The 144,179-nt window shown below is 32.8% G+C and overlaps 7 protein-coding genes across 12 annotated transcripts; 3 read left to right on the top strand and 4 right to left on the bottom strand.

Annotated features, from left to right (window-relative positions):
• Positions 1–880: 880 nt before the first annotated feature.
• On the bottom strand, positions 881–14,640 carry LOC132743916 (hydroxylamine reductase-like; the record flags this gene model as incomplete). Its single annotated transcript, XM_060732509.1, is given in 5 exon segments — positions 881–1,063; positions 4,648–4,808; positions 8,118–8,320; positions 8,605–8,812; positions 14,242–14,640. Coding segments are annotated over 5 exon segments (924 nt in total), but the record flags the coding sequence as incomplete, so codon positions are not given.
• Positions 14,641–26,850: 12,210 nt separating this feature from the next.
• On the bottom strand, positions 26,851–86,779 carry LOC132743921 (uncharacterized). 3 transcript variants are annotated; one of them, XM_060732519.1, is made up of 3 exons: positions 86,641–86,779; positions 28,741–29,096; positions 26,851–28,278 (listed from the first exon to the last, which is right to left on the bottom strand). In XM_060732519.1, exons 2-3 carry the CDS (start codon positions 29,073–29,075, stop codon positions 26,949–26,951), a joined length of 1,665 nt encoding a protein of 554 aa, XP_060588502.1. In that variant the 5' UTR covers positions 29,076–29,096; positions 86,641–86,779; the 3' UTR covers positions 26,851–26,948. The 3 variants fall into 3 exon arrangements, with proteins under 3 accessions (XP_060588502.1, XP_060588500.1, XP_060588501.1); XM_060732517.1 differs by lacking the exon at positions 86,641–86,779 and adding an exon at positions 35,272–35,406; XM_060732518.1 differs by lacking the exon at positions 86,641–86,779 and adding an exon at positions 35,125–35,265.
• Positions 61,277–62,539, bottom strand: LOC132743925 (uncharacterized). Its single transcript, XM_060732523.1, has one exon. It carries the CDS (start codon positions 62,537–62,539, stop codon positions 61,277–61,279), a length of 1,263 nt encoding a protein of 420 aa, XP_060588506.1.
• A 22-nt stretch (positions 86,780–86,801) lies between the features above and the next one.
• LOC132743922 (alpha-(1,3)-fucosyltransferase fut-3-like) lies at positions 86,802–89,412 on the top strand. Its single transcript, XM_060732520.1, has 2 exons — positions 86,802–88,092; positions 88,841–89,412. Exons 1-2 carry the CDS (start codon positions 86,953–86,955, stop codon positions 88,898–88,900), a joined length of 1,200 nt encoding a protein of 399 aa, XP_060588503.1. The 5' UTR covers positions 86,802–86,952; the 3' UTR covers positions 88,901–89,412.
• A 5,323-nt stretch (positions 89,413–94,735) lies between these two features.
• LOC132743917 (alpha-(1,3)-fucosyltransferase fut-6-like) lies at positions 94,736–99,291 on the top strand. Of its 2 annotated transcripts, XM_060732511.1 has the most exons (3): positions 94,736–94,866; positions 95,668–96,719; positions 98,668–99,291. In XM_060732511.1, exons 1-3 carry the CDS (start codon positions 94,842–94,844, stop codon positions 98,725–98,727), a joined length of 1,137 nt encoding a protein of 378 aa, XP_060588494.1. In that variant the 5' UTR covers positions 94,736–94,841; the 3' UTR covers positions 98,728–99,291. The 2 variants fall into 2 exon arrangements, with proteins under 2 accessions (XP_060588494.1, XP_060588493.1); XM_060732510.1 differs by lacking the exon at positions 94,736–94,866 and having other exon boundaries at positions 95,540–96,719.
• Positions 99,292–105,267: 5,976 nt separating this feature from the next.
• Positions 105,268–115,664, top strand: LOC132743918 (zinc finger HIT domain-containing protein 3-like). 2 transcript variants are annotated; one of them, XM_060732512.1, is made up of 6 exons: positions 105,268–105,417; positions 108,853–108,954; positions 112,624–112,655; positions 112,994–113,059; positions 113,670–113,747; positions 115,479–115,664. In XM_060732512.1, exons 2-6 carry the CDS (start codon positions 108,878–108,880, stop codon positions 115,655–115,657), a joined length of 432 nt encoding a protein of 143 aa, XP_060588495.1. In that variant the 5' UTR covers positions 105,268–105,417; positions 108,853–108,877; the 3' UTR covers positions 115,658–115,664. The 2 variants fall into 2 exon arrangements, with proteins under 2 accessions (XP_060588495.1, XP_060588496.1); XM_060732513.1 differs by lacking the exon at positions 105,268–105,417 and adding an exon at positions 105,418–105,550.
• Positions 115,665–118,730: 3,066 nt separating this feature from the next.
• On the bottom strand, positions 118,731–142,198 carry LOC132743920 (nuclear cap-binding protein subunit 3-like). Of its 2 annotated transcripts, none has more exons than XM_060732515.1 (13): positions 141,881–142,198; positions 136,179–136,241; positions 135,663–135,754; positions 132,840–133,000; positions 131,901–132,050; positions 130,611–130,774; positions 129,467–129,650; positions 128,596–128,667; positions 127,768–127,795; positions 127,114–127,204; positions 125,784–125,910; positions 124,794–124,998; positions 118,731–123,120 (listed from the first exon to the last, which is right to left on the bottom strand). In XM_060732515.1, the coding sequence occupies exons 1-13, from the start codon at positions 142,157–142,159 to the stop codon at positions 121,866–121,868; spliced, it is 2,871 nt and encodes a 956-aa protein (XP_060588498.1). In that variant the 5' UTR covers positions 142,160–142,198; the 3' UTR covers positions 118,731–121,865. The 2 variants fall into 2 exon arrangements, with proteins under 2 accessions (XP_060588498.1, XP_060588497.1); XM_060732514.1 differs by having other exon boundaries at positions 124,794–125,001; positions 141,881–142,195.
• Between the last annotated feature and the right edge of the window lie 1,981 nt (positions 142,199–144,179).

The following is a 144,179-nucleotide window of genomic DNA, read 5'->3' on the forward strand; positions in this document are numbered from 1 at the left end:
TCAGTAAATTTAATTAAAACTCAGGTAAGATAAAACTGGTGTTATTTTTCACCATAGATAAAATAGATTATCAGTAAAACACTTATAGATATTAATACAAGAGGGTTATTTCAGTACTACATTATACTTCACCACATATTTCTTTAACTCGGGGTGTACTTAAATATATAAGGCAAAGTTTTAAAATATTAGTTAAACATTTACCATTTTTTTATATTTTAAAAAAATCCAAATGATAAAACAAAATCTATAATTGACATGTGTTCTGATATCTTGACACATAGATGTGTGACACAAATCGCTGATATCCGAGGGAAACCATGGCCAAGTGGTTAAAGAGTCTGCCTCTCAAACTTAGGGACTTTGGGTTTGAGCACTACTGGTCTGAAACCTGTCTTCGAAGTTATAAAACTTTTATCTGAGTTCTGTCTCGAATCTCAGAATTTTCATTGGTCAAAATTTATTCTATGCTGGTTTCAGACCAATCAAATACCTAAGATCTGAGTTTGTGTTCATTAAATATATTTTAACCTCGGTCCTTAATGTTTCATACATGTTCCTCATACGGTTCCAGGCCTTGAGTTTTGTCTCAAATCTCAGGATTTTCATTGGTCAATGTACATTCTGAACTGGTTACTGACCAATCAAATACTTGACATCAGAGTTTGACCTTAGAAAAACTCTTCATAACCTTGGACCCAGATAGTGGACAACTGAGAGTGATTATACATTAGCTTCACCCTTTTATCACAATCAAGCTATAATAAGTCAATTAAAGTTTGACTTAAAGTAAAACACTATATTCTTAAAGTACATTTTTGCTATTTAGTTTTAGAAAAAGTTCAAAGCATTCAATATAACAAGTACAGATCACACAAACCTTTCCTTCTTTTGGAGTTGATAATACATTGGTAGGTGTAGGTACACCTAATAACCTCCTGTGTCCCTTGTCAAGGAGCTCCATTACTCTCATATTGGTCGCACCCACATCAAGGGCTAGCTTCAGATTTAAGCCCAAGTCAAATTTGTCTGCTTGACTGGCACTTTCCAAGAAGTCGAGTGCCTAGAAATTGAAAATTTGATTGTTTAATATTGCAGCTACTTAAAATTACTAAATTTAAGATTAACATTCTATGTACAGTATAATTTTAAATAAGAGCTAAATTCGTGTAATGGACTGACAAGTTTTGGCTCTGGAACAATCTATTTAACTGTTTAGAGATTGCAGTATAAAAATTAAACAATAGTTGTTGGTGCTCAACTATTTCAATACTAGCCACAGTAAATATAGTCAAAAGAGGAGATAATTAACTCTTCAAATATAGATGCTTCCATCATGAACTATCATACATGGTGTAGGTGATGAACTGAAGATAATTCAGGAATATATTATTTTGAAGTTAAAGTAAAAAAATAAACAAGAGGGCCATGATGGCCTGAGGGGCCCTGAGGTCGCTCACCTGTATATAGGCCCCCCAACCCCCCCCCCCAACGTTGCAGAGCCAATTTAACCCAAGGGCTTTTATTTGCACAAACTTGGTAGACACCCATAAGAAGATGTTTCATGCTAAACATTTAAGCTCTAGCTCATTGGGCTTTTAAAAGAAGATTTTTTTTTAAGTTTTTACTATACACATATAGTTAAAAACAATGACACCCCTGGGCCGGGCCAGTTTTGACCCCAGGGCTTTTATTTGAACAAACTTTGTAGACACTTACTAGAAGATGTTTCATGCTTAATATCTAAACTCTAGCTATTTGGGTTTTTTTCAAAAAAGATTTAAAGTTTTTTGCTAAACACATATAAAGAAAATCAATGACCCCGGGGCGGGGGCAATTTTGACCCCTGGGCTTGTATTTGAACAAACTTGGTAGACACCTATTAGAATTAATTGATGCTCAATATCTTAGCCATAGCTCTTTGAGTTCTTTAAAAGAAGATTTTTTTTAAGTTTTTTACTATATGCATATAGGGAAAATCAATGACCCCCCGGGGCGGGGCCAATTTTCACCCCAGGGCTTTTATTTGAACAAACTTGGTAGACACCCATTAGAACATGTTTCATGCTAAATATCTTAGCTCTAGCTCTTTGGGTTCTTTAAAAGAAGATTTTTTAAGTTTTTACTATATATGCATATAGGGAAAATCAATGACCCCCCGGGGCGGGGCCAATTTTGACCCCAGGGCTTTTATTTGAACAAACTTGGTAGACACAAACTAGAAGATTGTTTTCATGCCAAATATCTAAGCTCTAGCTCTTTGAGTTCTTTAAAAGAAGATTTTTTAAGTTTTTACTATATGCAAATAGGGAAAATCAATGACCCCCGGGGCGGGGCCAATTTTCACCCCAGGGCTTTTATTTGAACAAACTTGGTAGACACCCATTAGAACATGTTTCATGCTAAATATCTTAGCTCTAGCTCTTTGGGTTATTTAAAAGAAGATTTTTTAAGTTTTTACTATATGCATATAGGGAAAATCAATGACCCCCCGGGGCGGGGCCAATTTTGACCCCAGGGCTTTTATTTGAACAAACTTGGTAGACACTCACTAGAAGATGTTTCATGCCAAATATCTAAGCTCTAGCTCTTTGAGTTCTTTAAAAGAAGTTTTTTAAGTTTTTTACTATATGCATATAGGGAAAAATCAATGACCCCCGGGGCGGGGCCAATTTCACCCCAGGGCTTTTATTTTGAACAAACTGGTAGACACCATTAGAACATGTTTCATGCTAAATATCTTAGCTCTAACTCTTTGGGTTCTTTAAAAGAAGATTTTTTAAGTTTTTACTATATGCATATAGGGAAAATCTATGACCCCCGGGGCGGGGCCAATTTTGACCCCAGGGCTTTTATTTGAACAAACTTGGTAGACACTCACTAGAAGATGTTTCATGCCAAATATCTAAGCTCTAGCTCTTATGGTTTTTTAAAAGAAGATATTTAAAGTTTTTTATTTCGGTTGCCATGACAACCAGAGTTTTGCATGGAATTAAATTCTTTGAACAATTTTTAAAGGTGACCACCAAAGGAACATTCCTGTGAAGTTTGGATGAAATTGGCTGAGTGGTTTATGAGGAGATGTCATTTAAAGTAAAAGTTTACGGACGGACGGACGGACGACGGACGCCGGACGGACGGACGCCGGACGAAAAGCGATCACAAAAGCTCACCCTGTCACTTAATTTGTGACAGGTGAGCTAAAAAACTAAAAATGTGTCCATTGGACAAGGATGCCCCCACATTCCACTGTTTTGGTCAGTCAACTAACATACAGCAGGATAGTATGACAGACGGACAGACAAGGGAAATTCTACATAACCCAACCTACCCCTAAGTGGTTGAGGCATTGAAAACGACATCCGATTTTTCCAATGTTGACAGCTCGATTTTTCCTTATATTGAGCAGCAAGAATTTCAAATCTTAATTTAATATCCTAAAGTATGCTTTGAAGAAAAAAACCCAGGTGCACAACCAACTACACATGATGACCAACTTTCCTGTAAACTTTCATGACTACAGGCCAACTACTTTTTCAGCTACGGCGACACAAGTTGAAACTTGCAAGTTTTTACTAAGTCAAAAGCATTAATTCCTACAAAACTGAATTAATCGACATGTAATGTGCACAACTTCACATTCTTGTACCTCAAATACTTTTAGAGCTACATGTGACTCAACATGAAATGGACGCACGGACGGACACGGGCAAATCTAAATGCACCCTCCCCTACTGAAGTTTGAAGTTTCAAAATAAATCACTCAGAAAGTAAAGAAGCTGGAACAGGTTATATAATGTCCGAGAAAGAAGTCAGATAAAACAAAACAATTTCAAATGGACATTCTAAGTGTTCAGGAAAATAAACTGCTTTAGTAATGAACCATGTAAATATGTGTTTAAAATGATAAGAAATATATAAATATTTTACAGCATAACGAACTTCAACGACATAAATGCCATAACCTTCGTAAAGTCGAGCTAAATATTAAGCTATCATTACAGTATATAGCCTGGTCAGGCAGCAAGCTTGGCATGCCCTATACTGGCTGTCTGGTGACTTATCACTTTCAAATGCAGAAACATTTATCCTGGAAAAGACTACATAACTTTTATATATGTATGAGGCAAATCTTGTCCGATTCAGTCGTTATCAGGGAGGGTACGTCATTCTAATCATAAGGGATTACAAGTTCGATTGTATAACAACTTATTATGCGTGCAAAATAAGATTCATGCACACTATTCGTATGACATTTTAACGTCAATCTAAGGGTTACATTTGTATTTAAAAGTTTGCGGATCCTTGTATGTCATACTCACACTAGTCATCTGTACATGAAACCCTAGCCCTTCCCCAAGGAAATAAAGAAGAAAACAAATGAAATTAGCATATTATTTTATCTTTCCCCTCCGTCAACATAACCACAGGAACATGTTAATTTTATTTCCGCGCCAAAAATTCAGCCGCTCTTAGCCCGCTTTACAAGTGTTCTAACACAATTTGCCTCGTCAGTGCTTTTGGATCTAGTGGATTTTGCTTAGCTAGATCGAATATAGAAGTGTTCTAGTCCTCGTGTGCCATTTACCCTTACAAGTCTCAGATTGTTTAAACAATTTTAAGGATTATCATTTTAATAGTACCTACCCTGTATATAAATTTTGACACCCATGGATCTGACTCACCCAGGGCATCCGCATGGCAAGCATATGCCGACAGCCCCTTTATACCGTACAGTGTCATATACCGTACACCGTTAATATCCGGGCCATAGATCTGTTGATCTTCCAACACACCCACTTTATGCCCTGAAAGAAATAAACACACCCACTTTATGCCCTGAAATAAATAAACACACCCACTTTATGCCCTGAAATAAATAAACACAGTCCTGACCGTTTGAAATATCGGACCAATAATGGATTGAATTTTTCATGACAAATAATTCACATGTTATTTAAACACTTACAGTTTAATTTTTGCTACCGAAAAATCAAGTTTTTTTAATTGGTTTAAAAAAAAGAACGAATTAATGTTAACTAGAAATGTGTCCATAGGACACAGGTGCCCCCACCGCGCAACTGTTCTGTCAATCTTTTTACTAAGTCAAGGGAAATAACTCTACAAATACTGGATAAATCCACAAGCGAAACCCCAGGTGCAAATCTAAAATATGCTGAGCAACCTGCCCATAAGGTTTAATGACTATGTCAAATCCTTTTTGAGAAACTTGCGACTTAAGTTGAAAATTGCAAAACTTTTCTAAGTGAAGGGCAATAACTCTAAAAATACTATATAAATACAGACGAAAATACCTGGTACACAACTGCACATGCAGATCAATATTCCTGTAAAGTTACATGACTCTAGGTCAAATACTTTGTGAGTTACATGTGACACATGTTGAAAATTGCAAAATTTTACTAAGTCAAGGGCAATAACTCTGAAAATACTAAAAATATCCAGACGAAAATACCCAGGTGCACAACTACACATGCTGATCAACATTCCTGTAAAGTTTCATGACTCAAGGTCAAATACTTTTTGAGTTACGTGCGACACATGTTGAAAATTGCAAAATTTTACTAACTCAAGGGCAATAACTCTGAAAATACTAAAAAAATATCCAAATGAAAATACCCAGGTGCACAACTTTACATGCTGATCAACATTCCTGTAAAGTTTCATGACCCTAGGTCAAATACTTTTTGAGTTACGTGCGACACAAGTTGAAAATTGCAAAATTTTACTAACTCAAGGGCAATAGTTCTAAAAATACTAAGAATATCCAGACGAAAATACCCAGGTGCACAACTACACATGCTGATCAACATTCCTGTAAAGTTTCATGACTCTAGGTCAAATACTTTTTGAGTTACATGCGACACAAGTTGAAAATTGCAAAATTTAAGTAAGTCAAGGGCAATAACTCTGAAAATACTAAAAACATCCAGACGAAAATACCCAGGTGCACAACTTCATATGCTGATCAACATTCCTGTAAAGTTTCATGACTCTAGGTCAAATACTTTTTGAGTTACGTGCGACACAAGTTGAAAATTGCAAAATTTTACTAAGTCAAGGGCAATAACTCTGAAAACGCTAAAAATATCCAGACAAAAATACCCAGGTGCACAACTACAAATGCTGATCAACATTCCTGTAAAGTTTCATGACTCTAGGTCAAATACTTTTTGAGTTACGTGCGACACAAGTTGAAAATTGCAAAATTTCACTAAGTCAAGGGCAATAACTCTGAAAATACTAAAAATATCCAGACGAAAATACCCAGGTGCACAACTACACATGCTGATCAACATTCCTGTAAAGTTTCATGACTCTTGGTCAAATACTTTTTGAGTTACGATCGACACAAAAGTGAACGGACGGACGGACGGACGGAAGGACGGACGGAAGGACGGACGGACAAGGGTAAATCTAAATGCCCGCCACTAATGTGGGGGCACAATAAAAGTTTAATTTATTATATCGTTTCATAGAGCAATGAAAGGACATTTCAATATCATCTAAAGTTCAAATGAGTATTAAGAGATTGAGCATGACAAGTTCTTGAAACAGTCTTGATTCTGGACAAAGTTTATAAATAATTATTCTAGTTACATCTCAGTTAGCATTAAAACAAAACTATCAACATACCGACTCTCTAGCTGTAAATACATTTTAGCTAACATATTTGTTTCTTTAGCTAAATATTGGGTTACTTCATTTACAAAATCGAAAACTGCCTTAAAATCCGACAAGAAACCAACATGTATACATGTAGGTACTATACATTTACACGATACCATCTATACATTTACATACAAGTATCAATCACAATAAATGTCTGTAAACTTATCAGTTCAACAGAAGAGAACTAGCTTTAGACAGAAAATGATTCTGATTTACACAATGTCAGTTAGAAATTTGGCAAGAATTCTCGTGGCGACCTGCTGCGTTTCTACGGTTATACAGTTACGGTTTTAACTTACTAGTACCAGTAATCTAAGAAAAAGCAGTTGGCACTTTTGATAACAGAAATGCATATTACTTAAAATATATCTGTAAATAAGAATCATAACACAAACATCGCTTCATAGGTAGCAAAAACAAGAGAAAAACTATTTTTAAAGGAAATTGAATCTAGTTGGATCGTGGTCCTAAACTTAAATTAGACCCCTTGCGCATGTGTTAAGTGAAACCTTAATTTTGTAAGTGAAATATGTCCTACGTAATTATTCAGCTTAAAAATAATCAGACAAACTAACTTAAAATAAACCTCCACACCAAATCTAAGTACTGTATGTCAAAACGTTTTCTAGTAATTTGCCTTGACCGACTGCCAACAAAATAAGTAGGAGTCGTCTACTAATCTTGAGAAACTTCTACTACACTCTAAATCGCAGGACTGTCAGCCCACGTGTCTCTAGTAATTGAATTTGGTTGCATACACTTTTTGAGTTCAAGGCTACAGTGAGCTTGAACTTTAACTGACTGACCTAAAAATCAATAGGGGTCATCTACAAGTCATTGCCAATCTTCACATCAAATTTAAGGATTCTATGCCAAAGCGTTCTCTAGCAATTGGTCGGACAAACCTTTTATGATAAGAGCCACAGACCGATCCCAAAGTCAATAGGGGTTACCTACTATCCATGATCAAACTTCACACCAAATCTCCATACCAACACTGCTGGCCACTGCATTCTCTTCATATTTGACCATCATCGCTTTTTTTCACGACAAAGGAAATGGTGACTTAGACCGACTGACAACATACCTGCTATTCATGACTTAACTTCATACCAATATTTGGACTGTAGGCTACAGCGTTTGGTCGGACAAGTTTTTCAGAGTAACTGACATAAAAATCAAAAGATATATCTACTAGTCATGATCAACCTTAGAAATGAAGGCGAAAGCGTTCTCTAGTTTTCTGGTCCCGCAAGGCGCAGTCTACGGACCAACGGACCGACAGAAGCTGTGCAAATCAATTAACCTTCCCTTTGTCGGAGGAGACACAACAACATGATGCAAGTAACACACCTGTGTAGGCATATTACAGTCAGCGCCAGATAGCATAAACTCCACTGCAAACACAAACACAAAAACTTTACCTTCACTAGCGAGATAATCTAGATCTTCGTATCCCTTTTCTGATTTCCATACAGCGGGTCCTTGTGTTAAGGCCTCGCACACTGGTTTCCCGCTTTTAGCATAAGCGGCAAGAAGGGGAACTCTAAATTCTTCCCGGTATTCTACAGCCTGTCTTATGTATTCCGGGAATCTGTCCTGGTCAAAGTTCACGTTCGTTAACGTGCTGAAATGACAATTAAATAATATACTAGTATATAAATTGTACAAGTAAACATATTCTTATATAAATGTAATAAGTCACAAGAAAGCTGTCACGAAAATTATTTTTTTTTCAAAAGTTCCTGTCACATGACTCTATAAAATTTTATAAAGTATCCACTGGACTGAAAAAAAAGAGAAAAAAAGAACTCAGTACCTCTCAATGTACATTTAATTTCTCTACTAAAACAATGTGCGAAAACATGCAAGAGCAATTGCTCTTGCCAGTACATGTACTTTATATCTTACCTAAACATTGCCTTTTTTACAAAATCATCACATTCTTCATTAGCATATACACCCATATTGATCGCCCTGTTAGCATGTACGGCCAGTCCTTTGATTACGTACATGAGTAAATCCTGGAGGGCGGCGACCTGTGGTGATTTACCACATACCCCCACCGTAACACACCCACGTCTTGATTTGGTCTGCTCACACTGGTAGCAAAACATATCTGTAACATAATAACAATTTCTGGACATCAAATAATGTAAATAATAATTAACATGCTAGTAAAATTCTTACTTAAAAAACAACATATTTATGAAAGGGTTTTAAGATGAATTAAATAATATAGATGAATTAAATAATATATCATTATTGAAATCACTGGCATCAATAATGAGGGTTGACATTCCATGGTTGACGTAATCATGGGTCCACTCTGTTACAGTGGCGACTAACTGCGCAAAAGCATCTTTTTTCCATGGACCTAAATTTTTATAAACATATAATTTACCACTAAAAACATTGACTATTGTTTGGTTGATTAATTTGCATACAGACCAATCCATTTCGAGGGTCGCTATTTACTACACCAGAACTGAACCGTTTTTGTTTGTCGTAAATGTATAACTGTATACCAACATCTTTATACACGCCAAATAATTTTAAATATTTAAACAATAACCAAACCGTCAATGTACGTTCCACGCACACAGGTCTCAAAATCGATGTCAGTTAATACTAATTCAAGCCGGTGACTATTGAACGGTTAAAAGTGAATTGACCAAGCACACTGTTGTTAAGGACATTGTGCGATTGATAAACGCTTTTAAAACTGGTATATTAGAATGATAAATAATCACGAAAATTTTGCAAAATTTGAAAAAGACAACTGATCAGTTCCTTCAAATTAATTTGCTTAGGTCAGTGCTTTTTTCGCGTATTTAACAGTATTATACAGGCTGTTTACCAAAGCATAAATGCTGTTTCCCCCCTTAGCCAAAATGTTATATTTTACCCTAAATGGATTCATGTTTTCAATTTGAACAGAAGAAAGTTTTGTATCAGTAGTAAAAAAAGGTTAATTTTCATAATAAACATCTCTAAAAGAGAAAAATTGAAATTTGAAATAGTAAATTTGATAACAAGTATGGCTATGTCACATTTCTAGTTGTTGGGTATTTGATTTCAGCTTTTCCCCTTTCTTGATTTATTGCATCGCCCCTGTAGCAAGTTTGGAAAAATCAAATAAAAAAAAAAGGCTGGAAATGCATTGTTACACGCTTTTTATGAAGAAAAACTGTAACACTAATACTATAGAGAATATCATAGAATTGTACAGTGTATTCCAAACAGGCAATTTATCACAATGGCAATTTATCACAATTGCGACACAACATGTATAACGATTGATTAACCAAAATAATTTTCTGCTGTTACCTGCATTTACCTGATAAGATAACTTAACAGATTAATGCAGATTTTTTTTTGTATATAGATATCGATAAAATGCACGTGTTGAAATGCGGAAGTATGTGTTTGATAAAAGAAAATCAAATCGCTGTATGAAACGAAAATAACTGATAAGCAATCATCACCTTTTTATATCTAACTTTATTAAAACTTTAATCGGTCTAATATTTGTGGCGAGCTCAGTCACCTTGTGTATCCTGAAGCGCACGATGTGTCGAGTCTAACAAGAAACAAACCCCTACATTTTAAAGTATATAATGATTTACATAATCGGTATTTTTATCAAATTAAACTTACAACTATAAACGGTTTGATTCATCTTATTTGAGTAGTTGTATGAGAAAAGCTTGTATGAGAAAAGCTTGTCGGAGAAAACGTAGCATGCTTCTCTAAATCCCTATCGAGGCGAGACGACACATGACAGGTCAATGTCAAGGTATGGCTAAGCACCTAGGATTAATGATAATTCGAGACGATGGCCCTTTCAAAAAGCCGTTTTGTGAAGAGAAAACGCCAAGAAAGATGTTTTCGTCTCATTGCACCATTGTACAAATAACAGGATATCCACAGGTTTTTTATTTCACTGTATGATTACAAAAGTAAAAAAAAATCACTATATTATAACGTAGCTTATGATTACAAAAAAAATACAACAATTTCAACCTATTAATTTTACCAATGTCAAAGGAAGCTGAAGTTTTCAATAAAGTTCATAGAATTTGTTGTTATAGACTTAAATAGAGGGATGTTATTAAAAAAAAAACAGCTTTAATTCAAAAGTGTCACGATAAGGAAATGATGTGTTGAGGGCCTCATGGAAGATTGATATGTTGTTCAAATGAGTTCTATCGTTAAATAACTAAATTATTATTATTATTATTATTATTATTATTATTATTATTATTATATACCGCAAACAAGAATGGAAATTATACAGAGGATATTAAATGAGTGTATGTTCGATGCTTTATTTATTGAACGAGTTGAATAAAATTTTATTACACGAGCCCCGATCTCGCCTCTTGCGAACATATTATTTGATTCAAAGATTTCAATAAAATCACTAATAAACCTTCACGAATATACTGGTTGGGGAGATAACTTCGGCTGGTTGATAAACTCGGCTTTTTAAAATTAAATCGAGTTATTGGAATTTTTAATCTAATCAAGCTCACCATCTCATACTATCGCTGGAATTCGACAATATCTGGAGATTTTGTCAAGTTTGGTAAGATATTTAAAAAATTACACAGACCTTTACCTGTTTGTTTACAAAACATGCCTATAAAAAGTACGGGAATCCCATTGTTGTGCGCATGTGCAGCAGATGCTCATTTTGAGGCCCGCACAGGGGTACTTTTTATATATTAACCGACTACCGGTAAAGCAGACGACGTTTACATATACATTTTGTAGATGAAATTCAGACTCACTCTTGTCTTGCTAACTCAGAAAAAAGGCTGATTACACAATTGTAATCTTTAAGTGGAATGGATTGAAAGACTGATGTTTAATGCTCCTTTTATATGTTATTGTGTAGGTTGAATACCACTAAATTAATTTCTTCTGTACTCTGTTAAGCTTAGCAAAAAACTAATTCTTTGACTACATATTTCGTTATACGTTAATAAATGATAATGCATGTGTTTTTACGTAAAAATGATTTATATGTTACATAGTACGTTGCATATAAATATCGTGTTATCATAGATATTCATTAATTTATACTAATGTAATGCTAAACAATTTTGGTAACAAATATTTTTTATTTGACATAAATGAACAGCAAAGAAATAATAAAATGTCTAAAAATGTTATTTTACGTTTTAACTTACTCATTTAAGAAGAAAAACAAAGAGCCGGAATTAACTACTCGCGCGCGTTAAAAATATCCTTTTTACATATCTCTTCCAGGGCCTCTTAAAATGACCCGTTATGTTTCTAAATATAACTTTTATGGTGATACCGGAAAATAGAAGAGCTGAAGTTTATTATGGTGCAAGATTCATCAGAATACGTAAACAAATAAATGAAATATGCCCCCAAAACACTGATTTTCGGCCGAGTTTATCTCCCAAACCAGTAATACTCTGGGACCGAATAATTATTAATTGATTTAACTATGTCCCAGATTTATCACATACCCAAAATAAAGACAACTTAATGTGCAAAAGAACCACTTTTTCATTGACACGCCTACTGTATATTGTAACTCTAACATTATTTTAGCGCGTCTTTAGAACGCAAATGACGTCACGACGTCACGTCAAAATATATGCACGGCCGCCGTGCAATAGGCGTACTGTACCATTTTACCGAGTCGCAAAATCGGCACGGGTATGCGATAAATGTGCTCACAGTGGTGTATTGCATTGTATGTATGTATAAACTATCTCATTGCTCTGTATTAAATTGATTTGTTGTCGTTATTGTTGTTTCTTTCTTTATTGCACATTATGTGACTAACAAATTGTATTTCAACATGTTAGTTATAACGATGTACCTATCATGACTGTGTGCACAAGCTATGAAAATAAACTATGTTTAGTTCTGTTAAAATAATCAGTTATAATTTGCTTGGTTTTCTGCCAAGTTTAACACATACATGTAGTTTGGTACTATCTCGGCGATAAATGTACCAAACCCGTTTTCCTGGATAACTAACCAGTCATAAACAATTGTTCCGCAAGTGACCAACTAACGTTATACTTATTCCACATGATTTCTGATTAAGCGGGGAGAGACAAATGGACATGAAAATGATAAAATGTCCGAGATCTATTGTATTGGAGAAATTTTGACTGGTCGGAGGATCGAACCAGCTACCCCTGGATTATTGCTCTCCCTATTGAGGTAAGAGGGCGTACAAATAATTAGTTTTATAAAAGAATGCCGTGGTTTATGTGATAAAATGGTTGAATTTATTGTTGTAAAACATTTTATATTTATGCTGTCTGAAAATATCGTGTTTATAAACTCAATTGTGTGACAAGTGAAATTTACGTTCACAGCGGTAATTTCATGTCAGTATAATGGATGGGTAATAGAACGCAGGTGAAGAGAATACAGCCAGTTTCAATATCTTTACAAATGTCGCTTACTAAATTTCTCTTAAAATCTTATATAATAGACATTTAGGCCTATTATAATGTGGTTATATCTATAATATTTTATGCATTATAGGCATACGTGCAGGAAAACATGCAGGAAAACTTCCCGGTTAACTTATCTTATTATATCATTTACATTTTTGAAAGTCAACCAAACGCACACATGTACATATGTAAATTAACTTGAAAACCTCAAATTTCTTTACAAGTTAACTCCATTCAAGATAACATTAAGACATTCTATTCATATAACTTATAATTAATAACATGATAAAGCACTGAAGTATTACATAATTAACATCAGCAGCAGCATTATTTATATTAAAAAAAACAACAACTTGCATTTCAATATTATGTTTCAATGTTTTTTTTATTATTTTATTTAATTCTTATAATGACATAAACAATGTTACTTCCAATAAATTATCATTATCAATTCATTATTATTACTGCCAATAAAGTATCATTATCAATTCATTATTATTACTTTTATTATCATTATTTGGAAGTCTAACGGAGCAATGAACGCGAAATTTATCAAATACCCAAAACGGTATCGACGACCGTGCATATATTTTGACGTGACGTCATTTTTGTTATAAAGACGTACCAAATTTGTAAATTGTCTGTTGTTACATTATATTTATTGACTAAATAAAGGAATATTGTATTGTATTGTATTGCCAGCATAAACTTATTTATAAGCACATCAATGAAAAAGTTTTGTTATGTGACATAAAACTAAACGCATTTTTATTAAACATAGAAACTTATTTCAAATTTGATTCTACACTTTCAACATTATTAAGCATACTTTAAAGGCGGGCCTGATTCTAGTGAAAATATATTGACGTGCCAAAGCTAGATTCTGGGATACTTTTTGCTGCTCTAGTTGAATTGTAGGCCTAATAAGCCTGCTTCACTGCACTATATGAGTAGACGCACAGAGCTAGATTCTGAGATATTTTTGTTCTGTGTCAGAATCTCACTTGGACTCTATATTGCCAATAGCTTATATGAAATCAGACAATATATCGTCGCAATAGATCTACACAATTTACATCGACTAACTTACCCGGTTTTTTAAGGGTGTCAGCGGTAGTGGCTGCTGCCGATGCCTGTCTTGTCTGGAAAGCGTAACATGTTCTGACGTAAGCCGTGCCATTTCTATTCACAGTATTCTTTGAAACTTGTAACGACGGAGAAAATGCCCGCTGACATCTAAGTATTCCTTGACGAAGCATAACTTTTTTGAAATGTGACTATCCGAATACACGTAAAGTTAAAAATCAAATAAAGCGATAAGACCTTGATATATCTTAAGTTCACAGTATGATATATATTTGAAATCACACTTTGAATTATCAAAGAAAAAAAACACAATTCAATGTTAAATATAGAACGTCATTTCGGGTCGAAGCATAGATCTAGATAAAAAGTGCATTTCGTTGTTTACATTTTACTGTAATTCGACCTTGACATTTATTCTAGCATATTGATCGAATGCTGGAGCGTAGTCTATACTCAGTAAAGATTCTATCTTTTCACTTTTTGTGGGGCATTGTTGTTTGTTTTTTAAGCACTTGCAAATCTACTCATTAATAACTTAATTAGTCTAAATAATATAAAGCTATGAAGATATAAGTTGTAAACTTATGTTGTTTGTTTGTTTGTTTCATTTTACGCCTTTTTCTAACAGTATTTCAGTCATATAGGTGGTTAGTTATGTTGTACATAATGTATTAATTATAGCAAGCATACTAGCTGTAGCCTTATGTATATAACATGTAGATCTATATCAAATAATACAAAGACTAATTGCACGGAATCTTCCTCTCAAGTATTAAATTCTTCATTAAATCACTTGAAAACTGGTAATAAATAATAAGCTTAGTTTCCATTTCATGGTTGGGTTGTCGAATAAATATAAAATTAAATTAATTTAATTTATTACTTAAGAAATCACGGGGGAGGAAGTGTTACACGAAGGATGGAGTTCTTATGATAATTTGTTTGGAGTTCTTATGATAACTGTAACGGAGTTCCTGGAAAACGTTACGGATTTCTGTGGAAAGTTTTTCTATATACTTGGAGAACTCGCGTAAAAAATGGTTATTGTTAACTTTAAATGGGGAGTTTGAGGTGCAAAATTAAACTTTGATAATTAAGCTTGACCTACATATTGTATTATGTTTCAGAAAGAATCTTTTAGTCCATATTTTGTCGCCTTTTTTTTTAAAAAAAAGGGTAGTTTTGAGAAAAATTACCAAATTACTTGCTAATTCGTACATATTGACCTTTCCATTTGTGATCTTCTTCGTTGCTATACTTAATTACCTAATTATTATGGAGAGTTGCAAATATAAAGCCCAGGCTAATAAATTTATACCCGATTTTTCAAATGTTACGGAGTTCTTGCGATAACTCAAAATATGTCCTGGAGTTCTTATGATAACTTTTGTGACTGCCAGTGTGTTTTTGTGCTTAATCACGGCACGTTTAAGCGTATTTTATTTGTCAATTAGTGTGTAAATCATTATGAAGCATAGTACGCTTATCATTTGCACAAAAATTTGGTTATATAACGTTGGTTTTGGTTCAAGAGATATTTTTCTTACCTCCGTTTCTGGTGTTTTTTTGTGTTTGTTTTGGTCTTTAAGTGTGTGTGTGTGTGTTTTTTGGCGACGCCGGTGAGCGGCGTCGTCTTATATGGAATGCTTTTTATTTTTGCCTATGGAAGGAGCTGTTATTATTAGCAGTTAATTTCATGTTGTGTTAATTAGTTTTATTTTGATTCGTAAAAATCAAGTAAACAAATATGTTGTTATATTTGTATTTAATTACTTTATATAAAAAGCATGTGCATTGTGCCATTATTTTCATGAAATTGCAGGCTCAGATTAACAGCTTGTCCCTTTGTTTTATTGACAATACTAAAACCCGAATTTCGAAAATCGTTGTGGTCTACATTCATTTATATATTTTCAAAAATTTCCTACAAGAAGAAAGTTCACCTGCAAATGAGTATTAGGATAGGTAATGGACTGTTGTAAACGATTATCCTATTGATTTTATCCATATTACGTTTATCTGTTGAACAGAATGGTTGTTTTTACAAAGTGTACCAGTATCCGGATGTTGACAGCTATCCGATTTTCTGCAATTACTGCTGTCACATGGCCATCTACTTTTTTATGAATACTTTACCATTAATTTGCATGGCATAATTAAAATGAGCCTGCAACATTTCTTAATTTTGATGTTTAGGGTGTTCTTTTGGGTTTCATGTTTTCTTTATTTCAAGGGGAAGTAACTCATGTTTACTAAATTATTTGTTCTTTTCTGTCTATCTTAGGTATTACTTACAATTTTTGTTTTATAAAATTTACCAGTTGCAAGGTCATCAAAAGCACAGAGGCCCTGATGAGTGAATATTGATATATATATACTTTTACTGGCTTTATATACCCAATATTTCATATTTATTTAATAGAAACTTGGAATTATTAATGTTATGTGCATACATTTATATCTTAGTATATTGGTATGATGAGATTTATAATATTTCTGAATTTAAAGAGTTGCAGTTATGTCATTATTATTAAAGAGATGAGACTTTCATTTAAAGTTATAAATGATAATACATGTATTGATTGAAAATGTCCTGAAACTTGGATCAAGCAATATAATTGATAAAGCCTCAAAAAATCATGTTCTGAATAGTTATTCTAATTTTTTTCTAACATGTGCAAAGTTTGAAAAGGACAGCTTCTGCCTTATCTATTTGTAATGGAGGGACACCGGTCTCAATCTCCAGGTCTCCTGAGTCAACCCTATAACAGACTTCTCATAGAGTAGATTGATACTTGTCCTTGAATAAATTTGTACACTAAATTTTATAGTGGGTGATTTGTGCCACATGAAAACCAACAAAGTACAAAAAGTAACCAGGCGCCAGATGAAAACATGAAAATACAATCTACCACAAAGTGGTTCGTTGGTTGCATTTTCATGTTTTCGCCCGGTGCCCTTGATGTAAAATACAAATCAGCCTTCATAAAATTTCTTATCATAGATATTGTACATGTATTAGCACAGTTATATTCTCTTTCAAATTGACCTGTTATAAATAATGGCACAACCAATAACTGTCTTAGCCCTTTTTAGTAAAAATAATTATACAATAATAATTATATAAATTGTTATTTTAATTAAGACTATCAGAGTATGTAAGGTTTTTTTTCTTATTTATTAATTAAGAATTAATTATCTGTTAATTTAAAAATCTAAATATCTGTCACGGTTTAGAACTGTTCACTATTTAGGGGAGAAAATGTGTAAGCGGCCAGATAGCTCAATCGCTACAGCCGCGGTACATTATTCTGTGGGTCACAGGTTTGAGTTCTGGTCAAGCTGAAAGTTTTTCTCATCCTGTTACTGCAAATAACCATGAGTTTAATTCACTATGCTCTGTAAACATCAGAAATTCAAGTACATGAATCAATATAGTGGGGAAAAAGGTTTAGGTTTAGAACTGTTTCATTATTAAAGAGAAAATGTGTAGCCGGCCGGATAGCTCAGTTGGTCTTCTGAAAGTCATGGGTTCGAGTCATGGTCAGGCAGTTTCAGTCAGGGTTTAGAAGTGGTTTTTCAACTGACACATGTTTGATTCATTTAATAGATTGCATTTAATTTGAAATGGACAAAGGCAGTATTGCGTGATACTTTTAAATCTACAAAAAGCATTTGGTACAGTTGATCACACTAAACTGCACATGAAGAAGTTCTTTTTTCTTCTTCTTCATCTCTTCAAGCATCTGCCATATGTAATGACATTCTTGCATGGTTCAAGTCTTATCTCTGATAGCAGCTGGTGAATGTGGCTGGTACTCCTTCTCTCAGAATACCTATGGTGTCCCCCTGATGTTCATTTTAGGTCCTCTTTTATGTATGACATGTCTGCAACCCTAAGCAATAAGCTTTTATTATATGCACAGGCACAAGTATCAGACCTGGGAAGAAAAAATATTACCAGATTGATAAAAAAACCTGTGTTCATCTTAAAAGTGTCACAAACCAAAAAAAATGTAAATGATGACCCCCTTTAAAAATATACTTTAAGTTAATAGTATATTTTTAAAGGGGGTCATTATTTACATTTTTCTTTTGGTTTTTGACACTTTTAAGATTAACACAGATTTTTTATTAATCTGGTAATATTTTTTCTTCCCATGTCCGATACTCGTGCCTGTGATTATATGAAGATGACTAAGGTATCCTTGTATCTGGTAAAGTAAATCTTAAGATTGGTTTATTGATTATAAATTGTCTTTGCATCTTGGCAAGACAGAGTCTATTCTTTTTGGTTTAAGTTTCAACATAAACTGGGCCAAGCCTCCAGGTCACATGAAATGGTACTGCTATAAAGTACACATCTTTTGTCAAGTATTTAGGTGCAAACCTGGATCAAATTCTTTTGGCGTCGCCCTTTGATGCTTTGCATCAATGCTTTTCTTGTATTCTATTGGAATGACTGTAAACATACTTGATGTAGAGCATTTACTTACAGGATGAAAATACGCTTTGAATTTAATACTCAAGCATGATTTCGTCATATATACATTAAATTATTCCTGGCAGTTTTAGAGAACATTTATATAGTAACTATGCTATCGGTATGCATGTAAATGATTTTCAGCAAAAAAAGGGAGGTAGTATGCACTACCTTTATCTAAATTTAATGAGTAGGGTGTCGTTTTTATGTATTCAATGGGTATTTTAATTTCTAAAAGGTATCAGTTTTTGTCATAGAAACGTATAAAGTTCTATGACAATGATATGACGATAGAAATTAAGTCTTCAATAAGATATGTGAGTCACCGTAAGGTTCACGCCGTTTATGCCTTGTTCCTTTCTCTATTAAATCCAATGTAGCATCACGTGACGTACAGCAATCTCCATATTTTGGAAAATTACTGCATACATTTTTCTTATCAAAGTTGGAGTCCTAGTTGTGGAAATTTTGCAACAACTTTAGCTGTAATTGATTACAAAAATATAATGTCGAACTTTTTTCGCTCGAACCCGTAGGGCACGTGCAAATCTGTCGAAGAGATCGGTAGTAATCGGTTGATTTATTTTTTATGCATAAAAAGATCATACATTTCGGGTGCATGGGTGTGAAGGGTATCCTGGTTATATACGATACATGGTATATAATGATACAATTTACTTAGAAGCTTCTTGAGGGAAGCCCAACTAGTTATTGTCTGCATTAGAAAAGCGGTTGCTTAAAACATGTAACTGAGAAAAAAAATGTAAGTTTTAAACAATTTTTCCTTGGCGGTTTAAGCCATATGTTACTGCTGAATACAGGTGACCGCTGATTCAGCTTTTCCTGAAGATTTTTGTTTGTCTGTTTGCTTCATTTTACGCCTTTTCCAAACAGTATTTCAGTCATATGGGCGGGTAGTTTCCTAACCATCGTTCCTAGAGAGTAACACCAGTACTAGACTACCTTCCTTCGTGCTAAGCTACCAAAGCATCTCCCGGGGATCGAACCCACGCCAGAGAGATAACTGGATTAGAAGTCATCGACTCAAACCCTCGACCACGGAGGCGGTCGTTCCTGAAGATAGCTTAGCACCTGTTTATCCTATGTAGACTGTACACCAAAGCAGAGTTATGTCTTCTCCAGATATATTGAATGATCGTGTTTTAATTTTGCCCAATGGCCTCAATGTTGCATTTGCGGAAACGTATGACATAAAACTTTTGTTGACGAACAGTATACACAGAAACATTTAGTGCATTCGTTGGGTTTTATAATGTCAATATAATTTCGCACAAATTTAATTAGGAACTAAAACACGATCAAAACCAACGTTATAAAACCACATTTTTTGTGCAAATGATAAGCGTACTATGCTTCACACTTATTGACTAATAAATACGCTTAAACGTGCCGTAATTAAGCACCAAAAACACACTGGCAGTAACAAAAGTTATCATAAGAACTCCAGAACATATTTTGAGTTATCACAAGAACTCCGTAACATTTGAAAAATCGGGTAAACATTTATTAGCCCGGGCTTTATGTTTGCAACTCTCCATAATAATTAGGTGATTATGTATAGCAACGAAGAAGATCACCAATGAAAAGGTCAATATGTACGAATTAGCAAGTAATTTGGAAATTTTTCTCAAAACTACCAGATTTTTTAAAAACGGCGACGAAATATGGACTAAAAGATTCTTTCTGAAACATAATACAATATGTAGGGCAAGCTTAATTTTCAAAGTTTAATTTAGCACCTCAAACTCCCCATTTAAAGTTAACAATAACCATTTTTTACGCGAGTTCTCCAAGTATATAGAAAAGTTTTCCACAGAAATCCGTAACGTGACAAAATAGTGAGGTTGGTGCTAGTATATACAAGAGCCGCTATATGTGACAAACGTGATGCTTTAGAAGTATTATCCAATTCTTCCACCAACTAACGAAGAACAGGCTACAGATCACGGAATGAAAAGTCGTCCCCGACGAGGCTACTAACTACAACTAATGTATCTTGATGTCCATCTCGGACATATGGTTTATTCCGGCGCCAAGCAAAAATTTTATAAACTAAAAAAACAAATACAAATACAAGACATTTATATAACGCAAAAATGTATTAAATATTCGATTGCGCTGTACATTATTAAGACTATATACACATATGCTTGATCAAGACACTCCCAGACCCAGTCTCGATGGCACAGCCAATCTATAACTCTAGCTGAAAAACAGTCCAAACAAGTATGTTTTAAGTTTTGCCTTAAACTGATTTTCATTGGTAATGTCCTTCAGATAGTCTGGCAATGAATTCCACCATTTAGGTCCCACAATAGCCAAGGATCTATCAGCAAGTTTTGAATTTGTTGATGGTATATCAAACCGAATGTGGCTAGATGATGAGGATCTCAGTCTTTTCCTGTACTGATTCTGGCATTTAGTAAACAATTTAAGAAGATACAATGGAGCGGTGTCATTTGCAACACGAACACAGTCACAATAACTTTGTATATGATTCTTGCTCGAATTGGAAGCCAGTGGAGTGATTTAAGAATTTAAGCACTGGATTGATAGTAAGCAGCTCCAGTAACAATTCTAGCAGCATAATTCTGCACACGTTTTGATAGGCTGCAATATCAGCGAATAATCCATTGCAAAAGTCTAAATGTGAATGAATCAAACCGTGAACAAGGGTTTCTGCAGATTTCTGAGTGAGATGTTTTCTGATTGCTTTCAAATTTCTTAACTGCATGTGTGCAATCTGACACTTCTTTTGAATATGGATGTCAAAACTTAAAGTGCTGGTCATCTGTACTCCAAGGTCTCTCACATTGTCAACACAGTTGACTTCGACCCCACCAACATTGACACTGGAAATGTTCAATTTCTTCAGCTGATGTCTTGTACCATAAATGATGATTTCTGTTTTGCTATTGTTCATTTTTAACTTAAATCTAGTCATCCGTGACACAATATCATTAAGACAGTCAGTGAGTTTTTGGCGAACGATTTCTTCGCTGTGATGGTCACCAGCTCTAATTTTAAATGCCACTTTATGATCGTCTGCATATCCCTACAATTCCGCCGGATATTTCTGGACTATTTTGTTAAGGGCAGCTATATAGAGAGTAAATATCACCGGTCCAGCACAAGAACCCTGGGGAACCCCGAACCCCAGTGGTTCAGTATCCGATGAGGACTGTTCAATGACAACTTTCATATCTCTGTTGGTTAAATAAGATTCGATCCACTTTAATGGTATACCCTGTATGGCAAAGTCTTTCTGAAGGATTTCAAGTAATATTGGTATATCGATAGTATCGAAGGCGGCGCTTAAATCAATCCTTACAACTATTGTCACATGGCGGCTGCAGATCACTGTACATTTTCATCATAGCAGACTCAACACTTTGAAATTTACGGCATGCACTTTGGTAAGATGGTAACAAATTGTTGGACTCAATGTGGCTTGAAATTTGGTTTATTGCAGCTTTTTCAAGAATTTTCGACAAGAATGACAGGTTTGATACAGGCCGATAGTTTTTCAATTCTAAGGGAAGGTCTTTCTTTTTCAAAAGGGGCTTGATAACAGCGCTCTTCCACGTCTCTGGAAAAACACCAGAAGACAATGACCGATTTCTGTCACAACAGGTGCAAGCAAATGAAGATTTTCTTTCAGCTTTGGTGTTGGCATAACGTCCAACTCACATGTTGTTGACTTTGATTCACTCACAAGTTTGATTATGTCTTTTCATTTAGTGGTATAAATTTGTTCATGATATTTTCACTTGATGGTACATCAGATACCATAATACTATCAACTAAAGAAACAACAACAACTAAACAAATTCAGTTGTCTACAATGACATGAGCGATTGAAAAAAATGTATCTTACCTTTGAGCTCACACATTGTTTCCGATTTTTAGAACATATTAATTTTAGTCCAACATCGTTGTACAAATTTTAGTTTTAGATACACAAAACTAACGTATCAATTGATTTCAAACATTATTATTCAGACACAGGCGCTTCCAGGAACAGGGTCGTGCATTTAATCTCCCCCGCCATTTTTTTTAGCTAAAAGCTTTCTGGTGATTTACATGAAGATAATTTTAAACAATATGTGTCGTGTTTATGCTTGGACGACAGATTCACCAGTTTAACGTGATCTCTCATATTATTATCGTAACCGGAAATAAAGTTTCCTTTTAAAAGGAAAGGCTTGCACAGTTGTGCCTTCATCCCAACATATTTATTTGTTTTTATTTTTGTAAAAACGAATATTTTTGTCAAAACGATTTGAAATCTATTCTCTATTGTATAAAACTAATAAAGAAAATAATCAATCGTAAAAATACTAACGTGAAGATCTATCATACTGAAAGGAAACAAGTGTGCACATTTCATTTAATTAATAAGCATGTTCCCAGATACGATGCGCTATACATAAATCATCACGTGGTAAGGTTAATGATATGCATGGGCTATTTTTAGATTACCTCACCAAGTTCAGTAGATCTAAATATAACTCGATCATGCACTGTGTGATTTGGACGACCCTTTGAAGACGGAATACTACTACAGTCAACATCCTCTATTGTGTAAAACTAATACAGACAAAAAACAATTATAAAAAGAAACTAACTTTTGCGTCTTGAAAAGAATTGAAACGGAACAATTTTCGTTTATAATTTATTACGGTTTAAATCAATAAATCAAGTAAAAATACGAATCCTATTTATATAAACAAACTGGGATTACCGAAGTAACTAAAATAGCTTAGATTTCCGTAATATTACTTTCGTCTGATTCCGCAGTATGACGGAATCGCCCGAATTGTCACGATTGTAATCGGAAGTACATCGGCTATTATCATTAATCCGAAGAGTGACGGAAAAGGCCGAAAAGTTGCGATTGGCACGATTTCAGCTGGTTTCCCGTTCAATCATGCACTTATAAATGTAAGCAGAAAACCACCTAACCGGAACAGGTTTTCCAAATGAAATGGCTTGCAGCCGTGGCTGCAAGCCAAAAAGGGTCGGTAGGTCTGAAAATATTTATTATATTGCTTACGGTTGAAAACGGGTATCAAATGAACTTTTAAAGCACGAAAAAGTGTAAAAATGATTTATTATAGTAACCAACACAACAAAATACAAAGAAAACAAGCAAATTCGTTGAATTTATATCCCCCGCCGAGTACTGCATGGTTATTACTAACACAACAACTGAATACATATAGAGGATATTTGTTAAGATCAGTGTAAGATCGGAATATATTTCACCGAGTGAGCACCAAAAGGTATATTTGAATGTGAACTTTTGGTGTTCACGAGGTGAAATATATTTCGATCTTCAACTAAACTAAACAAAAGTTCATTTTATTATATGCAAACAAACGTTAAAAAGGACATTTTTACCTAATACTAAATGAATAACGCGCCAAATAATTACGTCACGTTATTAAGTTGGTTTCCAATTCTGTGTACGCTGGTATTTCACTGAAACAACGTAAGGGGCTTAAATTCAAAACATTGAAATTATTAAATTGATAATTTCACTGTTTCAAACAGTCAAATTATCAGTTTTAATTCACTGAATGAGATATATTTCTATAAACCATCGAAAAGCATGTAATATTAAAAGGTTTTATTTATATATTTATCATGACATGACATAAACAGTAATATTCTTTGTACATGATAAATATTCTGGGCAATAACACAGCCATAACTCTATGTTAAATTGTCATATCTGGACATGCCAATGAGATGTAAATTGCCTTTTTGTATAGATGGTTGCCTAAGCTGCGGTCTCACTTACTCCCGGCAGAGCCCAGGACCATCCCGGTAAGTTACCGGGATGATCCGGGGTGAAATTATTATTGCAGTCACACTTACCCCGGCAACACTACGGTAGTTCCCAACTAACCGGTTGATCCAGGCACAGTCCCGGTCGATCCAGGCAGAGCCCAGGACGATCCAGGCAGAGCCCCGGTAGAACCCCGCTGGATCGAAAACGCCCGAAAATGATAACATTGATACATAATTTTTATTTAATATAATATCTATTGTTCCAGAAAAGTAATTCATGATGATTTTCTGAAAAATCCTTATGCCAGACTGGATAGAAGGGAAATGGGAAGGGTCTTAGTACAAACAAGCAAGTCATGGCCACGAAATACTATGTCGTGGCCACGAGTTGCTAAGTCGTGGCGAGATACTATGTCGTGGCCACGAGTTACAAAGTCGTGGCCACGAGTTACTGCCACGAGATAAATAACTAATCAGATTACACAATTTATATGAATTTCCCTAATTAACTAGACACGACTGTTCTATAGTACAAGGATGCCCCTACTTCACCAGCCTGTCAAAGTGCCATTTATACAACTTATTAACTGGTTAATAATTTTACATTTTGCGTCACTGTGACCCTGATTTTGAGCCAATGACCTCGAAATTATAAGATGTCATCTACTGATCAGGTGCAATGATCTTTCTGGGTTATATAAACCATAGCTTATCCCTTCTAAATTATTCATCAGACAAGGACTATCTACTGTCCATGGGCAATGTCCTTTCCAAATAAAATAAACCAGGACTTATGTTATCGTATGAACGAGTTTAGCAGGCCGTAGTACGTACAAACTGGCTAATTTGATCACAAAATTGTCCCAACAAAGAGCTATAGTCAAAATTAATGTATGATGTGCCTTGGAAGGTGACTTTCTAATATAATCCTTAAGACAAGTTCAAAGTGAATATCTTCAGTATTTTCAACGATAAATGTTGCATGTAAAAGTTAGTTGTTAAAGGGAATCCACTGAGGTTTTTTTTGACATGATGGGACTGAAAATATTTTTTCCAGATAAATGTTCCATTTGATTTAGGTGTAGACCACGAATCTTTGTGCAAACTTTCAGATCATTCGCGCACTTCGTTTTTCAATAATAATTATTCAAATTGTAAAAAAAATGACCCAAAATGAAAAGCCTTTAATCGCTTTTCACTCAAATTAGGCTAAGAAAAGCATAAAACTGCGATTTTTGATTTATTTTAAAGCATATTTCTTAACTATCTTTGCATATATTTCTGTTTAAAGCTCCCAAGTTCATTTATGTAAGAAATTCTAATGTAATGTTTTTAGGCTTTTAAACCTCAGTGGAGTCCCTTTAAATTTCAAAAATTCATAATATATATTGTATTCTGATTGGTTAATTATCTCGTGGCCACGACTTAGTAAATCGTGGCCATGACATAGTATGACTTGGTATCTCGTGGCCACGACTTATCTATCTAGTGGCCACGACTTAGTAACTCGTGTCCACGACATAGTATCTCGTGGCCACGACTACTTAGCTATATCGTGGCCACGACTTAGTAACTCATGGCGGCTGATGATAATTGGCTGGGAGTTATGTGGCCACGACATAGTATCTCGTGGCCACGAGATAAATAAAAATATACTCATGTGACGAGTCATGTCACCTTTGTACCACCATATTCCGTGTTTACCGCGTTAAGTTTAATTAACTATCAGTCAGTAAACGATGAATAAAACTTGGTCACGAGGTTTCTGTGTTCAATCTCAAATCCTAGGAGCTGGTGTCTGACCCATCAAATACTGGACTTAGAAAATTTCTTAATAATATTGAACACATGAACGCAGTGATCCGAAAATCATGGTTTTGTTAATTATAACTTTTTTCAGGGAGTTGAATTTTTTAATTCATTTCATTAATCGTATAATAAAACAAAAAACCGGACTGTCCAGATTTCAGATTAAAGTTTTTTGTGCAGTAAAATATTTTCCATTATAACTTTTTTATTTCTAAAGGTATCAACTTCAAATATATGTTCCTTATCATCAACCGCATCTTATATGACAAGGTTCATAACTCTAGCATCAATATTTCAGTTATCTCCCCTTGAACTTAAAATTTTCCTTAAAAGTATTATTTTTTATTATTACACCTCACTTATTTCGTAATGATAATTTCCCATAGGCCCCTGGGAGTTATTCTTACTGTTAAAGCAAGCGTGCCACATGACTAAGAATTTTGTAATGTTATACAAAGACAGTCGTACCCTCGAAGAAAAAGTATTTCTTTTACAAAATCACTGTACAGCGATTACATTAAATTTAATTCACAACTATATAAAATATGATCATCGTAGCAGTACAATGATATATGCTCCTCCTACTTTTAATGTCAAATATATCATGTATAATAAACTATGATCTTATCCGGATTGCATGCAACAATTAAACAGTTTTTCTTGTCATCATATAACAATGATGTTGGTTTAATCAGACCGGCATCTTTACCCACCAATTCTCCAAAACATTTACCATCTCTATCAAACATCAAGATGTTGTTTGAGTTTAACCCAGAAATAAACACGGTCCCGTCATTGGCTACACATACACCACGTGTGTTGGCAAGTCTTTTATCCCTCAGTTCTCTCTTCACCGTACCATCTCTGTTCAGACAGACAGCACCATCACTATTATCTGTTACAATAATAGTATCTCCACTGACAGCCATTTGTTGTGGAGATGATTTAAATATGCGTTGACCATTGACATCCTTGCTGAAAGATTTTAATAATGTATCAGTCATATTGTATACATTTACACCATTTAAATCAGATACCCACAACTGTCCAGCACAATATGCCATTCCCCAGTAACCTCCACCTGTAACAGATATATCTCTCATCTTAGATAATGAGTTTCCTGTTGATATAAACCAAACTTTGTCGTTGTAAAGTTTCACAGCGACCTCGGTATTACCAGTACAACAGATACCTCTAGGATATGATTCTAGATCCAAACAATCTTTAATGTTATAATTCCCATCAAGCCTCTTTATCCTCTTGTTATTGCTATCAGCCAATATGATTGTACCGTCTGTAAGCTGACATATATCATTAATGTAGCATTGTACACCGTCATTTTTCATTTTGATATTAATCTCCTTCTGTGAACTTACTTTATACAACAGACTGTTGTTTTCTGTTGTCTTCTCTACAGACCCTAAAGATGTTGACGCAATGATTAAAGATTTTAATTCCGCATTTTCCGTGAAGCGTAAATACTGACAACCTTTAGCCTCGCTTTGTTTAAAAACTTTCAAAGCATTGTTTACAGTCTGTTGTACCAGTTTTGTCTGTACAAATTGTTGCCTTACATTCATACTGTCGACTGTCTGTAATTGGCTACATGCTTGCTCAATTTCTTGTTTAACTTTGCTAATCTGAGAAACATTTATCTCAACCTCTTCTTTGGCCAAAGTAAAGTCTGAATTAAGAGCTTCCAATGCTTTATGCTTCAGCTTACGGATATGATCAACGAATTCCCGCTCAATCCCCTCTATCTGAGAAATAATTTCGTTTCTTTGCTTCTCAACGCTACTGATGTTCGTCTTCAACTTCTGATCAGTGTCATCTAAACGCTCTTGAATAGTTTTCATGTCTGTCTTTAGTCGCTCAATCTCTTTTACCTGATGTGAAGACACGTCTTCTAAATTAGATACTCCATTGCAGGATCTGAATTAAACAAAATGCCATCATCATGAACGTCATGACTTTTTAATTGTTTTCTCCTATAGTAATTAAAGGTTTGTTTTAAATTACTTTTCCTTAACTTAAAAGAGCCTTTTTTGGAAAGATGGGCATCTTGGAATTCATGAAATTCTGGAAAAGGGGAGATACCTCGAGAGCTATAAAACAAAGTATAAAAGTGCAAATTACTGATTCGTTTTGCTTATGATGAAAAACAACCGTTATTGTCCTGGCTATCATTATCTTTTCTAACAAGTTCTATATTTCAATTTATTATATTTCAATGTTCAACGCACTTTTTATTTAATAATCAAGACATTAGTCCGATGAATAGAAAAATATTTCCTGTATGATTTGCTAGATTTATATACTGTATATTTCTATGAGTAAACGTCCTAAATAGCATAGTGGTACAGCCCCAAAAAGACAATAAATAAATAAACAAACCTGTGATTATCAATAATACATTTCATACAATAGACCATGTCATGTACTTCGCAGTACATTTCAATGTCACGATCTAGATGATAACGACATTTTGTGACCATGGTTACCGCTGTACCTTTTGTTGTCAAAGCATCACAATCTTGTAAAGTATGTGACCGTGTAGCTTTCCGCCGACCATGTTGTCGTGTACATGATGTACACAGATATTCCTCACATACAGGGCAAAACTTTACAGCCTCTTCTCGGATATCATCATCCCCACATGGAGTGCAAGTGTACTCAAAATCAGCATCCGAACCATCTTTTATGAAAGTCAAATCGCCACCCTCAGCCATGTTATATTGTCGTTCTTACTTCTATAATATTGGGATAGAATAAAATGTGCTTATGTAATTAACATTAAAATTTTATTTGTAGTTTATATCTTTTTCACGAATAGTGTAGGTAATAAGATTGTTTAATAACAATGACAACATACATTAAATAGCAAATATCTGCTTTGGCTGAAACAAGTTATAGACATACGAGGGTTATCCCAAACGTTCGCATGAACGTTCAAATTAAAAAAAAAAACACTTTTGCATTTTTGAGACCACACACATATTCAGTATAGAAATAACAATCAAGTTTTACGGAAAATATTCATTTATATCTTTTTTATTTGTTCTTTTTCAAGAACAGAACAGACAGAAGCACGCCAATATTTGGACGATCTTTGGCATCATACATCAAAGAGTTATTTCAGCACTCAGTAGCAAGGAGAAAAGTAAACAGCAAGGGCGTTATTTAACGTTCACGAAAAACGGAATCTAACACGGTTATGTGTGTCTCTGTAACTCTCATCAAATGAAACAATCAAAATGAGAAACAAGCAACAGGGAATGACCATGTGAATATATATGCACGGTTTGCAAAATGCCATTGACGTTTATCATTAGTTGAAAAGAGTTATGCAGGCGATTTTCGAGCGGGAGAATTAACACATTCATAGCAGCATATTGACATTAATTAACTTAACAGACTGGCGAAGGTGTGTGCGTATCGCACATACTAGGGACCAGTTATGCTTCTGCAAACAGAGTATTAAAATACATTCTTGGAAAGCAAACGGATCGGGTACGCTGGGTACCAATGCCAATGCCAGGACGAAGTGATTATATAATAGCCTTTATGTCGAGTGATTTTTTTAATCAATCTGTCGCCGCTTGTTTACTGAATAGTTTTAAATGTTTGTAAACCCATATCATAAAATGTATGAAATTTCGGACACAAAGTGGATATTTATTGATTTTAAATATGTATAGAATTGAAAATGTAATGTCGATCTGGTTTTTGTTATTGGAGTATATTGCAAACTTTTGGGAAAATCCTCTTACAAACAAATGTAAATGTGTTTTCAATAACTTCCGATATGGTACCTTATGTAAGGAATATGTGCTTGACTATTGTTGTTTTAAATGAAAATTGAAATATTATCATAGTTAATGTTATATCTTCTGAAAGTATTACTGTTCATACACAAATTTATCAAGGCTTCCATTAATGTTGTACCTTAAAATAATATATTTGAAATATAAGGAAACAAAAGGTAAGTTATGTTGATTTTGATATGTTTTTAACGGGGTCTCATTTTGAAGCTGCAGGCCTCCATAATAGCCAAATTATTAAAAAAAAACTAAACTTGAGAAACATGTACTGAAATTTTAAGAAAACAATATGATTCAAATAATATTTAACATGTTCTGTGCAATTAAGGCAGTAATAAGTGTCATTTCGACTTCGTTACTAATATAATGTAGTAAGGGCTTATATTTTACTAACTTTGTTCACTTTACATATATATACAATGAACAGATTGTTTTGATACATTTAAATTATGTACAGCTTAAAAAGTACAGATCACTAATTATAACATGAAGTATAGGTTTTCAAATTACATAACTAATTAATACTTAAGTTTAAAGCTTGATATAATCCTTCACAATGAAAATTAAACAATTTTAGCAGGATAAGTTTTCAATTTTGAAACATTTTTAAAAACATTCAAAGCTTTTTTTAAAAATACATTCAAAGCTTTAAAAAAACAAAAACAAAAATCAAGAACCGGTTGAACCGGGTGATGCTCCCCGAGTAGGTTTTGGACACAGAAAAGTTGGAAAAATAAACAAAGGGCAAAAAGTTCAAAATTAGGCAAAACAGAGGTATATGGTTCTTTGCACTGCACTTCTATTCAATGGGATATATCTACCTCTAAAGTTTTGTGTTGATATCTCTTATAGTTTTGTCCCGGGTTAAGTTCAAAGTATAAAAATGAACAAAGGTCAATAACTCAAGAATTAGGCAAGGCTGCGTTTAGGGCCTTTAGCACTGCACTTCTATCCAATGAGATCTATCTACACCTACAAAGTGCCATGTTGATATCTCTTTTAGTTTTAGATTTATGTCACTAACAAAGTTCAAGTTTAAAAACGAACAAAAGGCAACAACTCCAAAATAAGGCAAGACAGAGTTATAGTTCTTTAACAGTGTACTTAAACACAATGAGATCTATCTACCTACAAACTTTCATGTTGATATCTCTTATAGTTTTAGTTAAATGTCCCGGACAAAAGTTTAAGTATAAAAATGAACAATGGGCAATTACTCCAAAATGAGGCAAGACAGAGTAATGATTTTTAAGCACTGCACTTCTACAAAATGAGATCTATCTACCTACAAAGTTTCATGTTGATATCTCATATAGTTTTAGAGTAATTTACCGTAAAAAGTTCAGTGTAAAAATAAACAAAGGGCAATAATTCAAAATTTAGGCAAGGCAGAGTTATGGTTTTGATCACTGCATATCCAGTCAATTGGATCTATTTACCTACAAAGTTTCATGTTGATATCTCTTATAGTTTTAGAGTCATGTCCCGGACAAAGTTCAAAGTGTAAAAATAAACAAAGGGCAATTATTTAAGATTAGGCATGGCAAAGTTACGGTTCTTGTGCATTGCGCATCCACTCAATGAGATCTATCTACCTACAAAGTTTCATTTTGATACCTCTTACAGTTTTAAAGTTATGTCCCGGACAAAATTCAAAGTGTAAAAATAAACGAAGGGCAATTATTCAAAAATCAGGCAAAGCAATGTTGATACCTCTTGTTGTTTCGAAGTTATGTCCCGGACAAGAATAGCGGACGGACAGACAGACAGACAGACGGAAGGACAAAGCGGCGACTATATGCTCACCCTTCGGGAAGCATAAAAAATTGAAATCGAATATATCTCCTAACTTTCCTCTATATTCACCCGTTATGTATCGGATTATCCTGCACTCCCTTTCCGCTGTGAATGAAATGGCACAAAACAGACTTAAAACACTTAGTTAACATGAAATCAGACCACAGAACAATGATTAATATTCGGATATACTTTTTTTCAATAATTATAGAAGTTTGACCTAAATGCAAGAAATTAACGGTGACAATTCCAGGAGCTCCATAACGAAGTGCTGTGAGATAAGTGATATAATCGAGAACCAAAGCCTAGCTTGGACCACTTTTGAATTGTTCTTATTCATAAAACCAAGCACATCGGAGGAAGAATATTGTACATTTGTAGTTAAGACTATTCATAGAAAGCATAATATGTTTGTACAATTTCATATTTGACCAGACAGTCAAGGTCAATCAGAGATCAATGTCACATTTAAATTCAAAAGCAAGTCAGTTTCGACATATGTGTTTTTTTGTCCAGGAATGAAACAAAATAATTTCAATAATTGAATTAAAGGTCAATGTCATATCTAACAATTCAACATGTCGATTTCGTCATATGTGTTGCTTTGTGCAAGTAAAAAATCAAATTCATAAATAAGAAAACTGCTAGGGGCGTGAAGGATGTTGCACTTATTGAATATCCCTCATGTACAGACTCAAACCAAGTCTGTAATTGTCATGTAATTTTGTTTTGATTAATGCTTCTGAGGAATTACTTTGCTTCCAGATTTCAATAATATAACTTTGTCGGTCCCGGTCAAATCAAAGTTAATTTCATATGTGAATTATTCAACATACTGCTTTTTGTATAAGGGTTCTTTTGCCCTAGTATAAATCAAATCCGTAAACAAAAAACAAAGTTGACAATCTTATCTAAATGGCATATTTAACCTTTTTCAAGCGTTAATTAAATCGATAATATATAACAAAGAAATGAGACATTGTGGCAAAATTAACTAATATGAGTCTGTGAAGATAAGGTCAAATAAAGGTCAAAGACAAGTTCAATCAATTCTTCTTTAATGTCTTGTCCCAAAGCCTGTTGTACCAGGTATGAGGAGAATCAATTCTGTTCTTTTCTTACAAAAGTATAGCCAATTATAGCCAAAGCAACAAAGTGTGAAGTATAATAGTTTGACATTAAAGGTCAAGGTCATCTATGAGTCAAGGCCAAATTGAACTTGATCTTCTTTAAAACTTTGCCCTGAAAGAAGTTGTCCTCAAGAATGACACAAACCATTAATTACTAAGAAAGGTACAGTGAAATTTCATGGAATAAGGGTTACATGACACAATGGGATAACAAAGATTCAGTCACTTTCATAAATTAATCATTGCAGCTCTGAATATTGGTATAACAATTAATGATATTTGTCATGGCAAAGTCATATTGATAACGTTCTAAAAACTGTTTATACATATACGTAAAATGTTATACAATGAATATATTTTGCCTCATCTTGACTATTGTTATATAATGTAGATACGCGCAGGTCAATTCATTGAGACAGCTGCATGACTAAATCTAAATATAAGTATATGACACTCCCTCTCTGAACTGCGCTAAACGATATTTTCGCAGAGGTTTTTTTTCTTTTTGTTTTTTCTTTTCTTTTTATTCAAAAAGTGGTTATGATGTCTATTCTTTCCTCTATCCTATCCTATCATCTATCCTATCATATCCTCTACCCTACCCCATCCTATCCTATCCTATCTTGTATCTTATCCTATCCTTTACTCTATCACCAATCCTCTATGTTATCTTCTATCTTATCCTTTTATATCATATCCTCTATTATATCATATCCTCTATTATATCCTATCCTCTATCATATCCTATCCTCTATCATATCCTATCCTCTATCATATCCTATCCTCTATCATATCCTATCCTCTATCCTATCATTTCCCCTATCCTATCCTCTATCCTATCCTATCCTATCATATCCTCTACTCCATATCCTATCCTCTATGCTATCGTCTATCCTACCATATCTTCTATCCTATGCTATACCCTATCCTCTATCCTTACCCATATCCTATCCTATCGTCTTATCCTCTTTTCTTTCATATCCTCTCTCATATCGTCTATCCTATCATCTATGCCATGTATCCTATTCTCTATTCTATCGTCTTTCCTATCCTATCCTCTATTTGATAATTATCTTTCCTATCCTATATTCTATCCTATTCTCTATCCTATCCTCTATCATATATCCTCTATTCTAGCCTAAATCATATTTTCTATCCTATCCTACCTTATCATCTTTCCTATCCTATCTTCTATCCTCTCCTCTTTCCCATGTATTCAATCCTCTATCTTACGCTATCCTATCCTCTTTTCTATTCTATCCTCATTCCTATTATATCCTGTTTTATCCTCTTTCCATTCATATCCTATCCTATCCTCTATCATATCCTTTCCTATCCTATCTTTTATCCATTTCTATCATATCTATCCAATGGCGTAGCCAGAACTATTTTATGACCGAGACATATTAGGGGGATTTTTTTTTACCTAGAATGTCTCTGATATATTTTGGAGCACTCTAGGACAAACTTTTTGTCATTCTGAATCTAATCATCTTTATATAATTTTAGTAATTTTAGAATAATTTGGAAAACATACAAGGCAACTTTATGTTCCTAAAACAATTTGAAATACAAATTAATTTATCTGTTAGCTCAGGTTCACAGTTTCATGAAAAGTCCACGTCAAATCTTTTGTTTCCAGGAGATCCCATGCATAACTTGAAAATCTCATTATAGTCAATGCTAGTGATAATTGTTTATGATATCAAAGCTAGACCATTTAATCTAGCATCCTTCATAGATGATTGAGTCACTTCTGCTTTAATTTATATTGGAGGCTTTTCTTTTATTATTTTTTATTTTCAAGATCGATTTTTCTACTTAATTTATTTATTAACTTCTCAAATTTGAAGCGAGGCAATTGCCTCAGTTTGTCACAGTGTGGCTACGACGCTGCTATCTGTTCAAAAATCTGATACAAAAACGGGAAAATGTTGAGTATAGAGGAAAGTCAGGAATGTAGTTTCGTCGGATTTAATTTAAAAGAGCTTTGAATGTTATGTAAACATGTTTAAAAAGTTTAAACTTACCCTGTGAATGATTTACTTTCGCTTTCACATATGGTGTTATAAGAAAGGAAATCAAATTTCCTTTTACGGATGCACAATTTTAAGGTCCATATGGAATTTGACACCCGTGCCTAGGACTGTATTAAAGAATTATTTGAAAACAATTACCATATCTTCTTCTTTCGTTTTCACTTTACCACCCCTATGTTGAACACGACTAAATGTTTAAGTAATCTCTCTCTTCAATCGGAACACCTCGACTATTATTCATAATAATTAAGGACTAAATTGATACGGATTGAATACCTGCGAACAAAAGCGGCTGGGGTTATCTTTGATAATAACAAATGTATCTATTGACATCCAAAGAAAAATAAAGTACGTTTTGGTAACATTTTTATTTAGAATATGTCATATAATCATTAATTAATCATCAATTAATTTTTAACCTGAAATACGAATAATAGCTACTCTCTCTTATACACAAAACGGGTCTTAAAATATCAAAATATTTGTTAAAAGGTAAAAAATATGCATAGTTATTAAGTAGAATTTGCAGTTTCCATGAGATAAATGTGACCTAACAGTGGTTATGTTTCACTTAACACTGATATAAACATCCACCTGTTTACATGTAGCGAGTAGAACAGAACTTGCTACATGTATATAAATTAAACCGGATTACATAGATAAACTATTCGTTTTTGTCTCTTTCGTACACATAATTTTCTATGATATATTTAAAGCAATCTATTGCAGGATAATAAACTTAACAAGCTCACAATTGGTCTACCCGAACTCAACTTATCTGCTTGCATTCCGTTAACAGGTGTGTTTATAATGAAGTCAATGTTTACAAAATAAAACATTAATTGCAACTGTTTACAATAACAGTAGGATAAACATTGCAATTACTTCATTGAGACGTGTTTTCGTCTGACAAGACATTTATCATCTAGTTCCATGTAATATACAAGCCTGTGGTGAAATTTTGTTTTTTGATGACATTTCATTTTAAAAACGCTCTAATTATACAATGTGTTGGAGAGTAGTTAACAGGTATATATTTCTACTTCGGGTTTCTGCAATAGAAAGAGCATCGAAACACGAGGCTATAGCCGCTATATCTGATACGAGGGGGCGTAGCCCCGAGTATTAATCAGATTGCCGAGTGTTTTGATGATCTGTCTCTTTTGTATCATAGTCACGTTCCCTGTTGTCACAATATGAAACCCCAGAAAAAAAGAACCAATGAACAAGCATCTGAATATGATATTTCTATCGCTATCCCTTTCTCTGCCGTTACAATATGTAAACCCCAGCAAAAATGAGCCAATCAATGGACATGCTCTGGAGTGCGGGACTCCAGTTAACGCACTGTGTATGTATATGTATACGAGTTAACTCTGACACATTTTCAAGAGAAAGATTCCCAAACTAATACAAGTACAAGTGTTGCTGCAATGCAGCAATATGAGAAGCTCCGTGCAAAAATGCGCTCATTAAAGATACCTTACCAAATTATTCCTACGCACAGGTCATGCTATATTCAGATTATGTACTATTGTAGATTTTTTCCAAATGTTTTGTAAACCATTTTTTGCATAATATTATACTTATCTTATGCACTGTCCATAATTAAATATAGGGGAAAGATGTTTAATATAAAAATGCTTTCACTGATGCCTACCTGGTAAGGAAAGTAATTCCATTGAATACCAACAAGACTTACAAGACTTGTAAATGTTATGTGACATGACTGTACTGTGTTCTGTTTGTGTCACTACTGTAGTCAGTAACATAATATGATAAAAATATCAAAGTCTGATTTTTAATTATTATAATTGTAACAAATATACAAATAGTAACAAAAGGGGCTAATATTATAATAATATTACATGCATTTTTCATGTCAAATCAACAAAATGGTTTCTTTCAATACTGACACGCTTTCTCACTAAAGTGGTGCACTTACTTGTTGAAAAGTATCTTAATATGAAATTGGTAATTTTGAACAAATAATCATGAATTTTGATTGCATATAGTTTCATATACATGATGCCGAAATATTTTCAACATGAACATAAACGCTTTTTTTACCCGATGCCTCGAAGATACCTGAATAAATGTCATTTTTTTCACATTGTAAGGTTTGTTACTTTCACACCCATGTATTCCAAACTCTTATTAAATTGAAAAGTTCTTACTTTGTGTTGAAAAATACTTATTTTATATCATATATGTATTTTATCTTTAAGATGACACTGCTATTATACGCGGTGTTTCCTCTGTTTCTATGTATTAACTTATCAAAAAGTAATGCATTTTGCTGTCAGGCACTACTTTTTTTCGTTCTAAGAACATGTTAAATACGTTGACTTTTTTTGCAATGTAAACGTATCTGACAGTCAATGTTTTTATTATGCTGATACCACTAATGTTTCGATAGGCAATACGTTATTCATTAAGAATAATTTCTCTAATAGTACTTGAGTATACCAAGCTCTTCTAGTATACCTAAATAGTAACTAACTTACTTGTTATGAACTATTAATAAATAAAAAAAAAAACCCCAACAAATTTATTAAAAATCTTTTTAAAAATTAAAATTGTATAACAAACCAAAATTACATTTATTTAAAAATTCTTTCTCATTTAAATTTGCTGGGAAAGAATTATTAAATACAAAAGGGAAAAACTGATTTACTCACGAAAAAAATGCACATATTAAAATTAATGTTGTAATGTAAGAAAAAAAACCCAACCTTATTCAAAAAAATTTTAGTGAAAATTGTTTATTTATTCTAATGTTTATCGTTAACAACCGACTTATTACTTGGAGGGAAAGGGTTGTTTTATTCAATTTATTTGTCTTTTTTTCCCTATGAAGAATTGTGTAAAAATTGCTTTACACGTAAAAAAAATACTTTTTATAAATCGGAATTGTGGAAAGCCCCAAAAAAAATAAAAACATATAACAGTCGAACTTGGTCCAATATTTAACATTTAAGGTTTGTGTATATTCAAAATATGAAATACTGTCAATATGTTGAAAATCTAAACGGGACAAACTGATGAAAAATTCCATTCAACACAATGACACTGTATCCCTGGTATAGAGAAAATAAGTACGTATCATTCAAATAGCACACGTTTCCCGGTATCTAAATTTTGTCGGAAATAAAATATTGAAAGGTTCATTCAAATTTTATTGATATTAATATTCAGTGCTAAATTTCATCAGTTCAGAATCCATAACTTAATACTCAAGATACCTGATAATATCTATTGTGCCAATTCACATTCCAAGCTAGTTCTAATTTAATTTTTACCATCAATTTTCTGCCAATCGGATTCATCTAATTTAAACATTCGTTTCGATTTTCCAGTTGGCATTGGTTCCGAAACTTTGCAGATTACATTATCCCTGTCAACCCATATTTTGTCCTCATGCTTAGGCCATTGTAATAACTTCCTAACGTTTTGCATGAATGTGAATTCCACTTCTCCATCTTCATTATCGCACTCGACAACCTTCCCTATATATACATTGTGATCATACCTTGCCGCAACAAAATCACCTGCACATAAATCCAACTCTAAAACTATTGATTCACGATCATCACCAAACAGACGTTCAACTGGCAGCTCGGGTTGAGGCTTTTGCATATTATTAGCATCGTCAGTACAGGTTACATTTTCAAGTGAGTTAAGTGTTTGAGATGTCCAAGAATTAAGTTTGCATCTTTCTTGATTGTCACAAAGGCAGTCTGTACAATAACAACTCACTGTCGATGTCATAATCATATTTTTTCCTTTTCCGACAACAGTATGTATTTTCATGGTTCCTTTGACAGGTTTGACGTTCCACGTATTTACATCGTTTGCCTTTTCTTGGCAATCAGATTGTGATACATACATAAAGTGAATACTTTTTCATCGTACAGTGTTCGGATTGAGTCCACCGGAAAAAATCTTCAGCATCCTGTATTGTCACCTGAACAAATAAAAGTAATTTACGATATGTAAATATATTACAATATGTAACCTTATAAATGAGAAGTACTTTTATCAATTTTATTGTATATTATCATGTTTGTAAATTATTATTGCATTGTTATAATCATATTATTATTATTATTATTATTATTGCCAATGTGTACATTTTATTGTTACAACTGTTAATTTATTATAGTTAAAGAGTTTTGTTAATATTTATAATTATGTATTAGACTTTTGATGTAATTGTTGCATATTTGTTAAATACTGTAACAGTTGTTGAATTTGTTGTTCATGTTTTTTGTTGTTATTGTTATTTTGTTATGATATATCTTTTTTATAATTGATGTGTCATATAATTTGTTATCAACAATACCTTTCCAGCCTTAACAGCTTCGTCAGCCATGCGCTTTACCGTGCCCCCAAGACCATCACAGGGGCCCTTGTTATGACCTGCTTCATAGTATGACCAGACCGCTGAACACCCGTATATATCGTCATGGTGAAATAGTGAACCTTTTGTAAAGCTGGAACCAGCTTCTTTATCTCCGGTATTACTCTATCAATGAATGTTAGAACAGTGTTAGAGTTATGGGCCATTTCATCAGAAACCATAACGATGCTTTTGTGTTTTAATTCTTCGCCACCAGACTTGTAGTATACGACTATTGGATGTAATGTCACAGCGCTCATATTCCAATAAGCTGATTGTATTTCTTCCACACTTTTGCATGCATAATTTTCAGCGAAATCCATATTTTACACTACCTCGTTCAATGGCAGATTCTGTTTAATATTCAGGCACTCTTTATGTTGCTTGCGCACTCTCTGGACATGCTCCGAAAACTCTTGTCCTTGTAATGTTAGCTTTTCTACTATCATTATTATTTTTTTGTTTCCTCTGTCATCTACTGCCACACGTTTTCATTGGCCAAATGTAATATCATTATGTGTACATTCTTTTACTTTGTCCATGTTTTCTGAGTTGTCTTCAATGAATTTTTCGGGATTGAGTGGAACATTTACGCCACATTTTCGTAATGCCTGGGTGCACAAAGCAAAAGTCTGATGCTTTGTGCAAAGACAATAACTTCTTGTTAATTTAATATTAGCTGGACGGATGCGACAAAAAGATGCCAAAGAAAGCTTAAGCCCTGGATTCTCGCTAAAAATTTGGCGTAGAGGTTTTTAAATAATCGGTTAAAATTCTTGTCTGACGGGATTCACCATCTACCTTAAGTTTATCCTGTTTCCCGGGCTTACACCTTGAGTTGTCATCACGAGTCAAAAAATCTAGGACACGCTCTCTATTTCGTTCTACTTCCCTTTTTCTGCGTACGTTTGTGATGTTTACACCTTTGCCTATTCTGTTACGCCCAATGCCTGTACTTTTGTTTAATTCTTTCCCTAACCTGTATTAATTAAGTATCTTTGCACCAATCAATCCACGAAGTGAGCCTAATTCTTTCTGCTTCATTACGCGACGACAATTTTTTATTTGGGTTTGTAGGACGTGTCCAAGTAAGAGGGGTTTTCTAAGTTTAGCTATCTGTTTTTTATTTAAGCCTGCTTTTTCCAACATTTGTTTGGTTTTACTATTTGGAGTACTCGGTCCCTGCTTGTTTGGTTTAGGCGTTTCTTGAATTCTATTATTATGAGGTGGTTGTTGACTACTAGTACCATTATCAGTGGCTTCTTGGTTTTGTTCAATGGTTTTGCCTTCTTTATCTGTTCTATTATATCCTGCACAAACTGTTTCAGTACTTGAGAGCGTAGGGTCAGTTTCATTGACGACTTCTTGATGTGCATCATATGGCTTACTGTTTTGTTTCTTTTTATATCGCTGCAATGTTCTTTGGTTTGATTTCAGTTTTTTTTCTAAATGTGCATACTTTAATTTCAGATCTTTGAATTCTCTAGTTCTCTTGGCTAAAGCTTTGCTTATGCGTTTTTTGGGTCCGTTTCTCCTATTTGGAAATTTCATGCTTACAAATAAAGTTGTTGGTGTATTACTACTTGTTTCATAACCACTTGTTTCGATTGCTTCTTCTTGAATTTCTCGTGCTACTTCAGCTTCACGTCTCACTTTATTACGGTGGTTCCTTACATATTCTTTAGTTTTTTCTCGTCTTTTCTTTTTTTTCTGTTCTGTTTAATTGATTAACAGGAATGTAATTCCGTGACTTTCTTTCTCTTGCCTTTTTTAAGTAAGCATCATATTTTTCAGGGTCTTGTTGTAGACGCTTACGGTATTCTCTTATTTTTTCTGCCGCTGTTTTTGTCATTTTGTATCTGAAAAAGTAACACAATATCTCGATAAAAAGACAAGAAGAAAAAATAGTTAAATCGAGCATTAATTAATAAAGTACCTTAACTAGATTAATAAGGTAAGGTTCGTTACTATTCTACGTGTTCAAAAAAATCTGGTAGATATAAACAATTAATTAATCTTAGTAAAATCGGTACAAAGTGTGTTAAACAACAAAAACATTTAAGTTTATAAATCAGTATTTGTCAGTTATGGTTTGTTATTTTAATTCTCCATTTTCGGACTTAAACAAAGCAGGTAGTAATTTTAAGAGGCATGCATATTCTTTACTTCTAAATAACAGTTAACGAATGACGTTGCGTCATTTTACACACACAAAAATGTTAAACCCATTTAATGCTATATTATAAACATGATATTTCCTTTAAAATTTGCTAACATTTGCTCATATGTTAGTAAAAAGTACTTGTAAGGTTCGTTACCTTTCAGTAACGAACCTTACGCATATATGTAAAGCTTTTGAACAAAAACGACACGATGATTATGCTTAAATATTGTTTCTATTAATAGATAGAATATTCGTTAAAGATAAATATTTATTATATGGAAGTTCTGTCATATAAACATGTTCAAAATTTTAAGGTTGGGGTGGATATCAAACATACCATCGTGTGTTTTCTTGTTGAAAAAAGACGTATCCTATATTTGTTAAAAAATACTTCACAGCTGATACCATAAAATTATGTACATTCAATGAGAAACGTTGATATACATGTTTTTCTATCATAACCATGGAACAAGCAACAAAAATAATAAGTAAGGTTCGTTGCTTCAATAACGAACCTTACTGTAGTTTGAAAGCCTTCTCAGATCATTCATTTACAACTGCAAGTATTTGGCGTTTTTTGCTGCGTAGTCCACATATCTGACAATGGTTCTGAATAAAGCAATCTTGTTTTACTTTAAAGATAAAAGTTTAAGTTATTACCTTGCTGAATCGTATATTGCCGAATTCGCTTTTCCAAAACACATTCAAAATGTCCGCCAGAAATTTCCGAGATAGACGCGTTATTATGTGACATCATTGTCTTCGTAGTTTTATGACGTTTACAGTTTTGATTGACAATCTAATTAGTAAATTAATTAATTATTAATCTGTTGATAACGAACATTACAAAACGAACCTTACGCACATGATTTAGATTGGATTTTTTTTATGGTAGAAAAAACCGAAGCGACTGTTTGTTGTTATCACGGCTAATGGTGTTGAAATGAGAACTGAGAATATCATATACTTTAGATATCTACATAATTGCTGTAAAAGAATCAGTTTCGAACCTTACATTCTTAAATCGATGTTAAAAAGATTGAACTTGAAGCAAAATTATAATGAAACAAAATGCTTTCTGTTAAATTTTATTGTAACACATGATGAAATACACCACTCTGCCGTATTTTTTATACTTGCTACAAGTGTAAAAGTAAGAAACGTATGTATACCTCTTTTACAATGCATATGCTTCAATATTTTATAGAACTCAGCGACATGAGATCAGCGGTGTATATTCATTAACATAATTATTTTTCAGATATAACAATTTGTTCGGCGTGATATATATATATTTATAAACACTAAATAAAGCGCATTCTAATTACTTACGTCAACGTATATTCAAATAATCTGATTTGAAAACCATTAATTGGCATGGCGACTGTAACGAACCTTATAGAAACGGACATACTTCCAGTTATGGCACAAAGCCAAAACATTGTAGAAAAAAAACTTTTACCGCTTTTTAATCGACATCGATCCCTCAAGTAAAATCAAAGCACAGAAGGCGCTGAATTTGTTTGGGTCTCAGAATGTAGTTGTGAGATTATATGCATAGTGCCACCAATGCTTTCCAGCGTTTTAATTGTAGTAAATTGGCTATAAGACTAATTGCAACACTGATATTCAATCCAATGTTTATTTGACTTTAACAATTTGAAAAAAAAATGAGTTACCTTTACTGGGATTTGAACTCCAGACCTCTCGCTTCCTAAGCGAGCCCGAAAACCCTTCAGCCACGGTGAATTTATATGTGAACGGCCTGAAGAAAACCATATTATTCTAAATTAGGGCTTTAACGACTTTAACTGTTGTTTAACACAGATGTAAATAATCCTGGAGCTTACTATAAGCATGTATATTTATAAAGAATCAAAGGGCTGCAAGTTCTGTGGTATTGTCTGATCTTTGCAATCTAAATCGTACTGTATATCTGTATGCATTTTCCTGTATAAGTTTATTTTTATGTATTATAATTCATTTTGCAAGGCACCAGAGTTTGATACATACGGAATTCTGCATAACTAGAGTTGCATCAAAAAATCATTTATGTTTATTTTTTACGACAGCCACACTTTATCCTTGCATATCATGGCTACTTCCTTAACAAAGACATTTAAAAAAGAATTTAACAAAAAAAAAGTTTCCTCGACTGGGATTTGAACTCGAGACCTCTCACTCACTAAGCGAGCGCATTACCACTGTACCACGGAGAAGTTATACAAAAACAATCTGAATAACATCAAGTCATTCTAAATTTAGAACTTCCATTGCATTTCGGGTTTGTAATCCTTATTGATTTCGAGGTATTTTGTTCAGGATAAACCTGTTGTTTAAAATTGAAGTAAATATTTTAGCGAAAATCTTCTCGCCCAAACAGTCCGACATGTAGAATCTATATATTCCACTACTCGGTTTGTGTAGTATTCGGTAATCGACATCGCTAAAAATAGTATTTTCATTGATAAAATCATATTCAGCCGCGTAATTTGTGATTGTGCATATATTGACAATTCTATAAGCCAACGCTATTGTTTAACTTTGAATGCGTTGTAATTTGTTGGATACTTGTAACAAAATAAAATATTTCTTTCTTTTAAATCGCTAGTTTTAAGCTGTTTTGAGAACTACTTGTTGTTAGGTTTGTCGTAAACTTCTGTGTCAGAGATTGAATGTCCGCTTTGTATTTACTTATTTTCGATCAGAAAATACAATAAAACAATATTAGAAATCTTCGACCATTCGGGAAATACTTTGCTTGAAAATTAATGCGCCTGTCTTTGACCATCTTTACGCAGTGATCTCCCCTGAATTTTTCGTCGTAAGTGTACATACAAAAAGGAAGTAACCGCTTCAAAAAAGTGGACTACTTTCGGCATTTGCAATTAACAACATTAGACTCTGAAATTTCGCTACCATTATTTGTTTGGTCTGACGACCCAAACAAATAAAAATGATTAAGTTTTCTAGAGTACATTTGGATATTGTTGGTATCGTATGGCGACAGGTGGAAATGTCAAATGCACTGTGTTATTGAGAATGCATGTGAATGTAGAACACACTCTGGAATGAAAAAAAATTTGGATGAATTTCAAAAAGACCAAATTCAGGAATTTTTTGTTTGTTATACACGCGTTACATTGTGATACAGTATTTATTAATATAATAGAAGACTGTTACCTGAATTTTAGGCAGGTATGAGGAAATTCACTAACATCATGCTCGTGCGAGTCAAAGATATAGAAGCTATTTGACATTGGTGATATATATAAAAAAATATTTTGTTAATTGATTTTTAGGGAGATCAATATATTTTTTTGTTGAATTGCTTTAAAACCATTCATAAAAAAACATTATACTTCATGTTCAAAATGCAGATCAAATCAATGATGCTATCTATCTATAGGCTATGCTTAATGAGGGTCAATCCGCTCGTAAGGCCACAAAATACAGGTTTCGCTGTCGAGTACGGACCCCGGACATGTCACCAGTCATACCCTTTGCAGGAAGACCTATTTTTTACGGACGCGGACAGTCACGGACAGGTCGCGTCACGACAAAATGCCTCGAACGAAATTAAATACTTTATCGATTTCGAAAGAAAATACTAAAAAGCTCACCAAAATAGTGTTGGAGAACCCATAAGTTTATGATGCACAAATGACAGATTTAAACAACAACATCTGGTCTTCGGTTGCTAAAGAGATGTTATTCAAAAACCCAACTGGTATTCAATGTTTTTCCTTTTTCTTTTTACCTAATTCGTTGATGTTACAACTGGTTTTGGTATTAGAATGACATTATATCATATTTTACATTATTTATCCTCTGTTCGCTATACTATAATGAACAGTACATAGACAATAGCGTACAAGCGGACTAATATTCACGGACATGCACCGGAACTGGATCACGAACTGGATCACGGACGCGGATCACGTACAATAGGAAAAGCGGCCTAATAAATTAATTTTGAAGCACAAAGTTGTGTCAACCAATGAAATGTAACTTTATATACTAAAGTTTAATTATTTTAAAACAGCCAATATATCAACATGTTATTAATAAACATTTAATTTCATTAATATAAATTGAGAATAATAATTAAAAGCAAAATTATTAAAGTCTTATACATGAAATTTTCTTTATATTGACAAATTCAATCATTAATAGTATACTTGATATGCTGTGTGTAAATTAATTCAAAATGTAACAAATTATAATTTCATGTACTAATAAAAAAGGGAAATAACAAATGTATAACCTAAGTGTCAAAAATCAGAACATTTATAGCTATTTATAGCTTTCGAATTCATGTACAGCAGAACTGCTTACCTGTTCTGATTCGTTAATACGACATGTTGCGAATCACCGAAGGGGAAACCAATTTAGACATCGAAAGGAGTTCTTGAATGCGGATTTATGTTTAGCTGTAAATCGAAGGGATTAAATGATCAAATCCGGGCCCATGGACAAAATAAATAGTAAACACAAATAGCTCCGCGCCTGTGGGCGCGGAGCACTAAACAATGTACTGTTAACTTTAATATCTATTAATTTTACTGTATTCAGATGGACTTAAGGTGACAACGGAGTAAATTATCGCTGAAAATACGTAAAATGAGATTTTTTGCTTGTTAGATTTATTAACCTTTTCTGAACACATTCGTGATTTAATTTTGGAAGTAGTTAGTCAAAAGAATGTGTTTTAAGACGTTTTAAAACGGTACCTATACCCTTTTTTATCTGCTATCCGTGTCACCTGTCAATTTTCGATAACGCTCCGCCCCCTGTTGAGGCATCAATGAGGGAAATCGGTAGTTCCATATATCCGTGAATTACCGCTCCATACTACTCGTAATACATGTATCGTACAAATACTGCACATCTTTTATGAATATCTCGACATTTATCGTCTACATTTTATTTAGCCTTTTTTATAATTTATGAAATTGTCGACCAATGTACGTAACATAAAGTATGTAACATAAATAATTAAGCATAGCGGCAAATCGCACGACCACGGGTTGATTAAAAAATGTAGATGCTAAAATATCCATAATGTGTGAGATAATAATTTGTTTGTCCCGTTAATCTGATAGATATTACATTGAGTTTATGGACTTTTGTACGGATTAAAGGGCTTGCTTTACATTCAACCTCGTTTTTTGTGTGAACGCCTATATGACTTCTTATTTCTCTCTTTTTTGTGGTAAGGGGTCCCTGACAAATTTCTAAACCATTTTTATGATTGTCTAAGGATGATTATATCTCTATGAATCAATAAAAAAAGATATTAAAATATATTATCAGTGAATGCTTTGAATAAATTGTTCGCCAGTAAATACTAATAAACCTGGGACAATGTATGAAATTTATTTTATATCCCAGTAGAAGCCGTGCAAAGATGATATTCATGATAATAGAAGTCAAGAAGGTCAGATCATAATGATCGAGTAATACCTTTTATTTCTATTAAAATATGTGAAGCATTTATATCAATTTGGTGGAAAAAAATGTATAATATCCCGTAGTTATTTGTACATCTACCACTTATATTTTAATCGAATTTCATACTCGAATACACAGGCAGAGTGCAACTGATATAATATACAATAAAATAATAATACTGATGATAATAATAATAAACTTTAAAATTGAAACAATTAAATTACCCGCTAGCGGTGCGCAAATGCGTTCCATTTCCCCCACCGAGTGCCTCAAATTTTACCGATAGTCACGTGACATGTGCGACAGATACCAGACGGACAGTAAATCACGTTAAGATTTGAAGAAATTTCTGCTATAAACTGATATTAATCAGCAGCTTTTTAATTGGTCAGATGTCACTGAGTCATAAAATGTTGTTAGAGTATGTTAAAGGCAAATAATGACCCTCTCTGGTGCGATATTTGTGTGTTATGCAATATCATTTTTCATTTAATAATCAACAGTTAGAAATAGTGCAAGAACATAAGTACCTTGGAATATATTTTAGTAGAAGCGGATCATTTTTTAAATGTAAGAAACATTTATCTACACAAGCAACTCGCGCTATGTATAGCCTAATTAAAAATTCAAATAGATTAATTTAGTTTACCCATAGATTTACAAATTGACATGTTCAATAAAACAATCAAACCAATTCTTTTATACGGATCTGAAATATGGGGTTTTGGAAATTATGATATAATTGAACGTGTTCAACTTAAATTTCTTAAGTTTATTTTAAAGTTAAAAAAGTCAACCCCAAACTATATGGTTTATGGGGAAACCGGTTGTACACCTCTCTCTATAGATATTGAAGAGAAAACTATCGCATTTTGGTCAAGAATATGTAATGTTAGTCCAGATACATTGCCAAATAAATTATAGTAGTTTACAAAAATGTAGTTAACATAGCTAAAAACATTGGGCAATGAATCATTGAAAAGAAAATATCCTTGGTTTTATAATATTAAAGACATTTTTATCAAATGTGGAATGATACATATATGGACGAACCATCATTTCCCAAACAGTAAATGGCTAAAACTTTCAGTACGACAAAAATTAAAAGATCTGTTTTATTAACGAATGGTATGCTAATGTAGAAAACTCTTCTAAGGCTAGCTTCTATAAACTTTTTAAATGCAAATTTGAAAGAGAATCATTTTTATCCTTGCCAAAGTCAGCAATTCTATATTCATTGATACGATTTCGTACTCGAAACCATCATCTTCCGATAGAAATCGGAAACTGGCAAGAATTCAATTAAATGATAGACTATGTACGTCATGTAATAAATTTGGCGACGAATTTCATTTTCTTATTCGAATGCAAAAATCTTTGAAAATGAGCGTAAACGCTTCTTAAAACCTTATTATTTTTAGAAGACCAAATATAATCAAACATCTGAAATTAATGAATACTAACAATAAACAAGAACGTCTCAAATTAGGTAAATTTGTTAAGTGTATACTAAGTAGAATTTAAGGCATTGACCAACTATGTAATAATTATAATATAACTTTCTTTTCTTCGAATATCAAAAGTGCTGCAAAGTCTCTGTTTCGTTTTGGGAGACCTAGTGGCACACATTTATAGTATTCCGCATTTCAACTAGACCACAGATCTTTGATTTTTCTAAAGGAAAGGTCAGAAGAAGTTGTCTAGTTTAGAAATACTAATTAACTCCACTTTCGTATCTCAATATCTAATGCTATTTTTCACTATATGAAAATGTGTTATTTCTATCTACATTATACAAAAGAACTATTTTTTTTCCTCTTTGGGCCTATGATATAGCATTTCGCTAATTAAATATTGTAAGATTGTGTGGGAACTGTGGCCTCCGATACCTTTGTATAGGACTCACCGTGAAGTCGGGGGTACTCCTGTCCCCCGACCGCCATTGGGAAGTCGAGGGACAGGAGTGCACCTGGCACGGCCTGGGGCGCGTTTCATTGCAGGAAGACCTATTGGAGCTTCCATGCCCCAGGTCGTGCTCTGATTGAGTTCAGGTCCACGATAGAGTAGACGGAGACCCCAGTTCCCGCCGATCAGAAAGTTTTTCTAGATCATATTCAAATTCACTCTGCATAACTAAAAAAACTTGAATATTATCTAACACTTTAACTAAAGGGAAGTAAATGCAACAACATCTACGTGCAAAGCCTTTTTTGTTATCACCCCCATCTACCATTCGCATCTCTATACCATACCTTTTGTTATTGTTAAAAATAAGACTTCTCCATTTATACCCTAAAGATGATTCGCATGTTTACTTAAATTTTTGTAGTATATTCATTTACGTTAAAAATATTGATTGTCGTTACGACTATTGAGCAGAAATCGTCAATTTAATACTACACATTGTTGAAATAGAAAGTATACATGTGTGTGTGTGTGTGTGTGTGTGTGCGTGTGTGCGTGTGACGAGAAAAATGAAACAATACCTTTGAATGTAATACTAGCTTTCTTTATTATTTAATATGTTTAGTAATATATATATATACACAACAGTTTTGGCTCTCCACGTACTTAAAAACTGGAAGCACAATTCAATTATATTTTTCGCTAGTATGTTAATTAACTGCTATTTGAGCCTCATTATACTTTATTCATGTTTATTACTCCATTATGTCATGTTTGTACATGGAATGAGAGAATTAAATGTTTTTTGACTTGACTTGACTTGACTTGGCAATTAATTAGCGTGAAAAGTAGGGGTCCGAGAGAGAACAGACGATTTATGACACTTCGTTTGATGTGGGTCGGACTAACTTTGAATCGGCGAAACTTTTTTATAATCAAGCAATTAATATGCGGTTTGAATCACATGAAAGGGAATTCAATTACGGAGGGAACCGTGTCAGGGATTTTTGTTTGCTCAATCAGCGACTTAATTATCTTTAATTACGTAATATGTATGGTGAAAAAATTCGCATAAAATGTTTGACGTTACGTAATATTTTTTTGAGAAAAAAATTTCAAACATGGTTCCCCAGATATTATAAGTATGTTCATATTCCAAAAGTTTGATGACAAAAAAATAAAAAATGACTTTGATATGACGATTTAAAATTTTAGCATTTTTATTCAAAATCAATCATTTACTAAGGCATTTTTTTCAAATATGTTATTTTTTATGATGATCAACGACATTTAATGCACAAAGATTAAATAAATAACAATTATTATAAGTTGGTTTAAATGACATTTATGTGAGTACCAAGGAAAGTGTCTGTTGTCACCTTAAACTTTAATTATTAGGGCCTAGATGTATTTGTTTACATGTGAAGTTTAGATGACTTCCCGCATCAAAGTGCGTATCCTTGTCGGTAGCCTCTTTGCGAAATCTACTGAAAAAATACTCTGCTGAAAAACAACAGACATAAACCAATCTAGTGAATACTAATATTACTGACAGACGGTGGTGTATCATATGAAAAAGCAGTATACCACGGAACACTAGAATGTTTTTCTTAGGAATTTGTTCATTTTTCATTTACTGCAATTCCACAATAAGCTGCGTAATATCGCGATTCCATCCAAGAATAAAAGATGACTGTTCAGGTAAACAAATAACCCCTATGACTCACATAAATATTTATAAATACCCTTCGGGAAATAATAGGTAATGTACGTAGAGTGAGTCCGTCTCTTATATTTGAGGCAGTTTTATATTTCATTCTTAACATTTGCGATTATCAATTAATGTTCAATGGCCATTTAAAATGTCAATCTTACAACTAATTGATCTCAGCTTGGTAGTGAAAAAATGAGCATAATGGCATAATGTTAATGTAATATTTACATGGTTTATTGTAGTTTGTGATGTTGAAATAAAAATAAGAATTGAGTGTGCGACAGAAAAAGCAGTTTTGCGTACTTTTAGTATATAACATGCAATAGATTTAAATATTTTCTTTTTGTCCTTATTACTTATATTGAATAAAATACTGAGAATTTAGAAGTCAATAAAAAGAAAATGAAAATTCATTTCTAAATCCTCAATTACTATCAGTCCTTCCGAACAAGACTCTCTGACGAGAAGGAGAGAGCAGATAGGGTACGAAGCCAGAAAACTTAAAAGAGAAGGAAAACTGTTGAAAACATGGGTTGCCGGTGCTAACATATATGGAACTATGAAAAAGGGTGATAATGAAATAAAAGTTCACATCAAAAACATGGACTCCATTGAAAAAATCAGAGCCGGTGAAGAACCAGGAATCTACACACCAACGTACCCGTAAAAAATACAAAACTGTCATCTATACACGTGACTGTGTTTATTTACATTGTAATGTCCTAATTGTTAACCTCAAATCAATCTATTTTTAGAAATCAGTATTACCGGTAAAATCAAAAAAACTATAAGTACATGTAGACATCTTACCTGTACATTGTGTCATAATCATATTATCCTAAGCTTAAATCCAATTTGTTTTCTTTTCACCACACATGGATTTGATTGTAAAGGTTTTAAAATTAACACGTAAAAAATTTACTGCACATGTTATCATAAAAGAACTACACAACGATGACAGCGATATTCTTCTAAAATATATTGATAGACCAACTCAAATTATCTTGTGTTTGTATTTTGCTTTACGCTTATTCTTGGCTTTACTCAAATTAACTTTTATCTTATGTTAAAATGCCAGTGCCTTATGTAAAGATGCAAGTCAAAAATTGTATAACCGTATTACTTTTAATTGTAATTTAACGCAGTAAAAAAAAAAGAAAGGTACGTTAACTATATACATGTATACATGACTGAAAAAATAACAGGGCCGGATGTATTAGCTTCAGCCTTATTTGTATGGTTATTGAACTGGAAAATTCATAACAATTAAGACCGGTAACAATGAATGTGGACAGGCAAGTTTTGTTTTTTTTCTTCTGTTTTTAATACATATTGCGAGTTATGGATATATGTATTTTTGTATTGATTTTCGTCTTGTCTTTTGTAACAGTTTAAATTATGTGTTTACATTTCTACTTTGTAATCTGTTTTATTTCTCCATCTTTAAGTTCAATCAAATAAAACTTATTATTGATATGTAAGACATGTAATCATAAATATTTAGACTAATTTAAGTAACTATTAAATGATAAATTAAAAGTAATTAAATAGAAAAGGCTTAGATATATTAATAAGTGATAAAATGAATTAGTTCAAATTTAATAGATAGAGCCTTTCTATTACTTCAGCGATTTGTATATAGAAAACAGTAAATATTTTTGTTTAAATATACTTAACATGGAAAAAGCTTAAACTGTCTTAGATAGGTCAACTATAAGCTTGTTTTGTTTCCGTCATTTCTGAACAAAATGTAAAACATTCTGTAAATAGTGGGTACACCTAATAACTGAAAGTTATTCTGAACTTGTATGATAAATGCAGTTTTAAAAAGTTTTTTCAAGATTACTGTCCCCTATTCCCTATATTGTCAAATATGTTCAAATTTGTTAACTTTTATTTTCTTTTGTTTTTGTTTATTATTATTATTGATGATGTATAGTTTTTATGTTATTTCACCGCCAAACCCTGTTTACTTATATGTTAACTCAATGACCCCTCTTATGCTTGTCTTTTTATGTACTTATGTTTTATATATATCCTAATGGGTAATGATATTATGGCATGGCGAGCATCTGTGGGGTCATTCAATAACATTCAGCAGTTCATACGGAAACGCTCCGTCTATTCATACAGTAAAATTAGCCGTTTTTGTATTAATCATACAATTGTTTTACTTATACTAATATTTCATCTTTAAGCCTGTTTTTCATCACAAGCGAGAAAAATCTTGAAATACGAGGATATCAGCCTCAAGCGACGCTTGCTCTTTTTAAGCTGTGTTATCTTAACGCTTTTAAACATGTATTAGCCTTAAGGGTATAGTTACATTTATATACTTTTGTGATTCTCATAGTTATATATTATTATAATCCGGTGGTCAAAAAAATGTACTGATCAAAAACGTAAAGTAATTTTGTTAAGTGGAAAAGGTAAAGAATACGGTTTGGTATGTTACAGTCCATTTATACTATTTTGTTATCTATTATGTTCTATTCACTTAAGTTATTTTGCACAAATCATAAAACTTTCTGGAGATGTAGAATCAAACCCAGGTCCTATTTTTAGCAAGGAAAATTGTCTGTCAATTATTCACCAAAACATTTAGAAGCATACGCCATAAATTTGAATATATTAAGGAAATTTTTTTTTAGAAACTGATGTGTTTATTTTTTACTGAGACCAAATTAGATTCTAATATCGAAGATAAAGAATTACAATTATCAGGTTTTGATTTCATGTTTCGTAAAGATAAGTCGTGCCGCTCGGGGAGTGATTCTTGTTTACGTTTCGTCTTTTCTTAGACCCAAGCGAGTTTTCTCCTTTGAAAACATAGTTCCTGATTCTATTTGGATTGAAATAAAAGATTTAAATCTCATACTTATTTATTATGTACATTATATAGACCTCCTCACTATAGAGTTGACTTTTGGGACAAATTAAACTCGTGCTTAGAAATGGCTCTGGAACACAAACAACACTTAATATTAGTAGGAGATGTAAATGAAGATCAGCTCAAACATGCAAAATCATAAATTTAAAGAATATACTTTTGACAAATAACATGACAAATATTATTAACATCCCGACTAGGGTAAACAATAATTCGCAAACTCTTCTCGACCCTATCGCATTAACAAACAATATTCAAGTTTTTGATTCAGGAGTTTTTGAAACAGATAATGAAATAAGTGACCATTATGGAACATTTGCTTATTTAAAGGTTAATTTCGATTCAAATAAGCCATTTAAAAGGAAAATTTGGAACTATAAAAATGCAGATTTTGTTAAAACTTAATAATTTAATAAGAGATACTGACTGGACTTTTATTAATAATTTAAATAAATGAAGCTTGCAATACTTTTACATTAAAATTCCTGGATTTAGTTAATCAGTGCATCCGTCGTATTTTGCATTAATTAGGCCAAAAGATAAGCCATGGTTTAACAGTAATATTCGTAAAAGTTTAAGGCAGAGAGACAGATTATTTCACAAAGCAATAAATAGTAATAAAACATCAGATTGGACTAAATACAAACAAATTCGGAACAAAGTAAACAATATGAAGAAAAACGCAAAAGAGTTTTTTACAATAGCTTAGAATTTTTCCTTGCATGATCTTAATAGCTCAAACCCCTCGACAATGTTGGAAAATAGTTAAAATGTTAGTTAAGAATAATTCAGCTGAAAACGATTCTATACCACCTTTAAAAAATAATAATAACACATTCTCCTTATCAGACTTAGACAAAGCCAATACTTTAAACTCTTTTTTTCAGTTCAATCTCTCAGTTGGATGATTCACATACCCAACTTCCAGACTTTAGTTTCAAAACAAACTCAAAATTAGAAGACTTTAATATTTGTGAACAAAAAATAAAAGATGTATTAACAAATTAGTTATAAATAAAGCTTCTGGACCAGACGAAATAAGCCATAAAATGTTGAAAGAAACTTCGGAAACCTTATGTATTCCACTGTGTATACTTTTTAACCATTCGTTAAATGAAGGTTACTATCCTAGCAGTTGGAAACTTGCACATGTTATGCCTCTTTTTAAAAAGGGTAATAAAGATGAACCATCAAATTATAGACCAATTTCATTAATAAGCTGTGTTGGCAAAGTAATGGAACGCATAATTTTTAAACATATGTATAATTATCTACATACAAATTCTTTAATATATCAAAATCAATCTGGGTTTTTGCCAGGTCATTCTACAGAGTATCAACTTATTGATATATATAACCAAATTTGTAAAGCATTTGACAGCAAAGAATCTACTTGTATTATTTTTTGTGACATTTCGAAAGCATTCGATAGAGTTTGGCATTCTGGTCTCATCTTCAAAGTAAAGCAATACGGTATACAAGGGAAACTAAATACATGGTTAAAAGACTACTTAAATAACAGAACCCAAAAAGTTTTTGTATCTTCGACATTTTTTTCTTTATCAACTCTAGAATGGGGCGTCCCTCAAGGCTCGGTACTTGGTCCTTTATTATTTTTAATTTATGTCAATGACATAGCAGACTCGCTCTTAAGTATTACTAGACTTTTCGCAGACGACAGTTCTCTTTCTGTGTCCTCAAAAACATAACCTTTATGGAAGAAACGTTAAACAGGGATCTAGCGACAATAACAAGTTGGTCTAAGCAATGGTTAGTCAATTTCAATCCGGCAAAAACCGAAGCAATGTTTTTTTCTTTTTTTTAATATGATCAAACCAAAATTATTCTTCGATAATGTACAACTCAATTTTGTCGAACATCATAAACATCTTGGGGTCACATTTAGTCAAGATGGGTCTTGGCATCAACATATATCCAACATAGTATCTAAAGCCTCTAAAATACTCGGTTCCATGAAAATGCTCAAATTCAAAATTAAAAGAGAATCACTTAATAATATATATGTATCATATTTACGTCCACATTTTAGAATACGCGTCTTTAGTCTGGGATAACTGTGCGCAATACGAGAAAGATACATTAGAAAAATTCTGCTGAAATGAAGCTGCCCGTGTTGTTACAGGATTGACAAGATCCGTTACTATACAAAAATTATTAACAGAAATAGGTTGGGTTTCGCTTTCAGATAGGAGACATATTCAAAAATTAGTTTTAATATACAAAGGCAAAAACAATTTATTACCACTTTATTTAATACAATTATTTCCCCCATCTGTACAATATGCACATGAAAACCCATATTCTTTAAGAAACAATCAAGACTACGCATCAATTGTCAGAAGAACAGAAATTTATTCGAAATCCGTTTTACCATCAGCACTACAACTATGGAATAAACTTCCAATTAATATACGTGAATCAGATTCCCTCCATTCCTTTAAAGCAAATATTAAAAAAAATATTTAAAATCCCCATCGGTCCCTTCATTTTTCATTAAAGGTGAACGCTTTCTTTACTGTACATTCATACTCGTTTAAGAAATAATTGCAGTAACCTTAATTCGGATTATATGATGATAATCACATTGTTTCAAGTCCATCTTGTATATGTGGAGCACTTATTAAAAATTCAGAATACTATTTTTTTAAATGCAATTTATACAGTGAACAAAGAAGAACATTGTTTTTAAATACAAGATCTTTTCATCCTCTTAGTGTACGAAAACTTTGTTTGGAATAGAAGGGCGATCTGAATCCGAAAATGAAATTCTTTTTAAAGAAGTACAGATTTTTATTAAATCAGCAAGAGATTTAATTGAATAAAATCAAATATTTTACTGCTGAAACAGTACTTTAAGATTAAGCAGGGTTTTGTGCGGTGAATATTTTTGTATTTATTTATTAATAGTATTATTAATTTTTTTTATTTTTTCAATTTTTGTAACAAATACGATAATTTTGTTATTTCATTCTATTATTTATTCCTTTTTCTCAAAATTTGATACTTAGAACACGTAATTCAAAAGCTATAAATAACTTTAAATGGAACACTTTTGACTTTTGAAACTTATACTTTATACGTTTAAAATATTTAAATAACTTAATCTAATCACTCTTAGTATCATAATTTTATTATAATGCTTATCTATATTTCTATTTTTTATATATATACCTCTGTTAAATGTTCATTTGATTAATTTATATTTACATATAAAACATTTGTTAAAATTAGTTCATGAAAATTAGTATCTGAAAATTACTTAAAACTGAAATTGATAATTATTTGATATCACACAAATTTATTCAAATAGTATAAACTTAATTCTGACTAACCTCAGGGAAGGGCCCACGATAATGTTGTTAGAACTTTTGGCCCAACCCTTTTGTATGTACACTTGATTGTGTCTGTAAAATTATTTAATTGTATATTGTGTGTATATTTATACAATAAAATATTATTAAACTAAGTCCTTCCGAATATATTTTACTTTGATAAGTCGGTAGCATTAAAATGATATAACCAATACTCGCAAAGAAGAAATATATTTTTAAATACATGTAGTATTGGTCAAAGTAATTCTCTGAAGTGTCGATGAATTGTTTATGTTTACTTGAAATGCGTTATAACATGTGACTGTGACATTGTCTTGGTTGTTTAACCACTAGTTGAAAATGTTAGTGAACCTACTATCATCCATATAATGCACATTATTGAGGTCGAATTCAGACTTCTGTATAAAATCTTATTTACATACCGACCTAAAGGGCCCATATGCTTTTAAAAAATAGAGTTTTATAATACTTGTGACAGGAGAAATCATTTGCAAACAGAAGACCTTTGCCGCTACGAAGTAGACAGTTTTCGTGAATTTCAAATACACTTTTGACTATTTTTTGCCATTCACCTGAAGATAATGAAAACATATTAGATTTATGATGTGTATATAATCAAATCACTAGTTAATTGACGTCTACATTACCTGCTGAAGCCTTGGGCGTTAAAACATATTGTGCAGCTTCTTGTGGAGTTACAGTCATTGAAAACTAAACGACTTAGTTACAACAATTCTAGTCCTTTGTAGTATAGTAGTATACTTTTTCACAAGACATACCGTCTTCTATCAGTAGAATGCACATTTATTGTGTGGGTATTTGTCGGCGGCGGATGGCCTGTACGTGTGCAAAGAGGACACTGTTTCAGCAAATTTCGCAAAGAGAATACCGACATCGATACCAACCGTGGTATCCGTTCTGTGTATTCTTATTTCTTCGAGGTCCTTATCCGAAGTTTGACACAAAGGGCCAGGACGACGCCATTGTCAACTTTACTGACGCAAAACTTGACGAAATCACGGTTGCTATGTATCTCTATTTGAAACAAACCTAAAAAGAACCACCTAAAATATGTCGGCTATTGAACACCTTGTGGTTTCGAGTAATTTCCATCTGGAGAATCAACAGATAGAATAACTTTATTAAATATAAATACAGTGACATTTACGTTTTGTAAAAATTGAGGTTCAACCAATCAGCATTGATTGGTGCATTATTCACATATCTGCTAATTTTAATGTAATATGACAAGAATAGTTTTTGGAAGGTCTCTCGAGGTATACCGTATACTAGAATCACAAATAGATGTGTAATAGAGTAATAAACAAACGTTTTCATGGAAATATTTTCTTTTGGGATAAAAAAATAAATGATAGTTACAGTTGTAGCAACCGCATGCGGTAGTTCATTTTTTTCAATACGATTTCCTAGAACACGTAAGTTCATTTGCCTACCATGTCGGCCATAGTTTGCACACTTCTGGGTTGCTTTTGCACAATTCCCGTTGTTTTGTTAATTTCCTATTATTATATTCCTGCGCGTGACTGGATATACACGATAAATATTTCCTACATTAAATCATTATATCTTTAGCAAATTCTTGATTACATTCGTAATTTGCCAAATTATCAATTGATAATAAAAATGATTGCACATTTGTAATTTTAATGAATAATTAGACTTGCCAGTAAATCACAAAACATGTAGTATTCCTGACCGTAGTTATGACTTTGAGGTATATGTACTGACGGAGGACAGCTTGAATCAGTGCGTCTCGTGCCGCTGTTGTCACATCAGGACGGACTATCTCTGGACGATCCTGAATATTTTCAGTTTAAAAAAGCCGTTGATTAAGTCTTGCAATAGTTAAACAGTAAAAACTCACAAAACCGGACATGCTCGGGACCGGACAAAATTTCCGGATAAGCGAGGATTCAATTTTACAGAGAATTTAAGGCATGGACGATCTTAACTTACTTATTAAGGCTGATCGAGGTGGGGAGTAAATTAAAATAAATGCTTACTTGTATATTTTGTATTTGAACCCTAACTTTTAGCTGATATCAAAGTTTTATCGAATTAATAGCATGTTAAACCAATGTTGCAGTGCTACGTCTCACGCGAATTCCGGCATATAAATTATCCGGGAGTCTTTATATATTCTATTCTAAAAATAATTGTATTGAAAAATACAAACAGGTCACGAATTAAGCTACTTTTAGAAATAAATTTAGATGCATTTCTATTAGAACTTGAATTGTTTTATTGTTGTGCCAGACATAAACGATCCTTTCATAAAATTTTAGTGGCATAATATTATTTTACATGTGTTGATATCATTTTAGGGCAGAAATATTCTTAAAGTCTTTTGTTTAATTTCGAATTATATGACTCTCCACAACCATGTGTTTATTGAGCGGTTCACCCAGCAGTTACGTCTGGCACGTAACAAAGTCCGAACAACATTGCGAATATTGTTGACTCCATGAGATGTAGGATGCATTGCTTGTATTCGGGCCGAAAAAAATAAACTCTATGAAAAAAAATGAACTTATATTTAATTAAAACTGGGTTATAATTTGATATGTGTTAACGAAATTGATAAACGGTATGTAGGCCAGGTATTTATAAAATGAAATAATGTCAATATTCTGTCATTTGGGTTCTATATGTTTCTCAACCCGTTGCTGTTGGGTGTATATCTATGTTTATATATCTGTATCTTGAAGCATATATCTTCATAATCTTACTCATGATCATCTCTAAAAGACATGTGACTTGCTGTGGCGTATGACCTATGTACTTGTCATTTAATTTATAAAGTGTCAGTGCTGTTTGTAGATGACTTTGCAGAAAAAGTCAGCAAATTTCTTTATATCCAGGAAATGGAGACAATTCGATAATTATAATTAACAACTTGTAACATTACATTATAAACAAGCAATTATCATAGTATTGCAAGCAATCCATAAGTCCCCTACCGGTTAGAACCCCAGCAACATTCTGATGGGCCATTGGCCATTCAATTTTACCAGTGAATGAATGACATGAATGAACTTAAATCTTTTGAGTCTTGTCTATATCACAGTAATGTGTTAAGTTTCCCTGCCTAGTGAGGAAATTATGTTTATACAACCTTGTCATATTATTACGATGTGGGATTTTAAAGTAAATCATAGGAATGAAGAAGTTTCTCGAAAAAAATCTAAGTTCAAGGGGGACATAATTCTGGAAATAGTCTTGCTAGAGTATTTAAACTTCTCAAAAATGTTGAGTGATAATAAGAAACATATATATGAAGTTTGAAGTAGATACATTAGGAAATAAAGAAGTTATTTAAAAAAGACAACATTTTTTTTCATAAAAATTCTAAGTTCAAGGGAGGTAATACTGATAATTTTTGTGCTAGAGTTGTAAACCTTGTCACTTATGATGTGGTTGATGACCAGAAACTTATATTTAAATATTGATGTAAACACCTTAAGAAATAAAGAACTTATAGTGAAAAAGCTGAAAACATTAAATCAGAAATCTTGAAATTCAGGCTATTTGTTGCCATAGCAACCAGAATTTTCAACATAGGATAAAAAGAAAAAGATGTGCAGAATCTCCAGACTGCCATCTACCCATATTTCAAGTTTCATAAAAATATTTTCAGTACTTTTTGAGTTATCACTGGATCCAGTTTATGTGTTAAATTTGCCATATTTTCAGACTATTTGTTGCCATAGCAACCAGAATGTTCAACATAGGAAGAAAAAAAAGACGTGCATATTCTCCATACTGCCATCTATCCATATATCAAGTTTCATAAACATATTTTTAGTATTTTTTGCGTTATCGCGGGATCCAGTTTTGTGGACGGACGGACTGACGGAGTGACAGACAGACGGACAAACGGACGAAAGACGGACGGAGGGTAAACCTAAAGTTCCCTCCGGTTAAACCGGTAGGGGACTAAAAAGATACATTGTTTATTCGTGATGAGAGACTCAGTGTCAAGTGTCCATAACTTTTTAAGATATTACAATGTTAGTATATAAGCTCTAACTGTCCTATTTTATAAACATATGTTCTTCCATTCAGCAAATTAATCTTAAAGACATGCAATACCCTCTAAGAAAAGTATTTTCATTTTATCACAACAAAAATCACCATACATGAATTCAATTAAATTTAATTCACACCTAATATATACAAAAATATGATCATCGTAACAGTACAGTGATATATGCTCCTCCTACTTTTAATGTCAAATATATCATGTATAATAAACTATGATCTTATCCGGATCGCATGCAACAATTAAACAGCTTTTCTTGTCATCATACAACAATGATGTTAGATTAGCCAGACCAGCTTCTTTAACCACCAATTCTCCCAGACATTTACTATCTCTATCAAACATCATGATGTTGTTTGAGCTATACCCAGAAATAAACACGGTTCCGTTGTTGGCTACACATACACCACGTGTCCAGACAAGCCTTTTATCTCTCAGTTCTCTCTTCACCGTTCCATCTCTGTTCAGACAGACAGCACCATCACTATAATCTGTTACAATAACAGTATCTCCGCTGACAGCCATTTGCTGTTGAGATGATTTAAATATGTGTTGACCATTGACAGTATTACTGACAGACTTTATCAATGTGCCAGTCATATTGTATGCATTTACACCATTTCCATCAGATACCCACAATTCTCCATCACAATATGTCATTCCCCAGTAACCTCCACATGTAACAGATATATCTCTCACCTTAGATAATGAGCTTCCTACTGATATAAACCAAACTTTGTTGGTGTGCAGTTTCACAGCGACCTCAGTATTACCAGTACAGCATATACCTGTAGGATATGATTCTAGATCCAAACAATCTTTAATGTCATAATTCACATCAAGCCTCTTTAGCTTCATATTATTTCTATCAGCCAGTATGATTGTACCGTCTGCAAGTTGACATATATCACTGATGTAGCATTGATAACGGTCATTTTTCATTCTGATATTAATCTTCTGTGAAATTACTTTATACAACTTTAATGCTACCTGACTGTTGTTTTCTGTTGTCTTCTGAACAGACCCTAAAGATGTTGACGCAATGATTAAAGATTTTAATTTCGTATTTTCCGTAAAGCGCAAAAACAGACAACCTTTAGCCTCGCTTTGTTTAAAAACTTCCAAAGCATTGTTTACACTCTGTTGTACCAGTTTTGTCTGTACAAATTGTTGCCTTATATTCATACTGTCGGCTGTCTGTAACTGGTTGTTTGCTTGCTCAATTTCTTGTTTTACTTTGCTAATCTGAGAAACATTTGTCTCAATCTCATCTTTGACCAACGAAAAGTCTGAATACAGAGCTTCCAATGCTTTATGCTTCAGCTTACGGATATGTTTAAAGAATTCCTGCTCAATCCCCTCTATCTGAGAAATAATTTCGTTTCTTTGCTTCTCAAGGCTACTGATGTTCGTCTGCAATTTCTGGTCAGTGTCATCTAAACGCTCTTGAATAGTTTTCATGTCCGTCTTGAGTCGCTCAATTTCTTGTATCTGATGTGAAGACACGTCTTTCTAAATTTGACACTCCATTGCAGGATCTGAATTAAACAAAATGTCATATTCATAAATGTCATTACTTTTTAATTGATTTTCATATAGTAATTTAATGTTTGTTTTGAATTTCTTTAACGTTGACTGTAAAGTTCTTTCTTTGAAAAGATGGGCATCTCGGAATTCATGAAATTCTGGAAAAATTGAGATATCTCGAGAGCAATATAACAAAGCATAAAAGTAAAAATTTCAGGTTCGATTTGCATCCGTTATTGTCCTGGCGATCGTTATCTTTTCTAACTTTTATTACATTTTTAAATTTATATATTTTCAATGCTCAAAGCACTTTTTGTTTAATTATCAAGGCATTGGTCCGACGTATAAAAAATATGCCCTGTATGATTTCCTTGATTCATATATTTCTATTAATAGCATAGTGGTAGAGCCCCAAAAAGATAATAAAATATATCAACAAACCTGTGATTATCATAATACATTTCATACAATAGACCATGTCATGTGCTCCACAGTACATTTCAATGTCACGATTCTGGATGGTAACGACTTTTTGTAACCATGGTTACCGCAGTACCATTTGTTGACGCATCACAATTTACTAACGTATGTGACCGTGTAGCTTTTTGTCGACCATGAGTCGTGTGCATGATGTACACAGATTTTTCCTCACATACAGGGCAATACTTTACAGCTTCTTCTCTGACATCATCAACCTCCCCAAACAAGGGAAACACGTGTATTCGAAATCAGCATCTGGACCCATCTTTATTGAGTAAAAATTTCGACCTCGCCATGTTATATTGTCGTTCTCCTTCTGTAATATAGGAAGAGAAAATAAAATGTGCTTATAAATTTAGCTTTCATGTGCACCGGTTATGAAAACATGTAAATTAAACGTGGTCGGTGGAAAATGATTTTCTTTGCTTATATAGATAGGTTTTTGAGGATGTAAGTTACGGAAGTACTACATTAAAGTACAATCTGTGAATTGATGACTTTATAATTTAGATTGGAGTATCTACTTTGATATATTTTGATATATTTTTGAAGTTGTATCATAGCGCTATCAGTTCGCTGTTTTGAAAAAGTATACTGCACAGAGAAAGTAACGCGATGATGAAAGGTGAAGTAAAGAAAGTGGCGGAGATTAAAAGTTCTGAAACTCCAAATAGAAGAGGGAGAGGTGAGACTTTAAGCCTAGGTGTAGATTCTCCCCCGGTCACATCCAGTAAGCCTGGTAAAAAGAAAGTGAATACAGGTCAGAGTCAACAAAGTTTGATTGATATTCTTCAAGCTACTGAGCAGGACAAAACGCAGTTCGACGTTAATGATGTTTAAAAAGAAATAAAACTTATGAACACTAAACTTTTAAAAATGGATAATGCTATTTCAAGTATGAATGATAAGTTCAGTGAAGTGATGATGAAAAATGACTCCGAGATTAAAAACACTTTTAAAGATCTTTTTATTGAAATGAAAGAAGAGCTATTGAAATCTGTCTATATAAGAGAATAGATGTGCTAGAAAGTAAGCTGTTTGACAAAGAAATTGAAAATAATCAGTTAAATAGTAATATGAAAGCATTAGAATCAGAGTTTGAATTGCTGAAGAATGAAAATGCTTAGTTAAAAAAATTGATTGAAAGAAACTATGCCAATAGACTAGAGAAAAAATGAGATGGAGCAGTGTAGCAGAAGGAATAACATTTTGATAAATGGAATTAAAGATACTGATCCAAATGAAGTGACTAAAACAACGGCTGAGAAGGTAATTAATGTACTCAATCAACAGAAGATAACAGATGGTCTCTCCATGGCTGACCTTGACATTGCTCATTGCTTGAGCATATCATACTTCCCAATAGGAAAGGATCAAATAGGGACATTACTGTTCGGTTCATGTCTAGAAATATGAAAGAGGATATTCTCAGAAATCTGAGACACCTTAAAGGTACTGGGATCTTTATTAATGAAGACCTAACATTACTGAACCATAGAGTTTTAATGAGCATTAAGAAAAAAGAGAAGACCTTGTGGCTGATGTATGGACAAAAAACGGAAAAATCCATTTTAAGGATAAAATGGATAAGATCCATCATGTACAGTACGGAGATTATAAGAAATGGCTCGATCTACCTTGGCCAGTATAAACATTTTTGGACGCGCTATCTTTTTCGCTAACTATACTATAATGTTTTTCTTTTTCCGCACAATTGAGCAACGCATTGTGTATTGATGGACAGTGGTTTATGGTGCATTATTGATAGTAAACGCACTTGACTTCAGACAGTTTTAGAGCGATGTAACTCAGTGATCATATTCTTTTGCTGTTGAATAAATGAATAGTTAGTATATTATTTTTGAAATATTGAAATAAAATACCTACTTACAAAGTGTACATACTGTGCAACAACTGGTTAAATAATGTATCCTACATTAGAATATGCGTTAGTATATTGAGTGGTACCAACCTGTTGTGCTTTTTAATGAAATATAATAAGCGTAACAAAGTTGAGGCTTTTTTGGTACATGAGTGAAGTACTTTAAAGACAATAGACTGCACCAATTTGTAGTACTATTAGGTTTATGTGTATTTGTGAGTTACCAACTTAAATTACTATAAGTGTAATTATGAGAGTTACCTATTTAAAATATTTTTAATCAAATGAGTGTTACCAATTTGATGTACTTTTTAGTATACAAGCTATACTAACTTGAAGTAGCAATTAAGTACAAAAGAGTTAACAACTTGAAGTTCTGTGTATTCAAAGTTATATGAATTCTACCATCACGAGATACTTTTTAAGATTCCATTCTCGGTTACCAACATGAAGTTATATTGATTTGTTTTCATTTAATCGGACATGACCATATATTAATATGCATTGCTTTTCATTGTATATTGAGGGTATCAGTTTGTTTTTCTGTTTGTATTTTCCTTTTTTTATTTATTTGTTGAATACTATAATAGTATTTGTAACGAGAAATTACATTAAGTAAAGTTCAACAAATGTATAAATAGTCTTTGAACCCAATCATTGAAAGAATATAATGTATAAAGTAATGATAAATGATAATTTTAATTAGAAGTTAATAAGCAAACTGTAATGGTTTTTCAGCATTTAATTATGGCTACCATTTTCGAGTTAAGAAGTTTTTGTTCTTTTTTTTTTAAGAATAAAAGCCAGTATTTTGATAAAACGATGAACAATTGTTGTTTATACTGTTTAATGAAATTTGCATTTTAGACAAATGAGTAATGCTGCATCTTGTAACTTAATGCTGTTACCAAAATGTTTCAAGAAATGTGCAGTTTCTTTTTTTTGTTAATTATGTTACAACTGTCTTGAAATGTAGTGATACTAGGTATAAAAAGGATGTAGATTTGTAGTACTTTAAAGAAATTTGACTGCACTAATTTGTAGTACTATTCGGTTTATGTGTATTTAGGAGTTACCAACTTAAATTACTATAAGTGTAATTATGAGAGTTACCTATTTAAAAGTACTTTTAAACAAACGAGTGTTACCAATTTGATGTACTTTCTAGTATACAAGTTATACTAACTTGAAGTAGCAATTAAGTATATAAGAGTTAATAACTTGAAGTTCTGTGCACTCAAAGTTATATGAATTCGACCATCATGAGATACTTTTTAAGATACCACTGTCGGTAACTTAAATTACCTTTAGTATACGAGCGTTATCAACTTGTAGAATAAATATAAAAGAATTGTCAAGGTTAAGTTCTTTTTACTATGTGTGTGTTACAAATTTGATGTTCTTTTAAGGTATGAACTACTTTTTTTTATATATGTAACAAACTTGAAGTATCTTTGAGAAAGTTACCAAATTGTAGAATAAATATAAAAGAATTGTCATTTTTGAAGTCCTTATTATACGAGTGCTACAAATTTGATGTACTTTTAAGGTATGAACTATTTTTTTATATATGTAACAAACCTGAAGTATCTTTGAGTATTGGAAAGTTACCAAATTGATGCAATCTATATATTCAAATGTGCTACCTACAATGAGATACCTTTTAGGATATGATTACTAGCAAGTTGAGCTACTTTTAAGTATGGACTTCTACCATCCTGAAATACTTACCAGTGCTTGAGTGTTGCCAACTTAATATATATTTTATTTTCTAATTAATATAAGTTGTAAATGGTTTCTAATTAATAAGAAGTACTTCAAAGTAACCATAGATTTTTGTTTAGCGTTACCAACATGAAGTTATATTGAGTAGTGAGAGCTGGCAACTTTTGTATAACACGGTACCTTTTAGTATATGATGTGGAATTGTTGTTTTTTTAATTTAATCGGACATGACGATATCTTAATATGCATTGCTTTTCATTGTATATTGAGGGTATCAGTTTTTTTTTCTCCCTTTTTTTATTTATTTGTTGAATACTATATTAGTACTTGTAATGAGAAATTACATTATGTAAGGTTTAACAAAAGTATAAATAGTATTTGAACCCAATCATTGAAAGATTGAAAGAATATAATGTAAAAAGTAGGGATAAATGAAAATTTCAATTATAAGTTGAATAAGCATGCTGTAATGGTTTTTCAGCATTTAATTATGGCTACCATTTTCGAGTAAAGAAGTTTTTGTTCTTATTTTTTTCTTTTTATTTTTTTAGGAATAAAAGCCAGTATTTTGATATAACGATAAACCATTGTTGTTTATACTGTTTAATGAAATTTGTATTTAAGACAAATGAGTAATGCTGCATCTTGGAACTTAATGCTGTTACCAAAATGAAATGCGTAGTTTTTTTTTTTTTTGGTTAGTTTTTTTTTTTTGGGGGGGGGGGGGATTTTCAAAACTGTATTATGTTACATCTGTCTTGGAACGAAGTGATACTAGGCATAAAAATGATGATTGTAACTTTTTGAAAACATTTCTACATTTTCTTTGTAAAAATTCTTAAATATCCAATTTATTGATTTGATTTCCACGAACACGTCACTTTTTCTTTAATTTTCTTCATTCATATATACTTAATGGTTATGCTTTTTATTCTATGTTAATCATGTTATACTTCTGGCTTGAGTTAAGGCTGATTTTGAAGGTAATTTGTTATTTTTGCACTAATGACTGATCTGTCTATTTTATCTGTAATCTGTAGAGGACTCCAAGGTTTTGTAAAAAGACAAGAAGTTTTTCAATATTTAAAAGAAATTAAATAAGATATATTTTGTCTGCAGGATACACATTTTCACCAGGACCAATTGAAAAATATTTATACAGAATGGGGTTTAAAATGTGTTTTAAGCTTTTCTAGTTCAAACTCAAGGGGTGTTGGAAATTTTCTTTCGAATAAACTTGATTACAAAGTAAACCAAGAGATTGTTGATGAGTATGGCAATTATATAATTGTTGACATTACTATAGGAGAAACGAGATTCACTCTTGTTACATTATATGGTCCTAATGAGGACACTCAATCTTTTTATGAAAATATTTTTGATAAGATAGATCAAATTGGAAACAGTGATCACCTGATATGCGGAGATTTTAATTTAGTTATAAACCCTGAATGGACTATGATAATTATAAAAATATAAATAATAAAAAAGCACGCGCCTTCATCCTGAATGAAATGCAAAAAAGAGAACTAACTGACCCTTTTCGTATCTTTTCTCCAACAATTAAGCGTTTCACTTGGCGATGAACAAACCCCTTTCAACAAGCAAGATTAGATTTCTTTTTGGTTACCCCTATTCTTTTTACAAGTGTAGTAGATACTATGATTAAACCAAGTTTTCGTTCTGATCACTCTATAATTCTACTTAAACTGAAATTTGTAAGTTTTGATCATGGTAAAGGATTGTGGAAGCTAATAATTCACTTCTAAAAGATTAAGATTATCTGAAGGAAATTAATAAGATAATAGATAAAACTATCATCCAATATGCTGTTCCGATATATAATTATGAAAACATTTTAGATATAAACCCGTCAGACTTGCAATTAACAATAAATGATCAGTTATTTCTTGACACCTTATTAATGGAAATTAGAGGAAAATCTATTTTATATACAATGTAGTTCATATAAAAAGAAAGAATCAAATAAACAGGAAATAGTCATTATGGAACAGATTGAGAACTTGGAAAATTCATTTTCTGCTGATAAAGTTGTGCAATTAAATGATTTAAAAGAAGAATTAAATAAAATACAGAATGAAAAACTTAAAGGTTTTATGATAAGATCAAAAGTTGATTGGATTATTGATGGTGAAAAACCAAGCAAATTGTTCTGTAATTTAGAAAAGAGTAATTATATAACAAAAACAATTTTCAGTATAATTAATGGTGATTTAACAGAAATTTCAAATCAGACGGACATTCTCAAAGAAAATCTCGGCTTTTTATTCCAAACTATATTCAGCAAACAACATAGAAAATTCAAATGAAACTTTCAAATATTTTATTTACTGCTTAACTTTTCCCAAATGATCAGAAAATGATGCTGCATCTATAGAGGGACCAATAACAATAAATGAGGCGTCAAATGTTTTAAAAAATATGGCTAACAATAAAAGTCCAGGAACTTCTGGCTTTAATGCAACAACAACAACAACAATCACTTTTATTAGAAGCCACGTCACAATAGACTTTTATAAAGTTTTTGGAACCGTATTGGTATGTTTGTTTGTAGGGCTTTAAATCATGCTTTTTCATCAGGGTCTTTGTCGCTTACGCAAACTCAGGGAATAATCACATGTATTCCGAAAGGAGAAAAATCTAGAAAATATTTAAAAAACTGGCGACCAATTACTCTGTTAAATTGCGTCTATAAAATAGGATCAGGCTGCATTGCAAATCGTTTAAAGAAATCTTTAGATAAAATAGTTAGTAATGATCAAACAGGCTTTATTAAAAGCAGATTTATAGGCGAAAATATTAGATTAATCTATGATATTATGAACTACACAGAAGAAAAAGATATTCCTGGTTTACTCCTTCTCATGATTTTGAAAAAGCTTTCGACTCATTATCTTGAAATTTTGTGCTACAAACTCTAACCTTATTTATCTTTGGAAACGATATTAAAAGATGGTTCACTATATTGTATAAAGATAGTGTATCTACAATAAGTCAGTGTGGTTTTCTTTCTGACTTTATTAAAATCCAAAGGGGCTGTCGTCAAAGAGACCCTTTAAGTTGTTACATTTTTATCTTATGTGCAGAAATATTATCCATAAAAATTAGATCAAATGAAAAAATCAAAGGTATTAAAATAAATGGTATTGAACATAAATTATCTCAATTTGCAGACGATACAACTGTTATACTTAATGGCACTGATGAGTCTTTAAATGAAGTCCTAAACACACTTGCAGATTTTTGTTTATTATCAGGTCTTAAGGTTAATTTTGATTAAACCAAGATTGTTTGGGTTGGTAAACTTAAATATAGTACAAATAGCATTAAAACTAAATGGAAATTATCTTGGAACCAGTCTTCTTTTGATATGTTAGGTATAAAATTTCATGTAGAACTTAAGAAAATGGTGACAATTAATTATGAAGAAAACATGAATAAAATGCGGAAAGTATTATCCAATTGGAAACGAAGAAATTTAACTCCATTCGGAAGAATCGTAGTCGTTAAATCTTTATTGTTATCAATATTCACACATTTATTTACAACTCTGCCAAATCCAAGTCCTTATATAATTAAAGACTTAACTGAAACTTTCAGAGATTTTGTCTGGCATGGTCAATGTAAAATTAAGCAAGAGGTCTTTAAACAAAGCATTGGTAAAGGTGGTCTAGGAATGATAGACGTTGAAGCATATATTTACTCTTTAAAGATATCTTGGATAAGAAGAATTTTAGTCAATAATGGTAAATGGATAGGTTTGGCATGCTCAATTGTTGATATAGAGAAATTAATTAATTGTGGTATAGGGTATTTAGAAATAATGGTTAGTGAGATAAATAATGATTTATGGAAGGACACTTTGAATGCATATTATATGTTCTGTAAAATTGTAGAAACAAATGAAAATGAGTTATATTCTCATCCAAATTTCAATAACCCTTTAATAACTATTGGCAATCAACCAGTGTTCTTTAAAAACTGGTTTAATGTAGGTGTACATGTCATAGGTGATCTTTTGAAATCAAATGGACAATTTTATAGTTTAAATGAATTTAATGACAAATATAACATAAATGCTAACTTTATACATTATCTTGGTATTGTAAATAGTGTATCCAGTTTCCTTTCATCTTATGATAGAACATGCAATGTCCTACAGAGACCTTTTATACCACCTTTTTTTTAAAGTTATTTTAAAATTTACTAAGAGTACACATCCTATGTATGAGTTATTTATTAAAACCAAGATAATACCTACTTGTATATCAAAATGGTGTGAAAAGCTCAATGTAACATTAAGTGAAGAAGAATTGAGTTACATTTTTTCTTTACCTTTTAAAATATCAAATGATTCAGGCCTTCAATGGTTTCAGTACAGAATTAATCATAGGATAATAACAACTAATACATTACTTTTTAAAATGAAATTAAAAAATAACGAACTCTGTAGTTTTTGTAAAAATGAGAAAGAAACATTAGAACACATGTTTTGGTTTTGTCCGATAATAAACAATATTTTATTTTCTGTTTTTGAAAAGTATGCTATTCAGTGTGGCAATACCACGTGACATTGCCGTCATTTTCGGCATCATTTCCAAGACAAATGTTGCTCGATTCGGAAAAGAAAATAGCCGTAAATATTTTATTTCTGTACCAATTTCTTTGGGATATGCACCAGTCTACGGGGAAAAATATAAGCTTTCCACAGAATATTGGATCTTCGTCAGTTTATAAGCCGTTTTATCAAACACTTTGCATAACCTTGGAAGTTGCTTGTATTAGAGAGGGCTTCAGTTGCAAGCTATTTCGTTTTCTGGCGTTATCTGGTCTACGTCATGATTAAAAAGTCAGGTTTACATCAACCGGGAGTACGGAAGGCAAAACTCTACCTAAATATGTTCATATCTTTATTATGAATGACATAAATCTTACATTTTTCTTCAATTGTCAATTCTGGCAGAAAAAAAGGACTACAGTTTAAAGCAGTTTTTAGAATCCGTTGCAAATGCAAAGCAACATGCCTACCGTTCTCTTACTACAATTTAGTTTTTCATTGTTGATCTTTCACAGAGAGATTTTGAAAAAAACTGATTGTTCCTTAAAGCAATAACACTTACTTGTATCGCAATTTAGTGCACGTCAAATTACGTCGGAAAATAATATTTTGGTTTTGTTTTGAAGATGTTTAAAGTATTGCTCATTTTATCCTATGTAGTAAAATGTGTTTTATTCTATTTATACAATGGCGAAATTGATAAGAAATATATGTGCTCTCAGTGAGAGAAAGAGTTAAAATAAAAATAACAATTTTGTATGCTATGGAAAGGGTTACACTTTAACGCGAGTGTTGTAAAGCTAAAGGTATTTTGTCAGTTTATTCGTATTATAATGTAAAGAGTAACTGACAAACACTGACACTCGTGTGTTTGATAAAACTGCCTATAAACTGACGAAGATTCAATATTCCATGGAAGGCTTATATTTTTCCCCGTAGACTGCTGCATATCCCAAAGAAATTTGTAAAGAAATAAAATATTTACGGCTAATTCACCCTGGATGAACAAGTTTTGTCACGTGACCACAAATGCAAACGCCGGACCCAATTTCAGGTAATTATTTGCAGATATCTTTTTTTTCCTCTGCGAGCACAAAAATAAGACATAGACCGTAGGACCCGGCATAAATTAAGCTTTTATTTCATGTGAGTAGTCATTACTAGACTTTAGTAGTTTTTTAGAACACTTCGACACAAATGTTCTTTTCGCAAAGCAAACGCCGATAGGTTTTACTTTTTCCAATCATTCTTTTCACTGGCGAAATACATGTTGAGGTAAAATAATAGAGGATATGTCTTTTAAAATGCCATTACCGTCCCTAACTCATTTATAATTCCATTAGCAAAGTTATATTTGACATAATCCCATGTTATTCATCGTATTGCCTAATTTGCAAACGTCGTTTGAACATGTAAAATGTGCAAACGCCGGTTGAACATATTAAGGACGTCACGTTTTCGGGAGTTTTCATATGGACATATAGGCAAAACTAAAATTGTTCAATAGAATTTCTTTAAACTTGGCATGTTGTTAGAATATGATAACAGAAACATTTTAAGCGAAAAGAAAATTGGGGTCAACGTTCTCGTTGTTGAGTTATCTGCCCCTGAATCAGACTTTTCTACTTATTTGAGGTCATTTCAAGGGCAGACAACTTAAACATACTTAAATAAATTTTTGTTTTTAACTCTGAATTATGTTTTTCTTTTTTATTGATGAGAACAATACATAATAACATGCAATTCCTTACATTGTTTCTGTTAATTTTTTTCAATGAAAATAAAGGTACTTTAAATTCTTAAAAAATAGCACATTGTTTTAGAAAAAATGCACAGGTTAAAAGAAGAAGTTGATATAAAAACTACCCACTCTAAGTTTGTTCTTGAAATTTTGCATATCAACTTAAACGGATATAAGCTTCATGAAAATAGGAACAAAAAAATATTTGTTACCATTCATTGTAAATTATCTGCCCTTGAATTTAACAAAAAAAGTCCATTTCAAGGGCAGATATCTAAAAAATGAGAATGGTGACCCAAATTTTTTTTCGCTTAAAACAAGCCAAGTTAAAAAAATTCTATTGAACAGTTTTAATTTTGCCTATATGTCTATATGAAAACTCCCGAAAACGTCTTTAAATATATATATATTTCTTGCATCGCAGACAGGATTATCTACCGTTTACACCGGTGCTGGAAAACTTGGTCTCACACCCTAATGTAAGACAAATCGCGTGCTTTAAATGACGTCATTGACGCGCCTTTTATGAATGAATCGCGTTCGTAGGATGACGTAATTTTCCTTTACGAATGAAGTTGTATGTTCATACGCTACTATAAGAAAAAAGTACGTAATACATATATCAGTTTTCATAATTTCTGTTCCGAAAATATTTGACATGTAATCTGCAAGAAAAAGAATCAAACACCGGCTGTTAGTACAGACGGGAATATCCAGCTCTCGGGTAACTGTTTAGCGGAAACTCGACAGATATTCCGGTCTGTACCGGCAGCCGGTGTAAGATTCTTATAAACCGGTGGTTATTTAAGTCAAGTTGCAAATATTACAATTCTCTGAACAAAAGACTTCTCTCTTTTCTCCTTCTTTTTTATTATAAAACATTCTTCTTCTTCAATAACAATCTTTTATAAAACTTCTGTATATCCCATACATACATACATACATACATACATACATACATACATACATACATAAAACCGTATAATCTTCTCAAAAATCAATCCCACACAAAATCCGTCGGGAATAAACTTTCATTTAAAAATTTAGAAAAAAAATCAATCTTCTTAGGTTGAACTATACAGCGACATTAAACTACACAGTGAGATCACTTGGAGTTACTTGTTTCAAATAAAATTTAACGAAGGTGTTTTCTTTTCACCAATCTGCAGCGTTGAGAATTGGGACCTAAAGCTCTTGTAGAATGTGCAGTTTCACTTTTATGTTTATCTGCATAAGCCTCTTGAATAGTTTTAAGAATATATGAAGCCAAAGTTTGTGAAGAAGCTTTAGAATAAGGTACATTTATTGTCAGAAATAAACTTGTTTTATCTTTACGTCTGAAGGATTCAGTTCTTTTAAGATAGATAGCAGATGCTCTTCTTGGATGGTCTTAAAAACTGGTACACAATTTTTTGCTGATGAATGACCAGGTCTATCCTGTTTAGCCAAACCTTGTCTGATAAAAGTTTCTCCATCTGTCTTCACAGAAATAGCTCCTCCTAATGTTAACGTTTGAAGGTCGCTGGCTCTCCTGAATGTCGTGATAGCTGTAAGAAAAACAACTTTATATGTTAAAAATTAAATTGATGTTTTTCTCAAAGGTTCAAAATGAAATGTTTGTAGCGCACTAAAAACTTTAGGCAAATCCCATTCAGGCAACAACTTTGTTACAGGAGTTCTTAAATTGAATACATTTAATAATCTGATAACACACGGATGTTGACCAATAGGAGTGTTATCTACTGGAGGTAAAACTGCAGATAAAATAGAGCGGTAACCTACTGTAAACCTTTATTGTATTGTACAGATCTGATAAAAACTCAGCACAAGTATTTAAGGATGCTATGAAGGAATCAATATTCTTTTGACGACACCATATCATAAATTGCCTTAATTTACTGGAGTAATCTTTCTGAGTACCAGTTCTCCAGCTGGCTGTCAGAAGTTTTGGGGAAAAAAACCTTTTCTCTAAACTGTGTCGATAGCAACCATGCAGTCAGTTTCAGAACACCTGGATTTGGATGACATATCTGAGATTTGGTTGTTGTAACAGATTTGTAACCAATAGAAGACATAACGGTTGAACTACCGATAGATTCAATAAATCTGGAAACCATGGGCGTCGTGGCTGGAATGGAGTTATTAGAATCAGTTTGCAATGAAATTGTTTCATATGATGAAGAACTCTTGAAATGAGACAGATATAGCTCAGCGTTCAAAAGGCATCAACGGGCGCTTGCATATATTTCAAATGACCAACCGACGTTTGCATATTTTACATGATCAAACGGGTACGAAAATTACTTATAAAAAGACATATCTTCTTATATTTTCCCTCTACATGGGTTTCAAGTGAACAAAAACTATAAGAAAAGGTAAAACCTATCGGCGTTTGCCTTGAAAAAAATTTGTGTCGAAGTGTTCTAAAAGAACACCTAAGTCTCGCAATTACTACATGCATAAAATAAAATCTCAATTAACGCCGGGTCCTACGGTCTAGGTCATAATTTTGTGGATGCAGTAGAAAAAAAGATATCTTCAAATAATTACCTGAAATCGGGTCCGTAATTGCTGAAATGTTAAAACGGCGTTTGCATTTGTGGTCACGTGACAAAACTTGCTCATCCAGGGTGTAATTTCTTTTCCGAACCGAGCAATATTTGTCTTGGAAATGATGCCGAAAATGACGTAATAGTCACGTGGTATTGCCACACTGAAGTATGTTAAATCATCTATCAATTATTTCAGTAGGAGATGATGATCAAATCTTTTTTCTATTTTTAGTTTTAGCGGCCCCTAAAAGGGGTCAATGAAATTCATATGAGCAAACTTGATAAAAGACTACCTAAGAATGCTACAGACAAATTTTGGTGATCATCAATTATATAAATTAGTAGTAGAAGACGTTTAAATGTTGTTTTTTCTATTTTTAACTCTATTGAACCCCATAAGGTGCCAACTGAAATGGCATGAGCAAATTTAAGTGTGACTGTCATAAGGATGCTACAGGCCAAATTTGAGATAAATCTGTTCAATAGTTTCAGAGAAGAAAATGATTGTTGACGCATGACGCCGAACGCCGGAGCATCCCTCTTTGATACTAACCTTCGGTTCTGGTGAGCTAATAATTCAACATGCTGGATTGTCAGATGTGTCCTCTTGTTCAAGTTTACATCAAATAGTATGGCATTTGTAGCAAATTTTAAATTACTGGTCAAGTTCAATAAAAGGTCAAGGTCATATAAAAGATCGAAATGTCGGCTTCGTCATATGCATAGGCACTTGATGGCATTTTTTTCCATCTACTACTTGTTGTTACCGACTACCCGCCGTGAGTTGTATAACATTTATTTTCTACGTAAATCAATACAACTAGTTGAACCGAATGATGCTCTCCGAATAGGTTTTGCACACAGGAAAGTATACCTAAAGTATTGTAGTGTTAGAGCTATGTCACAGACAAAGTTCAAAGAGTAAATCTGAACAAATGGCAATAACTCCAAAATTTGGCAAGATGTGGTTATGGTTATTTTGAACTGCATTTCTACTCAATGAGATCTATTTACCTTTTCATGTTGATATCTCTTATAGTTTTAGAGTTATACCCGGACAAAGTTCAAAGTGTAAAAATGAACAAAGGGCAATGACTCAAAAATTAGGCAAGACAGAGTTATGGTTCTTTCGCACTGAACTTCTACTTAAAGAGATCTACCTACCTACAACGTTTCATGTTGATATCTTTTATAGTTTTAGAGTTATAACCCGGACAAAGTTCAAAGTGTAAAAATGAACAAAGGGCAATGACTCAAAAATTAGGCAAGATAGAGTTATGGTTCTTTCGCACTGAACTTCTACTGAAATCTATCTATACCTACAAAGTTTCATGTTGATATCTCTTATAATTTAAGAGTTATGTCCCGGACAATGTTCAAGGTGTAAAAATGAACAAAGGACAATAACTCCAAAATTAGATAAGATAGAGTTATGGTTCTTTTACACTGCACTTCTACTCAATGAGATCTATCTAACTACAAGGTTTCGTGCTGATATAAAGTTATGTCTCGGACAAGAAAAGCGGACGGACAAAGCGGCGACTATATGCTCACCCTTCGGGGAGCATAGAAAAACCCGACAAAGCGTCTTTTTAAAAGACATATATATCTATTGTGTATAGTAATGTATATATCAGTCTACAAGACATTTATTGATTTTACATGTGTGTATAATCAATTGCCTATGGTCATATGTGTTATTTTGTCAAAGTATAAATCAAATCTATAAATAAATAATTAAGTTATTGCAACTGAGGCAAATTTTAATAATTTGACATTGACAATCATGGTCCTCAAATGAAGTCTAGTTGTATGATAACGCATATATTTATGATGTATTTGATTAAATATGATTATGCTAATAAATACCTTGACTTATTATTATAATAATAATAATAATAATAATAATATAATAATAATAATAATCATCATCATCATCATCATCATCATCATCGTCATCATCATCATAATAATAATAATAATAACAACAACAACAATAATAATAACAACAATAATAATAATTATTATAATGATAATTATTATAATGATAATAATAATAATGATGTAATAACGATTGTTAAATGGTAACAGTTAATTTGTACAAGTTAATATCATGAGAGAGAAATTATATATTATAGCATTGTTAGGGGTCAACATTTTTATATGTATTAAGTATTTGAAAACTTGTGTTTAAGTCTGTTTTGTTGCACATTACAAAATTAATATATCTCCACGAAGACTGCACGAAAATCCGATACAAAAAACGGTTAAATATAGAGGAAAGTCAGAAAAGTAGAAACAGATTCGTTTGATTTTCAAAGGAGCTTTGATTTAATGTAAAAAAATGTTTAAAAAGCTGAAACTTACCCTGTGAATGATTTACTTTCGCTTTGACACGTGTTATAGAAACGGAAATCACATTTTTCTTTTACCGATGCATAATTTTAAGTTCCATATGAAATATAGGACTGAGTTAAAAATAATTTGTAATTACCATGTCTTTCGTCTGGACACGACTAAATGTTTTATCGATTATTTAGTGGTTTTAACAGGTCAAGTCAATATATTTATTGCATAAAACGTGTAACATATTTATAGCAAACAATACATGAAATACAATGGAATTGTATGGGCTTTACTTATGCTTATACAATAGTTATTGTCAAAGGTTTTCTGAAGAGCTTATAACATTGAAGAATGTTTGTTAGTTTCTAAGTAGATAAGCATAATATATATTGACCACACAAAAGTATTCTATTTACGATGAACTAAATAGATTTTATCTCATCTGTTTTACATCTTAACTTCGGCCCTGTGTACTACGTATGGGAAAATAGAAAAGTAACAAGATTGAAAAAGGGCAAATTTACTTATTTGCCATGAAAGTTTAAACAAGTAATTATAACTACGGCAAATTTATTTATTTGCCATGAAAGTTTAAACAAGTAAATATAACTACTATAAACAAGTAAATATAACCACATATAACATATTTTTCCATATCTGGGCGACGAAAACCGCCCTTTAAACAAGTAAATATAAGTACTTATAACATAATTGTCTATATCTCAAAATTTAACAAGTTCATATATAAACCTTAACAATAAAGAGAAGTGGTGTCAAAATTATAACAAATAATAAAAACCAACAGCCAAAAAGAGAGTAAACGAAAGAAGAGGTGGAGGAAAAGGGAGGCGTAGGAGAAAAAAGAAAAGTAACAAGGTTATAGATTGAAAAAGGGCAAATTTATTTATTTGCCATGAAAGTTTAAACAAGTAAATATAACTACGGCAAATTTACCTATTTGCCATGAAAGTTTAAACAAGTAAATATAACTACATATATATATATGTACATGTGCATACAGAAGAAAATAAATATGTGTCTTTGGTATATAATATGCTCAAAATTAAAATGATTTAGAAAATGCACAGAATGAAGTAAATTGGTGCGCTTTAGTAAGAAAATCTTATTTTGCACACTTTTGGCTGCAACAAAATGTTGATTATTGTAATTTATTTTTGTCTTTAGCTAAACAAAGATTACAAGCTCAATTCAAGCAGAATTGGCATACTAGATTAGATCGATAATTCTAGCATAGCATTTCTTTTATCGAACTTCTTCAAATTTTAGATTTCAACAATACTTAGAATACTTTACAAATAGTAAATTTTGTCAATCTGTTGCAGTTTCGTCACATAGACGCGCACTATTTTTTGCCTATAACACTCGCGAGAGGGGTTGGCAATACTCAGAGATAGATAGAGATAGATAATAGAAGCAGGTAATTGGTCAAGACCGACGACTATACCAGTAAATGAAAGATTATGTATATTTTGTAACGTCTTAGAAGACGAGTATCATTTTATTATAGAATTGAAGTTATACGATGAACTTAGACATAGATATTTATTATCAAAATATTTGCAAAGGCCAAATATGTACGAATTTATAGACTTGATCAGATTATAATAAGAATGCTTGGAACTTTCATACACACTGACGAAATATTATATGGTAATTGTTAAATACAGTATATGTTTTACAAATATTTATCTAGATTGGTAAATCATGTAATTTTTTAATTTAAAGTATGCATAATCACTTTATCGTGTTGTACAGTTGCTGTATCTATATAATTGATATTAGTGTGTACTGTGTTAAGGTGTCTTTTATATGTAGCACAACAGTCTAAGCACACATAGAAATAGAATATTGGTCATATAGTTTGTCTTAATATTATGATCACTCCAGTCAGTCTCCTTTATGATTCGTTTCGTTGAAAAACTTTAAAACTGGAATGAGGTAACCTGAAATTTAGTTCGAAATATGGGTGAATAAAGTAAATAATATTTGCAAGATATATTGTTATAATGAAATTATTGCTAAATGTATAAATTGTTCGTCATAAAGTTTTGTATATGTATGCATCATGGGCTTTTAAGCCAAAGGTTCTCAATGAAAATGTATGTATGTATTCTAGGCTTAATGAGGGTCCATCCGCCCTGTCAGGCACTGAGAGTACGGACCCCGGACATGTCACCATTCATGTCCTTAAATGTTACTATCAACCAAAAGGTGACCTATAAATTTTGAATTCAGTTATTCACTGAATGATACTAAATATGTATGCAAGTCGATTTTTGTGATGATACACTTTTGAGGTACGGGAGGCAAATGAGACCATTATATGCATCATGCATCAATTAATGATGAGCTTGACTGACTGACAAGATTATGCGACTAATACCTAACACATATTTTCCGTATGCACAACCGACATGCACGAGCATTCCTTCCAGGTTTTTACAGGCAAATTTGGAATGAAATTTTAGGCGAACATTGTTTTTTTTTCAATTTTGTATAATAATTCTAATGAGAATATCCCAAAACTGGTGAAACATTAAACACATAAAACACATAGTAAGATTCAGCAAATGATGTAGAACAGATCATTTTATACTTTTTTGCATTTTTATAATTGCATTCTCAATGAAATAATTTTTTTTTATAAATTTACATAGATTCTGAACAGTTATCCGATTAGTTTCACTTAACAAGTTTCTGAATTTTTGTAAAGTAGGCCAGGTATAATAATAACGTTTTAAATATTTTCTACGTAGCTCTCTAAATTTTGGATATTCTCTATATTTAAAAGGGCCATAAATCTGTCAAAATCTATGATAGAGTTATTGGCCTTTAACAGTAATTGGCATAGTATGCTCACAAATAAGTGTATTAGGTTTTTATCTATTCCATTACCAATTTTTTACAAAACCAACTTGCATGCAAAACCTTCGAAATATCGAGATAAATAATGTGCTTCATATATGCAAGTTTTTTTCCCTGTGAATGTACACCTGTGCGTGCAGTTTTTGTGCAGGATGGCCAATTTATTAGTGTGTTATATGTATGAAGAGTGTTGATCATATGAATTATCTTTCTCATAGAAATCTGTCCAAAATCATTATTTAATGGCGGTTATCTTGGATTTTGAAGCCATATTGAATTTTTTATCGATGCTACTAAAGCATTTTTCCAGGAAATTACTGTTATTGACCTACAATGTCAATTAATATCATTTTCATTTAACATTCATGTTTAAGGTGACAACAGACACTTTCCGTGGTACTCACATAAATGTCATTTAAACCAACTTATTTTAGTAACAATTGTTATTTATTTAATCTTTGTGCATTAAATGTCGTTGATCAACATAAAAAATAACATATTTGAAAAAACAAGACGAGGAGAGTTATTTATTGATGAGCATCATCTAATATCCGTTGCTTACTCTTTACGTTAATTTGAATGTTAAGCCATAAATACATTAAACCGTGATTATAAAGAATTTCTTTAATCTCACTAGCCCAGTTATTACCATAATTCAGCATCCCTCCAAAAAAAATATTATTAGTTTTGAAAATTATTGATTGATTATCTAAAGTAATTAACTTAACCTTGTATTTAATCAATATAATTTTTCGATATACATTCATCGGTGTCCTCCTTAATTCGCCGAATAGTGTGACGTGTGTGTAGCGTTTTACGCATAGAACTTTCCTACAAAATTTCGTATGTAAAAGTTCAACATCTTCTCCAACGTGATGGCCCAGACCTCTACACAATAATACAAGAGAATCAAAAAGATATATAATAATGTAATTCAAATTGGTTATAATTCATCACCAAGAATGAATAACGCTGAAAGCCGTTCAAGAATACAATTTTCAGCGCATTTGTGCTAAAGTAACTAGGAAAGAGTTAAACTATTTTGTTCATTTAAAATATTACTTTATTTATGATACTTTGTAATAGACGTCATGCTTACGAAATCCATCTACTCTTCAATAATTTCTAAATTTTCCACCATAATAAATGATATATTTTACAGCATGTAAATTGATTAAAAGTATGATAATTAGTTAGTTAGTTAGTTAGTTAGTTAGTTAAGTTAGTTAGTTAGTTAGTTAGTTAGTTATTAGTTAGTTAGTTAGTTAGTTAGTTAGTTAGTTAGTTAGTTAGTTAGTTAGTTAGTTAGTTAGTTAGTTAGTTAGTTAGTTAGTTAATAAGTAAGTAAGTAAGTAAGTAAGTACGTTTGTTAGTTAATTAGTTTAGTTAGTTAACAAGGTTAGCTTTTAAAAAAGCTAGTAGCGACTCGCTTCGTAATTTTTTTCCAGGGGTGTGTTTAAATGTAAAAATGACAGTTCTGTTAGCTGAAGCCATTTCTCTCAGTTTAATAAAGAGGAATATCAGTATATATGAAGATGCATGTAAACAAATAGAATGAAGTCCCTATGTCTATGCACATTTACTATATGGCCTGTTGACCTTGACCCAAAAAAATGTTAGATAGGTAGAATTCATAAAGATGTCTCTTTATACGAAGTTAAGTTGTAATATGTTTTTTTAGTATTGGAATGAGTGACAGACACAAGTCTTAAAGTAAACACAAGTTGTCAATCATTTCAACGGGATCGTATTAAAAATATAGGGATCCCGGAAATTGACGTTGCATCGCCCAAAACGCAAACATAAATCTTATCAAGTTGGACATTTTCACACCGGCGAAGATTTTTCCCCCAAGCCATCATCACTGAAAAAGCGTAAATTTTCACCAAGAAAATCACCGTTCGCACAAACATACCGTTCACCTTTATATAAAAGTAAACGCCTCGGACGAAAACTCACGCCAAAGCCAACACCAAATTCAAATAGAACGAAACGTAAACTTTCACCACTGCAGCCATCATTGAGGTCTCCACTTTATATTGCCGAAAACCCTTCAGCCACGGTGAATTTATATGTGAACGGCCTGAAGAAAACCATATTATTCTAAATTAGGGCTTGTAACGACTTGAACTGTTGTTTAACACAAATGTAAATAGTCCTGGAGCTTACTATAAGCATGTATATTTATAATGAATCAAAGGGCTGCAAGTTCTGTGGTATTTTCTGATCTTTGCAATCTAAATCGTACTGTATATCTGTATGTATTTTCCTGTCTAAGTTTATTTTTATGTATTATAATTAATTTTGCACGGCACCAGAGTTTTATACATAGTTGCATCAAAATATCATTTATGTTAATTTTTTACGACAGCTACACTTTATCCTTGCTTACACACCTCCTCTATTGTTTGTGACAGGTCTATATTTTTCGGATAGACCTGTTTAAACAAAAGAAAGTCCGTTATGATGTCTATCTTTTGCACGTGCACAGGTCTGTTCTAGTCAGACAGACCCGGTCATGAAATACACGTGAAAAAATAGACCTGCCTATGCGCAGACAAAGAAAACATGAAATGCAATCAAATATTAAAACTCTTTTAACTAAGAAATTATTCCAGCATCCCTATATTCAATCTTTGAATAAAAAAATGGGTAGCATATCAAAGTTAGGACACATTTAACATTTATTTAATCGCGTCATTTTTAAAGTAATAGTTATTCTGTAATTAAGTTCATAATATAACAAAATGGACGCTTCAAGTTCATATCTATGAAACTATATAGCAGAAATCACAGCCTACTCATTACGATTTTAAAATGTTTATAAAGTTATAATTGATTTAGTTTAAAACATTTTATGATGAACGATCATATTTTATTCCAGAACACTTTATAATCTGCTACATAAGATATAGTTTCGGTTCATGTATCTTACACTTGCCAACAATATACATATGTAAGTCTTTCGTGGTCTGCTAGGTATCCACACATTGCCCTTCGGACAGTTGCCCCCTCGAAAGTGTGCCCCCTTTTTGCAGTGGCGGTCATTTGCCCCCTCTTATCTTTGGAAGGGGCCAACATTTGCCCCCCCCCCCTCCCTGTTCAAAAATATATTTTATTGTTGAATTGTTTGCTACCATAATTCATCGCCTATTGTGGAAATTTCATGGTGCTTAAATACACAAAAACTCGCGCAAATTTGTGAAAGTCAAAATAGCATCCATAAACAAATAAAACTAAAAAATCTATGCACGAGATGACAAGTGACAAATCACAAGGGAAAAGAGGGGGCAAACATCCGGAGGGCAACTGTCCGGGCAAATGTCCTAGAATCTGCATTGTCTGATACGAAATACTATCAACATTCATTCTTTAACACACCTTCTATTACAGTCTGTTCACTTTATTATTGTATATATTTCAAATGACCAACCGACGTTTGCATATTTCTCATGATCAAACGACGTTTGCAAAATCGACACTAAGTGAAAAAACATGTGTTTATATCGAATATAACCATGCCAATGGAATTATTAATAAGTTAGGGACGAGAATTTCTTGTAAAAAGATATATCTTCTATTATTTTCCCTCTACATGGGTTTTCAGTGAACAAAAAAGATTAGAAAAGATAAAAGCTATCGGCGTTTGCCTTGCAAAAAGAAAATTTGTGTCGAAGTGTTCTAAAAAACTACTTAAGTCTAGTAATGACTACTCACATAAAATAAAAGCTTAATTTACGCCGGGTCCTACGGTCTATGTCTTATTTTTGTGTTCGCAGTGGAAAAAAAGATATCTGCAAATGATTACCTGAAATCGGGTCCGTGTATGCCAAAATCACAAATCGACGTTTGCATTTGTGGTCACGTGACAAAACTTGTTCATCCACGGTGTTTATGCTTTAAATAAATCATTTGATGGGCTACATAACCATTGACTGCATGTGTATGCCATTATTTATAATAACACGTGATGAATGCCTTTATTTATAAGACAGAATATTCGTATACTATAAAGCGTTAAATTTGCAAGTCTCAGCTAAGATACAACAAATAATAGCCCGTCAAGAGAACCCAGGAACATACTAACTAACGAACTAACTAACTAACTAACTAACTAACTAACTAACTAACTAACTAACTAACTAACTAACTAACTAATTTACTTATTTACCAATTAACTAACTAACTAAATAAATAAATAACTAAATAACTAACTAACTAACTTACTAACTAATACTCTTACTGTAAATTAATTTACATGCTGTAAAACAAATCATTTATTATGGTGGAAAATTTTAGGAATTATTGAAGAGTAGATGGATTTCGTAAGCATGATGTCTATTAGAAAGTATCGTGAATAAATCAATATTTTAAATAAACAAAATAGTTTAACTCTTTCCTAGTTACTTTAGCACAAAAGCGCTGAAAATTGTATTCTTGAACGGCTTTCAGCGTTATTCATTCTTGGTGATGAATGGCTGTCGATGTTATCATTAAAAAGAGGCGAACGGCTGATGACGTTACTAAAATTTCGATGACACTCAAACTTAAATACCCTATAACTTTAACATAAGAGCATTCTTGGAATGGAGGTATGGTTTGGAATATTTAATGAAGAAATGTTGACGTTTACGAACCGTATGATAAAAGGTTATATTATCATGAGAAAATATAAGTTTTTGTGACATAAAAATAAAAATGCCGCATTCATCGGGTAGCGTGGTTAGTTTCAGTCAAAATTCACGTGAAGTAAAGCTTGCACAGGGCCAGAAATTTGTTCGTTTGCTCCTTTGGATGTTGACTATGAATCCATAACATTGATTTACTCGAACAAAGTTGGGAACTTGGGATATGTTAAAAATAGATGAATAATTACCGTCCGTCAATTGTGTTTCAGGCACATTCATATGTATACTGGTACAGCTGTCGACGCTTGAACTGCTGTCTGCCCATTTGATTGTACGGTACATACTTTAACTATCTTTTGCTGATTTTGTTACGTTGGCAAATTCTTTAGTTTAATATAAAGCAACGCCCTTCCAGATGCGTGCTAATTGTCCAATCGCAACTACTCGGCCCTTTCCGTCAGTCTTCGGATAAGGACCTCGAACACAATAGTATGAATACACAGAACGGATGCGGTATTTCGGTCTAACCTACGCTAAGAAACTAAACATGTAAACAAATAGTAATTTGATGCTGGGAGTTGTTGACATGTTTATTTCCATTATATGTAGTAAAAGTCGACCTAATATAAGTGAATTCATAGGTACAAAAGCAAACAATACATTATTTATATATTTATTATTATGGCTGTAGAACCGAAAGTACAAAAAACCAACCTGTTGACATTTAGTCGGATTTGTTTAAATTGAACATCAGTGGGCATATTTAAATAACAAATTGTTGTCAGACATATTTTCAAGTATAAGAGTACCGGAACAGACATTAGATGTCAAATATATACATTCGTTTTACATTGTCTCTGTTTCTGTTTACATCTGAAACCACGTGGTAGAACTACTTTCAATCCGAGGTTATTATAGATAATAGCCGAGGCAGTTCCGAATGCTAATTGTCATGATTATTTAATGCATCAGGTAGAGAGTTAGTTCTGGCTTCCATAACTTTATATGCCGCTTTTATTTTGACGTTGCAACAGTAAACAGGTCTAGCAATACTATAAAACCTGTTCGCTGAAGTATCTTTAGCTACTAGAGAGTAAATTATTGTCAAGTAAACAACAAGAGTAATTTACACATAACAAACGGAACTTAAAATCAATGAAAATTACCAAAAATAGCTAAGAATATGCAAAAGAAGAATATGAAAACAAATACTAACTGCAAAATACGTCAGTCCTTGAATATCACATGTAAATTGTTTATCAAATTGTTAATAATTTCACTTTTCTTAAAACCTTAGCACATTTTTCTCAAGGTTGATTTTTAAAAAAAAAAAAATTATCTTATGGCACGCAGCTTTAAACTACACATATTTTGATATCGATTAATAACAATAGTTATTTGCTTATAATGCGGTATAACATGGCTATAATCCTCTCCGTGATAAACTGTTATGTTTGAACAGGTTATCTCTATGCTATTTGTAGAAACGTGTATACAGTGTTTGTCGTATATGTAAACACAATCAAATATGGTCGGTATCAAGAAAAAGAAAAAGTTAATTTTATTTTTGTCGGGGACTTTATTCATAGTGTGTGTAATAGCATTAACTGTCACACCAGAAACACGAGTTGGTGTTCGAAGTGGTCGTAACTACAAAGTGACATTTAGGAATTCACATTTTAGAGAGAAACCTCTTAAAACTATTTTACTATGGACTCCGATGTTCAATCATCCAACTGTGGATAGTTACCGGAAGTGTCTAAGCACGTGCGAAGCTAAGTGTGTTGTGACAGACGACAAAACTCAAATAGAAAATGCAGACGGTGTTGAATTTCATCTTTCGGATATTTGGTCACAATTTTGGAAGATTGGAACAAAATCTATTATAGAATTTCCAAAATATAGAAGACCAGACCAGGTTTGGATTTTAGCAAATATGGAGCCGCCTCCCCATTTGTGGGGAAATATTCGAATTTTTAATGGGTTGTTTAATTGGACGCGGTGGTACAAATCAGACGCCGATATTCATTGGCCTTATGGTGGAGTATACATATATAATAAAAGTGAACAAATTGAAGCAGAAAAAGAATTAAAAGGCAGAAATTATTTCAAAGAGAAATCAAGGGAGATGATTCTAAGAATTGGTAATTGTTTTGATGCAGGTCAGAGATACCGTATCATTAATAAACTTGATAGATACTTTAATATTGACAAATATGGAAAATGTTACAATAAAGTGTGTGGTGTAAACACTGACCCTGGGGATGAGTCATGTAGCAACCTAATGAAACAGTATAAATTTTATTTGGCTTTTGAAAATGACTATTGCACGGACTACGTCACAGAGAAATACTGGCTTACTTTGCGAAGAAACCAAATACCAGTTGTAAACTGGAAAACAGTAGATCCACGATTAGTGATACCGAGTTCTTATATAAATATTTTTGACTTTGATTCTATAGAACAGTTAGCGCATTATCTTAAGCTAGTCAGCTCTAATGAAACTTTGTACAATAGTTATTTTGACTATAAAAAGTTTTATACAAATCGTCAGAGCACGTGCCAGGCTTGTTCTGTATGTCAAGCACTACACGATAAAGACCGACCAGCTCAAGTTTATACAGATTTAGAAGGATGGGTGAAAGATGACTCGTGCAAACTTGTTGGTGTAAGTACACATTGTGTTACCTTTGTCGAAAATGTACACTTATATTCTCTGTTACCTTTGTCGAAAATGTACACTTATATTCTCTGTTACCTTTGTCGAAAATGTACACTTATATTCTCTATCTCGGTCACATTGTGTTACCTTTGTCGAAAACGTACACTTATATTCTCTATCTCGGTCACATGGTGTTACCTTTGTCGAAAATGTACACTTATGTTCTCTACCTCGGTCACATTGTGTTACCTTTGTCGAAAATGTACACTTATATTCTCTACCTCGGTCACATTGTGTTACCTTTGTCGAAAATGTACACTTATATTCTCTATCTCGGTCACACCCAAAGTTTCTTGTCGAATCCAACAGTCCCATTGTTCCGCTGTAAAAGACATTTTTAAAGTAATAATTCAAACTTTTCACTCTGTGCTCGAATGTAATTTAAGTCTTAGAAAAAAAAACGAAATTTATGAGTTGTCTCCCTTTGAACGTTTTGCATGAAAGTATCAAAATGTCATGTCCATTAAGTTGGTTATACGTATGAATCCGTTTTTTTTCAATTTAAGAAAGAATCGTAAATAACAATAAGTTAATAGTTATATTAGTGTTACACAATCAGTGTTGTATGTCATGCCAAGTAAGGCACCTGACATGAAGTTTAAAATCCATGACAAAAGTTTATACGTTTAAATAACGCTAATAACACATATTTTGCATTTAGAAATTTATTTCTTTTTATGTTTTTCCATTACAGCTCTTTGACAATTTCATGAAGAACTTCTACGGTTGGAGATTCATTTTATTGGGATTCTGATAGCGTTTTGTTATTGGCAACAAACAGGTGACCTACGATGAAAGTTACACGGAGAACGCTGTCCGTATTTTTGCGGGAACGGATGGACGAATGATTGTTATATGTGTTCACAGAAATCCGCTGATAAGTTTATTATGCTTTTATAGTGAGAATGAGATTGCAAAAACAAATTTAAACTGTGAAGTTAAAAGTTTTTGTTATTTATTCATTTAAAGTAAATATTTTCGTTTAAATATTCAAATCATGTATATTTAGTATAAATGTAGGTTTATTCAAATGTTTCTTTAAAAACTACATGTACTTTACCATTGGCAAGTATGCCTTAGTCATGTATATCAACAAAATATCATGTACTTTTAGTCAGTTTGATATTTTCCTCGCTAAAAGTTGTGCTATTTATAGAGCTTGCGATGTTGGGGTGGGATTGACTATAATTATATATTTGATAAGGTTTACACCTTTTTTACATTCCTCAAGTCTTTGATATTGTTAATAAATTGTTTACAATAAAACTGTTGTGTCATGACGGAAACAGCCCTCTTGTTGTTTTTGTAAACCCCGCCTAAAGGCAGCGGGGGATATAGAAATAGTCTCCGTCCGTCTGTCCTTCCTTCCGTCCGTCCTTCCGTCCCATATTTTTGTCCGGAGCATATCTCAAAAAGTGTTTGAGGTATCAACTTGAAACTTCATAGGTTGATAGATCATATTGAGGAGGATTGCAGTGCACAAGAAGGATGGCTATACCCTGCATATTTTTTCAGTTATTGCCCTTTGTTATTTTTCAAACTTAATTTTTGTCTAGAGCATAACTCAAAAAGCCTTTGAGATATCAACATGAAACTATATAGGTAGATAGATCTCACTCAGAATGTGTGCAGTGCACAAGAATAATAACTCTACCTTTCATAAAATTTGAGTTATTGCCCTTTGTTAATTTTTCATACTTAATTTTTCACCTGAGTGGAGCATAACTCAAAACGTTTTTGAGATGTCAACATAAAATGTCATAGATGGATTAATCGCATTGAGAAGGAATGCTGTGCACAAGAATGATAACTCTTCCCTTTATAATTTTTGAGTTATTGCCCTTTGTTATTTTTGATACTTTTGTCCGAAGTTTTTCTCAAAAAGTGTTGAGGTATCAACTTGAAACTTCATAGGTGGATAGATCTCATTGAGGAGGAGTGCAGCACACAAGAATGATTACCTACCCTGCATTAATTTTGTTATTTTCTGCCAGGTTTCAAATCTGTAATCACTTCATTACCAAAACACCTCTTAAAATTATATTATTCTGCTCTACTACATATACATTCTTAAATGGGCAAATACATTAGGCGGGGATGGCCATATTAACATGGCTCTTGTTGTTATATAAAACACAAGCTTCAACGCTAATAGACTGTACAATGCCCTGCATCTTTTAACTGTCTTAACCGCTATGTTTAGTCCATATCATGAAAAAAATAATATAGATTATATTTTACCCCTGTACTTAGTGCATCGCCATGCAAATAGATACACAAGATAATAATAACATGCCATGTGATCATGATTACATTAAGATACAATAGGATGATTAATCAGTTAACAGTAAAAACATTTTTATGATGAGGATGATAAGATAATTATTAGATAATATATAATAGTTCGTTAAAATCAAACAGCGAAATACAACATGCTATGTTTTTTAAAAAAATACGAATAACTTTGTGATTTTAATCAACCTATTTAGTTATTAAAAATAATATGAATATTTTATACATGATTCACGAAGTGTACACAAATATAATAACAACCTTATATAACATAGATACAATAATATTAATATTCTACTTTTTATACTGTTAAGATATACATTAGTAATATATAATACTAATTCCAATATTAAGACAGACAATACTAGAAACCCGACTGGCATCAGATCTTCACAGGATATTGAACACCGTATTTAACCCCTAAGAAATTACCCCCCCCCCCCCATCCTTTATGATATATACTTTTCTTACCGAGGAATAGATTCTATACCTTTGTTAATAAATAACAATGCATAATAACACAAAAATATACAACAGGCAAGTGAAAATACATTTGTATAAAATAAGTTGTTCAATATTTATAGGAGTATTTCTAATTGCCAAACTTTCTTTATATATATCTTGCTAAGTTCATAAATGTTTGTTTGTTTGTTTTTTGTGTTGTTCTTTTTGGTTTTACGTCACATCGACACAGTAAAGGTAAAGCTTTACTGGTGGAGGAAGACCTCAGCTGCCCTTTCGTGCATTATTTCAGGCACGAAGGGGCACCTGAGTAGAACCACCGACATTCCGTAAGCTAGCTGGATAGCTTCCTCACATGACAGAATTCAAAGTCCCTGTTGGGATTCGAACCCACAGCGGTGAGGGGCAAGTGAAATCAACGACCTTAACCACTAGGCCACGGACACCCCCTTAAGTTCATAAATAAAAATTGAGTACATTTGGACAACGGTAGTCTTGTGTCAACCAAAATATGTCATGATACCGATCGAATTTTACTGCTATTTCTTTTTCCTTTTTTAACTTAACTTTCTTGCAACATTAATAATACGATTAACCTTGCTTGTTTAATCACTCTTTTGTTAACTATTGAATATTGTTAAATGTCACCAAGTTGTACAATCTGAACAACCTTATAAAAACAAACAATATATCTAAATATTCCTGTTATACTGTAACATATACTAGTGATTTTTGCTCCTGGATCATTTAAGGTACATTAAGCATGAACAGGCAAACCTGTGTTGTATGTTAAAAGACTGGTAGATCTATGCTAAATATCTATCTATTATCATAATTATATAGAAAGTCGTGTCGAATATGCAATAATATGACATAAAAGTAGAGAAATAAACATAAAATGAACAACAAAAAAAAAACACTTTCAACGACAGATAACTCAAAAAGTCTGGATAACCTGCCCCTGTTACTAGTAGTTGCATTATAGACTAGGAAAGATCCCCATTTTAGCTCGCCTGTTTCGTCTTCGTACAAAAGCTTTAATGCATGTGGCGCAGTTAGTCGCACCATTGCCGCTAAATGTCGCAACCGACGCTAAATGTCGCAAATCATTTGCTGTTAAATGTCGCAATGTTTACGTTAAATGTCGCACGAACTTCTCTTACCGTTAAATGTCACAACACTACGGTTGAATGTCGCAAGATATATATTCATGATAAAATTAAGCTTGCTAGTGGCATGATATTACAATAATCATAGAGTATATTAAAATGGTTGTATATATTTAGTAATTTTGGGACCCAAAGGAATGTCCCGAATCTGTTTGCTCAAGACGAAATACATGTATGCTTATAAAATATCCTTTTTGGGTGAAATTAAACTGTAAAAGCGATTGATTAAATAATAGTATGCAAGTACACTACATGTATGCATATGAAAATGCAGTATATTGCTTTGCTTGCTTGTGTCCATCTACCTGACCGTTGTGGGTTCGAATACCGCAAGATTTTTAGTATTCTTTTATGTTAGGAAGATACTCCAGCTAGTTTACGGAGTGTCGCTGGTTTTATTCAAGCTCTCGTTCGTGCCTGAAATAATTTACAGAGAGGCACCTAAGGTCTTTTTTCACCAGTAAGATTGAAAAGTCACAATATGTCCCTGACGTAAAATCCGACAAATATCTAATTGTATCAGACTGCTTATTTTGTATATATTGCTGTAAGTACTAACGTTCTATAATCTGAATATCAACTTGATTATTATTATAGGTTATACAAATTTATTTTAGTTCAGTTGTTTTGGAAGTTCGAAGCGTAATAAAACTCTGGAACTGGAACCGACCAGTACTAAGCAATGATTGTATTATTTGCTCACGTAAAAACGACTTGCCACTGACTGGGTTTAAACCCACTCGGCCAGCAATCTTAAGATTAATAGTCAGGCGAGTTAATCACTCGACCATACCGCATCTTAATTGATTATTTTTAACAGAAGTCTCATTAATAATCTTATTACGCACATTCAATGTTTTCAATGAGATCAAGACCCAATAAAACAATTATAATTTGGTCATCTACGGTGCATTGTGCGTGAGTCTGCGTTTGTGCATACTTGTGTTTGGTTTAACTGCCTTTGTCTCCAGCAAAAAAAACACATGAGATCATTTCCATTTCCTTTCTGCAGGCCTTATTATTATGCCACCGCTATCCACTATTCATACTGTATAACGCAATAGAATATGACCTAAAACTCCGTGACCATCTACATTCTTGTCCATGCTTGAACTGCAGCTATTTTCCTTAAAACCAAATGGCTCAAAAATGATATCAATGTAAGTCATTACAGATGTTTGTGATTTATGAACTTCAATGTTTCCAAATAGTGTTTAATATAAAATATGTGATTAAGATTTCCTACGTTATATATACTAGTTTACCTACGTCTGAAATAAAAAAAATAACCTATCATTTAACCTACCGGCAATACCAAAGTCTTGATGTACCTTTACTTACCACGATACCACGCGATACCTTGAGCTTTTTTTTCTAAAATACAATCATCCTTTGAGACTACATATCGGCAAAGTCTTGCATTTATTCCAACGGCATTAAACTATCAGAAATGTGATATTTGATATAACAACGGAGATTTTTCTAACGACTTTAAAACATTCTAGATGATTAAAGTGGAGAAGTTCAAAAGCAAACTGATCATGAAAAGCATATTAAACTGGTCATAATAATAATTCTTTTTTTTTTTACTGGAAATGAAAGAAAAGAAAAGAGCGAAAAACTAATCAGTTTTGTTTGCATCAATGAAATGTATAAAACTAATCCAATTATGATACCTAGATAGTATAATACCTATAATACAGGTCTATAAAACATGCTTGTAGATGACTGGCCGACATGCAGTATAAAAATATTGATCTAAAATTAGATTTTAATTGAATCTTTCTGGGACAATCTTCTAGCTTGAACCCACGACATCTGAATTACTAAATGAAAAAGTATACAAATGAGTTTTATCACCATGGGGCCCTAAAGCATAAGTAATGGTCGTAAATTTATATATAATACCGACAAAGATTACTTTTATTTCAACCAATATTTTAGACGTCAAAGCAAATCCTTTCATATTTCCCCACTTCACTTACATAACCTTAATATTAACATAATATCAGTTTTTGTACATGAATTTAGATATTGCGACATTTAAACGTTACAGTTGCGATATCTAACGGCAGTCAGTTTTGCGACATTTAGGGGTGTTTGCGACATTTACCGGCAATGGTGCGACATTTACCGGCGTTCCGACATATAACGGCGCCACAATGTAGAAACAAGAAAATTAACATACTTGCTTATCGTGACTAGGTGGAATTTGTTAGACAAGGGAAATAAATCTAAAAGCTATATATTTGAGTTGTGCCCTTTTGAACCTTTATATTTTTTTATTTTTTATTATTATTTTTATTTATTTATTTATTTATTTATTTATTTTTATTTTTATTTTTTTGTAAAAAAGTGCTTATTGATTAAAATAATTTTAACTAAGAAAGCCGTCAACATGAAATTTGAAATACTTGTTTATCATTACAAGGCACAGTTCTTATACAAATACAAAATTATGAAAGGGAAGTTATTCCCCTATAATAAGAATAGAATTAATTATGTAGAATGCCTAAAACTATGGAAAAAAATCAACATATCACTTTGCGTATTTTTTATTATTATGACAATGCACAGAAGTAAGACAAAATATATTATCCTGAAAGCAATTTTTTTAGAGTTATGTCCCTTTTTAACACAAAAATAATATTGATAGGTGTGATTGCTATGAATTTAATAACAATGACCAGGGGCTTTAGGCTGCTTTTATAACGGTTTTGCCACGGGTACTTTGCTTAAGAAAATCCGGATAATCTTCTCTAAAGGACCTAAATGAATGAACTCGTCAACATGAGAGGTAAGTCAGGAATATGTATGGGAAGATTGTGTATAATTTGTATTTTGGTTAATTAATTTCATTTCAAATAAGTTCCAAAATTCAAGTTCTTATCAATTTTGGCTTCGATCACTTTTGAAGCCCAATATTTATTAGTTAAACTAAAAGTTTTATTTTACAGCAGAACACTTCTGTTACAAAAGGGGTTATTGAATCAATGTGCAATGTGGTCAATATTTGTAATTATCCAGAGAAAAATGGAAGCTTTACTGTTACATGTAGACTAAGTTAAAACAAATCTTAACATCATTGCGAATCTGTACTTCAAAACATGATCACAATCATTTGGAAATTTATCGGTTTTCAACGTTAACTTTTCAATACATTTCCAGTTGTTTCAAAGAATTTTGATCATTGAAGAATACAGTTAAAAACGTTCTGCACAACACGCGCTCTTATGTCTGCTTATGTCAGGGTTAAATAAATTGTCGACAAATGAATTTAATATGTCAAAGTTTAATGTGATTTGAAAATCTCCCTTCAATACCTCGCCATACATTTCAAATCAACAAAAGGCTTTTAAATCCTCATACTAAAACGCTTTTCAAAAGTATAAGCAGTTTATAATCCAAATTACAAGTTTTCACCTCTTTGAGTGGACTCGCCTGTCAAACCGAATAAAGCGTGCTTTGTGTATTTGAAATTGTGCAATTGTTTATGTCATTAATGTTAGCTTAGTAAACATGATTGGTATCACGAAAAAAGCGAAATTGACTTTATTTTTGACAGGTTTTTTATTGATGATTATTGTTATTATTTCAGACAAAAACATTCATACTCGAACTATTGGATCTTACAAAGTAATTGGTGAGAATCCATATTTTAAAGAGAAACCTGTGAAAATAATATTATATTGGACTACTTTGTTTCGTAAACAAACGCCTATAGATAAACACCGGAAGTGTCTTAGCACGTGCGAAGCAAAGTGCATTGTGACAGACGACAAAACACAAATAGAAAATGCGGACGCAGTCGAATTTCATCTTTCAGATATATGGACACAAATTTGGCGGATCGGAACAAAATCTATTGTAGAATTTCCAAACTACAGAAGACCAGATCAAGTTTGGATTTTAGCCAATAAGGAACCGCCGCCACATTTATGGGGAGATATTCAGATTTTCAATGGATTGTTTAATTGGACGCGGTGGTATAGGACCGACTCTGATGTTTGGTTGCCGTATGGTGTAGTTCACCCCTATAACGAGACTGAGCAAGCTGAAGTGGCCTACAAATTAAAGAACCGGAATTTTTATAAAGAAAAAACCAAGGGGATAGCTCTTACAATTAGCAACTGTTTCGATGCTGGTCGGAGATACCAGATTATAAAAGAACTAAATAAGTTTATAGATATAGACAAATATGGGAAGTGTTATAACAGAGTGTGCGGAGATACCGCTCATCAGGATGACCAATCATGCGGTCGTCTGCTCAGAAATTACAAGTTCTATATAGCGTTTGAAAATAATTTTTGTAAAGACTATATCACAGAAAAGTACTGGATGGCTTTGGAAAGAGAACAAATACCTATTGTAAACTGGAAGTATTTCAGTCCAAGTGTAGTTGTACCAAACTCATACATAAACATTTTTGATTTTGACACTATACAACAGCTAGCACAATATCTCAAACTCGTTAGCTCGAATGAAACTTTGTACAACAGTTATTTAGAGCATAAACAGTTTTATACAGATCGTAGAGACATGTGCGACGCTTGTTCGGTTTGTCATGCACTTCACGACAAGGACAGACCAGCTCAAGTATATACAGATATAGAAGGATGGGTGCGCGAAGACTCGTGCGAGAAAGTTAATGTAAGTGTTAACACGTGCACATCACGTGTACGAACAAACGAGTGTAACTGTGCAATATGAGCATACATTTTTCATTTGACATAAAGAAGCCCTTTTGTGACTTTCGAAATTTTATTTATCGCTACAAACCTTTTTTAATCGGGATTAAAACAAATTTCAATATACTTAAAACGGCTTAAACCGTTAAACGGTTTATATTTTTGTATTAAGTCTATCGCAATATAAATATTTATAATATGCAATTATAATGTATGTAGTTGCCGTTTCCTCAACTGCTGAATGGAAAATATACCCAAAACTAACTCGATTTTAACCTGTTAAATGAGATTATAATTATACAATGTATATACATGTATATTATTTCCTTTTTTATGCCCCCCGGGCATATACTAATTGAACCGTCCGTCCGCCTGTCCGTCTGTCCGTACGAGGTTAACCTAGAACGGCAAGTTGGATTTTTCTTAAGTTTTACTTGTACCAATGGCTTAATAATTTACACACTTATTCCATACAAAGTATATAATATGGGCAAGTTACATAACTATGGCTTCCATTTGCACCAAGTTATGACCCTTTTCATCACTCAGAAAATGAATAATGGTTAACCTAAACCGGCAAGTTGGAAATATGTTACGCTCTATCTGAATAGCTTAATAATTTTCACACTTACTTATCAATACAATGTGCATGATATTGCCAAGTTATATAAATGTGCCATCCATTTTCCCAGTAATTTCCCTTTTTATCACTTTGAAAATAGGGCCTTGGATTTATAAAAAAATTTCACCTACTCACTTAATTTATTTAATGATATCGGTGGATACCTTTAACGGTACTCTACTTTTTTGTGGCGTTAGGCGTCTCTAGGTCAAGGTCAAGGTCACTTGTATAAAAAAATAAATATAAACATTTCTGCTCATATGGCCTTTATTTTTAAGTTAATGTCTTTCATGTTTATAATTGTCATACCAAGGGAGGTCCTCTTCCTTTTCCTTCAGTACTTTTACAGATACCGCCTCCGTGGTCGAGGGGTTAGAGTCGATAACTTCTAATCCAATTACCTCTCTGGCGAGGGTTCGATCCCCGGGAGATGCCTTGGTAGTTTAGCGCGGAGGAAGGTAGTCTAGTACTGGTGTAACTCTCCAGGAACGGTGGTTAGGAAACTACCCGCCTATATGACTGAAATACTGTTGGGAAAGGCGTAAAATGAAACAAACAAACAAACAAAAACACTTTTACAGGTGTATTAACCTTATTCTATCGACAGATGTCTTGTATATTTTGTTGGAACATAAAATTGAGGTATTCTCATTTGGATGGAGGTAGGGGTCAGTTGGGTCAAGGTCACCAGTGCTAAAAATAGATTTTTACACTTTTGCTCATACAGCCTTTATTTTTGACAGATTTGTATTATAACTGGTAGAAAGATAACTTACATGGTATTCTTCCTTTGGATGAAGTTAGGGGTCAGTTGGGTCAAGGTCAACAGTGCTAAAAATAGATTTTTACACTTTTGCCCATATACAGCCTTTATATATTGACAGATTTATTTCATATTTGGTAGGAAAATAAGTTGCATGATATTCTTCCTTTGGATGGAGTTAGGGGTCAGTTGGGTCAAGGTCACCAGTGCTAAAAATAGATTTTTTACACTTTTGCCCATACAGCCTTAATTTAAAAAAAAAAATTACTAGCAAGAATCTGAGCCGGGGGGCATTTGTATTTGACAAGCACGTTCTTGTTTTATTTCGGAATGGAGAATGTTAATCATGATTTGTGATATGTTATATTTTATGCTTTGCTTTGCGATGCTATACTATGCGGTGCGGTGCCGTGCCGTGCCGTGTCGTGCTATGTTATGATTTGCAAATATAGTCTGGTACTAGTTGTTAAAACTTCATCCAGATTTTTTTCGTATTCAGTTTTGTTTTTATTTTATATTTTACAGCATTGGAATCATTTCTTGAAAAATATATACGCTCAAAGGTTCCAGATACTTGGTTTTTGACGTCACTGTATGACTAGCATAGTACGATGGTCAGTGCCAGTTCGAAGGAGCTCGGATAAAAGACGTGCAGAAATTAGCTGATGTCACTGAACAGAAGTGTGTTGATATGGGGATCACTTCTGACAATGGCGGCACAATACTGGACATAAAAATTAATAGTAAAGAACAGGATTTCAAAAAGTTAAAATCATATATCGACTTAGTACTGTCTTTTTTCTTACACCTGAAAGAAAAATATGCTAAAGAAAAATAAGTATTGCTAAATAGTACATGTATATAAAACACCTGTAAATGGTAGAGAGAAAAATCTAACGAGAAAAATATTCCCTTTGAAAGCATGACGCATTATTATGAATGTCCCTGCATTGCAGTCAGAAACTTTGTATGATAAACCATTATTTTTCCTTCTCGGTAATATTGTTTAACTACTATATGATATTGAAGAAGTTCTTATAAATAACTCAGATTCAGCATTAGAAAGAAAAGGGGAAAAAAGGAGTAGAAAAAAAAATACGCACGTGATAAAATAAATGGTAGTGTCGCATATTTTGTAGAAGTGTAAAAGTGTTGTTTTTGTTGTTGTTGTTTTCTTTTTTAACAATTTTACTTCAATATCTAACAAAAAGGTAAGTTTGTGTATGTTCAGGAAAAGCGCGTTAAGAAAAAAAAGTTGAATAGACAAGTCGAATGGAATGTGATATTATGTTGTCATGATTTTGTTTTCTTCACATTAAATATCCCAGTATGATAACGTGTTTTATTATCACTGCATGGTTATATACAAGCATATTGGATTGTTTGTGTCATATATTGTATAGTTGCCTTGATTACAGTCTAAACAATTTTTTTTATAATATTTTTCAATTAGAATGAACTATTATGAATGCTTGAAGCTAATAAGAGTCCGCGTCCAGGAACTAATCAGTACTGTTGTGGCCCAAGTAGGACTCGAATCAATGATCCCTGATTTGAGAGGCAGATAACTTTAACCACTATAGACCGCTGCTCCATTGAAGTTTTCTTTTACAGTGGCGGCCGAAGTAGAAAAATGATGGAATATGACGGGTCAAATAAAAGCAACAGAAAGTGACAGGTCATATGCAAATAGAAGCGTGTCAATAGAAAAATTGTAGATCATGGCAAGAGAAATATGGCAGATCATGTCAAAAGAAATATGTTAGATCAGGGCTAGAGAAATATGGTAGATCATGGCCAGAGAAATATGGTAGATCATGGCCAGAGAAATATGGCAGATCATGTCAAAAGAAATATGGTAGATCATGGCCACAGAAATATGGTAGATCATGGCTAGAGAAATATGGTAGATCATGGCCAGAGACTATTGTAGATCATGGCCTGACAAATATGGTAGATCATGGCTACAGAAATATGGCAGATCATGACAAAAGAAATATGGTAGATCATGGCCACAGAAATATGCTAGATCATGGCCACAGAAATATGCTAGATCATGACTTGAGAAATATGGTAGATCATGGCCACAGAAATATGGCAGATCATGGACAGAGAAATATTGTAGATCATGGCTAGACACATATGGTAGATCATGGCTACAGAAATATTGTAGATCATGACAAAAGAAATATGGTAGATCATGGCCAGAGAAATACGGTAGATCATGGCCACAGAAATATGGTAGATCATGGCCACAGAAATATGGTAGATCATGGCTAGAGAAATATGGTAGAGCATGGCTAGAGTTATGTGGTAGATCATGGCTAGAGAAATATTGTAGATCATGGCTACATAAATATGATAGATCATGGCTACAGAAATATGGTACATAATGGCCTAAGAAATATTGTAGATCAAGGCTAAAGAAATATTGTAGATCATGGCTACAGAAAATGGTAGATCATGGCAACAGAAATATTGTAGATATGGCTACAGAAATATGGTAGATCAGGGCTACAGAAATATGGCAGATCATGGCTACAGAAATATGGTAAAGCATGTCTACAGAAATACAGTAGATCATGGCTAGAGAAATATTGTAGATCATGGCTAGAAAATAAGGTAGACCATTGCTTGAGATATATGGCTCATGATCATGGCTAAAGACATTTGGTAGATCATGGCTAGAGAAATTTGGTAAATCATATGGAAAATGATCCACAGGTTCCCCAGGAGTATCTTGTTGTACACGAAGATTTATTTGAAATCTCTCTGAGCTTCCTGTCCCAGTTAAAGAAAATATAGAACATATGCAAATAGAAGCGTGACAATAGAAAAATTGTAGATCATGGCCAGAGAAATATGGCAGATCATGTCAAAAGAAATATAGTTGATCAGGGCTAGAGAAATATGGTAGATCATGGCCAGAGAAATATGGTAGATCATAGCCACAGAAATATGGTAGATCATGGGCACAGAAATATGGCAGATCATGGCTAGAGTAATATGGTAGATCATGGCTAGAGAAATATTGTAGATCATGGCTACAGAAATATGATAGATCATGGCTACAGAAATATGGTACATAATGGCTACAGAAATATTGTAGATATGGCTACAGAAATATGGTAGATCAGGGCTACAGAAAAATGGCAGGTCATGGCTACAAAAATATTGTAGATATGGCTACAGAAATATGGTAGATCAGGACTACAGAAAAATGACAGATCATGGCTACAGAAATATTGTAGATATGGCTACAGAAATATGGCAGATCATGGGCTACAGAAATATGTAAAGCATGTCTACAGAAATACGGTAGATCATGGCTATGGAGAAATATTGTAGACCATGGCTAGAAATAAGGTAGATCATTGCTTGAGATATATGGCTCATGATCATGGCTAAAGACATTTGGTAGATCATGGCAAGAGAAATTTGGTAAATCATATGGAAAATGATCCACAGGTTCCCCAGGAGTATCTTGTTGTACACGAAGATTTATTTGAAATCTAAGAAAATATATACAAACAACCAAGGTTATAAACTTTGTATTTAACTATTATCATGCTAATGATTCAATGTTGCAATCTTGATTTTTGTAAAGAAAATGAGAATATTATAATAAAAAATACATATATAAAGATTTGACGTGAAGTATTTTGAAGATGATAAGTAGGTAAATGTAAATAAAGGTAAGAACCTTGTCACATATTATGCGAGTGTTGAGAAGAAATATATATCTGAAGTTTGAAATAATTAAATGCCTTCAGAAATAGATTCTTAGGAGAAAAATGTCAGACTTAATTAATATAAGCATTATTATTCTATACTTAAAGCCAACATAATGGGTTTGCGACCAGCATGGATCCAGACCAGCCTGCGCATCCGCCCAGTCTGATCAGGATCCATGCTGTTCACTTACAAACCCTATAACAAGTAGAGAAAACCCCGATAGCGAACAGTTTGGTCCTGATCAGATGCGCGGATGCGCGGTTTGGTTCCCGATCTTTCCCTTTTTCGCAAACGCACTATGTTGGTTTTTTTTGTGAAAGCGGTCATATGTAAATATTTCGTAAAAAAGCCAAACCCGCCATTTTTTTTGTTTTTTGTCCCAAACCCTTTTTGGGGAAAAAGAGGCTTTTTTTCCCTTTCCCTTTTTTTCAGGGACAAGTAAAAATTCCCTTTACATTACCTTGTTCTTTTTTCCCTTTTCCTACTCTTCAATTTAAAAAACCCTTAAAAGCAAAATCTTACAAATTTTACTCTATTTGACGAAAATCGTCGCCTATTGGCTTTTTGTTGTTTTGGGGAAGGGGCCCTGTCGTCATTTTTTTCTTTACAAAAGGGGATATTAATTTAAAACTTTATTTAAAATGGAAAAAATAAATAAAAATTTGCTTCCCCTGCGAAATTTGCGATTTTTTCAAAAGTTTAGATCGAGGGGTCCTTTGTTTCATCCCGCGGGAGAAAAAATTGACAGTTTTTGGTTTGGGGACAGCTAGTGGTATTTAAAGCCAAGAGGTAACTTAATAGTGTGTGCTCATTCATTTCTATGCATGTTTTCATGTAAATATAAGTCTTATTTGTTGCTGTCAAATTTTTAACGTTAGCAATAGTTTTTAATATTTTTGTGTTTTATATTAATATTTTCATGTATATAACCAAGCAACAATTCATTTTAGACCAAACCTGGCCTTTCAAATACACTGTAGCGTTTGCAATGGTGACAGTATTGCTTTTTTAATTTATTGTTTTATCATAATTTTATTTTAAAATGTTTTAATATTAAACCTATAAAAAGCAAGCACATCCATTTTTATCGGAATAACAAGATATTTTTAAGATAACACTTGAGGTGGACAACTCATATGCAAGTCTGCTATATATATGCAATGCAGATTTAATATACCCCTTCTCACACAAAGTTGCCAGTTTCATGTCACATTGTAAGATACAATATTAGAGCGCAACTTTTTATCTTTTTTTCTTCTTTTTTTTTTTGGGGGGGGCGGGGGCGGGCGGTGGGTTGAACACACACCAGATACCTTATAATAATTTATAGATTAAATTTAAGAATGCAACCTTTTTTTGTATGTGTTTGGAGAAATTGCTTTCACTGAAACAGAAAAGTAGTATCTGCTTATATTTAGTTTGCGTAATTCCTCATTGAAAAGCCCTAAATACGGTGGTATGGCAGATAAGTTGGGGCAACTATTCCGTCTAAGTAATAGAAAGAGCACCGAAAACACGAGGTTATCTGATTTTGTAGCGAGGGGGCGTAGCCCCCGAGTATTAATCAGATTACCGAGTGTTTTTGGTGTTCTTTCTCGTTTTGTATCATAGTCAAACATTAAAACACGTTCCCTGTTGTCACAATATGAAACCCCGGCAAAAATGAACCAATGAACGAACATCCTGAATATGATATTTCTGTCGCTTTCCCTTTCTCTGCCGTCACAATATGTGAACCCCAGCAAAAATTAGCCAATCAATGGGCATGCTCTGGAGTGCGGGTAACTAATACGCCTGCAGGACAGGGCGGACCGTGAGACAGGGCGGACCGTACCAGGGCGGACCGTGACTCTGGACTAGGCGGACCATATTTTGGGACAGGGCGGACTGTCACTCGAGACTAGGCGGACCTTGATTTAAAAAAGTATTTATATGTGTACTAATGTAATAAAAGTATTAAATTATAGATGTTTTTGTTCTTCGTATTAATATTTTTAAATGCAAATATAAAAGTAAAAATATAAAATAAGTTTTAAAAGTTCATGTGTAATTGTATATTAATTTGCTGAATGGACGCTGAAATTGTATGGACTTAATGCCTATGTGGTATAATATTGATCTTGCCAATTTAAAAAGCAGCCTGGAATTTTCAGGTGTACAGACTCCTTCAATGTATTGTAATAACGGATTTTTATTATCATGAATTTTATATTTAACTTTTAAGGTTATTAGCTAAACGATTTTATGAATTAAAAAGTATTAATACACAGGGTTAGCTCAGACAATTATTGTCATAGTACTATAATTAACAGACAGATAGGCACAACTTTGACCTCTTTGGCCATATAATTCATGACAGATTGTGTCTAAATACTGACTTTCTATTCTTAAAAAAATAGATACATGTATTTTATTATTGTTAATAGTTTTACAGTCTCTTATAACTCCTTATGTAGGAGTGGCTTTGTGTAAAAATTTTGTGTTTTATTTCTTAAATATATGTAAAGATGCACAAAGATGAGACTTAAATAAAATATTTGAGTTGAGTTGAGTTGACTTTTTTTTCAAGAAATTATTTGTAACTGCGTCGACTGCGTCGCAGGTGACAATTGACCAATTATCGGGATATTACAATGTCATTGTTTGTATAAGGTGCTAACGATGCTAAAATTGATAAACTTTATTAAACAATAAGACACATAAAAAATATATTTTGTTGTACAATACACGAAATAACAATGATAACGAATAACATCACATTAAAATTATTTGCAATACAACACAATAACAAAAAATGAAGTGACATAAAAGGAGTCTGTACACCTGAAAATTCCAGGCTGCTTTTTAAATTGGCAAGATCAATATTATACCACATAGGCATTAAGTCCATACAATTTCAGCGTCCATTCAGCAAATTAATATACAATTACACATGAACTTTTAAAACTTATTTTATATTTTTACTTTTATATTTGCATTGAAATATTAACACGAAGAACAAAAACATCAATAATTTAGTACTTTTATTACATTAGTACACATATAAATATTTTTTTAATCACGGTCCGCCTCGTCTCGAGTGACGGTCCGCCCTGTCCCAAAATATGGTCCGCCTAGTCTAGAGTCACGGTCCGCCCTGTCCCACGGTCCGCCCTGTCCGTAATTCACTAATACCCGCACTCCAGTTAACGCACTGTGCATGTATATGTATACGATTTAACCCTTACACATTTTCAACAGAAAGGTCTCCAAACTATGATACAATTCATTGATATTGTTTGGTGTCTATGAATATTCAATCTTAAATTAAATTCAATTGTATTACGAACATACAAAACGATGAAGCAATTTGCATTTGATTGGATAGAGACGCTAAAATACATATATATTGTATGTCTCTGGATTGGAAAAGACAATTTATTATTTATTAATAAAGTACGAAATGTTTTGCGCGAAAATATTGAGTACGAATTGAAATTGTTCGTGTCTGCGGGTGGCGGTTTCAGTTTAGCAAAGAAAAGACATAAACACTTTATTCAGGTGAGGTGATAAATTATCTTGCTAGTTTGTGTAGTTGTTAATTTTGTGCACAAAATTACACATTAAGTTTGTACTTTGTAATGTAAGGAAGTAAAAATATCACTGTTTTAGGGACATAGCAAACATGTGGCAGGTAATATAATGATTCGCCCCATAACGACTCGCCCCATCCCACCTGATATTAAACATGTTTTAATTCATTGGATTGAAAAATATTTATGGTTCGTTTTTTTTTCATTACTTTGTTGTTTTTTCCTATAGGTTACATTTAATAATTTAATTTGAGATAGAAATCATAAGAAAAATATCAGTTCGATAGAACAATAAATTTAGATTGAATTAAAGATAAGGTTTTATAATAGTGGTTTTTAGAGTTTTCTAATATTCTTTATTTTAAAATTAAATGTATGCATCTGTGTAAATGCTTATACCTTTATTATATATATGCACCTGGTGATACTATTGTATTGTTTTAAATTTCTGACCCTGATAAATACCTGACTCAGAAAGTTGAAGGACGCTTAATTAAACCAAAGAGATTCAGTGACTGTGAAACCAAAAACATTATAAGAGTAGCCAATAACACTAGATCATTTAAAACCATAAACGCACAAACAAATCAATTTAAAAACTCCTTCTTTGTGAAAACACTTGAGGATTGGAACCATCTGAAAGATTCAGTGGTGCTTGCAGTTACAATAGGGGCTTCAAATCAGCCCTTCAGAAACTCGACTAGAGTTCCTCCACTCCCCGTAGGACATATACCAGAAGTGGTCCTCCAACGTATTCACACAGATACAGATACACATTATTATCTGTTACATAATCTATCTCTGGATACTGCCAACCCCTCTTACGAGTGTTAAAGGCAGGAATTTAGTGCACGTCGGATTGTTAGTAAAAGGTGAAGAGAAAAGCTAAAAAGAAAAGTCCAAACATTGACATGCTTGGAAGGTGAGACTGAAAATGTATTCTAGTCATGGTTAAAATGTTAATAGTGAAACAAGATGATAAGAGATAAAATAGTTTAAAAACACTGGGAGTAAGACTAGTACTGCAAACCCACCACTGCCTGTTTGAACTGACTCAGGTTGGGCAGGGTGGCAATGTTACTAGGAAGTTTATCCCCCATAGTATAATGCTATGAGGGAAGAAAGAGTACTTATGGTAGTCGGAGGATACCTGTATTTGACGTAGGGATAAGGGATGCATATGTCTGGTTAATCTATGTGGGGTTTGAACATAAGTTGGGAGATTTAATTGCAACTAGGTTATGGTATATCTTATAAAACATTATCAGTCTACAGTCCAGTCTGCGATGTTCAAGGGATCGCCAGCCCCAGTTCTTCCTGCATGGCTGTGACACTAGAGTGAGGGGAGTAATCCCCTTTTAACCCATCTTATTGCACGTCTCTGGATCATCTCAACTTTGTCAATATTGTTTTAGTATAAGGAGACCAAATAGATGAGGCATATTCAACCTGTGGGCGGACCAGGGACTTGTATGCTAGTTCTTTTACTTTCTCATTTTTAGTGATGACATTTCTTTTATAAAGCCAAGGGATCTGTTTGCATTGGAAGTTATTCGAGATATATGTGTATTAAATTTAAGGTCAGCAGATAGATCTAGTCCGAGATATTTAGCATTTGTAACAGACTCTAGGATTTGGCCATGGAGCATATATTTGTGTTTAATTATGGTCTTATTTTTGGTGATATGGATGACTTGGCATTTTGAAGGGTTAAACTCCATGTCCCACTGCTTCTCCCACAGAACCATATTGTCTAGATCATGTTGGAGAGTTCAACAAAACCACAGGAACTTGAAATTCTATCAATATTAATGATAATATCCAAAATATACCCCCTATACAGTATAAATAAACTGGGCAGGTTGCTCAGCATATTTAGATTTGCACCTGGGGTTTCGCTTGTGGATTTATCCAGTATTTGTAGTGTTATTTCCCTTGACTTAGTAAAAAGATTGATAGAACAGTGGCGCGGTGGGGGCACCTGTGTCCTATGGACACATTTCTAGTTTATACTGTATAGGGGGGTATATTTTGGATATTATCATTAATATTGATAGAATTTCAAGTTCCTGTGCCTAAAACTGAAAACCTGTTACTGATCATGAGATGAATATACTGCATAATAATAATCAGTAGTGGGATGTTGTCACAACCTTAATTGCTCTACAATATGTAAGTTATACAGTTATTTCTAAGACTGAGGCGCTATATTGTGAGCAGCGAGTATTGTCAGCATGGTCTGAATCAGACAGATATCCTATGTATTCCAGTTAAAACATTCCACACACTAGCTTGAAATTACTCTAATCTGACAGCAAAACTAGAAATAAGATGTAAATGGGTTACACAAAATGTGTAGATTGTTTTAAAGTGGAAAACATAAATGTACCTGACTGTGTAAGTTAATGACAGGAATTGTTGGATAATTAATAGCATCAAATATTTTATTTAAATGCATGTAAGTATGACATTATGGCTCTTTTCCTATAGCATGTCTTATTTGTAAAAGACTATTGATATAAGGTTGCTGCTAAGAAAGATTGCAAATAATCTGATTGAAATCAGCTTCTAAATAATGCTTTGCTTTGAGGTTGTTAAGTTTATTTAGAATTTATTTAAGTTCAATTTTAGGAAGCTATAAGCTTGATATTGAAACAGTCTCTCAAATCCTTTCCTGGAACCAACCAGTACTAAACAATGAATGTAAAGTTTCTTGCTCACAGAAACAAAGGCTTGCCTCGGCGGTCTTTGAACATACATGACCAGCAATCCTTAGATTACTTGTCTTTCTTTATTAACCTCTCGGCCATGCCGCCACTATTTTTAAGGATGTAATGGTTACCTATTGGAGGTTTTCTTCTGGAGACCTTAAGCCAATCAGTGGCTTCAGTATCATGTAAACCTAAGAAGATTTAAACCTTTAGTCAGAATAGGATTGCAAATCCTGTAATGTGTAGGCAATATTCAGATTATTGAATCCTGGAATGAATCTTAATTTCTTTATCGATGAATTTATAATATTATTCACTTAGAGGGCAATCTTTATCAATGACCAATATATGATGTAACATAATTTTTATCTTTTCCACATTTAGGATTAAGTTATATTAATTCTGTTTTGTTCTCTAAATATGGAGGAAATAAGATATTTTCTTGCCCACCAATGGCTTACCAGTATCTTATGCTGAATATGCAGATTTAATAAAGATATGGAAAAAGTGACTGATAAAGAAGTATATTGTAATTCAGAAAATAGCAAGCAAAACTCTGTGTGTAAACTCTTGACAAGAGTTAAGTTTAAAAAAAAAGTGATCAATCAATTTGAATTGCAATGTAAAATATATCCTGATTAAACAAAGCAGTGAAATGAGTGAACTTAATGTATTACATATTGCAATTTCAGTGGATACCTGTAAGGAACTGGTGAAATGATCAAGAAAGCTGTTTGTGAGATATGTAAAGAGGTGGAACATAAATACAGATGTCCTCAGTGCAAGATTGTATAGTATGTAATATTTACATTGAATCTGTGGTGTTTGTATTTACATTTAACATTTACCCTCCTGTCATGTTTGTATAAACATTACCCTCCTGCCTTTTGGATACATACAGGCTGCTTTGACTTTGACCCGTGCATTTAACATATGATTAAAACATCACTAAAACAACATTACCTGAAAAATTTCAGTATCAAAATATAAAATGGAACATTGTGTAACTTGGCCAAATGCTTTATACTAGAAGTTGGGAAAATACTTCCATTACAACCATTAAAACAATGAAGACCATTTTTTTCCACATTCTGTATTCCAAGGGTCCCGGGTTCGAGTCTAGGTCAAGCTGCACATTTTTGTGCCCCCACATTAGTGGCGGGCATTTAGATTTACCCTTGTCCGGCCGTCCTTCCGTCCGTCCGTTCACTTTTGTGTCGCACGTAACTCAAAAAGTATTTGACCTACAGTCATGAAACTTTACAGGAATGTTGATCAGCATGTGTAGTTGTGCACCTGGGTATTTTCGTGTGCATATTTTTAGTATTTTCAGAGTTGTTGCCCTTGACTTAGTAAAATTTTGCAATTTTCAACTTGTGTCACATGTAACACAAAAAGTATTTGACCTAGAGTCATGAAACTTTACAGGAATGTTGATCAGCATGTGTAGTTGTGCACCTGGGTATTTTCGTGTGCATATTTTTAGTATTTTCAGAGTTATTGCCCTTGACTGAGTAAAATTTTGCAATTTTCAACTTGTGTCGCATGTAACTCAAAAAGTATTTGACCTACAGTCATGAAACTTTACAGGAATGTTGATCAGCATGTGTAGTTGTGCACCTGGGTATTTTCGTGTGCATATTTTTAGTATTTTCAGAGTTATTGCCCTTGACTTAGTAAAATTTTGCAATTTTCAACTTGTGTCGCATGTAACTCAAAAAGTATTTGACCTAGAGTCATGAAACTTTACAGGAATGTTGATCAGCATGTGTAGTTGTGCACCTGGGTATTTTCGTGTGCATATTTTTAGTATTTTCAGAGTTATTGCCCTTGACTTAGTAAAATTTTGCAATTTTCAACTTGTGTCGCACATAACTCAAAAAGTATTTGACCTAGAGTCATGAAACTTTACAGGAATGTTGATCAGCATGTGTAGTTGTGCACCTGGGTATTTTCGTCTGGATATTTTTAGTATTTTCAAAGTTATTGCCCTTGACTTAGTAAAATTTGGCAATTTTCAACATGTGTCGCACATAACTCAAAAAGTATTTGACCTAGAGTCATGTAACTTTACAGCAATATTGATCAGCATGTGCAGTTGTGCACCAGGTATTTTTGTCTGGATTTATTTAGTATTTTTAGAGTTATTGCCCTTCACTTAGAAATTTTTTGCAATTTTCAACTTGTGTCGCAAGTTTCTCAAAAAGGATTTGACATAGTCAATAAACCTTATAGGCAGGTTGCTCAGCATATTTTAGGTTTGCACCTGGGGTTTCGCTTGTGGATTTATCCAGTATTTGTAGAGTTATTTCCCTTGACTTAGTAAAAAGATTGACAGAACAGTGTCGCGGTGGGGGCACCCGTGTCCTATGGACACATTTCTAGTTCTCACTCTGTGACACTTCGTGTCCAACACAGGGTGTGTCAAAATGTGCACAGCCTGACCGGGATTCGAACCCGGGACCCTCGGAATACCGTTCCACGGCTGTACTGACTGAGCTATCCGTCCGCTTACACACCATGTCCCCTAAATAGCGAACAGTTCTGAACAGTGACATAATTGTCTATTCAATTTTCAAACGTCTGCCCGTTATTTTTATGCCCCCGCCATGTAATGGCCGGGGCATATAGTGTTACCCTGTTCCGTCATTCCGTCCTTCCGTCATTCTGTCATTCCGTCATCATCAGTTTCCGTTCATTATCTTAAGAACGGTTGCACACATTCAACTCAAATTTGACATATGGATATGTCATGAGAAAATACAGGTCAAGTTCAAAATTGGTCATGGTTCGATGATTTTTGGCAGAGTTATGCCCCTTTTACTTTGAAAATAATATGAAATATCAGTTTCCGTTCATTATCTCCCCAACGGTACAACACATTCAACTCAAACTTGACATATGGATATGTCATGAGAAAATACAGGTCAAGTTCGAATTTGGTCATGGTTCGATGATTTTTGGCAGAGTTATGCCCCTTTTACTTTGAAAATGATATGAAATTTTAAGTTTCCATTCATTATCTCCCCAACGGTACAACACATTCAACTCAAACTTGACATATGGATATGTTATGAGAAATACAGGTCAAGTTCGAATTTGGTCATGGTTTGATGATTTTTGGCAGAGTTATGCCCCTTTTACTTTGAAAATAATATGAAATTTTAAGTTTCCTTTCAAATTCTCCCCAACGGTACAACACATTCAACTCAAACTTGACATATGGATATGTCATGAGAAAAAACAGGTCAAGTTCGAATTTGGTCATGGTTCGATGATTTTTGGCAGAGTTATGCCCCTTTTACTTTGAAAATAATATGAAATTTTCAGTTCCCGTTCATTATCTACCCAAAGGTACAACACATTCAACTCAAACTTGACATACGGATGTGTCAAAGGAATGGGCAGGTCAAGTTCAAATTTGGTCATGCTTCAATGATTTTTGGCAGAGTTATGCCCCTTTCACTTTGAAAGCAATATGAAATTTTCAGTTTCCGTTTATTATCTCCCCAATGGTACAACTCAAATTTGACATATGGATATGTTTTTGGAATGCCCAGGCCAAGTTCGAATTTGGTCATGGTTCAATGATTTTTGGCAGACTAATGCCCCTTTCACTTTGAAAATAATATGAAATTTACAGTTTCTGTTCATTATCTACCCAACAGTGTTACATATTCAACTTAAATTTGACATATAGATATGTCAAAGGAATGGGCAGGTCAAGTTGGAATTTGGTCATGGTTTGATGATTTTTTGGCAGAGTTATGTCCCTTTCACTTTGAAAATAATATACATGTAGATACATCTTAGGAATAAGCAGTTTAAGTTTGAATTTGGTTGTGGTTCAATGATTTTAGACAAACTTATCTTTCCTGAATGTAGGAAAAATTTTGAACTTTCAGTTTCAGCACTCATACTTTTAGCCATTATTTTGGCTACAAATATGCAATATGCTATTTTTAAAAGGTTAAGAATGAATAATTTCAGTGCCTTGAACAGTGTATGAAAATGGTTTGTGTTAACATTGAAAAGTTTTAAGGGCTTTGAACTTAAAATGAAAAAAAAATTAATGCACCATCTGAAATTTTGGCTGCATGCGGGGGGCATCCGTGGCATGATGACACATTTCTAGTTTATATTCAATTTTAAATGTAATTTTGTAAATATTGCACACATTGCATCTGTTAAATTTAACTTTAAAATATTTAGATTTTTGTTTAAATATGATTAAAACATCATACTGTTACACAAAACTTCACTTGAACTTGAACAGGCAATTGAATCAATTCCAATGTAAATAAATGAATTTCAATCTACCATGTTAAAGATCTGGTCATCAAATGTGATATTAGAATTAATGTACTGATAAATTAATTAATGTATCAATAAATAAAATTGATAAAATTTAACTTATATTACAGACATGTACATTAATTTTTTTTTTATTGTTTTTTTTCCAGTTGTTCGTTACCATGTTATAAGACACACAAAGGTAATGTATATAATTATTCTAGTTTCTCTTTCCTTTTCCAAATATTATATGTATAATCTTTTCTGTTTTGTAGAATTAATGTGAAATCTATAAAATGCAAGTTATTTGTAGCTTATCATTGTCGGATACCCACGGCTTTAACCATGTTATGTCACGTTACATGTTAATCAACCATGGGTATCCAATAATCTGATGATGGTAGCTTATTGACATTTTACACTGTATTCCTACCCTCACTTTCCGACAGGTTACATTTTTAGCATGATTCAGAAGTTTTTTTTAATGAATTATAAGTGGGGCAGTTGTTATTAATATTATGATGATTATTTAAATTTCAGAGGGTTGTAATAAAAAGGAGGTGAAAGAAGAACAAACTAAAATTGAAGATTTAACAGAAACCTCTGGTAGGTGAACAGGATGATTTATTATTATTTTGTAAGGGAGATAATCCAGTTTGCTTATGCAGAGTTCTTATACATACTCAAGCAATTATGGCACCTTACATTGAACTACTTGCAATATTATTGCACCATGGCCTAACTTAATTGTTCAAAAGACTAATAAATTCAGAGTGAAGATTGATATATTTACATAATTTGTTGTGTGTCTTTAAAATTCCAGCATTTAACTGGTTTTAAATGTGATAAGTTTTTAACTTAAAGTAAAATAAAAAAAAGATCTATTAACAAATCACAATGTATTCATCTACTGGAGAAATGAAGAGTACATTTGAATATGAAGCTGCATTATATCAGGCTAGTATAGACAATACTAGTAAGTTACGACAAACCTTGCTAATGGGAAAAGGTGGCTTTTAATGAGGGATGGTCTCTCATTAATGGGTTATTTTTCTTTGATGTCAGTGAAGTTGAAAAAATAAAAATCATGGCCTTTGATGTGAGGATTACACATGTATGGAAATAGTCTTTTGTGGAGGTGGTAAATAGACACAGGTTTGTCTGTAATTTAGGAGACTGGTGCACTTATTTGTATTTTTATATCATCTATTTTTAGAAACATTGGTTCCAGAGTTTATGTTAGATGATGATCAGTCAGAAGATAGAGTCAGTATAGAACAATTACAATGTCTAGGTAAACAAATTTGTTGATCGGAAAATTAAAAAGATTTTCTTGTTTAAAGTTGAAATTATTTGAAAGCAATTTGCATTATTGACATGTTGTATAATATCATATGCCATTTATATAACCAGGCAAACCTGCTCATTAAGATGGTAGCAACAGACATTTATCTGTTGGCTGCATAACTTAAATTCTTTGATATCAAGATACAGTCGGCATTGTATTAAGAGACCACTCAAGGGACTGTCAAAAAGTGGTCTCTTAATAAAGTGGTCTCTCAATAGAAATCTGGAAAATTCGAGACTTTTTTATATAACAAGTCATAGATATGATAACATCTTTTTTTATAAAAACAAAAACTGTACAATATTATGTATGCATTACAGTTTCGTAATAACATTTATGCCTTCCTTTTTTAAAGTTATCAATATGTGTTTGTTTTTTAGTAGAAATTTGTGTACAAATGTGATCTACGCTCATAATACTAACAGGTCATTTTGACCATGAAACAAAGCATATTGTCTTATATTGTTAATATGTTCATACACATCTCCTGCTGAACAAACATTCAAATCATAAGCCACAGCTCCAGATAATTTTTCATGCAGTGAGTTTTAAACTTCTTGATTTTTTTCATGCAATAAGTTTTCACACTTCCCCGATTTCAAATTCAATAAGGTTTTTAGAGATCTAGGATTTTTTTGTCTTTTTTGTTGTCTAAAGGTTATATTTAATGGAGGTAGTACACGTATTTCATAAAGCATCAGATGAGCACCTACACCATCAGCAACGAAAGGCCTGTAATGTTTAGTTCACTACGTTTTAATGTTTAGTTCACTACGTTTCACGGTTTTATTTCGACTACAAACGATGACATTTGCTTTTAACTCAGACTCAATTCCATGCACGATTTCCTCATTCAATTTATCGGTCTTTACTCTTATTAGTTGTCTGTTATTTTAGCTCGTTCCGGAGTCATTTTCGATTTGATTTTCTGGAAGAGAGATCACTCTGAGCACATGCGGTGTTATGATACGTTATTGCTCTGACAAAATATGTCATAATAAATATTACGATCGGAAAACTGTTTCTTTCTTCCCGATTTTGAAACGATTGCAATTATTATTCAATTCGTTTTTAAACGACAATTATTTGTAACGGTCGTTTAAGAGATACTTTAAAACCAATGACCATGAAAACTATTTGTATGTTTGCTTGTACACATCCAACTTACTCGCTGATTACACAGGTGAGAATGCCCGTAGGTACGATTGTTTGTCACGGCCGTTTAATAGATACTTTAACACTTAATTTTGTACATTTGGGCCGACATTTAGTGGCCGCTGGCCGCGATATAAAATCGTCGTTTAATGGAATTAACTTTTATAGTAAAAATCATTGGGAGGGATTTTATGCGGCCGCTTAATAAAAAAGTCGTTTAATAAGGGTGGACGCAAGTACGATGCCGACTGTATCTGAATTCAACATAAATTGGACAGTCCTTTAATGTAAATTAGGCATAATCTTCAGAAATTCTATCTTATTTTAGAAATTTAGCCTTTTAAAGGTTCATCATCACACAGATGTATTTTAAGACTAAATAATTTACATGTATCTATGTTGTGATTCAGACTTATTCTGTCTCCATTCTAGATGTGCAAAACCAAGTCTGGAAATTCATTGAATATAAAGCTAATTTTTGTATATTTTATACCTTGTCAACAATGAAATATGACATTTCAGAAAACTCAGAAAAGTTAAAAGATATGTTAAGCAATCCACATCTGCGTCAACTGATGACATCACTAGTGCATTCTGGGAATGCTGGTACTCAGCTTGAGAAGGCTATGCAGGAACCAATCTTTACCGAATTTGCTGATACTTGTTTAAATATAATAGATAATAAAACCAACTCAACTTGAAATGAAATCTGTTATCTTTTTTTAGGCTTTATTTGTTATGCACTTAGTTGTTTGTCCATTTGTCTGTATCTTTTGAACTGATGGAAGGAAATTGAAACAACTTGGCAGAAGTGAAATGTTAACGTGCATAGTGCAGGTTTGACCTTCCTCGGGTCAAAGTTAAGATCACATTTGGTCATTATGTATGAATTTTAAAATTGTGTCGGCTCCATATTATTTGGTCTGCTCTGTATCTTTTGAACCTGTACAAGGAAATTAAAATTAATTTGCACAGAAATTTTACTTATAAAATACGAAAATATGAAGAACACAAATTTAGACTTCCTCTGATCAAAATTGACCCTGCCTTTGTGGTTCTCTCGTTTAATGCAGTGGTCAGAAATTTTTCAGTTTCAATATCAAAATTAGCAGGGGAATGATTTATTGAGTGTTCACAAAGTATGTGTTTGATAACCTAAGGCATGAATCCAGTCAGAAATTGATATTTGTATACATGTATAGTGTAATGGAAATGGACTTGGAATTAATTTCTGACTTCAGATTTATGTTCTCATAATTATTTTCTGACTTTGGGTTCTTGAAAACGGGTTTTTAACATTCAAAGAGTCATATCAATGTGGTTCTTCAATGATTACTCATCAATGTCACAATAACTGATGACATTCATAGGTTTCATACTTCATTACCCTTTGAAAATGTTTCTATTGTTGGTAGAGGCAATGTACATGTAGCCAAAATTCCTTTTTTTTAATAAGTAAAATTACTTAAAGCAATCTAAATAAAATATTTTTATGTGCTACTTTCTTGAAAAATAAAGGCAATTTCTCTTAGTCTTCATAAGGAAATGCTGTTTTAATGTAATTTTATTTGACTCTTTTGAAAGGGACTCCACTGAGGGTTTTTTGACATGACAGGACTTGAAATAATTTTTCAAGATTTATTGTTGCACTTCAAAGTTCAAGTAACTTATGAAAAAAAGTTCAGATAATTCACTCAATCCTCTTCTAGTTATAATCATTCTTATAACCACGCTATTCACTCAAATTGGTCTTAGAAAAGCACAAAAATGCAAGATACGATTCATTTCTTAGTATACCATAAAAGTCAAAGTTAACGCCCCCAGGGGCTGAATATTTTTCCAAAAGGGGGGCTATTTTTGACACATTTTAAAATGTGGACGGACGACAGACGACGGAAGCCATTTGGTTGGCCATCCTAAAAGCTCACCTGCACTTTGTGCAAGGTGAGCTAAAAATAGATTCTGAAGGATTGGAATAAAATAATGAATTTACTCATCAGTTCCATATCAAAAAGCCTGGGGGGGGGGCCTTTATTAGGGGAGGGGCATTTAATAGGAATTTTACCATATTTCTTTATTATCTTTAGTATATCTTTCTGTTTAAAGTGCCCCAGTTGGTATTTGTAAGAAAAACAAATCTTTTTTTTAGGTTTGTGGATCTCAGTGGAGTTCCTTTAAGGAATTTCATCCATGAACACAATATTTTAGTTACTAAACATGTTTCTGACATGGACCTTACTGTTCATTATATTCATAAGGATGGGCATGTCCACTTGAAAGCATGGAAATAGAAAAGGACTATAGATGGAAAAAAAACAATGGTTTTCATGGCCATCCTATCATTTTTATGGCTGATCAATATAAGACAGATGGCAATCTATATGTTGCTTTCAATTTAGTTGTAATATTAGTAAAGCATATTTAAAAATAATTGCTAGATTTCATAGCAACGTCTCGATGTAAGAAATTGTTTTGTTCATCACTGATTATCTGTTAATATTTACGGCATAAACCCTGTATGAAAGCTAAATCAACATCGAAGTTGGTTTATCTCTTAATACATGTACTTTCCTATATAATTCTCACTAACGTTTTGCTTTTAAATGCCCATTTGTGTTTTGCATGAACAATTTCTTTATTCATTTATATGTGTTTGACTGTGTAGTTAACCATGAAAGTTTTTATTCTTAGAGCCACAATTAGCAGGTGCCATTGACCACATTACAATTATCAAGCTTAAACATATAACATGACTTTCAAGGTCAGGTCCTTCTGTTCATATTGAATTACTTCACTAAAGTTGTTCCTGGATTCATTTCGCAAGTATAAACCAATTAAATAAAACAAAGTTGTAGCAAACTTCATGAAGTTGAAAGAGGTCATATAAAGTTTTACCTCATTTTCACGTCAGGCAGTATGATGGTGTTGTTGAACTTATCATTATGTTTAAATATTAATGCAATATGTGCATAAATAACCAAGTTGTAAGTAAATCTTGGCATAGATAACTTAGTTCTACAGAATTTAAAATAATTTTCACCTAAGTCCTTGAAGCTTGGATTCTGAATTTATACAACATTGGATTTTGAAGAATGAAAATTTTTGAATGTGAAAATAAAACATAGACAATAGCAAATCATTCTTATAATTTATTCACTTTATACAACAGTTTTTTACAGCATCATCTTTTCTGTACAATTCACTTATACATATATTCTATTCTATGTTATTTATTACTTTAAGTAAAGACTTCATACTCTCTGATTAATTATCAAATGAAAAAATCCTGTATTGGCTTTGCATTCTAAAAGTTTTAAAAACTTGAACTGTTGAATTTGTGTAAGAAATGTGTCCAGTTTTGAATTTGAAAAAGTCCATTTTCAGTTTAAAGTGGTTTAATATCAAAATACAAGATCAGAGCCGCCCCCAAACAGTACAGAGCTTGGTGGCTAATATTTCCCAGTTACACCAGGAAAACAATTAATAAACCCTGCTATTAATGAATACCATACAAATATTCATTCAAACAGTAAATTTACCATAATATATGGTTCATTTGAAATAATATTACCAAACTATTAAAACAAAATGATGCAGGTTTATATTGACAAAAAACAGACATTCAATCTTTACTGCTGAACTTGTAAATCTGACCAAAATCATTATTCATTTCTAGGGAAAATTTTAATATGAGCATTTATCATTTCTTGGAAACTTTTAATGAGATTTTATCATTTCTTGGAAAATTTTAATATGAGCATTTATCATTTCTTGGAAAGATTTTAATGAGTACTGACAGGATTGCAAACGGTGCAGGCCATGCTCAGATGGACGGCACAAACGTGCCAACTTATCTGGATCTGGTTTGGTCACAATGGTAGAATCAGTTGCTGCCAGCAGGTTAGGGGTCAAGGCTTACTTCTTGTGAGATATCATGTGTAATTTACTTTGAAACTGTGTCAATAACATGGACTGTAGGCAATACATGTAATATCTCTACATTAATTTTGATATGAAGAATAACTACATCATATGTAGAAATATTCAGCGTTCACAAGGCATATCAAGTGGTTTTAAAGTGGATTGGTCTAAAATATGCATATTTTTCATAAGTATTTCAAATACATCTTTAGTACTGATAAAAACAATAAAAATATAAAATTTGAATGTTCTTATGAAATATTTCTGCAAAACAAAATGTTGATAAAAGAAGAAAGTATGTATATAATGAATAATAATGTTTTGTTGTAAAACTTTTTATTATCAACACCTGCTATATGTTTATATATGATGTATAAGATCATATATCTAACACTTGCCAAGAATAACCATATATTATCATTCTGTGGTTTGTTGTCATGTATGAACTACATACTATCAATATAATTATTCATGGTATTACAGATCTTCTATTATAGACCAATTCACTTTAAACCACAAAAGAAACAAGAGGGCCATGATGGCCCTGAAGTCGCTCACCTGTATATAGGCCCCCGGAGCGGGGCCAGTTTAAACCCCCAGGGCTTTTATTTGAAGAAACTTGGTAGAAACCCACTAGAAGATGTTTCATGCTAAACATCTAAGGTCTAGCTCGTCAAGTTTTTGGTTTACACATATAGTTAAAAACAATGACACACCTGGGGCAGGGGCAGTTTTGACCCAAGGGCTTTTATTTAATTATTTATTTAATCTTTGCAGACACTTACTAGAAAATGTTTCATGCTTAATATCTAAACTCTAGCTATTCGGGTTTTATCAAAGAAGATTTTTAAGTTTTTGCTATACACATATAAGGAAAATCAATGTCCCCTGGGGCGGGGTCAATTTTGACCCCAGGGCTTTTATTTGAACAAACTTGGTAGACACCCATTAGAAGATGTTTCATGCTAAATATCATAGCTCTAGCTCTTTGGGTTCTTTAAAAGAAATTTTTTTAAGTTTTACTATATGCATATAGGGAAAATCAATGACCCCCTGGGGCGGGGCCAATTTCGACCCCAGGGCTTTTATTTGAACAAACGACGGACGAAAAGCGATCACAAAAGCTCACCCTGTCACTTTGTGACAGGTGAGCTAAAAATGTATAATAAATATTTTTATAGTCCAGACTAGATTTCAGACCTTATTATCTAAATATGTATCATAAAAGACAAAAAAATTGAGTCCTAAAATACATGCAACTAAAAAGAAAAATTGTATGTCTACATGAGATCTTAATGTTAAACAATTTATTTATGGCTTTATTATATTTATATGGGCATGCAAACATTGCATATATTTTTCTTGACAGTTTGCTGCAACTCGTTCTATAAGTCAAATGATTTACAACAGAATCTCGTCAAGCCTTTAATTGATGTTCTGTGAAACATCAACTACAAAGTACAACAAACTGTTTTCGTGAAATGTATATGTCCTGCTTAACAACTTAATACAATTGATATCAAAATAATAAAACTAAGCATTCAGCAGTGTATATAGCCTGGTCAGACAGAAAGCTGGCATTGCTTCTCTGTTGTGATCCCTGTTATACTTCAAAACCTAAATATTTTGAGTCATTTAGGTCAACAACAAAATGGTCCCAAATATAAATTATTCAGGAAAAAAAAAGATAACATTTTATTAATTTCACTTTAAAAAAAACCCCTAAAACACAAAAGTTACAAATTATAACAATATAAAATTTCCTATTTCATAAATATTTTTTTTATATGGTAAATAATGCATCATTTTAATGTTCTATTTAAAAAAAAACAATATTTGTAAGAAATACAAATTTTCACCACCTTTTACGCTTCCAGAACACATTTAAGAATATATAAACATTGAATAGAAACAGAATTGCAAAGTAACCAGGAGCTGTCACACTCACAGAGTGCATGACTACTTCAAGTGCTTGTTTAGCAAAAGCTATGCATATTTTTTATAAAACCCTCACCCTGTTAAATATCTTAATTGGACTCGTCCATCTTTCAATTTAGACTGTAACACAGATGGAACAAAGGTGAACTTGGTCTGCACTAGTTACATAGGTAGATTCCACCTGTAGACTAAGGGTTAGTTCAATGAGATGAGAAATTCTATCATATCCATGTAGGAGTTACACTAGGTCCTTGTCACTGGCTAACACTTATAACACTGGAGTCATGTAAAGGTATCTAGTATTTCAATATCAAAGTGGTTATAGAGAGATAAAGTTACACAGAAAACCTTTTTAATATTAAAAATCACAGTTTACTAGTTTTTATAAAATCAAATTGGGTTCTGCTTTCTACAGGAATCTCATACTTGCTCATTTGTAAAATGGTCTTGCTGAAATAAGAACTGCAAGTATTATTTTAGCAATGGTCAATTTAAGAGATTCAATATTCATAAAATGAAACTGGGGAGTTACAAATATTATGCCTGGGAAGACTTATTACAAGCGCAGACTTACTTGCCTTTATAGTGGTAATGCCGGCAAGTTATTAAAGTTGCTAGTTTTAACTGATTTAAGCTACAGTACCTTTAATGGAAACAAAATCAGATTCCTGTTTGTCAAAGAGAACCGCCTCAAAACAGTGTTTCAGAAATTGGCACACAAATGACTCTAGATTAATTCTACTGACAAAACAAATCAAAATACAATTAGAAAATAGTTCAATGCAAGAAAACTTCGAAAATTTGAAGAAGTCACCAAAGAAATTAGCATCTATTTACTGAATACTGTTTTCTTTGTTCAATAATGTCCTTTACTATACTAAAATATATTTTGTCAACATTTGATGACTATTTGTATAACTGTTCTATATTTAGTGGTGTCCAACCTTTTTATTGTTTCTAAAAACACATGTGCTAAAAATATCCATAACCAGTATGTGATCAAAAGCATGAAAATCAAAATCCATTCAATATTTAATACCATCAAATACATTAATCATCTTGAGGTCTTAATGGCCTCCTAGATTTTCTCCGAGGACTGTTAGATTTATTGTGAGATAGATGTTGTTTGCGAGATGATGAAAATTTGTCTTGTTGTTTTGCTGGACGATCTATAATCCTCTGTGTTTTCTTATTTCTAATGGCCGACCTCTCTGAGGCATCACTGTCACTATCGTCACTATCACTACTACTGCTGCTAGAGTCCGATGATGACGATGAGGAGCTCGAATCACTACTTGAGCTAGAGTTGTCCGAGCTTGAATCCGAGCTTGATGAGGAACTACTAGAGCTCGAGCTTGCTTCAACTGTCATTTTTATCCTTGATGGTGGTATCTGTTCATTGTCCGAGTCATCTTCCGTGTCCGTTGGCGATCTCGATTTTCTTCCTAGACGTGAGCGAGCATCTCTTCCTGAACGTTTTCGGTCATTTATACGTCTGTGAACGGGAGATCTGGATCGTATATTTGACCTTGCCTGACGTCTATTAATAGGTGACCTTGAACGAGATCTGTTAAACCTCCTAATAGGGGAACGTCTAAGAGGAGACCTATTTCTTATTGGTGACCTATACCTATTATTATTTCGCCTCCACATAGGAGACCTAGTTCTTGACCTACGTCTAACTGGACGTCTATTTCTATTCATAGGAGAACGTGATCTGTTTAATTTTGATCTGAACTGGTCATGTGACCTTGACCGTCTAACTCTAGATATTCTAGTATCACTATATCTCACTGGACTTATATCATCTGCCCTTTTACTAAGTCTTGATCTCACATTATTTGAAGACCGCTGCGCAATCCTCACATCAAGATCTTCCTGAGCCTTTTGACTCAACCTTGACCGAACATCTTTGGGTTTTTCTTGTTCATCCATTTTTGATTTAGTTCCTAGTGGAGAAGTGACTCTTTTCTTTCTCTTAACTTCCTGCTCAGGTTCTGGTTCTGGTGTCAATTCCTTCACATCTTCACTCTCTGACAACACTTCGTTCTCTATAGTCATATGCATTGGTGTGATTATTTTGAAATTCATTCCTTCGTCCAGATTTTTCTCAAACTCTGGTGAAAGTGACCTTGACCTTGAATGTTTCCAGGATATTGGTGATCTCTGCTGTCTGTTCATTTTCTTCTCCTGTAAAGCTGCCCTTAGATCAACACCTGTAATTAGCTGTCTGGCATCCTGCACTCTCTTCACCTTCTTTTTGGCATCAGCCACAATTGTCAAAGCCCCAACCATTTTTCTTTGTCTGAAACAAATAAAGTAAATAAAGTCGACATCACATTTTATTTAGTTTATACAAATTTATTTTAGTTTGATTGTGTTTGAAGCTATAAGCTTATTGAAACACTCTCAAATACGTTCCTGGAACCAACAAGTACTAAGCAATGAATGTAAAGTTTCTTACTCAAGGCAACAACGGCTTGTCCCTGACAGGATTTGACCCCAAGCGGTCAGCAATCCTTAGATTACAAGTCCCACATGTTAACCACTTGGCTACGCCGCCACTTCATTTTATTTAAATTGATAAAAAAAATTTAAAAATCTATACAGAATGACAAGAACAAGTAGAAAATTGATCACTACAATTTCGGCATCTAAATTTCTTTAGGATCATTTTACTTTATTTATTTATTTACTTTCATTATTATTTTATAAAAATCTTTTTCACAAGACTAAAGGTCAACAAATACTAGCTGTTCCATGACCCCTTACCAAGTTTGAGTTTAAACATCATTTATTTCAGCCAGTCTGACAAGAAAACCTGTAATTTATTTTGAACCATTCACTGCTTCCTTGAACTAAACCAGTGATCTTGTGATTATATTATATAAAGCTATACATCTGCTGCTCATTGGTTTTTTGTTTTGTTTTTTTTTATAAATAATACTTCCAAAATACTACATAAGTATATTTCTTAAAGAACAAATGGCAAATGCACAAAATTATTGCTTAATGGTTAAAGCTTACTTAAATAGCTGCATAATATTTTGTTCCAGAACATTTTATTTGGTTTACATACAATAATTATGTGTGTTTTCTAACAGAGTCATCCTAAGTAACAACTCTAGAATCGACCATAAAATCATGGAAACGATATAATTTTACTGTTATAAATTTAAAATATTTCATTAAATTTGATGAAAAATATATAAAATACTTAACATTCAGTCATAAAACTGTTTCAAATAATTAAATGTGAGAATTTCGCAATTACTTTTTGTAAACTAGGTAATTCAGGGCTGCGTTTCATTGAAAGTCCAAAATGTGTATCCATAGTCCAAGGACTTATGAATAACTTTAACACTAACTTAAGACTGTTTCAATAAATACTTTTAGATTTAGCAAATACTTGGAATTTTGTTAATTTGTCCCCCTGTAGAAAAGTTAAAACATGAAATGGCACATGCTTTAACCCACAATATTTTTATGCTTATCTACATGACTGTTAAGAAATTGAACAAGTATTAACCAAGGAGTCATGAGTTAGGATATTTTCTTTGAAACACTAAACTGTCTCAGTTTTGGTCTTAACAATGATTTTAGTCTTAGGGCCTTGTATGAAACACAACCAAGGAACCAGTGTACAGTATTAAATAACTACCCAATGATATATTGTATCCCCATTAACCTAGAAAAGTGACAGTCTGTACCCTGTCATATGTGACGATTTTCTGAAGAATCCTTGGAAAGTCACATATGATAGTCTCCACTGTAGTGTACTTAACCTTATCTTTGTCTCCACTAAATTCTGTATTCAAGTTATTTAGTAAAGAATGCAAGTAAATGGTAATATTCTGTCCGAACAATCACTGTTCCACTTCAAAAGAAAAGAATAGATGCATGATTGAAAAACTATCAAGCTGAAATATTGTTGAACGCAATAAAGGCATATAAAAGTATTCAAGAACAGATCAGTACCTGTGAACTTTTTGTTTTTCCTCCAGTTCATCAGCATACATTCTCATAACTGGTTTTTTCTCCTTGGCCCCAAGTAGTCTCTCCAATTCTTCTTCATCGACGTCACTATCTGTACCTCTAACATCATCCCTGTCATTACTCATGACTCTCTCTATAACAGGGAAATCATTCTCCTCCTCTGATCTGTTCATTTCTTCTTCCTCATCTTCTATAGTAACAATAGATGATAATATCATATATATATTTGTATATAATTATTTATATGTTTTCAAATCACATTTGAGTATGTTTGTTTGGTAGAGTGGATGGTTGGGAGAGGTTGATACATCTCCCGAAACAGTCTTTCAAAAATTACACTTTGAGTTCATTTTACAGTGAGAATAATGACCAATTTTAGAGTGCTGCTACATTGAAATGTTAAGAAGTAAACATCCCCTAACAAGTTACATTACACTGAAGCCAAACTGTCCATTCCTATACCTATCCTCATTTTTCATACTGCTAAGCAAGGATGCAACCAGTCTCATTTTAATCAACATCTTTTATATGACACTATTAATCAGATTGCCGAGTATTTAGATGTTCTTTTCTTTTGTATCACTGGAAATATTAAAACACTTTCCCTGTGGTCAAAATATGAAGCCCAAGAAAAATGTAACCAATGTACAAGCATCTGAAAATAACATTTCTATCATTATCCCTTTCCCTGTCGTCACAATAAGTAAACCCAAAGAAAAATGAAACCAATGCTCTATTTCTATTCCCTACAGACAGTGCGGTAATTGGAGTGCAAGTTACCAATACCTGCACTCCAGTTAATACACTGTGCATGTGTGGGTATACAATTTAACTCTGACACATTTTAATAGGAAGGTCTCCAAACCATAATTCAATATTAAGTGAACTTCTCAATGTCTGTATATCAATATCCAACCATCTACTGAAATAATCTCATAATTTTGCAAACAGTATTTTATCAGTAAAACTTACCTGACTCGACTTTATCTAACAATTTCTTTGAATTTTTGCCAAGTTTCTGTGAGGTAGAATATATATCGATCTCTTCAACTTCTACTGGCGTGACTGTATCACTGAACAAATCATCTTCATAGGACACCTGTAAAATATAAGTTCATTAAAGGCACATTAAGCCTAAAAATGTTTTTTTTATTTCATAATAGATTTTTGTGTCTCTTGCTACAGTTTACTAATTGACCACACTGCCCAGTCACCTTTTGCTTCGTTTGTGTTTTGGCAATTAGTAAAGTTAAAGTGATTTAAAATTTTTAAAAGTGAAAATATGATTTTGTTTACATTTTGCTACATTTCTGACAAAGTAATTCACATTCAGCTCTATTTTTCAGGTGATAAGGCTTAAGCATTTCACATGTTCTTAATCAATATTACAATATTATAAAACACATAATTTCCTTTTCCTACAAAATGAAAAATTCATTTATTTCTGATTATAACTTTTTTTTCTTTTGTTTACCTTGATACAAATTGTCATTTTTAATCACATATCACCTCTATAGCTTTAAATTTTTCAAAAAGCTTAAACATTATATTCTGTGCATAATTTCCAGCACTTATATCTGCTTTTTAATCAGCTGCCTTATTAGATATCAGTTGTAATCATGAGTGGGCCAGTAATAATTTCATGCAAGGAGGCTAACCTTCAAGCTGATCATTCTACTCAGAAAATAATGCACAAAGATGAAATTTACAGTGACATAAACTGAATTAAAGACAAACAAAATATTGTATATATGTAGGAACAAGCAATTTGAAAATCAGCTGACGAAAGCTGCATACATCAAAGAACTCAAATAACCAAACAATGATTATAGGTTGATTCTTTGTTATGTTTGTTTTGTTAAATTTTCAGTCACATTAAGCCTGTAAAGGTCATATGGAGACTTTCTAGCTTTACTGGCGGAAGATGACCTCAGGTGCCCCTCTTGTACACCATTTCAGCACAACCCTGCACCAGAGTAGAACCACAGGCATCCTGTAAGCTATGTATAGCTTCCGTACATGAAAGGATCCAAGGTTTCTGAGAGGATTCTAACCCACAGAAGTAAGGGGTAAGGGATTTGAAGTTGGCAACAAAAACTACCTTTACCAGTTGATTCATCAATCGCTCAAGTACAGAAAATGAACAGAAATTCTTTTAACAGGTGACCAATAAAAGTAATTGCAAACATACCAGGTAGCATCTACATATCAACAAGTTCATGAAAATAAATATTCAATATTGTTAAGAAGCAACTCTTCTCTGCAAACTATCATACAATACATGTACGTGATTTAACATTACCTGGTTTCTATCTGAAACAACTATCCCACTGTCTGGTACACCAAATGAATCAAAATCATCATTACCTCGTCTACCACGTAACTTCTGTTTCCTGTAAATTATGATAACCTCAATATCATTATCACACTTTTGACCATGAAATTTAAACATTCCAAATAATTTTTTTGTGCTAAGGATATGTCCTAAAGTAAATACTCCATTCTCAATCTTCAGGAGGTCAAACTGCATACTCCAAAATGAGCAGTAAACGGTATTCTTGCAAGATTAGCCATGTGTCTACCACCTTTAAAGCCAATAACCCAGCTTTAGCAACTGTCCAGTTTAACTGGAGGAGAAAAAACACTAACACCATTTACTGCATTATTTTAGGTACTAGCAGGCACCTGTAGTAGAACCATCACTCTCTTGTCTGCTAGCTGAGAACTTTTTTCACTGTTATCCTATCAAATGTGGTACATGAATTGTTAGAAATCAGTGACTTCTATCCTTTATTGAAACAGCTGTCAAATATGCTCAAATTTTCATTCCTTAAAAAACAATTTCTAAAATTCTAATAGAAACAAAAATATGCAGGACAAACAGAATTACTTATTCAATTTAATGTTTCATTGAAAACATGTTTTATTTCCTAATGTGAAATTTTTGCATGCTTACATTGATCTGCTCAGAAGTCCAACTCTTCCTGAAAAATGAAGGAAAAAAGAAATATTCATTTGTTTTGAAATATATCAATTAAAATAAGTTTTAAAGAATATAAAAGAATGTAAAATATGAAGGATCATCAGAAAAAGGACCTTTTTCTAGATCATTTAAATGATCCATCAATGTCAAAGAGACAAACCATTTAGATAGATGACCATTAAAATATGCTATATTATACTCAAGTTGGTAATAATACATACAATGGCTCCTAGTCATTTATAGATTATTCTATTTATCAGTTTTGGAGATCATATTAAGAATAAGATTTTAATATTCTTTATATACACAAACCTGAATTGAGCCGTGTCACGACAAAACCAACATAATGGGTTTGCGACCAGCATGGATCCAGACCAGCCTGCGCATCCACGCAGTCTGGTCTGGATCCATGCTGGTCGCAAACGCACTATGTTGGTTTTGTCATAACGTGGCTCAATTTATTCCATACAAGGATGCTACAAATGTTATCAGCTGTTTTATAAAATAAAATATACAGCAATCACCATGGCATAACTAAACCTCCAATTGAGCGAACAAATATTTTACTTCTTGTTTATCTTTGCTTAACAATATATAAGGTATTTATGGAATAAGTCTGTGGGCCAAAAAATTAGAAAACAATAACAAAATTTGACAATAGAGGCCTTAAATCTGTAAAAATTTGTAATAATATTGTTAACACAGTTCTGCTTAACATAGCATCATTATTTACAGCATTTGATACAGAGTCATTAGAAATAGATTTTTCTCAAACGGGAACAAAATAAATTCACAACAAACCTCCATAGTTAGGATTGCCATATTTCTGGTAATATTTGCTTCTTTTTTCAGCACCAGGCAGCTTAATATCAGCTATAAGATATAACAAGTATTTGGTAAAAATGTGAAAACATATCTTCTATCATTACAAAACCTGCTTTAAAACATCATGCCTCCAGATTCATGCTAATTTTCATGATAAAAATTAGGAAAATGTATATAAAAGTTGTATATAAAAGTAAACTATTATGAAGTGAACAAAAAAAGTATTTTACAAATTGCAAATGGCACTTACAATCCACTGTATTAATCACACAGTAGAAATATAGTGATAAATACTGACAAATCAGTCATTTATGGCACATAACATCTAAATTATTACTTGTTTTATTAATCTTTGCTACTTTCTTATAACATTTTCTCAAGTTTGATTTTCTTGAAATAATTTGGCTAATCTGGAGGCATGAAGCTTTAAACTTGTTATTGAGTTGGTCATAAGTAATGACTATCATGATCAATACTTTCTTACTTTGGAGATACCAGCAGAGACTAGGATAAGTTTATACATTCTTTATACCGCTAGAATAATCTGCACATCCTAGCTAAGCAGTCTGTTCTGGTTGTATACACTATACTGTTAATTATAGATTTTATTCTTAAAGTTCTACTGTTACAGCTCATGTGATACACCTATGCAACAGATTGGAACAATTTAAATATCTTTTGTAAAGGGTCATTTCAGAATCATTCCTCTGAAATAAGTCAAAGCCCATCAAGTGCTTTTGGATGTTGTTAAAAGAAATTGAGGACAGACATACTGACATCTCAAACTTTCAACTATGAGCACTCTGTGCTCAAGTGAGCTAAAAACAGGGAAAAATTCAAAACAAACCTTTTGTAGCAAATCTGAGGAACAGATATTTATTTTTGTCTTTGTATGGTTCACCTAGTCTCCATTTTCCTGGTGGCCAAGGTATTTTGTTGAACGCACTTTGGCTGTGAGTGGTAACTTCAGGCTCAGAGTCACTCTCAGTGATCTCCCCTTCTTCAATTCCTTCATCCTCCATTTTTTCTTCCTAAAGACAAAGAAAGGATACTAAGTCACACTTTTTAAATATATTTAATTGATTTACTTTAGATCAAGAAACATTACATGAACATTCATATATTTCTATGTCTTTGAATTATCAAATAAATTCTACGGAGATATTCTCTATTCAAGAAAGTGAGTATAATAGTTATCCCTATTCTTGGAATAATGGAGATCAAAATGGCTGCCTATATAATAATAGTGCCTATATGGTAACTGACATCTTTCTCTCAGGCACCTGTTTAAGTATGTCAAATAAACATAAATAACAAACATGACTGACCTGGAGAGGCTCTGTCTATATCTGTAAAGTCTATATTATATATAAGTACATATTATCATTGCCTCTCTATGTCATGTCACCAACAGTGAACACTTGGGAACCACAATGGAAATAAGGGTTTAATCTTTTTTTGTGTTAACCCTGGTGTTGCTGTGCATGCCAAGGTTATTGTGGTCATGTTTGTGTTATGTTATGTCTCACTGCATGTGTTATATTACCATGTATGTACATTATGCCAAATATCTAACAAGACCTGCATTTTTCCCTATTGAACATAGAAGAATCGAAAGTGTGTGTTATTATGCAACAAAACCACTGCGCAATTTACCTTAATAATCAGGTACAGCAGCATTTATTTGTTGATGTCATGTTAGAATTGAAATAATATATCCAAATTGGTGATTTTATCGCTGGATAACATCACTGTCGTTCGGATGCGCATCATTATATCACTCAGGCTACGCCTATCGTGATATAATTCCTCGCATCAGAACTCCAAACAGTGATGTTATTGAGCAATATATATATATATATATATATATCACAGTTTGGGATATATTATTTCTTAAATAAATCTTATCTTACGACTTGATTAATTACTTTTGTCCCTTATATTTTCATTATCTCAAACACAGATTCATATATATACAGATCAAAACTCACATCATCAGGTTTCTTTTCCTCAGTTTCATTATTAACTGTTTGTTTGTCCTCTGTTAGATCTAGTTCATCATTATCTTCATCCATTTTCTCTTCATTTCTTTCTTCCTCATTTTCTTTCTCCACAGCTCCATTTTGTTCAATACCATCTTCTTCCATTTTAGACTCTACAATTAAATAACATGAAAAGAGCTGTAATAGAAAAATGAAATCAAATATCTGTAAAGACAGAAGAAGCAGTAACAGCCTGCCCAATCCTTCATCAAACAAGACAAGTCATAAAAAGAGGATAAAATAATGAAGGGTAACATTTTATTACATGTTTTGCAGTAGATTACTGAATTATAACGGGTAATTATATTCCGATAATTTCACAGTAATGATTACCAAATATAATTTCACAGTAGCCGAACTATACTTTTTGAGGTATGCTTCTAACAAAAATTATGTATGAAAGATAACCCAAGACCCAAAATCTAAATTTTATGAAGGGTAGAGTTATCATTCTTGTACATTGCACTCCCAAATGAGATTTATCTATGAATGAAGTTTCAAGATCATATCTTATAAATACTTTTGCATTAAGCTCCAGAAAATAATGAGGGGATGATGATTGTATGGATGGACAGAAGAAGGGATGGACTGAGACTTTAATATAATTCCTCATCTAAAACCAAGACTGACATGATATCCTGCATTGATCACTAGGAGAAATTTTTCATTGATTTACACAATGAAGTTTTTCAAATGCTCTTTCTTTTAAAGCACTGATGATCTGTGCATCTAATAGAGAATTTATTTGTACATTCTTGTCCATCCTGAAGTTTTGTAGGGATCCACCCATCGATTTGTGTAAACTTATGAGGACTGTCTAAGCATGCAAAAGACTTTTTTGATAGTGATCTATTCATACAATTATTTAAAGAAGTACTTTGAAATATCTTCTTATTAGTCATAAATGGGGGCCAAATATTTGGCTAAATTTGATTAATGACTACCTTGGGATATTACAAAGTAAGTTTGATGAGGATTCATCCATTCATAAAATGTTTAAAGGATTTTCTATTTTAGCTGTGATGACATTTTTCAATGAGTGAAAGAGTTAAATATCAACATCTTGGAGTAAAAAAATCACACAGTAAATCTGGTCGTAAGTAAACCTAAGCTCACCCTGAATTTTTGGTCCTTACAGACATAACCATCAAAAGTTACTCAGTAAAAGATATTCAGTATGTTTTATTCTAAATATGAGGATTGACTGAGATGATTGTAATAATATAACAATTAAAATACCTGCAGTAGCTTCATTCTTCTCTTTCTTCTTATCTGATTTTTGTTTAGCTGTATTCTTTATACCATATTCTGCCATAACTTGTTCATAGCTGCGACTGAGTTTTAACATTGCACGTGCTGCCGTCATCTTGTCAAGCCAAACTATGTTACCTGAATTCCATAATATTTAATTGGGTGAAAACAATTAAACTTGTTCATTACTTTTATAATCCTGCTTGTTGCAGACTGTCCTATTCTTTTTAAGAACTGAGTGTTACTGATACATTTGATCAACATTTATAGAAAATTCAGTTGGTTATATTGATTCAATTTTTTTTTATAAAATATAAAATTTAAAACCCATTATGACAAATTGTCACATTATTTTTACTTTTAATTGTTTACTGACCATTTCACTTGGACATGGCATAATGTCACTCTAAGTATAATATATATATTATATATCAATATCAATCTTGTTTCAGTCACATAGTATAGTTTGCCAAATAATATGACTCCTATAAGATTTGTGTTTCATTTTAATACATTTTTTCTCCTACAACACTTAATCAACCTGTCGAAATTATACATTCATGCAATTTAGTCCCATTTATAACTAAATTATTACAAATACACCTACACAAACAATAAATGAAGAAACATGGCATATAAGCAGTGTGAAATAGCAAAGATCAGTAATTCGATAAAGTTATAATAAATTAGATGTCAGGACAGATAATTGCTTAGGAATTTTTAATTTGGTTACAATGAGTAGCCTGTATCAGATCACAAAACACTGAAAATTTATGGCAAAATATATTGATAAAAATTTGATTTACCACTTTTAAATAACCAGTACAATGAAATTCTATGAAATGGCAGATTTCTAAGAAAAAAATATCGTGTCGCAGTAACATTTTATTATCAGATGAATTATGCCTTCAGAATATTTAAACTTACAACTTTCATCATCAATCCATTCACAGCTGCCTGCAGCAAACTCCTTGAAATAGTTGAACACATCTTTTGTGTTCATCTCATTCACGCCTCGTAAATGTATGGCATCCAGACGTATACCTCTTTCATCTTTCTGACTTAAATCTTCCGCTTTTAAACCCAGGCTGAAATTTTCAAAAATTAGATTTTACTTATATTCTACTGCAGTTATTTTGTTCACCATCATGACAGCACAAAAATATTTGTCTTATGTTTATATTAATTTTCATGCATTCAAGTACAATTTTCTGTAATTTTAAGTGAGAGGGAAAGAGTTGTGGTTCTTGCATTCAACAAATCATCATGACTTTAAATCATCATGACTTTGTTTTCATTTTTAAAGTCTATGTGTAGATCATATGACCTACATGTACATATCCACCATACTGAAACCATTTACAAAACTTTTTAGGACAGTGTAAGGCTCATCCTTAGAAATCTTGCGGATAATGGCCAACAATGAATACATTGCGATCAGTGATCACAAGAACTAATCTCCAAACACAAAATGCTTAGGGCCATAACAGTAGGGCCATAATTTGGTAAACAAGGGTGCCATAGTCACAAAATACGCCCGTTTACGAAAAAGCTTTAGATGGAGATGGGGGCATTATGGATAAGTGTTATCTAGCAAGCAAGTTTTTATTCTTGGCACTGTGTTGTTAAATGAACCTTAAAACAAATCAATAGGGAAGATATGCACAGAATGTGTGACCTTGACCTTGGTCGCAGGGACCTGAATTTTATGCACGGCACTCAGCCTCACAATGATGAACATTTGTGCCAAATTATATTGAAATCCCTCTATGCATGTAGAAGTTTTGCTCCAGACAAGTGTTTTTCTATGAGCTCTAACTGTGACCTTCACCTTTGACCTAGAGACTTGGTTTATGTGCAGGGCACTACGTCTCATGGTGGTGAACAATTCTATAAAAGTAACATTAAAATTCCTCCATGCATGTAGAAAATATGCTCCGGACAACATCTGGATATCTAATCATCTCCAGTGACCTTGACCTTGCAAATATTAACCTAAATTAAATGTGTAACACCTGTAGTCATGATAGTTACCATTTGTGCTACAATCCATCAATAAATGATGACTAAATGGTCCCTATAACCATCTTCAAATTTTATCTGAACTTTGACCTCTATGTGTAACCTTGACTTTGGTCGCAGGGATCTGAATTTTGCATGCGACACTCAGCCTCACAATGGTGAACATTTGTGCCAAGTTATATTGAAAACCCCCTATGAATGTAGAAGTTTTGCTCCGGACAAGCGTTTTTCAATGAGCTCTAAGTGTGACCTTGACCTTTGACCTGGAGACCTGGATCATGCATGGAGCAATACATATCATGGTGGTGAACATTTCCATAAAGTATTATAAAAATTCTTCCATACATGTAGGAGATATGCTCCAGACAAAATCTGGATATTTCACCATCTTTAGTGACCTTGACCTTGCATATATTGACCTAAAGTACATGTGTCACAGCCGTAGTCATTATAAGGACCATTTGTGTTACAATCCCTCAATAAATGATGATTAAATCGTCCCTATACACATCTTCATATTTTTATCTTTTTTTAAACGGGCGTATAAAAAGTACATGTAATTTAATAACTAAAAAATTCTGATTTAAGATTTTATTCTAGGGAAATACATTTCATTACAATTCTTAATCTTTGAATGAGCTGAACTGATATTTACTTGAAAATTAAAATATAATTAAATTTCTATGAGAAAGTATTTACATTTGATAAGGTAATTACTGTATGATCTTTATGAACAAATACCAAGTCTACAGAACACCATAGTTATCACAGTTAAGAATCTTGACCAATGAATGAAACATGTGTAAATAAATGTTACATTCTTTACAACATACTCAAGTCCAAGAAAGAGGATTATTTCATGCCCTTTGATTAAATTCTATTTTTAGAATTGAAAGTGAAAATAGATCAAGGGGAGTAATTGTGTAAGTCATTTATGAACAAAGTAATAACTTTGTTGTCTCCATTTGATTAAATTCTACTTACAAAATCTGGATATTTCATCATCTTTAGTGACCTTGACCTTGTATATATTGACCTAAATTATATGTATCACAGCCATAGTCTTGATAATGACCATTTGTGTTACAATCCCTCAATTAATGATGACTAAATGGTCCATATACACATCTTCATATTTTTATCTGAACTTTGACCTCTATGTGTGACCTTGACCTTGGCCGCAAGGACCTGAATCTTGCACGCGACACTCCGCCTCACAATGGTGAACATTTGTGCCAAGTAATATTGAAATCCCTCTATACATGTGGAAGTTTTGCTCCGGACAAGCATTTTTCAATGAGCTCTAAGTGTGACCTTGACCTTTGACCTAGAGACCTGGTTCATGTGCGCGACACTGCTTCTCATAGTGGTGAACATTTATATGAAGTTTCATTAAAATCCCTCCATACATGTAGGAGATATGCTCCGGACAAAATTGGACGCCGCCCGCCGCCCGCCGCCCGACCCGCCGCCCGCCCGCCAGGGCGTTCCCATAATACGTCTCGTTTTTCAAACGGGCGTATAAAAATGATTACAAAAGTAATAAACTTTAATAATAGTTACAAGGGAACTTAATGACAATAATTCTGTTAAACTTTTATTGAAACCCCTAGAGAAATGTAGTTGTTGTATAAGAAGAAATTGTTTCTTTGCCCAACTCCTGGCCCTCAAATAAACACCAATGTTATGACATTTTTTGTCAGAAAACAAAGTTTTAAACAGGAATACCTTTCATACAGCTCCTTCAAATTTAAAGCAGGTTCCGGTTTATAATCAATGCCAAATCTTTTTGCTCTCTCCTGCAGTTTTTCTGCTGATATCTTTAAAATGAATAAATACAAATTAATTATATCCGTTATACAGGTGTATATGTTATCTAGAACAATGTTTACAAACCTCTAAGTTATTTTTTTTAAAGGTATCATTAGATATATGACTAATTACTGCATATTATGTGTGTTCATTTTTGTTTTGCTGACCCTAGAGCTTACATTTTGTCATATTCTAAAGGAAAAAAATCTAAATTGAAGAGTAATGCCAAAAGAGGGTTTTATAGTAATATGTTTGAATTGTTCCATTTACAGAAGGTGATTTTTATTAACTGACAAGATGATTTTTTAACTGAGGGAATTTTTTTCCAGAAATAAAGGGAAATATATTCTTTTTGGAAAGGGGAATGGTGCCTTATTTCAGCCTGGAATCGGTCCTAATAAAAACACTAGCCTATTATATAATCTGTTATACCTGCTCTGTAAAATCAATGCCTGTTATGAAGTTTCCTTCTTTATTTTCATATCTTCTTGTTTGCTGGAAAATAAAACGGAGAAATTCAAAGACAATGACAAATTACTAGAAAAAATTTTAAGCCTTTTTTGTCTAATTTTTTTTCAATAGAACTATTCATAGTATGTAAAAAATCTTCAGAGTTTCAGAGTTTTATGCTTATAGGTCTCACTGTTATAAAAAACTGAATGAATGGTATATTTAATATGTTCATTCAAGTTGTATAAGTGGTATTCTACTTCTGTCCATTTTCCACTTGTCGTATCAGATGAGTCGGCCTAATTTCCTTCATGTTCTGCTGCAGATAGTTACTTTCTCAGTTCAAGAGAAATTTTCCATCTCTGGATGTGAAATACCAAAAATTCATTAAAACTTCAGGTTTTTCTAAATGATACTGTAAAATCATTATTATTCGTGGGGCACGAATTTTCGTGGTTTTCGTGGGTAGGTCAATCCACGAATTTAAGATCCCATCGAACTTTTATCCCAACAAATACTTTTTACCCAGTCTTTGTTCTATATATTACAAACATGCGTCGGCTCTTTCCGGTCGATTTTTCGTGAAATGGATGTATATACAGACAGATAATCAGGTTAGTGGCATATTAAATCTGTTTACAATATAATTTATAACATAACTGAGTAAATATGGGAACCCAGGCAGTGCAATAATTAGCGCTAATAAAAATTGTCAGTTTGCTCTTATTTATTAAAAAAAACGTCTTTGATATTAATGTCGTTAGTACACAAAACTATAAAAAAAAAATACGATCGCTAAAACAGATTTATTGTACATTCTTTTGTCGTTTTAAATGATCCAGTTTATATGAATTTTAATCTGTATTTGCGCGAATGCTATTCCGTCAACATCAAAGACGCCACCGACTTTTACGAGATCCACACATACTCGTGTTATTTACCGAGCATGTAAATTTACACAGTCGCTGTGATGTTGCGTGTAGTTACTTTCAAATATGTTAAGACCAATTTAGGGTGTAAGCTTTTAAACTCGCTGGTTAAAACTTGTCAGGTGTCGTATAAATTATGCGATGTTACAGGGGCAGTGTGCCCAATGGAGGTGCATATCATGTCTCATAAATGTTTTAATTGCAGTCAATTATCGGCAGTAACTGTGCTATATAATTTATGCCCAGAGGCAAGGATTAAATTTATTGACAAGCGCTGTGTGACAAGTACAGATACGTACATGTTGTAAGTAAAAATGTTCGGTGATTAAGTTTAAGATTATTTTGCATTAGGTTACTGAATTTTTTTTAACAAGAAAACGAAAATCCACAAATTTAAAAACCCACGAAAATGCCCTTTTTGATAAAACCACGAAATTTCATGCCCACGAATTTAAGTGAATTCACAGTATGAAGTAAAATGCATCTATGTAGTATTCAGGGCTCTCGTTAGCATTTTGAGACTGGGGACAGGGTCCATGCAGGGGGGGGAATTTTGCATGATTTTCAAATATTTTTCATCCAAAGGGGAATTTCCACAGAGGAAGATTAATTCAGCAAAAAGAAAACAGAAAAAAGTGAATGTAAGATTCAGTTAACAAATAAACATCATTAAGCTGCTTTCATGAAATGTTTCTGTTATTTTTTGCGGTACGACGACATGTTGGAATGCTAAAACCCGTTCGGAACGTTTTATTTATATATACATACTAATTTCCGATTGCCGTTCGCGGAATAGTTACTAATTTCCAGTTGCCGTACGCGGAATATGCATTCGCCGATCGGCGTTTTCTATGCCCGTTAAAAATTAATTACAAGGAATTTCAAGGGGGATTTTTTTCGGTTTTAGGGGGAAAAAAACACACTTTTTTGGTGGGGGAATGGGGCCGATATTCGGCCCCAAATTTTACCAAACGAGAGCCCTGGTATTTCTGTTTCCTTTTACTTCGATTTTCATTTTTTATTATCGGTCATTAATTCATTAATAATAAACCATAAATTATCATCTCAAGATTGCAGCGAAAATAAAATTGACTTTTGATAGAACATACCCTTGACTGATGTTTATTGGCAGTTGTTTGCACATTTGTGAGAAATAATGTGCAATCAAAATATTAAACAAATTATACACCTTCAGCAGTACACTAACAATTGACCTTATTCAATCTCAATTCAATTCAATTTCACCCAGTAACACTCACTCATACTTGTCAGTGGTAACTTTAAGTAATAAGCGTTGTGTTATGACGGCTGCTATACTGGAACTGTATATTGATTTGGGACAACTACAATAATGTCAAAGTAGGTCAAATCAATTGACATGATTAGAATTTCAGTCATTTTAAACTGAGAAAATATCAACTTTTCTGATTTATCATCATGTGGGATTTTTTATAACTATGTCTATATATCTATACAACTACATAATTTTTTTTTTGTAAACATTTAAGAAGTCATAAAAAAACAAAATAGTGGATAAATCAGATTTTAATCTCCTCTTATAATGACCCTCATTTCTGGCTAAACATTTAATGAAAAAATTAAAGAATGCCACAAAACAATAATTTTTCTTCAATATTATATGCAAGGCCATTATTTTTGGATAATTCCAAGATTTTTCATCATTATCTGTTAACCAATTACCTCATATAGATGTGTTTTCACCTTCCCACCCTCCTCCCTTTAGACCTAAAATAGTGAAAAAATGCCCTATTTAAGCCCCAAACACTTGTTTTAGTTTGCAGTGATTTTTCTCACTTAATTGGGAAGAGGCCTAAGCCTCTTGATTTTAGGAAAAAATATCGCTAAAACTGCTGATTTGGGAAGTAAAAAAGCTGGTTTAAGTTCAGATTTTTGGGAAAACTGCATGATTTTAAAGAAAATTTCAATTGGGAAGAGGCCTTTTTTCGGAGTCTGTTATATAAGTAGGAAAATCACTGGTTTGAGAAATGTTGTTAAAAAAAGTGATCACTTTTTCGGCGTCACCCCAACAGAAGGTGCCAGAAGGGGAATGTGCCCTCTTATGCCTGTGATTTTGAAGGTGGTAGCCCCTCAACGGCAAAAGTTTTTGACTTGTCAAAGTAAATAAAATATTTGTGTACAAGATAAATCATCGTCTTTGAATGCCTCAACAAGAAACTGCCGCTGCATATTGTGATGCATGGATTTTTTTTCAATATTAGCTCATATTCCCAATGGAAAATAGTATCCTACTGTGACCCAAATTTGGCGTTCTCCTAAATTCGGCGATGTTTTGTTTTTCGTCATTTACTCATGACTTTAGAGATGAAGGTAAATCATGTTTATGTTCCACTGTCTATTTTTACAACTCAAGTGATTTTCTGCGCTAAAGATTGAGATACGGCAAAGGGGTACGGCTCATTGAATGTTCACAAAATATGTATTTGATGGTAGAAAACATTTATCCTAAGTCAGAAATGAATTCTAAGTCCATTCCCATTACACTATATACTAATATATAGACAAGGGTAACAACTCCCATAAGAAGGTGTCTATGCCCAAGCAGGGTTTTTGCCTCGCAGTTTTTTACACGATACAGCATAAATAAAAAGGAATTATGCAATTTGTAGTCGAATGATTTATCTATCGAACCAATGTAAAACTTTTCTTATATCTCTTATACTTGACGACTACTGGCCGTCAAAGTAACAAAAAACTGTTCATTTTCGCGAGGTCGACATCGATCGTGGCTACGCAGGAAACAAAAAGTTACACGACTGTTGCAATCGTTGGAGATAATATCACAAGCATTTATCATGCTGGGCAATTAAAAATACATAAAAGTAATCAAAATATACCAATAACCTATAATGACAATGTGATATAAACTCACCTGCGGCTTCAAAATATTTCCCCGTTGAAAATTCTATAAAACACTGCCATCTTGACGAATGTAAACAACCGTCATCTGATTGGTCGATTTATTTCCGGAAAATATACCCGTAAATTTCCGAAAAAACCCGACCAATCAGATGACGGTTGTTTACATTCGTCAAGATGGCGGTGTTATATAGAAATTTCAACGGGGAAATATTTTAAGCCGCAGGTGAGTTTATATCACATTGTCATAATAGGTTATTGGTATATTTTGATTACTTTTATGTATTTTTAATTGCCCAGCATGATAAATGCTTGTGATATTATCTCCAACGATTGCAACAGTCGTGTAACTTTTTGTTTCCTGCGTAGCCACGATCGATGTCGACCTCGCGAAAATGAACAGTTTTTTGTTACTTTGACGGCCAGTAGTCGTCAAGTATAAGAGATATAAGAAAAGTTTTACATTGGTTCGATAGATAAATCATTCGACTACAAATTGCATAATTCCTTTTTATTTATGCTGTATCGTGTAAAAAACTGCGAGGCAAAAACCCTGCTTGGGCATAGACACCTTCTTATGGGAGTTGTTACCCTTGTCTATATATTAGTATATAGTGTAATGGGAATGGACTTAGAATTCATTTCTGACTTAGGATAAATGTTTTCTACCATCAAATACATATTTTGTGAACATTCAATGAGCCGTACCCCTTTGAGATACGGCTGGTAAACATTAAAAATTGTATGTGACATGGAGAAAATTGTGTGTTTTACCTGATGCAATTTCAAATTTATCTATACTTTCCTCTTTTTGATTGATATAGTTGCTTAAAATAATTAGACAGTCGCCGTCTGTTACCTTATTATTTTTACTGCCGATCTAGGTCAACATACTACGTCACAATCCCGCCAAAATTAAAAATTTACTGCGACCAATCAGAATCGCCAAATTTACGTGACGTTTTCAGATCGTAGTAAGATTTTACATCAGCCATATTTGTTTATATTTGGCAACCGCTGAATGATTACAATGTTAGAAATCAACTTTAAGTAACTTTAAAATAGTTGCAGTAAAATTATATCAAGAATAATTATAGATTACTGTAGTTAATTGAAAATGCCATTGACATTTGTTCTTATATCGCCCAATTTAGGTTACACCGGGATACCTCATTTTTACCAGTTAAGCTGATAATTTCATGTTCTGACAAGTGAAAGTCGTCTACTGAAACAGTAAAGACGTCATATTCTCGATAATTCTGCTGAAAAAAATCTAATGAAGCCAAAAAGGGCCATCAATTTACATACCACAGTATCAAAGTGCTCTCCGTTTTAAGCTCCCGTTCAAAACATGGCTGACTGATCATAGATGTTTCTAATTTAAATCATTGAGTTATTCTATGAATGACATGTGTATTTTGAAGTCAAGATGTGACAGTTAAACACAATTTATTAAAATAGTAGATACAAGATCTTTTTATTTGTATATTTTGCTGAAAATAATAAGAACAATGGTACCAAAGCGGACCATGCTAAATTTATTTTCCCAATTCACAGGAAAAAATTTCCAATTGAAAGTTACAAAATGAAAATATTGAATAAAAATTCTAAAATCTAGACACATCGGCAGTACTTAACTGCTTAAAATCAGTCAAAACTTATTCTCTTGAAACCATCTGTCTACGGTCAGACACACAAAGCCATATGTTTAGATGTTTCTTTGTGCATAAATAAAATCTGGGCCTGGGGTTAAAAATTCTTGGGGTCAAAATCTCCCATTCAGCTTCACATTCACAAGTATGCAAGTTTAAATGTGTTGTAGATAAGTATTCTATCTAATAATAATTTAGAAATTACCCTGTTGGACGTATTTTCCAATGGTTTTGAGTCCAACTTGTTCAAATAAACATTGAACTGAACGTCATCGTCATCGTCAAGAACACGTTCTGAACCGGGCGAGCCTGAAACTACAAGTTCGTCGTGTACAGGATTTGCTATTCGTGTATCTTCTTCTCCCTCTTCAATACTAATCTGGGGCTCCTCTGTCAACGACAAACGATCGTCATCTGATTCAGATTCATCATTATCAATGCAAATTTTTAGATTTGGAAGTTTCGTTTTCTCACTGGACGCCATCTTGTGAAGATAAACGGATAAACTGCCCAAATTGATATCAACCACCAAAATCCACCCACAATCACCTGTTTGGTCGGCTTGTCTCCTGGTTGAGTCGACTCTTTGGACAACACGTCCCCTACCTCGTCCCTATTTATTTATATTAGACGGTTCATATGTTATTTGAAAATAACATCTATATCTTATTCTAACACGACACGCATTTTTCCCTATTGAACATAGAAGAACCGAAAGTGTGTGTTATTATGCTATAAAATCACTGTTTGACGTTCTATATTTAGACATGTGACGTAATCATTATACACGTGACGTAACCACTAAAAATGTGACGCGCTGACAATAAGTACGGAAACAAATCAGGCGCAATTTAGCTAAATATCAGGTATGGCAGCATTTATTTGTTGATGTCGTGTTAGAATCGAAATAATATATCCAAATCGCTGATTTTATTGCTTGATAACATCACTGTTTGTCGTTCGGATGCGCATCATTATATCACTCGGGCTACGCCCTCGTGATATAATTCCCCGCATCCGAACTCCAAACAGTGATGTTATTGAGCAATAAAATCACAGTTTGGGATATATTATTTCTTAAGTATAATTATGTTTAATTAAATGTACTGTAACGTAAATGGGGGACCGAGGTAGTCGGTGTAAAAAGCTCATCAGAGCTTATGTTTATTGTTGATGTATCCGACTTATAAATAAAATTTACTTGACTTGACTTGACTTGACCGAGATACATGTACGTAGGCAATTCTTATAATTACTAGGGTAAAGCTAATCTGGTTCCCTGTCCTATTATGGTTCTCATCCAAGATACTTTTTAGAAGTTCGCAAGGGACCAGTCTAGGGTAAAGCTTCCTAATGAAATAATCAATTTATTTCCAAGACAGGTCATGTAAAATGACATATAAATCAAAATAATAATGAGAATCAAAGAAAAAATAAAGATGTTAAAGAAAATAAAAAACTTGATTCGTACTATAGCAATAACAATGAAATGAAGAAAAATAAACTATTATCTTTTGGGATCATTATTGCAAGTTTATTTTTGCCCTTCAATTTCAAAACCCGTACGAGAGATATTCCTTAAAACATTATCATTTCCTTAGAAGGTTTACAGACACTTCACCCCTCCCCAGACACTTCACCCTAGGCCCTTTTTTGAAGACACTTCACCCCTCAGACAGTTCACCCCTCATCTTAAGAAATTTGATTGAGACACTTCAACCTCCCCATTTTTTATTTTGTGTTAAACAATTATTTATGTTGAAAATGTTAAATGTATTCAAATGAGTATGTTTATTGTTTTAACAAATTTTATTATTATTTTATCATGTAATTGACCAAAGACAATGGATATACATTGTTGTTTTTGTCCTACAAAAAGGCTCATATCACAACGTTATTAGTAAGTTAATTATTTTTATTTTAGTTTTATATAGTTTATACTAATTTCAATTAAAAGGAAAGTGATATAACTAATTGAATATTCTTTCTATTAAAGTTTGTGAACCCGTGTGTGAATTTTACTTAGGAAATAGATATCAATTCTGAGTGCATTGTTGTAGAATAATGCACGGTTTGAGTTCAAATGCGTAGTAATATAATCACGAAGGCCGATAGGCCTGAGTGATTAATTACAAAGCATTTGAACAAAAAACGTGCATTATTATACAATAATGCACGAAGAATTAATATCTATTTCCATTCTAACACGTCAAGAAAAAATATAATTATTATTATAAAGTTGGACTTTATGTTTGGCGGTTAAATTTGTTTTCGCCTCAGAGTTTCCAATAGAAACGTTCTTTAAAGGCCGTTCCAGTGGGTTGAAAAAAACTGTCGTTAAATCTACCGTGTGTAGAAACATTTTGAGAATAACGAATTTTGAAAACGTTGATAAAACTTTGTTTGTTTATTTTATTTCAGTCTATAATTTTCCAAGCGAAATACAAATTATTAAAAGTGAAATAAATGTTAAACTTAACTCGTCTGCGACGTTAAAATAGCGT

Source organism: Ruditapes philippinarum, unplaced genomic scaffold (assembly GCF_026571515.1).
Source record: "Ruditapes philippinarum isolate M1 unplaced genomic scaffold, ASM2657151v2 ctg818_1_1_1_1, whole genome shotgun sequence".
Taxonomy (NCBI): Eukaryota; Metazoa; Mollusca; class Bivalvia; order Venerida; family Veneridae; genus Ruditapes; species Ruditapes philippinarum.

What these genes read in the sequence shown, in the direction of transcription:
- LOC132743918 (XM_060732512.1), top strand. Translation starts at nt 108,878, where the DNA reads ATGATCAAGAAAGCTGTTTGTGAGATATGTAAAGAGGTGGAACATAAA. An exon ending in ATGTTATAAGACACACAAAG is followed by an intron (nt 112,656 to 112,993) that starts GTAATGTATATA and finishes TTTAAATTTCAG; the next exon opens with AGGGTTGTAATAAAAAGGAG. An exon ending in AGAACAATTACAATGTCTAG is followed by an intron (nt 113,748 to 115,478) that starts GTAAACAAATTT and finishes ATGACATTTCAG; the next exon opens with AAAACTCAGAAAAGTTAAAA.
- LOC132743921 (XM_060732519.1), bottom strand. Translation starts at nt 29,075, where the DNA reads ATGGCTGAGGGTGGCGATTTGACTTTCATAAAAGATGGTTCGGATGCT. An exon ending in TGTATTATTGATAATCACAG is followed by an intron (nt 28,279 to 28,740) that starts GTTTGTTTATTT and finishes TGTTTAATTCAG; the next exon opens with ATCCTGCAATGGAGTATCTA.
- LOC132743925 (XM_060732523.1), bottom strand. Translation starts at nt 62,539, where the DNA reads ATGAAAACTATTCAAGAGCGTTTAGATGACACTGACCAGAAATTGCAG.
- LOC132743922 (XM_060732520.1), top strand. Translation starts at nt 86,953, where the DNA reads ATGGTCGGTATCAAGAAAAAGAAAAAGTTAATTTTATTTTTGTCGGGG. An exon ending in ACTCGTGCAAACTTGTTGGT is followed by an intron (nt 88,093 to 88,840) that starts GTAAGTACACAT and finishes TTTCCATTACAG; the next exon opens with CTCTTTGACAATTTCATGAA.
- LOC132743917 (XM_060732510.1), top strand. Translation starts at nt 95,589, where the DNA reads ATGATTGGTATCACGAAAAAAGCGAAATTGACTTTATTTTTGACAGGT. An exon ending in ACTCGTGCGAGAAAGTTAAT is followed by an intron (nt 96,720 to 98,667) that starts GTAAGTGTTAAC and finishes TATATTTTACAG; the next exon opens with CATTGGAATCATTTCTTGAA.
- LOC132743920 (XM_060732514.1), bottom strand. Translation starts at nt 142,159, where the DNA reads ATGGCGTCCAGTGAGAAAACGAAACTTCCAAATCTAAAAATTTGCATT. An exon ending in TGGAAAATACGTCCAACAGG is followed by an intron (nt 136,242 to 141,880) that starts GTAATTTCTAAA and finishes TTTATTTTCCAG; the next exon opens with CAAACAAGAAGATATGAAAA. An exon ending in TTGTTTCAGATAGAAACCAG is followed by an intron (nt 125,911 to 127,113) that starts GTAATGTTAAAT and finishes TATATTTTACAG; the next exon opens with GTGTCCTATGAAGATGATTT.